The sequence below is a fragment of the Rattus rattus genome, chromosome 18 (assembly GCF_011064425.1).
Source record: "Rattus rattus isolate New Zealand chromosome 18, Rrattus_CSIRO_v1, whole genome shotgun sequence".
Taxonomy (NCBI): domain Eukaryota; kingdom Metazoa; phylum Chordata; class Mammalia; order Rodentia; family Muridae; genus Rattus; species Rattus rattus.
In genome coordinates, this window is record NC_046171.1 from 2,749,442 (window position 1) to 2,860,025 (window position 110,584).

The window sequence follows — 110,584 nt, forward strand, 5'->3', positions numbered from 1 at the left end:
GTCCGTCAGGTTGACAACTGACGCTAGTGATGACAGCCATTGTCCTCCTCCCTCCCCAGCAGCCACCGCTCTGAAGACACTGTGTCTCATTCCCACACATATCTATAAGCAGCAGATGGTAATGCTTGCTGGGTTTTAAAAAAAAACAATGTTGTGTGGTCTTTTCAACTTACTTGCATCTGATTTTTGAAGGTCCCTTATATCAATAAAAGCAGATCTGACGCATTTGTGTGGATGTGGATCTAACGCACCATGGAACTGACAAGTGTGGTGTTGTCAATTTCTTCCTGTTGGAACACAAGCTTTTCCAATGTAGATTGTTGTCAAGGTGCCTGACACAGTACGAGTCCATCTCACTCTCAAAGCAGCTGGGCCAGGGTGTGCCAGCCCTGGTTTTGTGATTCTGAACTGTGCAGCCAGGCTGGGCCTCTTGTGTAATTGTATTTATAGTGTAACCACCCCCCACCAACACACACATTTTGTCTTTTAAAATTCGTACTGTATTCTTCCCCCTTTTAACATGTAGGTTCTTTATGAATTCTTCATCAATGATCTATTTCAGGCATTTTCTGTAAAGAGTCAGAATTTCAGTGGTTACCTGGAAGGGAACCGCTCCTGAAGCCCAGCTCTGTTTACAACATTAGAGAACATTCCGGAAAGTCAGCCCAGTCACCAAGGAACGAGAGACAGAAACAGAATTTGATGGTGTGAACCACCACACCGGAGAGGAGCTTCCGAAAGCACCAGATGCTCTTGACCTCCCTGCCTGAAGCAGAGGCTGAAGTGGATTCAGAGCCACTGGCTGTGGCCACTCCTTCCCGACTACTGTAGAAACCATGAGAGGTGGTTCACCTGGCAGAGACTTGGCTCTCCATCCTGGAAGCCCAAGAGTCCAAGATCAAAGTGCTGGCAGGACACCGCTCCCTGCATGGACCCTGGGCACGAGAGTTTGTTTTGTTGAGATGGAGTCTCATTATATATAGTTCTGGCTGTTCTGGAACTCACTCTGTAGACTAGGCTGGCCTTGAACTCACAGAGCTCTGACTGCCGCTGCCTCTCAAGCGCTGGGATTAAAGGCTTAGGACACCGTACCCAGCTCAAGGGCAAGAGACTGTTTTGTATCTCTTCACTGGTGGTGACTGCGCATGGCACTCCTCGGCTTCTGAACTTGTGCCTCCTGGCTCTGTCCCACTGTTCCGTGGTCATTTTCTCCCATGTCTCTACATTGTCCTCCCTCTGTCCCTTTCCCTCCTCTTAAGGATGCCTACCAGTTGGACATAGGGCCACCCTTACTCCCGTTTGGTGCTATCCCTGTTTGTTGAGTTACATCCACAAGGGCCCTGTTTCTATACAAGGTCAACTGCTTCCGACACGGATCAATATAGAACATCTGGACATCCCCATGACACCATCTCGGCTCATGGAGAGGAAACCTGGTGTTTCCGGAGAAACAGTAGTTCATCCGGATTGCTGGTGGGCAGCCCTGGCCACTAGGGGTTTCTGATTCCATCTGTCTGGGGCTTTGATCCTACCGCTTTGCTTGGCTTTGGTGAACCTCTGAGGAAAGCTATATGCTTCCTTGAAGACTCAAGGTCACTTCGAGGCCGCAGACTGGCTCTTCTGAGGTGGTGGCTGCCACTGTGTTGTAAGAGTCATGAACCTTGCTGGGGAAAGGCGGGGCTGTGTGTGTGGTGCGGTGCCCTGAAGCTCGGCTGTCAGCTGCCGTTTCAGACTTATCTGTTCCCTCAGCAGTTCCTGGGAGATTCCCGCCACAGCACCACCCACCTACAGCTAGGGAGTTGGGACCATGGCGAGTCCTCTGGGGCAGCCAAGTCTTTAGCTCTAACTGCTTTTTAAGCTTGAAATTATTTCCCCAGAGCACCAGGGTCTGTCCTGTATCCCTTGACCGTGGTAGGTGGGTGGCTACTGTCTTAGCACTCAAGCCTGGAGGCTCAGTCCTATGTGGGAATCGCCTTCTGCGCTCAATAATACGACACATTTACGCTTGTCCCCGGAAGACAGGGCCATCATCCCTGAACCAGCCATAGTGTCTGCTTCCTCCAAACATCCACATGCAGGTCCTGATGACACAGAAGGGGCTGGGAGGCAAGAGAAGAATTCACAGGGAGGGAGGACCACGCCTAGCACAGCTGCAGAATGGGTGACAGGTGGCCAGCAGGAATTCCTGGTGACACAGCCTGGCTTTTGCCTTCTTCCTCCACCTAACTGCTGGCTCAGATAACAGAGAGGTAGCCTGAGAAAAGGAAGAGGGGAAAGAAACCACGTCTGGCCTTCACCCACCTCAAGGACTCCGTCCTCTTGAGTCTCACCAAGCACGCAGTACTAATCCCACGCCCTTGTGACCCTCACTTCACTCACCTAGCGAATTCATGGCCGTGCCTCAAGACCCACGTGGAATTCACTTCGTCCTGACAATTCTTACATGTCACGGTTTCTGCCTTATGTCTTGTTACCCCTCTCCACGCTGTGACCTCTGAGGTTAAGGCTAGGTGTCAGGAGACCTCAGTATCCACAGGCTGACTGACTGGTGTATGATTCAGGCTGTGTTTAGTCTGACAATGCCCTCCCGAGGCTGTATCTCTGATGTCAGGACCAGCCTGCAGACTTGGATGTGTTCATCAGACCCTGCACCCTGACCTGGCCTCCACTGGCTAGTCTGCGAAGGGCGGTTCCTGGATATCCCTTGGGGTACCCGCTCTCACACTTGCCCAATGTGGAAGCCAGCTTTGAGCGGTTGTGGGGTGATATGCAAAGTGCGCCCGTGGGTTCTCAGGTGGTCTCTGTGAAAGCCTACCTATGCTACAATGCCGGGCAGTGAGGGCCAGATAAGGAAGAACAGTCATTGCTCCTTACCAGCCATCTTCTGGGAGGTAGGACCCGTTGAACTCATGGCTACTAGCCGCTGCTGCTGGAGCAATGCTAACATGCACCCAGTCAGCCCGCAGTTCCTTCCTTCAGAGGCCAGGTCTGTTCACCCCAGCCTCACCCACACAACCTGCTGGAGGCTGGTTTCCAGTGTAGACCGTTTATTGAGAGTAAGGTAAGGCAGACTCGGTAAAGATGAAGAGTTTGTATCTGCTTGGGTTGACATCTGTGTGGGAGGGGCTGGAGAGGTGGCTCGGTGGTTAAGCGCATTGGCTGCTCTTCCAGAGGACCCTGGTTCAATTCCCAGCACCCACACGGTGGCTCACAACCGTCTGTAAGTCCAGTTCTCGGGGATCGGATGTCTTTTCTGACTCTGCATGCTCCTGCATACCTGTGGTACACAGATGTATATGCAGGTACATGTACACACACACACACACACACATACACACACACATATACACACAATTAAGTAAAATTTAAAAATATCTGCTCAGGTCTAGAAACCAGAGCTACTGAAAATAGATGTCTCTAGATGGGAGCGGGAACTTTATATTCTTTGATTTTAAAAACTAAATATATTAGTATTTTTAATATATGTTAAATAAAAATAAAAGATAAATTATATATTTAATTATACATTTAAATTATATCTTTTAATTATATATTATAAATTATTATAATTATAAATTATATATAATTTATCTGTTATATCTTTTAATCAACATATATTTTATTATATTGTATTAATATAAATCTATATTTATATTAATAAATATATGAGTGTATTTATTAAATGTTTTATTAAAATACATTTCAGCCATTGAAGTGTAGCTAAGGATAAAAAATGGCTTTTCTGGAGAGTTCAGAGCAAGAGAGTTTCCACCTTCACAAGTGACAAACGATGTTGGTGGTGCTGTGGACAAAGTAGCCCAGGGTCTTCTTCACTGTTCTCAATGAGGGGGTTGAGACTAAATGTCCCTGCCTAGCCTGTAGCTCTGTCCAGCCAGTGGCCTTGCCTTGCAGCCTCACACAATCTGCTTCTAAACTGGGTTCATACATTGATTGACAGACCCTGTTTTCAGGTTGACCTGCCATGAATGTCTGTCCCCACCTCTTCCCGCTCCCTGTTTTTCTCCCTAACCCTCTCCCCTCCCCCGCGGCCTCCCCACCCGCCCTGACAGGATTGGGGAGGAGTCTTCTGGAATTTCAGAGTCCAGAGTCCGCAGAACCCAGCAAACACATGGCTATAAAAGGGCTTTCCTTGCCACCCCGCGCATCCTCGGGATACCGAAGCTTGCCTGCTGCCATGGAGACCAGAGCTTTCTGGATAACCCTGCTGCTGGTCCTGGTTGCTGGGTCCTCCTGCAAAGCCCAGGAATTCGTTGGCCTATGTAAGTACCTATCTGGTTCCCGCTGTACTAGGCTGGGACACAGAAGACCCAGGCTAACAGGGCGTTCTGTGAGCTTGAAAGCAGGGGAGACTGCCTACCTCCTACATCGACCTAATAACCAATTACCACGTAACCGGTTCATGGTTTCTTGCCACAGTCCTACAGACCGGTTCTTTCTGACCAGCTTGAGAGACAAGTTAGTGGAAGCTCAGAGAACGTTAACATATTCAGGACAGCTCTCCTCCTCAGAATCTGCAGCGGGGTTGGAACCAAGGCTGGGGTGGGAGGGGCGGTTGGAGCTCATCCCATCTCTTTTCTTTCTTTGCCAGAGGTTTCTGAACACACACTGAGCACCCTGGCAAGTTACCAGAACCAGAAAGAAAAAAGAAAAGAAACATTTGAGAAAGCAATAGCCCCAGACAATTTATAGAAACCTGTTCCCCTTGGGTACTGGGTTACAGTGTTAGGTGAGAAGTACTCAGGGACATGGGGTCACCCCTTACCAGGGTGAAGACAGTAGACCCATTGGAGTGATTTGAAACCCTGCTGCCCCGGGGCATGCCAGCCACATAGGAGCATCTAGGAGCTGGAACAGGATGGAAGTTTTAAAAGGTCCCTTAGGGGGTTGGGGATTTAGCTCAGTGGTAGAGCGCTTGCCTAGCAAGTGCAAGGCCCTGGGTTCAGTCCCCAGCTCCGGAAAAAAAAAAAAAGAAAGAAAAGAAAAGAAAAGGTCCCTTAGCTCCCTGCCTCAACAGACCCCCTCCCCACCGTGTCAAGGAAGACCTGTTGTACCCACTCCAATGGGGGGAGATAGAGATGTTTGCTGGGTTTCCACTTAAGGGAAATCAGTTAGCTGATCACCTACGGATAAGCACGTAATCTTCTTGAATTAGGAATGCTGGGAGGTGGAGAGCGCTCACAGCTAGGACTGGACCAGCTAACTGCCAGGTGGTGGTGAGCTGCAGCGGAGACATTGAAATAGGATACTTGGTATCTCCTGGGACACTTTTCACTGTGGAACCGGGCAGTCCTTACAGATCAAACAAGCAAGGGAACTTTGTTTAAAACTTTACTAGCCCCTGGATTCCCAGGGATCCTGCCAGCTATAGGGTATCTATATCTAGACCTGTTTTTCTTTTAACCTCCTGACCAAGAGAGGGTTGCTAGGGAAACGGTCAAATTCCTTGGGTTAGCGGTCCGCAATGGATGCACGTTGCAGAAATTATTTAATCTCGACCTAGGGTTTCTATCCCGCTTTGACCATTTAGTTCCCGGATAAAAACCACACACAACCTTTAAATTACAATAAGCCTTAAATAGCCCAAGAGCGAGGCAGATACCCACCCTCTATGCTATAAGAATCTACTTTCTATCGATAGTCCTGAATTACTACTTACTATGTCTCATCTGGGCTGCTCTTAACTCTAATTGGCCAGCCCCCAGGGCCACATTCTCATGACTCATTTAACCCATGGCGGCTTCTCTTTCTCCGGAACATTCTTCTTCCTAGTGGTCCCTCTCCAACCTCCAAGCCCAGGAAACCTAAACCCCGCCTCTGTCTCTTCTGCCTAGCTATTGGCTGTTGGCATCTTTATTGGCATCTTTATTTACCAATCAGAAATAACTTGGGGGGGGTGTTGGGGATTTAGCCTAGTGGTAGAGCGCTGCCTAGTAAGTGCAAGGCCCTGTTCAGTCCCCAGCTCCGAAAAAAAAAAAAAAAAAAAAAAAGAAAAGAAATAACTTGGGGCCAAGGTGTCCATGTGGACTCATCTCTAGGAAAATCCGGTCTGGGGAGTGCGGGTGGTGGTTTAGTATTACAATAGACCTCAAAAGACCAAATCTCCAAGGATACAAATCACAGCTATCCTTCCAAATCGATGAGTGAACATCGAGTTCCGGGTCAGCCTGGGCTACATGAGAGACGGTCTCAAAAAAAAAAAAAAAAAAAAAAAAAAAAACAAAACATAATTTATCCTGAGCCAAGTTTGAGTGCCTATGGCCATGAAACTGCCTCTTCCACCGTAGAAGTGGTTGCAAGAAGCTTTTTAGACACAATAAAAGTTGGTCATAAGTTAAGGCATTTCCCAAGTACTCTGACGGGAGTGTCAGCGTAGCAGGCGGGGGCTGTGCTACACAAGTTGGATGTCTCTGGTGGTTAGCTTTGGAGACCGTGGCAGCTCACCACCATCTCCAAAGCTGTTCTGTTAAGGCAGCATGTTCCAAAGGTTTCACCTGATAGCCAAGGGACGTTAGATGCAGTGACAGCTGGTAACAGACTACGATGGGAGCTAAGGACAGCCCAGGGGGATTTGGGTTCTACGTCCCCACCCTCCACTGCCAGGGAGATCTCCAGGAAGCTTCACTTCCCAATAGCCTGCTTTCCTTTAGACGTGTCCCATGAGGTATGAGTGTTCTCTCTGAACTCAGGGGAAATGGTTAAGGGGATACCACAGGAAGCAAGAAAATAAGGCCAAACTAGTAGTCCAGCAACTGACTGTGTTTCATTTGGACAGCTCCAAGCCAATGTATGGTCCCGGCAAATGTCAGGGTGGACTGTGGCTACCCCACTGTCACATCAGAGCAGTGTAACAACCGTGGTTGCTGTTTTGACTCCAGCATCCCAAATGTGCCCTGGTGCTTCAAACCTCTGCAAGAGACAGGTAAGGCCAGCGGGTGGTGCCCAGGGTGGCCCTGTCCTTCCATGTGACTGGGCCTCTCTCAGCAGAACAACCAGTATTCCTTGGTGAGACCTTATATCAGGGATGTTGTACCCAGGGCAGCTGGTGGCAGTGGCTGGCCCCTTCTCTAAAAATACATAAATGGGTTTGGAGGGCCAGGGAGATGATGCAGGGCCAGTGAAATGCTCCCCACATAAGAGGGCATGAGTTTGGTTCACAAAACCAGGTCAAAATGTCAGGTGTGGTGGCCATGCTTGGACCCTCATTGCTGGGGAGGCAGAGACAGGCAGGTCCCTGGGGCTTGCTGACCAGCTAGCCTGGCCTAATTGTTCAGTTCCTGGCCAGTGGGAGATCCCGTCTGAGTCAGCAAGACCCTCACTAGGTAAGCCAGTGAGATGGCTCAGCAGATAAGGTTCCTGCTGGCCATCCTGATGACATGAATTCGATTCCTGAAACCCACGGGGTGGCAAAAGAGAACTGACTCCACCAGCTTGTCCTCTGTTCTCCACAGGTGCACCAGAATGTCCCCTTCACATATGCACATAGAGTAAATGAGCACATGTGTGAATATACACACACATTTGCATATGCACACATGGACTCACACACAGACACACACTCACACACAGCACAGACACACTCACTCACACATACACACAGACACACAACACAGACACACACAGAGAGACACACACAGACACACAGCACAGACACACACAGTCACACATACACACAGACATACACGGACACACACTCACATACTCACACAAAGACATACACAGACACGCACTCACACACACACAGCCATACACAGACACACACATACACACAGACACACACACACAGACACACACACACATACACACAGACACACACAGAGACACATACATTCATACACACACAGGAGGGACAGACAGACAGACAGACAGACAGACACACAGACACACACACACACACACACACACACACACACACACACTGATAAGATGCCACATAGTGGGATCTGGTTTGAAACATACACACACAGAAAGACAGAGACAGAGACACAGAGACAGACAGAGAGAGGAGAAAGACAGAGAGAGACAGAGAGACAGACACAGTGATAGGATGACACATGGTGGGATCTGGTTTGAAATACACACACACACACACACACACACACACATACACACATACACACAGAAACAGAGACAGAGACACAGAGACAGAGACAGACAGAGGAGAGAGAGAGAAAGAGAGAGACTGTGCAGCTCTGTGGCTGATTTTGAGCCTGCCCTCCCACCTCCTACCTCTCTCACCCGTTCCCTGGGTGGAGTGAGTTGCAGGGCAGGTACCCTGAGAATCCCTAGGTGGGGCCGCGTGCAAACAACAGATGGCCAGGCACATGGGTAGCTTCCCGATCCTGTTTTACTCAGGCCCTAAGCTACCACATCTTAGGGTAGCCACCCACTGCGAGCCATCTGTCACGTCCGAATGCTGGCTCACCTTTTAAGAAGGCTGTACCTCTATGAGACATCTTCCTGGGCCAGCGCTCCAAGGAGCCAGATGTGACCTTTGGCCTGGGTAACAGAAGGCTGAGTCCCAGCTGGAGGGAGGCATACATACCACATGCAGGCCCCCCTCCTTCAGCCAAGCCAGGAAAGAGGACTGAGGATAGTCGGGAGCAGCCACGGGCTGCCCCACAATTGGCAGGTCACTTGCTTCTGGCTCCTTTCTGGGTACCATCTCACAGACTCCCTGCCAGGACCACTAGGGGGCGGAGGGATCCAGTTACCTAGCTTGGTAGCACCAGGGAGGATGCGCAGTTTTTCTCCCAGGCTTTTAGGGGGCGGGGCTCACATATCCACTGTGAACAGGGGAGGAAAGCAGACAGGTGCTGGCCTCGGAGCCTGTCTTGACCTGGGGAAGCCGGGCAGCGCTGCACGGGAATGACCCTACTCACCTTGACCCTTTCCTTCCTTCCTCCCCAGAATGTACGTTTTGAAGCTGTCCAGGCTCCACAAAGGGAGCTCCGCACCCCGGACTCTTGCTGATGGTGGTGGCCCAGGCTAGCACTCACCCCTGATCTGCTCCCTGCTGCCGGCCAATATAGGAGCCGGGAGTCCGGAAGAATAAAGACCTCACAGTCAGCACAAGGCTGTTCTGATTGCGGAAACCTCTACTCTTGTGTTTATTTCCGTGCGTCGCTCTCAAGGTGGGAAAGGTGAAGGGTGGTCACACTTCACTGGGGAGAGGATGTCCCTGGCCTGTGGGGACCTGATTCCGAGTTGCTGTGATACACTGAGAACGGCTTCAAGCCAGGACCCCTTGAGGCACATCTATTGTTGTGATGAAACACTCTGACCAAAATCAACTTAGAGGAGGAAGGGTTCATATGGCTTATACTTCCTGGGCACAGTTCCATCGTTGAGAGATGTCATATCAGGAACTCGAGCAGGAGTCTGAAGCAGAAACCGTGGAGGGTGACCCCTTGCTGGCACAGTCTAGGGTTCGTGCTCGGCTGACTGGCTTATAAAGCCTGCTAAGGGATGGTGCCGCCCACAGTGGGCTGAGCCCTTCTATATCAATTAACAAGACAATCCCACCACCACCACCCTACATTCCAACAGGCCAATCTGATTTGGGCAGGCCCTCAATTGAGGATGCTTTCTCAGGTGACTCGAGGATATGTCAAAGTGAGTTAGAGCTAACTAGGGGAGCAGGCAGGTAGAACCATTCACAGCACACTTCTACAGTCATATTTAATATCGGCCATACTTAATAACAGTGGCTTTTTTTTTTTTGATACAGCATAGTGGTCTATATATCACATCCTTACCCGTGTCCACATCCTTTAGGCTGATTGGTCCCCTTCCCATTTCCTGGTGTGTCTTTTCTGTGCACTCATTGTGGGAAGGTTTGAGGGTGGAGGTGCCTTCGCGTGCCGCATGGCTGATCCCTAGCTCCGCTCCCACAGGGGACCATCTCAGGGTCACACCATGCATGCTGCTTTATGGCTCATTTACACAACACAGGGGCCAGAACACATTGCTTCTCACTGTGCTGGGGTTTCCTGGTTTCTTCTCCTGGAAGAGACCTCAGTCCCCTTAACCACTGCACTAGAAATAGTGGTTCGGTGTGATTTTTGGCAAGTCACATTTAAAACATATCACACTGACTGGTTGTCACATTGACCGTGACACCCAGGGTGCACGGGGAGAAAACCATTAGAACCCACATCTTATAGGACCATCAGAGTAAACTCCAGAGACAGATATTTGAGCCTGTCTAGTAGGAGAAGCCCCTGCATTCTTGGCTCCTACTTGCTTTTATAAATAAAGGTTTATTGGAAGCAGGGCCAAGCTGATAATATAGAAGTGAGGTACTGTTATCCAAGTGCAGAATTTTGACATTTTATTCGTTACATATCTATCTATATTACTTTTGATTTTTAAATGCTGTTCTCTGTCTTGACGGCTGAGTTTTCTGTACACTCTCATGCAAGGTGAACACTTCACATGGCCATGGCCCCTGGTCCCCACCCTCCTTTGTGTCGTTGGACTTGGGGCACTTACCTTTGTAGTGACGTTTTTGAGAATTCTGGAATTTTGGTTTCTTTAAAAAACAAACAAACAAACAAACAGACACGGCAACACTGTAAGAACGTGCTTTCATTTTAATCCCAGGTGTGGGGTTGTGGGGCTGCTTCTGATTGTCCACAGCAGACGACCATGATTTGCCTCGTGCTCTAGCAGAGGCGTGGTTTTGCCAGCTGCAGGTAGTTCCTGCGATTGTGTGATGTTTGCAATTCTGGGAACTTTTCAGAGGGCAGAGAAATTCAAGGACTGAGAGCGAGAGCGAGAGCGAGAGCGAGAGCGAGAGCGAGAGCGAGAGCGAGAGCGATGGTCAGTTAGGGGGCTTGGTTATGGTTTGCTAGTAGCTATGGCTGAAGAAGAAACAAATGGAAAGAAACGAGATTCGGGGTCTTTCCCCTTTCCCTCTTTCTCTCTTTCTCTTTCCCCACATCCTTGTTTTTCTCCTATATAGTGTTAGGGAGGGTGAAACCGGGCAGGGGGATAAAGGGATAAAGGAAAAAGAAAAACCCACACAGCAGCAAAGACCAGCCACAACCTTTAAAGCTCTCCGCACATCAGAAATAAGATGTCTCTGCCCCAGGCTCACAGTGGACAGGATACAACAGGATTTTTTTCTATAGGCATTGTATTCCCAAAGCCCCAACTTAGAGGGATGCTACACTGTCACCATGTCCTTGTTTTTCTAAACAAAGGTGTCCTTCAACCTGTCCACCTGCCAATGTCAGGAGGAACACTTGGTTTACTTCTCTCTCTCTCTCTCTCTCTCTCTCTCTCTCTCTCTCTCTCTCTCTCTCTTTACATTTATTATGTATACATCATACAGCTTTTTGCCTGCATATAGGCCTGCAGGCCAGAAGAGGGCACAAGATCTGATTATGGATGGTTGTAAGCCACCATGTGGTTGCTGGGAATTGCTCAGGACCTCTGGAAGAGCAGACAGTGCTCTTAACCTCTAAGCCATCTCTCCAGCCCGGTTTACCCCTCTCTTAACTGAGGTATTGTATCAGTGACAAGAAATCAGATCAAACAGGTCTTAGAGAACATGGTCACAGAGGCTCCCACAAGGGAGGCAGTCATCCCTGGGCCTGCTGTGGAGAATGCATGGGGACTGATGGAGAAGTCCCAGGCCAGGATCAACATCACAGAGCCCTCCGGGCTGGCAAGATGGGTCAGGTTCTGCCGCCTCACCCACAACTGGGAGGTCAGGTTGGGTTGATTTGGGGGTGAAGTACCCCCCAGAGCTCTCTCTGACATGAAAAGTTCATGTCTGTATTATACAAATAAAATGCAAACCCAATTTCAGAAGGGCTGTTGGTAGGATCTGAATGTCTCAGTCAGGGCTCAGCTAACCTTGGCTGTGTTTATCTTGCACTGGTCATTAGCAGTAGCTGCCTCTCTGTCAGAAGCTTATAGAAGAAAATTGGGTTTTTCTGGTCCTAACTCAAGCCATGGGGTCACTGTCTCTCTGGGCCGGTGCAGCAGGCCTGGTCCTCATCTCTTTTTGCTTATAGAACCCATCCACCTAGCCCTGCCTGGCCTTCTTTGACCATGGGAACTCAGGATGCTACCGTTCTTCTTCAGGGGCCTTAGGTAGGGCGGTGTGAGCTTAGCTGAAAGCAATCTGGCAACATTCCAGGAGCTGCGGCGTCCACACTAGAATTTCTGGAAGCATCTTCCAGGCCTAAGTGAAGCAAGCCTGCTGTGAGCCTACCAGGACAGAGTCAGAACCTCGAATAAAACTCACACGGCCTCACACCGCCCTCTGCTGGCAGCCTGGGGCGGCGGCAGCCGCTCCTTACCTCACATTCTAGTCTACTCTCTAGCTTCTTCAGTTTCCCTGCCTCCCAACAGCTTCCAATCCTGGGCTGGCCATTCCTTTACTCGGCCCTGGCCTGTGTGGTGTGTGGCCGACAGTGGTTAATTCTTTCTGACACTGTCACTGGAGTCAGTGATGAGACCTTCGCGGTGGTGACTGGCAAGGCCAGCATCACCCTGCGTCATCCTGTAATCTCGTGGTAGACGTGGGACTCACGTGGGCCAAAGAAAAATATCTCCCATCTAAGCCCATTTTTTGTGCTGTTCTCTGTCTAAGGCTTGGGGTGGACATGGTCTAACTGTATTGCTCTGTGGGTGATCAGAAACTTGGGCACATCTCTCAGTGTCATATAAATATGGGGATAAGGGTGGCTTTGAGTAGATACAAAGTCAGAGGCAGAGGGAGTCTGTGAAGCGCCAAGTGTCACCCATAGACTCCTGTCTCTGCCTGGGACCATCCAGGGTCCTGTCTGCTCCGGGGGTGGGGGCTGTTTCAAATCTGTTGTCATGATTTGAACCCAGGCCCTGTCCTGTGTTGCATCCTGACCTAGGTTATTTCCTGGTTTGTCTCTCTGTGGCTGTGATAAACATCATGTCCAAAACCGAAACCACTCAGGGGCAAGGGATGGCTGACTTGGCTTCTACATTACAGTCCTTCACTGAGGGAACTCAAGGTAGAAACTTAGACACAGGAACAGAGGCCACAGAGAAATGCTGCTTACTGGCTCGCTCCCCATGGCTTCTTAGCCTGCTTTCTTATACAACCCAGGACCAGTCCCCTAGGGGTGGCACAGTGGACTGGGCATCCCCCACATCAATCAATAAAGCACCTTTCTGGTTCGCCCACAGGCCAGTTTGAGGGAGGCACTTTTTCCATCGAGGTCCCCTCTTCCCAGATGATTCGACCTTACATCAACCTGACTCCCTCTCAAAAAAATGGGGGTGGGTGGGCAGGGCCTGTTGCTTTTGTTCTGTAGTTTACACTGTCCTGCGTTTTCCTGGTTTGGAGCTTTGTAGAAAGGTGTCCATTCCAGCGTAGCTATGCTCATACCACATGGCTGCCCACTCAGCCTGCCTGGTGGGGGGGCGCTTCTGTCCTGTTTTTGGTGATTGTGACGGACCCGGGTCCCTCATTACATCCTCTGGGGGTGTGGACATGCCAACATATATTGCATTAGTCTATCCCATCACACTTGATAGGAATGTATATAATATCTTTCAAAAGTTTGTGTGCACACTTGTCTGTAATGTGATGTAGCAAGGAGGGGGTTCTCTCTCTGTGTCTGTCTCTCTCTGTCTCTGTCTCTCTCTGTCTCTCTCTCTCCCTCTGTGTGTGTGTGTGTGTGTGTGTGTGTGTGTGTTAGCTGGGGTTCATGGGGTTCACTAGAACAGAATGCATGTATATTGTAATAGGGGGATGCAATAAATTGTCTTATACCATAGGGGCACTTGGGAAGCAGAGGCAGAAAGATCATTGCAAATTCAAAGCCAGTGGGTTATAGTCTGGGCAGGACTACCTAGTGAGACCCTGCTTCAAGCAAGCAAGCAAACAAAACATGTAACTCATACCACCACCACCACCACCACCACCACCACCACCACCACCACACACACACACACACACACACACACACACACACACACACACACACACCCCACCTCTCTGTTAATTGCCTGCTCAGGCAGAGTCTGAGACTTGGGGTGTGTTCCTGTCCATTGCTTCTGAAGTAGCATGTCCCCTTCCAGGATGACCCCGCCGAACTTCTGACCTTCTTCCTGGCATAGAGATTACTAAATGCCTTTCCATGCAGCTGTCCTTGCCCACACTGGCCTTGCTGCTGCAGCCTTATTTATTTGTGACCCCCACCTCCTTAACCCTACCCCTACCCTTAATCCCCTGTTCTCTTCCAGAGGACAGATCTGTTCCACATAGTGTGTAACTACAGTGACCACTAGAGGGCGCCCTGGGCACCTACAGGCATCTGTCACTCTTTTCAGATGCATTGAGGGGGTTGGTACTTGGGTCTCCTAGGAGAGACTGTGCTGGTGACACCCCAGAGACCAGTGAGCCTGTGTTATCCCTCCTCCTTTCCCCTCTACTTCCATTCAGAAAAGTTTGGTGGGAGCTTACATCACTGCTGTATGTGCCTGGGGGGAGGAGGAAAGTTTAGGCCGTTGTGTCTAAAACAACAGGAGAGCCATGCTGGCTGTTTGAAGCAAGGATTACTCATGAAGGACCAAGTACTGGCCCCAGCAGGTCACCAGCAAGGGCCACCACATAGCTAGGGGCTCCCTGACGAGTCTCAGCACCTCTGCCTCTCACTGTGGAGAGGGACCACACAGATGTACAGGTTTCTGAAGCCCAGACCTCATGACTCACTGAACATAAACTAGACATGACCCCTAACTGGACACAGTTCACTCCACACCAAGGCACAGGCACACAACATCCTGGGTGACTGATGGTGCTGTTGGTTCATCCAGTGCTGACAGGCAGAGACCAGCATTGTTGCATTGAGAGGAACCGCACTGAAGGCACTGTGGCTTAACGTCAAGGTTTGCCGTTGTGTCTATGGAGTGGTGTTATCAGGCTGTACACAAGCCCTTAAGGCATTTTATTAGTGATTGACAGGAGAGGGCCCAGCTCATTGTGGTGGCCTTCAGCCCAGGGTTCTATAAGCAAGCAAGCTGAGCAAGCCATGGGGAGCAAGCCAGTAAGCAGCATCCCTCCATGGCCTCTGCATCAGCTCCTGTCTCCAGCCTCCTGTCCTGTTTGAGTTCCTGTCCTGACTTCTTTCAGTGATGAACAGGGATATGGAAGTGTAAACCAAGTAAAGCCTTTTATCCCCAAGTTGCTTCGGTCCTGGTGTTGCTGCAATGGTAACCCTCAGTCAAGAGTGGACTTGTGCCCTTTGCAAGATCTCGGGGTGGAAAGGCTATTCCCTAATGAGCCCAAATGACATTACCCCTGAGCTATCCCTGGGGACCTGAAAGGCAGAGTTGGAGAGAGCATCCTGACAGCATCTTAGTCACGACTCTGAGTTCTAGAGCTCCAGAGTGTACCTGTGCCTCCCTGTATCTGATTCTTACAGAGCTCTGCATTTGTGGGGGGCTTTTCTGTTTGCAGTGCTTATCTGAGCTAGAGGGGCCAAGGACCACACCCAAAGGATGGGGAAGATGCGTGATTAGACTGTTGCCTCCCTTTGGTGCCAGGGGACAGTCCTGAGGAATACCAAGGCATCAGGGTTTGACACCTAGCCTGTGTCCCTTGGAATCCACCATGCAAACTGCCCACAGAATAGGTTTCCTCACTGGCCTCTAGCACACCACAAAAACTGTAAATACTTGTTAGAGGAAGAGTCCATGTTGGCACAGACACTGGGGTACAGAGCCCAAGATGAACCCTCTTGTTCTCTTCAGGATGGAAACCTCTCAGTGCACCAAATGGTCACCAGGATACTTAAGACTCCAACGGCAGCAGGAGTGTATCATCTCCTCATGGAACCATAGGTACCTTCATCCAACTTGTCCAGTGGCAGTTACCCGCGGTCAACCACCATCAGAAAAATACTGAAGATAACTTTTAAAAAGCTGGGAGAGGGGTTGGGCATTTAGCTCAGTGGTAGAGCGCTTGCCTAGCAAGCACAAGGCCCTGGGTTCGGTCCCCAGCTCCGAGAAAAAAAAAAAAAAAAAAAGAAAAAAAGAAAAGGAAAAAAGCTGGGAGAGAGATCGTGTTTGCCCGACTTTTATTGTAGCATATCGTCAAGACACTCCAAAGATCAGTGGCTAATGCTGGTGGTCTCTCTCTCTGTCTCTAACGTACAAATAACTTTGTCATGGCCATATCAGAATATATCTGCTTACATCTGCAGTGGCACCTAGATTCAGGCATCCCTTGAGGGTCCTGAGTGTACTCCCTCAGCTGAAGGGAGGGAAGGCACTATGGTCCCTCTCCTCTAAGGTTGAACGGCAGTGGAGGCTCAGGGCTATTTCTTCCCTGCATCTGGACCCGAAGGGGTTTGTAAAGAACACGGCCTCACGCGGCCATCGTTAAGACCTCACACTGCAGATGGCTTATTTCAGAAGAACCACCACGGAAGGCTCGACACTACATTGTAGATGACCTCAGAGGGACAGGTCGCCTGGTAAAGCAAGAGGATGCAGGGAGAGAGGACAGAAACACATGGACAGGAGAGCATGCGCACGCCTTGGCCACGCCCACCACATCCTGGGTCACGCCCACCACGTTCTGGGACACGCCCACCGTGTTCACACGCAGCCCTTCTTCCCACATTGTAGGGGCGCCGCAGGCTGACCCTGAATTCAGATAGGTCCCCCAGCCTCTTGGAGGGTGTGTACCTTTTTGATCTGCCTGTCAGGGTCTCTGCTCTGTGTCCTAGAGGACGGAGCAAGGTACAGTTTAAACCTTGGCCCTAGGCCACGACAATGCTTCAGGGGTGAATTCCAGCTGGTCCCTCTGTCTGAAAGCTCACGGAGCCCAGATCAAAACGGGATCAGACACAGACACGTGAGGGCTGCTTGGCTGGCTGGTGGCTGCTTCTCAGAGCCTGAGCCTAAGCCTGAAATCTATCTCCTGCAGCAGAGCCCTGAGCAGGGCGCCCCATGATACAGCTGCTAGGGCACGGAGAGGAGAAATACGCAGAGCTGTCTTGGCTGTGCCTATGGGGATTGTAGTGGTGGCAGTTCTCATGTTCCGGGGCTTGAGCCTCACCTGGTGCTGCTGGGACCAGGGTCACATGATCACCGCAGAGGACTGTGGGTTAGGCATCTAAGGGAACACAACCTAGAGACAGAAAGCGCTGCGGAGAGCAGGCTGACCCCACAGTGGGTCAGACCATGCAACGGATAGGAACTCTACCAAGCAGACACGCCCGTCTTTCTTCAGATGGTGGAAACATGGATTTGACTCAGAAAAAAAAAAAAACCGCCAACGAATCACTTGGAGCATTTGACACACGGATGCGCGTAAAGATTTCATATAAAATATTTTATTTAGCAGTTTTATGTCTTCCAAGTATCTAACTTTATATTGACACAGTCCGCTCCTCGAGCTCCCCTTCTGGGCTCCATTTGTCTATCTGTCCCATTTTCATTCCCGTTTAGCTGGTATTGATCGATAGCCTTGGTGGGTTTTCCGTTAGACTTTCGTCTCCCACACCATAGGCATGGATGAATTTTGTTTTCCCTCCTTGAAGTAAAGGTGATAGGGAAAGACTCAGAAGCTGCTAGGCTACTGACATGAAGGGAATAACACTCTCGGACATGCGTGAGAGCAGCCCTGCCTGCATGTATGCACATAGGAGCATGCACATGAGTGCATGTGCAAATTCACAGATAGATACTCGATCACCAAATACACTGTGTGACCTGAGGTGGCCCATGAGTGCTGTCTTGGGAAGCTCAGCTAAGACAAGAAAGAAGAGGGGCCACCCTTACTGAGACACAAGCAAGGCTGGCCTCTGGGTGGGCTAATGACATTCATCATGGGCACTTGGATGTAAGTCCCTCATGGGACAGAGAGCAGACTGGCCTTTCCCCTCTGCCTTCTCTTTAGTGGTAGAGTGACTGACCGAGTAGGCAGCCACTGCACCTGAGTTGCATTTTGCAGCCCATCAAATCCCTTTCATCCTGTTTGCACCATTTGGACGACAACCTCGAAAAGCCAGAAAGCAGGGACTCTGGCATCTGACATGGGCTCTGTTGGCCCTCAGGACCTTGCCAGCCCCTCTCCACCCCAATCCTACACAGAGAAGGAGAGAGAATAGTTGCCCACTGGGGTAAGCCCTGAAGGAAGGTCCCTTTCCTTGCCTCAGGGACTGGAACAGTAGGGGGAAATCAGATCAATGAAGGTTTGATGGATGAATACAGGATAGAGAAGCCAGAGGGGACTGCACTGTGCCCAGACACTCCCAAGGGCAGGTGTTCACTCCTGTCTGTTTTTCTGTGGTCAGGGGCACAATCCCATGTTTTCTGTTTTACAGATGTTGTCTGCCCCTGGCCTTGGGTTGACAAAAATGACCTTTCTCCAGATTTCTAAGCTTGATGTTCCGTATTCCTGGGGGTGCCTCTCCCCACCTCCAGGTAAGGGAGAGTCTTGCACCTACTGTGTGCAGTGTGCATTGACTCATCCCCCTCCCTAGAAGTAACACCAGAGAGTTTAACTCTCTGGATAAAGGGTAGAAGAGAGGCAGGAGAGGCTGGGGGTAAGGTGGGGGCGGCAGACAAAGAAAGGGGCTAGACAGAGGCTAGCAGCCTCACCCTTGCAGCCAGCCTTTTCTGAGCCTCAACCTGGCAGGGCCCCACAGGCCACTCACTGAAGAGGTCCCTGTAAACTCTGTCTTTGGGGACTTCTGTTTTATTAGCTAACAGGAGGAGGTGGTGTAGCCTTTAACCCAATTCCTTCCTTTCAACCGAAGGAACTCAAGTAGAGACGAAAGGAAGTCCCAGGGAACCCAACTGCAAGGGAGGGAAGTCTGACTTTCATGTCAGTGTCAGCAGAGTACACACTTCCGGTATCTCCTACCATGACTGAGACGAACGGGAAGAGGATGGGTGGTCCCTTACCATAGGAGGAAAAGGGAATGGCCTAGAAATCAAGACAGCATCTCTGGGATCCAGGCTATGTATGGGCATAAGCAGAGCCAAGAACCATGGCCCTGTGGACACTGGATGCAGAGTCCCCTAGTATGGCTGTCAGCCTTCCTCAAGTCTACAGAACAAGTGAGCAACACTGTTCTGCTGGCTGACTTCTGACCCCTCCCCTGTTCTGGTCAACATCCTTTACCAACTGCCCGGGTTACCCTGTCCCCAGGAGCCAGCCAGCTCTTGTATCCTGAGCTCAGACTCTGCCCTGTGGAAGGACCCTATGGCGCCCTCTGTTACTTAGGAGCAGTGACAAGCTGTTCTCAGTGTCGAGGAGAAACCTGGACAGGAAAGAATTCCTCCAGAGTTTGAGGAGTCATTCCGGATTTGAAACATGGACCACCCGGCCTGTGATTGACAGCACAGCAGTTTCTGAGGAGAAATGCAGCCCTGCCATACCAACCCATACATGGAGACCTGGATGGAATGGGTTCCTTGGCACCAACCTCACCAAGTGCCGGACTGAGATCTGCCCACCCAACACCCGTTCCTTTCAGCTGTCAGCAGCTATTTCCTCTCTGGACGCCATGCCTGATAGCTTGAAATTAAATGAAGACCTTTTTTCAAATTTTTTTTTTTTTAATGAAGACTTTTTATAAAGGCGAATCGTGTCCCTGGTTAAAAGCTGAGTCTAGAAGGCAAGGCCATGTTTGTATAGAACAAGCAAACTGAAGATTACATCGTAATACGCATTTTCAATCGTGTTCTCTATAAAAAAAGACCTAGGAGTGTAAAAAATAAAAAGAATCTCTAAATAGTTCCAAAGCACGTTCCATGCGGTAAGGAAAATTCGGACCCTTATCACTCTCTACAGATAAGATACGAAAGCGTCAAGGCCACAGCCGAGGAATCTCAGGACCCGTCGAAACAAGATCCAGTGCAATTACTTACAGGTGGGGAAACTGAGGCTCACAGGGGTTAAACTGACCTGCCCACAAAAATAGAGACTTTTGTAGGAGACTGATCCTAGGGTGGTGGTACTCTGGCAGAGACGAGCGTTTTCTTAATGGGGACATTCATGGCACCTCCCCTTCCACTCAGCCGGCCAGCCCGTCCTTGACAACCCATTGCCCCCCCCAACCCAAGTTTGAGGGATGCACCCCATGTGTCCCCAGGCCGGCTTCCCAGGCTCTGTGGAGGTAGTTAATGTGATTTATGAAGAAAGGGGAAAATGGTCTTTTAAAAATCGACAGGGTGGATAGAGGATTTCTTGGGCAAAATAAAAGTAGCCGGAAAACCAGGAAGAGTTTTTAAACCCATCTAGTTTGCTTAAGATAAGAAGCACATGAGAAAGTAAGTCTGGAAGGAGCCTGCCAACTTCCCCCCAGCACTGTCTGCATTGTGTTGCATTGCATTGAGTCCCTGCTGGCCCAGCGCAGCTGGTGTGGTGTCTCCCTCACCTGGAGCCTGCGTTTGACCTTCTTCTCCGGTTTTGCCTGTGAGCGCCCCCACTCGGTGACGATGTTGGACTCTTCCGTTTCTAAGCAAAACACATCTTTTACCCTGCATAAGTCCTCAAGAAGTGCTAAAAAGATACAATCTCTCGAAGTGAATGAAATTTATCGGCTTTGGCTCGGAAAGTGACTTCATCAGAAATGAGAGGAACTTTAGAAGGCTGAGACCTTAAGAGAAGACAGTCGTCAGGCGGAGTCCCCAAGACATCCACCTCTCTGGGGACCAACTCGGCCAACGCTCCTCATCCAGGGCCAGTGTGTCCTAGACTCCCGGAGGAGTCTACTGAGGAAGCTCCTGTCCCCAGCTGGAGCAGAGGATGACATTCTGTGCCAGTTGTGTTTTGAGTCCCACATGTCAAAAAAACCCCAACCGCCCTACATCTTCCTAGTTAGAAAAGGAAATGAACAGTTCCAACCCGGCGGGCAGAGGCGCTCAACACTGGTCATCATCGACCTGCGTGGTCTCCAGGTTGGGTTGGGAGAGTCTGTGTCACCAGGAGCAGGTGCACTGCTACTTCCCAGCAGTGTCCTTGGTCACAATGTCTGCTTTGCCTCACTGCCAGTGTGGAGGTGTTTTACCTCTCAGCCCGGATTTTGTATCTCAGGACAAAATAGGCGATGAGCCGCAGGGAGATGAAGAAGATGCCCAGGACGATGAAATCCAGGTATAGCTTCGCATTCTCCACATCTAGCTCCCGCAGGATGGCCTCTGACTTCTGGAAGTGGCATGTCTCCGCAATGTCGCAGTGCAGGTCCTCTCGGTCCAAGCCATAGATGGACAGGATGACCCCCTCGAAGCCGTATCTAGGGAGAGGAGCACCAAGTGTGAAGGGAGTCCTGGCTGAAGGTCCTCACTAGGCTGGCTTTCCACTCTCAGTGGGCCCCATCCCCTGATTTTACGGCAGCTTCCTAAGTCAGCCATGGATCAGCATCCTACCTCTGTTCCTACCCTGTTTCTTCCAAGGTCACCAGAGAAAGTGCTCAATGGAATGAACCTTACTAAAGGCACTGGGGCGATAAACAAACAAACAAACAAACATACATATTTGGCTTCCTTCTGAGCCTGTACACCTTTCCACTGTTTGGTCCTGTTATGGGTTAGATCCTGGCAAGAACACTGGAGCATTTAAATAAAGCCTCTTTGGACCAGCCTTGTTTTGCAGAACAAAAGCAAGGATCTTGAGATGAAAGGCGCTGGTGTTCAGTTTCCTATTGGCAAGCACACAGGCAGCTGAAACTCTGTACAACGGCTTTGTGTCTGTCCTGTTCTCCCAAACAATGTAGTGGGGTCTAAGCTGACACTCTAGGAAACAAACACTTGTCCCCAGCGTGGACCTTTGTGACGAGGGGAAAGAGCTGCAGTTGAGGGCAGGGTGGGGGGACATGGGGAGGTGTTGAGGAAACAAGCCGAGTACTAGGGCGGCCATTGACTGCCCAGGGAATGCCCAGTGTGCAGAGTCACTCAGCAGAGGGGTAGAAACCTGGACCCAAGTTGCCAGAAAAATTCTTGTTAGAAGGTATTGGAGTGTTTCAGAGGGGGCAAGCTGTGCCCTGGGTGCTTTGTTCAGGTTTTATAACCGAGATTTCATTGTGGCACTTTTCCCATAAATTACAGACACTCCCCTTGGGAACACCCGGAACACGAGGGCATGCCATGACATCTTCAGGGTATGAGACTATATGTGCTTATGTGCACTGGAGAGGCACAAAACTAAGGGAAACAGGAAGGAAGATCCTTGGAGTCTGGATTCGGATTTATCCTCCGTTACTGCTCAGTTCTCGGACTGCCCCCTCCACCCCACACCCCTGCCGCCATCACCCACGGGTACCTGACGTAGGAGATGTAGGACATCCACTGCAGGTAGGTTGGGATGGTGTCAAAGCTGACAAAGAACCCGGAGAAGAGCAAGACAGGGATGGCTGTCACGGGACCCACAAACGTCGCAACCTGGAGTGAGACGGAACAAGACATGAACAGGGCTCACTGGAGTCGGGGAGGGTTATCCCACCCACTCAAGTGACCCAGAGGGTGTCTCAGTGGCTGGAAAGAAAGTGTGTCAAAGGGCCAGAGTCTTCCTGGGCTGGCAGAGACCAGGAGGGTGGCCAAGAATGTTCCCTGGCAGGACCAAAAGTTAATCTCCTAAAGAGACGTCCTCAGACCCCAGCTGAGGAAGGGAGCTGAACGAAATAAACAGCATTTCCTGAGGATGGAGGTCAATATTTTCTTGGAATGGTCTCTGAGGAGTCTTAGTGAGCAGTTTATAGCTGTCCTTGGAGATGACAATTGGGTAAGGCCACCTCTCTGGGGGGTCCTACCTAGAGATAAAGATGCTGTCATCAATCTGCTGTGACACCAAATGCCAGGGACAGGTTTCAAAGACCTCATGGGTAGCCATTAAGTGGGTCCCTCCTCTAGGATCCTGTTGTCCCCTGAGATCTGAGGGCAACACCCAGCAGGCTGGCGAGCAGCAGCTCCCACTGGCTAGGCTCCGTGGGAGAGACTCTAAGGTGTGGCTGTGCAGTGCGTGGTGTGTGTTGTCTGTGTGTTGTTCATAAATGAGCTAAAGGGCATCCAGCACCCTTTGGGGTCCAAAGCTCTGGGGAGGGGAGGGTCTGACAAGCAGAGATGGTGAGGGGATATAAAGCCATTTACAGAAACACAGTTCTGATATCTTCATGGGACTGGCAGGGGGCATAGGCTAAACTGAGGTGAGAGGTCAACACGGTGGTGACAGGCACTCTTCCACAGGCCTGATTTGAGGCTGGGATGTGGGGTGTTGTCTTTGGCCCTAGCAGCAATGCTATGAGACAGTTACCATGGATGCGTCTTCCTCGGAGTGGGGATCCTGGACCCTGGATGCTAGGAAGACACTGTTGGGGATACCAGAAATGAACTAGGAAGAATGTGGCATCCGGGAGCCCTTGGAAGATGGCATGGGACCGCAAGAGCTTCCGATAGCTTTGGTTTGTAAGGGCAGGGGAGGCAACTGGGGGTTGGAGATGAAGCCAGGCTCGAGGACATAGAGAAGAGCTACGTGAGGCTCTGAGAGAGGTCAAGAGTGGGTGGGTATCCACTACTGGTGTGCCAAAGGGTGGCCAAGTGGGCCCACTGAGGCAAGACTAGAGGTGTGGAGAGCTTGGCCTCTATGCCAGTTGTGTGATACCAATCAGTCAAGGCACCTCTGGTCTTAAGTCTTCCCTACCTTGTAAAATGGGGTCTCGAGGTGGGCATGGCATGACATGAGCTGACATTAAGGACTCATGTCTGGGCAAGTGCAGTGGGTAGGCACAGCCACTCTGCAAGTCCCTACTGTAAGGAGACCATTCTGATCATTGAAGGCAATGCTCATTCATTCCTATGAGAACAGCCTAGTAAAGACCCCTAGAAGTTAACAACAGAATTAAGGGTCCAGAGGATCACTGAGCCCCACAAGACCACGTTAGACCAAGGAGACAGAGAGAAGCCCAGCGCTGATCAGCATTTCCTTGGCTATACCTGCAGGGATGTGGACGCAGCTCCAATGAGTAGGCCTAAGGACTGGGCCACCAACGAAGTCATGGTGCCCAGAGCAGCGAACAGCACAAAACGCACAGCGTCCGACGGCTGTGATGTCATCCAGTACACGATGCTGCAGTAGGCCACGGGGAACATGATCTGCAAGTACACAGTCTGTGTCCCTGGGGGCTCTGCTTGTCACACACCCCTGGGGGCCCTTTCTGTTGCACACCCCACAGATCCCACCGAATCCTGCATCACTTCTCAGCAGAGCACTTGTGGAAACGGGCCCCACCCAGCTCTGCGGGGTGTGGAGAATGTCTGCTCCCCCTTGCCACTCCCTGGTGGCTCGCATACCTGAAAGGGGACATCAGCCATGGTCTTGGCCAGGTAGTAGGCCTTCAGGCTGTACCAGTAGTTCAGGTGCTCTCGGAGGAAGACACTCATCTCGAGGGGAACTATGACAAGAAGGTGACAGAGACTGGTTGGGTGGGCACAGTCAGGGATTCAGATATGCACATGGATGACCTTGGGTTGAGCCCTGGAGGTTCTGACCTATGTCACAGTGTGGGCCCCCAACACTCCAGACTTTAAACAAAAGAGGAAGCCTAGATTCACTGGTCTAAAAACAAAATGAAACAACAAAACAAAACAAAACAAAACAAAAAAACACCAGCTGTTTCTCTAATCTCAAGAGTTACATCTTTAATCCTACTTGGGAGGCAAAGGCAGGCAGATCTTTGATTTCAAGGCCAGCCTGGTCTACAGAGCAAATTCCAGGACAGCTAGGGCTACACAGAGATACCCTGTCCTGGAAAATCTGAAAAGATACACCCCATGATGGTTTGAATAAGAAATGTCCCCTGGCAGGTTCATGTATGTCAACACTTGGTCCCCAGTTGCTTGCGCTGTTTGGGGGAAGTTATGGAGGCAGAGCCTTGCTGGAGGAAGTGCATCCCGTGAAGGGGGCGGGGCTTTGAGGATTGACAGCCTTGACCCGTTTCCTGTTTTCACTCTCTGCTTTACTGTGTGCGGCCTGCTTCCTGCTCCTGCGGTCATGGTGAGCCTTCCCCACCATTACAGATGCTGGTTCTGGGACCGTATGCCCGTTAAACGCTTTCTTCCCTAAGCTGCTGCCGTCTGTGATATTTTATTATAGCAGCAAAAAGGAAACCAATCCAAGCGAAGACTCAGAGTGGACCAAGTCCCTGAGGATACCAAGCGTCTCCTTATGGTGGCTAGTGGGACAATTCTGGCCAGCCCTGTCTCTGATGGGCTTATCAGCTCTCAAATCCCAAGTGGCCAGAGTTGGCCATCTAGGCTACCTGAAGAGCTGAACTCCACTGGACAGGGGGGCACAGGCAAATTGAGCGTCTCTTTAGCAGATTTTGGGGAAATTGCCTTGCCTTTCCTTGAGATTTGATCATCTGTACTAAAGACAGTGTGTGTGTGTGTGTGTGTGTGTGTGTGTGTGTGTGTGTGTATAACACATATATGCAGATACCCATAGACCAGAGGCACTAGATCACCTAGGACTGAAGTTACATGCGGCTGTGAACCATTCAACATGGATGCTAGAAACCAAACCCAGGTCCTCCAAAAGGGCAATATGCTCTTTTAACCACTGGGCCGTCTCCCCAGCCACTACACTATAGTTTCTTATCCAGTAGTAACACAACACAACCTGTTTTGTCAACATATACAGACTGAATCTGAAGCATCCAGACACTGTGTGCCTGTAACATGAGTGGTCAAGGCAAGGCCTCAGCCCCCAGGCGTGGGGAGGGGTCCCGGCTGGAAGGGAGGGGACACTCACAGGTCAGAACGGTGGGCATGAGGGCGGCGAACATGAGGAACAGCATGGAGAAGAACAGGAAGCCGGAGTTGCTCAGGACCTTCTTGGCTTCGTTCCCAATCCCAAGGTACAGGAGGCCAATGAGGAGACCGATCCCGATGTGTGAGGTGATTCGAAGGTGTGTCAGGACCTGAGGGCAGGCACAGCTTTTACCCGGTGCACAGGAGAGAGAGGGCAGGCCCAAGGCCAGCGAAAGCATCGGACTCTGACTCCCATGACAGCAGATCACGTGAGACACCTTCCCTTTCCTCCAGGGAAACAATCAGAGTCCTTATCAGGGACATTCATGCACGCACACGCACACCCATGATGCACATGCGCGCACACGCGTGCACGCTCACGCTCCGAGCTCATGCACTACAGAAACAGAAATTACTGTGCTTCTTTGCTTCTGTTCAAATCTGGCAAACAAGGCCAATCTTCCTGCAGAGGAGACTAAACAATGTTGGGGATGGGTCTACCGGAGAGCCTCCCTAGCTGTGGCTTGCGTTGCTATGAGCGTGATCCCATATGCTAAGTTACAGGTCTTCCAGCTCAGGGAAGCCCGAGGCCATACTAGACTTCAGGCTCCCCCCGCAGGCTACCTGGTGCCCACTGGACCAAGGTGTTATCAACCCTCCACCATCTCCTGCCTCCCTCTCTGCATGATCCCAGTCCGTTTTCCGTAGGCCCGTGCAGGATCGATCCAGTTTGGGGTTTGGAGTGAGAAGAGAGATGGGGCCGAGCCCACCTCGCGACCCACACAGCGCATACATGACACCAGCAAGACACACAGTGGGACTTGTGAACACAGATGTCTTGGGGCCCTTTTGTCGCTGCAGCGCAACAGTGAGAGCTGACTGATGCAGACTGAGAGACGGCAACCTGAAAGTGTGCTTGGAGGAGGGGGAGAGGGATGAGTCCCCTTACCGAGTCCCGCATGATGCTAAGGAAGGTCCTCTTGAAGAGGATGCAGAACTGGGTAAGGCAGCTGGCCGAGAAGCTGTGGCAACCTTCCATGGAGGCCGAGTCCTGAGGAAGCACAGGGAAGGTGGTGAGCTAGCCGCTTGCTTGCCACGCCTTCCGTGCAAGGAAGCACCCTTAGGTAGCAGGGACATGAGGCACATGAGCTCCCCACGGGACCTCCCCAGGCCTCTCCAAACCTTCTTTACCTCTTCAGCAGGCCGGTGCCAGAGGAACGGGTTCACGTCTCCGTCGCCCCCGAGATCTCTCTTATAGTCAGAGTCACACATGCCCTCCCGCACGGCCCTCACCAGGCGGCTGTTCTGATCACCGTACTCCCCTGATGCCACTTCCATGACTGCGGGGAGACACAGAAGGTGAAGTGAGGCAGGGGCTTCTGGGAAGAATCACCAGGGTGCTGATGGGAACTGAAGGTCTCTGTCGCTTTGTAATAGCACAGCCCGAAAGGCAAGGAGAAAGCACTGTAAATGAGTGACGGTGCTGGCTGGCAGCCACGGCAGCCAGTTGCCGACTGATGTCCGCTCACAGCTCCCCAGTAAACCATTCGCGGTGTTGGGAGGCCAGAAATGCAAACCCACAAGTGTGCACGCGTCTATGCCATGAGCACCTATCTGTATATAGCATACATGACCGAATGCCTGCTCTGGACCAGCATGGGCTGGAGTGTGAAATCGGCAGGAGGAAGCAGGGTTCCTTATTTAAGTGCTGAGTATATAAAATGGTCCACAGTGGAGGGCTGCTCACAGCACCCAGGGTCCACTACTCTGAGGCTGGGGACCATGGCCCACACCCCTCACCTCCCAGCAAGCAGCTCTCCTGGCTTTCCTCACTCACTTCCTCTGCCCTTCCTGGACCCTGTCCAAGTTCCCTCCACCTAGACTTCTGTGCCTGCTGACTGTCCCCTGATGCTGATGACACTTTACTGCCATCTAGACACCTCTATATCCTGTTCCTTCCTTTAGCGCCTCCCTGAGTAGCACAGCGCTCATCTGAGTACCATGCTGCTGATGTCCAGAGACCCCCTCCTCCCTGGCACTCCCTGGCAAACTGGTGACCACTTTTCTAAGTGTGCATCAAGAGGAAGTCAGGATGCATCTGGACCAGCATCATGCACAGAGCTGAGAAGCTCCCCAGCCCTGACCAGTTCATCTCTAAACTCCTTGGCCATCCACATCACTCTTAAGTGCCACAGTCCTCTCTTTCCTCCAGAGGACCATCAGGGGAGAGAAACCCTTGGGAAGGGTCATGCTCACCTCAACAGATACCTGCCATCTTCCCATGGGTCCATGTCCCTTCCCCCACCCCTCCCCCAACTCTCTGGGATTCCATCCCCCACCCTGCCCCGCTCCCCTCAGTGGTACCCATCACCATTGCTCTCTCCTCTTGTGAAAGGGAATAAGCCAACTGCCAACAAGACCATTCCCTTGGCTTTTAAATATGCCCAGTTCTTCCCTTTAAGGGGAACTTTCCCTCACCTGCCTCCTCCCCTCCCTACTCTGTGGCAATCTGCTTCTTGTGAGTGAGGAGTGTTTTACCAGGGCCAAGGGCCCCAGGACACACTTTGGAAACCCTAGGAGCTGTGTGGCCAGATGTCTGAGAGAAATACAGCCATGGGAGGGAAGCCATAAATGAGGGATGCCCAGCTGGGACCTCTGGGCTGCGCTGAGTAGCAAGGTGCTTATAGGGAAGCAGTCATGGATGTAGGGTTGGTCCTAAGTTTAGTGACCAGCATCCACCTAGAAGGGTGAGGCCATGCAAAGACGGCAGAACTTGGTCATCAGACAGGTTTCTCCTGGAAGAGAGGGAGTTCTCACAGGAACAGCCACGGGACGGCTCTGCCTCATGGTTAAGACATGGCAGTAACTCTTGACTCACACATCAGGTCAAAGCGGGACACACGAGCCTAGGGGAGATCCCCTTTCCTTCCAGCTGGGCAGGCTCTACTCACCAAAGTCTGCAGGGTTGTGGTAGGTAGGGCAGTTCAGACCCAGATCCCTCAGGTATGGCACGAGATTCGAGACCTTTCCCCGGTAGACACATTGTCCTTGACTTAGGACATAAAGCTGAGAGAAAGCAAGAGAGGAAGGCATCAACACAGACTTCACCTCTGTAGACCAATGGTGGCTCTCATTCAAGCATTTGGCCAGTGAGTCATTCATTCATTCATTCATTTACTCACTCACTCACTCACTCACTCACTCATTCAGCCAGCCAGCCAGCCCATGGATCAGCCAATTTGTCAGTCAGTCAGTCAACCAATCAGTCATTAATCAGTCAACCAGCTAGTTAACCAACCAATCAATCACCCTGAAAACCAGTGAAAACCAGGGTCTTTTTTCAGGCTATCTCTTCCCTGTCAGGGACCTTAGGATACAGTCTGGGGTAAGATTCTGGGGTAGGTCAAGAACCTAGACAGGGGAGGGGGGCCACGTACCTGGTCAAAGAGCTCGAAGAGCTTGGCACTGGGTTGGTGGATGGTGCAGACGATGGAGCGGCCGCCCTGGGCCAGCCCTTTCATCAGGGACACCACTTGGAAGCAAGAGGCACTGTCCAGGCCACTGCAAGTCAAAGACACCACGAGATGCTGAGAGTGTGAGGGGCAAACCCAGTGCCCCAGGTCTTGGGGGGGACTGAGCAGTCACTGCTGAAGGACCTGTAGCTGCCCCCCCGCCCCCCCAAGGCTGGGCTCCTCTCAGCCCCTGTAACTGTTCAAGGGTGACCCTTCCATGGGAGCTGTGTGTGCTGTTATTTACTACAAGAATACAGGAGCCCAGAACATTCCCAAAAGGCCGGGGCTGTGGAATGGGGGAGGGGAATCCCCACCTGCCCTGGTGAGAGACATCAGAACTGTCTGGGAAAATAGCGGCCCTCCAAAGTAAACAGTGAGGCCTGGTAGTCAGAAGTCACAATGCCAGATCCTTCTGCCCACTTGGGCTGTTAGGGAGGGGGAGGGGTGCTCTTGCTGTTTTACTGACTGTATAGATGCCTTGGCTAGTATCTGGCACCCCTGGGTAAGTACTCTCCTCCCTTGCTTGAACACTCCCAAGCCTGTCTTGCTTCTACTATGTAGCTCCCAACAAGGGAAAGGAGTCCCAGTGGGCACTCCAGAGCACCGGCTTCCCCCCCCCCGCCCCCTCCAGGGCAGTGAGCCTGTGAGAGGCAATTTGAAGGGTTCTTGAAGTTGTTTTTTGGGCCCACTATCAGCCAGGCATGTGGACAGGCTGAGGTAGATGTGAGCCTCCCTGGGATGCTAGGGATGGTTCTCAAGTTCAGTGAGCATCCATGAGATGAGAACCCAGCAGGAAGGAAATGGAAAAGTCTAAATGAAGTCAGTCAGGAGCAGCCCTGTGCGGCCATGCTCCTGGGAATGCCTGAATACAACAGGGTTGGCAGAAAGGCGGGCTGTAGTGACCCGCGTGCTCTGGAGTCAGGACTCGAGACCAGCATCTCCCCAAATGTAAGCAGGGGTGTCTGGGACAGAAGTCGGGATTCCCATGGTCACACAAGGCGAACCACTTGAAATGGGAGGGATTGCTAAAAACATAACATTCCAGAGCACCCTTTCTCAGAGCACCCCACGTCACTAGCCTTCGGGATGCTCTCCCACTGGGAACTCGGGAACAAGGGAGAGAAGGACACGATGAAGGGATGCTTTCAAACTCCAACCCTATCTCCACGCTCAGGACCCAAGGTCCCAAACACACAGAAGCCTCTGAACCAGTGGCTTTGTCCTGCCACCCCACAGATGGGGCAGTCACTTGTAGCTCCTCCAAGGCCATACCGAGAGAGCAGGGCCACCTCCAAGTACAGACTCCAGAAATGACTCTTCCCTATCTCTCTCTGGTTAACAGTCCGGACACCAGACACAGGCTCACCTGGTGGGCTCATCAAAGAACATGACAGGAGGGTTGTTGACCAGTTCTAGTGCAATGGCCAGGCGCTTCCGCTGGCCACCCGAGAGGCTCCCTGTGCGTGTGTTGGCACAGGGCAGCAAGCCCAGTGCTGTCAGGATCTCCTTGACCTGTGGGCAAAAAACCAGAGTCTCTATTAGGAAAACAACCTTCCAACTTTACGACCATCGAAAATATACAGAGCCTGGTGGGGTGTCCCGCCCTGCTGGGTACAACCTTGACAGTTCATATACACATGTCTATAGTGCTGGGCTGTCCCCAGCATCCCAAATGAGTGACCCTGTATAGGGAGAGACAGGAAGAAGTACCGAGAGGCAAGAGTAGCATTGGGGGTTCAAGCCAAGGGCTGGTGACCTAATAGCATCCTTCTTGTAAGCTGAACCTAGCGTTTAGCACGAAGAAGCGTTCTATAAATATTTGGTCATTGGATGGATCAATGAGCACATGAGTGATCAGTAATGGATGATCAGGTCTGCGGCCAGCACCGATGGTCACTGACCATCACGCAGCGACGACCTCAAAGTGCCTTGTTGGAACACTAGGCACATAGTAAGTACCCCATCCCCGAGAGCTACCACCCCTGTCTCTCATCTCACATGAAACATAGGAACAGTTCCCTTGCAAGTTCCCTAACACACACCCCAAGCCAGCCATGTCACGAGGTCCCTTAAACCGTAAACGAATTAAGGCAGTGAACAGATCTGTATTGTAACTGACACAGTGGCCACCCCATGCCCAGGACCCTGAGATAAAGGCTAAGACTAGAAACAGATACAGTTGGTGATATGTAGAGTCCTCTGATTGGCCCACAACAGTGACCTAGTATTGGCTGGAGGAAACAAACGGGTCAGCGGGCTCTTGGGAAGCAGAGGCTGATCCAGCTGCCACATCCCTGCCCGGCTCCTCTCCAAAGCGCTCAGTGATTCCTTCCAGAGTTTGCCCAGAGGCAGGACAGCTCTGAGGCAGCCAGGCTCTGGTGGCCATACCAGAAGGATCTTGGCCAGCGGCTTCTCTGGGGAGATGAGGTCATCTAAGAGGAGAAGGCGGCACAAAGGAGAAACTTTCCACTCTGGACTTCTGAATTGTTTATGCGTGGTCGGTACAAAGTGAAACGCTGGTGGGAGAGCCTCTCAGAATCTGATGCTGGTGGGGGCTGGGGACTCGGGTGCGAGTCCCGCCCTTGCCTCTTCTTGCTTCTACCCTCAACCCAGCACCACCGTCTCCTTCTGGGATGCCACGGCTCTGAGAGATGGGTGTCAACCTGGGAACAGCTTTCGTGGGGCTGTCCAGGAAAGGCCAGAAAGTCAGGGCTGCAATGGGTGGCCCTTTCTTTTAAGGCATTTTTGCTTCTTGCTGCTGACTTTCTCAGTACAAGGCTTCTGGGCTCTTCCAGACGGCTAGTTGATCCTGCGGGGTGGCTGGGGTGGTTTCCTCCGAGGAGCACTGCATATACAAAATGCACCCTGACTTCTTCAGGGAAGCGGAAAAATAAGAGTCCACCAGAAGGTGGCTGTCTTTCTGCCTGCATGATGTATTTCTACAACCATCGGGCCTGGCCCGTTCTCTCCAGCCTGGTCTTAGAAGCGACACTATCTATATAGGTTAGTTTGGGTGTAAAAGTAGTCAGAAAGAAAAAAGGAAGAAAAGAAACCAACTCCACAAGTTCATTTCTGTTCCCCCTAAACAAGCAAACAGAACAATACATGGGAAAACAAAAGTCTCCATGGTCACTTGAAATCTAAGTCCTTCTGGAGCCTCACCCTCCAGGGACGGTCTCAGCAGCCCAAGACTGCCCATGGTGATCTCTCTCTTGAGGAAGCAGCTGTACCAGAGAGCTCCTCAGGGTCAAGGCACCTTTTCCGGGAAACAAAAGCAGGCTATGAACAGCATACTCCATGATGTACTAGAACATTCCATTCCATTGTTCTTCCACACCCTATACGCAGCATTCACCCAGGTGCTGCAGGGGCTGATGGGAAATGAGTCGGGGTAGTGTCCTGCTGCAAATCTGTCCTTGAGAGGCCTGCGGTAACCTCCAAACCTACACGGTTGGCTTCCTGTGACACTCGGCATGGGCTGTGATTGGAGGATGGGTTAGGGCTTAGCTCTCCAGGGGAAATTTCTTAGAGCGGAGTGACAGCGGTGGGGCACATGTGAGAATCCTGTCAGACTGAGGCTGAACTATGACTTTTTCCAGAAGGTTCCAGGCTTCTCTAAAAGATGCCATTCCAGTAGCACAGCGGGCTCCCGGAGCCCTGACTAGCGCCCAGAACGGGTGCTGAAGCTAGAAGTTAGACACAGACAGTGCCAAAAGGCATCAGAGGCAGAGATAGCATGGGAGGCCAAATGCCTGCCTCACGGCGGTCACCTGCCCAGAGGCCTTAGTCCAGTGAATTCTGCTTCCCCAGCCACATGGAAAAAGGCTGGCCACAGAGCCATGGCTGTGGAGGAACAGCCTGCCTCCATCTCTCCATGCTACACTCACAGTGATCTTATCAACTTGAAGACCTGAAAGATAATGCCTTCTTCAGGCGATGCTGCCTGAAAGGTGGTGGGGCCCGAGCATGGGTTACGTAGGCTGTGATCTAGAGAGGTTGAGAGGAGCCAGGGATAAAGAGGCTGGCACCCGTGTGGTCAGCTCTACTCTGGAGGACCCTCCCTTCTGGTCTGCTCATCTCCACACTGCGAGAGTCGGTGGCTGGCCCCAGGCCTTGGGTCTCTGGTTTGAGCCTAAGAGACAAAGCTCCTTTCCCAGCCGCTCACCCTCCAGAGAGACCAGCTTCTTCCATATCCAGGAGGGAAGTCAGCACAGCCAATATTACTTTACTTGGTGGCAACTGTCAGATACTGGCGAGGCATCACAGAGGTTGGATGGTGCTTTGGGCCCCTGTAGAACCCGAGAGGCTGGCAGAGGGGAGAGACCAGGGATGGGAGGTGGTCCCAAGGCTATCACAGTCTGGTAAGTCACCAGGAGCCACAAGGATGCTCCAAAGGAGAGAGCGCCCCCTGGACTCGCTTCTGGCTTCGGCCAGGTTCAGCATGGGCGGCTTTCCACTTTGCCAGTGAGGATGGAACTCCGGGCCAGGGAGTGCTGGGGCAGGCATCAGATAAAGGACAAAGGACCCTGTTCTTTGGTATAGGTCATCTCAGGCTCACCTTGGCACACCGTGTTCTGACACTTGGTTTTCTCTTTCCTTCTTTCTTTCTAGAGCTTTCTTTTGTCATCCCAATGGCCGCTTGACTTAAGTCAGCTCAGGTTGCCATGGCAAAGTATCCCAAACTGAAGGTACAGACACTTGAAATGCCACCTTAGAGTCTGAACGCTGGTTGGTTGGACTCAAAGTGTAGGAGGTACTGGTCCTCCCAGCCCTCCTGATCTCTCTCTTCCGGCTTGCAGATAGTGTCTTCTCCATGGACCCTCAACAGAAATCCTTCTGAACAAGCTTATGTCCTGACCCTCCTCTTCTTGTAAGAACAAATCGAGATTGGAACAGGGCCATCCCAGTGACCTCTGCAAACAGCCCGTTAAGTCTGAAGCTTAGAATTGTAGCAATATCATCTTGGGAGGTCAGGCCCCTAAGCCTTGTCTCTTCTTGTCATCATTCGAAGGAGAAACGGAGGTGATGGGAGTCAGTGGAGACTTGGGGGGTAGTGTCTTTCTAAGTCACATGATTCAGAGAAGACGGGGGACCACAGAGGCTCCTGAAGCTCACCCTACAAGATGAGGTCACGAGCCCCATTCTACTGCCACATGTAGTTTCCTTTTCTTCTTTGTGTTGGATACAAATGGTCCAGCATCTCCCCGTCAGTGTCAGGATAAGAGAATTCCATGGGAAACAGTTTCTAGTAGTTCCAGGGAACTGTTTTCACCTCAGAAACGAGTTCTTTGTCTCCATAGTGCATACCTCACTGGCAGGGAACCCCAGAGAAACCATGAGAGAGGAGGAGGAGGACCCTCAGGCTAGCCGGTGCTGCCTTTCCATAGCCAGCTACTGCAGTATACATTGTTTTAGCCATTTTAGGCAGTGAAGGGGTTGGGGCTGAATTTGTGAACAGAAGGGCAACAAATACTGTCCCTGGCAACTGCCGATTGCTGGCCAACAGCGCTACCCCCACTGCCTGGCCTTGGAAGGTGTCAGAAGGCACGGAGAGCATCGTGTAAGGGGGCCTTCTGTGGCGTTTCCCTTCTGCAGAGCATCTCGGCAGCCCTAGAGACAGCAAGGAGGGGGCAAACTGAGCTTCCCCAGGTGACCAGTGAATATGGACTGAGAGACATTTGCCACCACCACCAGCACCACCACCCCTTGCGCCTGCCACCCCCCTTCCCCGGGAACTCTTGAAGCTCCTGCAGGTTCCTGCTCATTTCCTTCTCTGCTCCTTGAGGGCTCAGGGAGCCAGGGAGACTGGCAAAAGGGAGGAGAAGACGTCTCAGATAGGCTGAGATGTTTTTATTCTATTTTATTTTATTTTATTTTTTTATAAATGGCTGGTTAATAAGACACGAGAGCCCAATTTCTCCTTGCAAAGGTATGTGGGTGGAGGGGAGTTATTTTTAAACCAATGACTAACCATCCCCATTGTCAGTGTTTCTTTTTTAAAAAAAGAATAGTTTAATCTAAAATATATTAAATACCCGAGGGGGTGGAGCCCCCCTGGCCAGGCCCTGAGGTTTGCATCTTCTGGCTATTGGGGTGGCGGGAGGGGCCAAGGCTGCAGACCGCTAGTGTCTAGATATCAGTCTAACCCCAGAGCCATGTCTCCTGGACTCCAACAACTGTAGGCGCCTTGCTACACATGTTCTGATGCCCTCTCCCCCACCACACATGCTCAAAGGGAGGCAAAGAAAATCAACAGAAAAATATCTGGAAGGAAGGAACAAGCACCCCCCCTCCCACCCCACCAGTTCACATGTATTTGCATCATGCTCTGGAACACGTGTGGCTTGGAGCAGCAAACTCACCATCTCCCGTCTGCCTTCATCCTTCTCTTGCAGCTTCAGATGCGCGGACACCTATGGGCAAAAGAACAACAGTGAGGCTGTGTCTTAGTCAGGGCTTTACTGCTGTCACCAAGGCAAGTCTCATAAGGACAACATTTAATTGGGGCTGCCTTACAGGTTCAGAGGTTCAGTCTGTTATCATCAAGGCAGGAGCATGGCAGCATCCAGGCAGGCATGGGCAGGAGGAGCTGAGAGTTCTACATCCTCATCTGAAGGCTGCTAGGAGAAGCTGGCTTCTAGGCAGCTAGGATGAGGGTCTTAAAACCCACACCCACAGTGACACACCTACTCCAACAAGACTACACCTATTCCAACAAGGCCACACCTTCTAAAAGTGCCACTCCCTGGGCAAAGCATCTTCAAACCATGGCCAGCAGCTTCAGCAAGTATGAGTTTCACAGGATCCAAACAAGGTCCATGGACAAACCATGGTCAAAGCCACACAATGATCCAAAGTCACACTACAGTCAAAGCCACACTATGATCCAGAGCCACACCATAGTCAAAGCCACACTATAGTCCAGAGTCATACCACAGCCCCATCAACTTCGAGCTCCTTGATGGATTCATGAGACCCTAGAGGTCTCTGCTTCCCTCATCCATGGCCTGATAGAGGTGGGTGTCCAGGGAGAGCCACATGGGTCTGCTATGCTTCAGGTTGTCTCTGGTATCCCCAGGAGATAACCCAGACGTGCACAGCACAGAGACAAGGAAACCCTAGGCAGTAGGGTTTGAAAATGGCCTGGAAGGTGACCTCCACCAATTGGGTGAGAAACCATTACTGACTTGAAGTTGTCAAGCTGGGAGGATCCACAGTTGGGCAGGCATGGGACAGTGGAATGAACTTCCTGGTTTGCTTACCAGGATATAGTGTGGGGTCCCCAGCCTTGCTTGGTTAAACCCTGAGACAGACTCACCTATCCCAGGTTCAGACCTGATTAGATTATACCTGACTCTGTACTTGGGCACGGCTGGGCCTCAGCTTCCTGAACCAGCACGACAATGCATTTAAAACCTACCTCATTAGTTAGCGAACTTGCTGAAGGGGTTAGGTCTGAGACTGAGAGGCGGGGGAGGGGACTGAAGAGGCTCTAGGCCTCAGAGTGGGACAAAAGTAGGCCTGCATTACCTCTACAAGGCCAGCTGCCCATCTCATGACACTGAGTGTTGCGAGAATGAGGCAGGATGGGTGGGAGGCCAAAGACGCACATTAAAATGTCCAACTGTGGGTTGGGGATTTAGTTCAGTGGTAGAGGCCCTGGGTTCGGTCCCCAGCTCCAAAAAAAAAAAAAAAAATGTCCAACTGCCATAGGTTGGTAGCCAGCGGCCAGGAAGCAGGGCCCATGGGAAACAGGACCTCGAAGGGTAAAGGTTAGAGAGGAACATCCCCAAAGGGGCTGTGCAAGCCCTGAACTGATTATGTGATTATGAAAACAGATGTATTTCACAGCAAGACCCTGAGGAGACACCATCGCCACTGAAAAGGACAGGGAAGGAGCTGGAGAGTCAAAGCGACCACATGGTCCACTAGTGCCTCACCAAGCATTACGACCGGGTCACCCAAAACAGAGGGTCACTCAGGGACTCACGGGAGTAGACAAGCACAGGAAGAACGAGCCCTGAGGTGAGGAAAACCTTCTCAGTAGGCTGCCTGGCCCCGTCTGTGTACAAATCCTTTTGTATCCTCTAAGCTCACCAACGCTCCACTAGAGACCAAGTAAGCAAGCAGATCTCCCCGGAAGCCACTGTTCAAGGAGACTGGGAGGTGGACAGGTGTCCTCTTATCTTGTAGTAGGGCAGAAGAATGAGTTGTAACCCTGAGGGCCCTCCCCTACTCCTTCCCCACAAAGCAGGTGGAAGAACGGATCTCAGATATGAAACCCTAACCCACTTTTCTTTATTGATCTGTGACTTCCCTGGAGTCACACAGAGTGCTCTGTAGTGGCCACTGTCTGGGCTTTGCCCAGTTCAAGTTGTGAACACAAGGGCAAGACCTCTCCGTGTAAGACTGCCAATATCCCATCTGTTACCAAAGTGCAGAGCCTCTTGCAAAATTTTCATCAGGACCAGGGGAGACCTATCCTACCGAGATTCTATGCAGTGTCAGGAAAGCAGAGAAACAGCGCCAGCTAGGCACGAATTGAGCCGTGACCTGAGCAGAGGCTACCAACCAGAGCTGTGTTAGTTTTTAATCTCACCCATTAATGAGAGGCACCCTAGAGGCTTCTTCTACCGACAATGAGATCACATGGGTTGTCACTGACGGTGGGGTAGGCCTTTAAAAAATAAATGGCACTAGAGGCCCAGAGTTCCTGCATTGGTGTGGACATGGTCTCTGCAGAGAGGACAGCCTGGCTTTTCTGGAAAACCCATGACATAGGCTCCATCTGGTCACTTGCATGGCCCTGGCGGGAAAAGTATTTTTAAACTCCTCCTGGACTTATGCACTGGAGTCTCATGTGAAGATACAAGGAGAAGACATGGGAAAGTGAATGTAATCAGGGCAGACCTGTAAGGACAGCGCTGATGTGCCCCAAGGTCCAGGTCCTCCCCCACTCTCCCCTGCGATGCTCATCCACTATTCCAGCAACACCAGGAGAGTCTCACAGATGAGGAAGCCACAGCCCAGGGGCTAAGGCAACATCATGGAAGGCCCATAGAGTTTAGACGGGAAACTCAGAGACTCCAGAGCCAAGGCTCCGCCCCAGAGTCCCCGAACTGCTTTGGCAGACCTCTAGCCCTGCCTCATGGCTTCCTCTTAGAGGCTCCCTAGAGCCTGGACAGCCTAGGCCTTGTGGTACCTGGCAATGGCTGACTCTGTCTTTTACCTGGCAGACAGAAATGTCTAATGAAGATGTCAGAGAATGGTCACTCCATTAAAGACAGAATGATCCAAGGACAGAGATAGAGGGGTGTGCCTACTAGGCTAGGTCAACTTGACGCAGATGAGAGCCATTCAGAAAGAGGGAACACCTCAACTGAATAAAAGGTTCAGTCTGATTGACCTGTGGGTAAGCGCCATTCCCCCCTCCCACCCACCCTCCCATCCCCCGCATCCCCTTACCCTCTACCCCTCATGCCCTCACCCCCGCCCTGGGGCTGGTGGTCCTAGGTGCTATAAGAGGCTGAGAAAGCTGTGAGAAGCAAACTAGTAAGAGGAACATTCCAGGGCTGGAGAGGTGGCTCAGTGGTTAGAGCACTGACTACTCTTCCAGAGGTCCTGAGTTCAATTCCCAGCAACCACATGGTGGCTCACAACCATCTGTAAAGAGATCCGATGCCCTCTTCTGATATATCTGAAGACAGCTACAGTGTACTTATATATAATAAATGAATAAATAAAAAAAATCTTAAAAAAAAAAAAAAAGAGGAACATTCCTTTATGGCCCTGCTTTAGTTCCTGCCCCAAATTCCCCGGGTGATGGAGTACAACTGTAAGGAGAAATAAACCCTTTCCTCCCCAGGGTTGCTTTTGGTGCTTAGCCCATAGGGAAAATATGAAAGCGGTTAACATGGAAACAGTCATTCAGCTTAGTGACCAATGACCTCAGGGGCTTGCTTGAGACTTTGCCAAACGAGATCTATTAGAACACTGGGCAGGCAGCAAGACCAGGGTTGAAACTGCTAGAGAGAAGGGACCGGACAGATGTGGCCGTGTGTGGCAGGTCTGGGTAGTGCCGGGGACAGGGTGGCTCACCATCATGGCCTCCTGGACAGTGAGGTGAGGCAGCAACATGTCATCCTGCATGATGTAGCACGAGACCTTCCGGAAGCAGCGCAGGTCGCGGGGCATACCATTGATAAGGACTGCCCCCTTCATGCCCGTCTCCCTGCCAAGGAGAGAAGAAAGTTGGTCATCAGCCAGGTCCTTCAGCACCTCACCTTCAGGTGGTCTGGAGAAGCAAACAAGAGAGGGGGCCTCCCTCCGTCCTAGACTCCTCCCAGTAGAACCATTCACCATGGCAACAGGATGGAGCAGAGGGACCAAGAGATCCAGAGTACCCAACTGGTACTCTGCCGGAAACAAGTGATCAGCAGGGAGATAAGCCACACACCAGGCCTTCTCCCAAATGGCATATTTATCAGACCACTCGGAAATGGCTTTTCTTTGCCTACCAAAGATGCCTGGGGATGTCCCTCAGTACAGCCATGGGGCAAAGGTGTATACCAACGGCTACTCTTACCTGCAACCTAGACTACACCAAGTGCACCAGGACCACAAGTGTACCCACGGCCCACGGCCAAGGCCCAGGGCTTTGTAGTGGGTCCTACTTTGCTCCCAGACAATGGGCAGCTCCCTTGGCTTTCCCTGGGCACCCAGCCTGGCAGGGCTGACTCCACATCTCTGGGATACACAAGTACCCGTGGTCTTCTAGGAACTGCTGTGGTAGTCTGGAAACCAGCCAGCCCCAAGAAACCATCCCAGTGTGCTTCCTCCCTGTCTGGACTCTGGGAGTTGAGAAGTTGGCTTTGATCTTTAAATGGGAATGTCATAAAGAGGAGCTTAGAGTGACGACTTTACAAAAACAATCATAATTTCTGATATTAGGAAACAATTCAGCACTCTAATGGATGGGTGAAATCTCTCTCTCTCTCCCTCCCCCCAGTAATTGAAATCATTACTATCACAGGTGTCCTTCATTAGTCTCAGGAACTATACCATGTTCTAGCTTGCACCCGAAATGTCTCCCACAGGGTGTGCTTGAACACTCCATCCTCAGATTGTGGTTCTGATATGGGAGGCTGTGGGGCCTGGGCAGTAGAGGAGGGTCGCTGAGGTCAGGCCTTTAAAGATTGAACCCTCGCTCTGCTTCTGGCTCTGCTCTATCTGCTTCCTGGGCAGTTCCAGGACGTGAGAAGCCTTCACTTAAGGGACAAACCCAGTTGCTTCATCTGCCACGCCTACCTTCCCAAGACTGTTCCCTCTGAGACTGTAAGCCAAAACAGACCCTTCCTCCCTTAAGTTGCTTCTGCTACACGGATTTGGCCATAGCAACAGGACAGTAACTGACATGTGTCCTAGGCAGATACTGAAACCATGAGGAGTGGGACCATGATTTCCATGTGAGTGCTCATTCTCTCTCTCTCTCTCTCTCTCTCTCTCTCTCTCTCTCTCTCTCTCTCTCTCTCTCTCTCTCTCTCTCTCTCTCTCTCTGTGTGTGTGTGTGTGTGTGCAATTTATAAATTAAGCATGGCAAGATATTAATAACAACCACTAATGGAACAGAACCATTACAATGTGTCGTCAACAGTCTCGTCTTTGTCCTCTGAGGACATTATTAAGGAAAACAAGGGTCCCTTGAAGGCCTCTCCACATCGCTCCAGCCAGTCTGTTAGCCAAGACAGTTAACAGGCACAGAGTGCGGAAACACCGATGCATGGCCAGGGTAACAATGGTGGCATCAGATTTCTCTTTTGAAAGATGTGTGCCAGTCAGGTTCGAATAGTTGAGAATGGGATTTTAACTCTTTCTGATCACGGCGAGCTATGGATTGTTGCTGAGGCTACTCCTTGCTCTAGTTACCAAGGGAAACCTGTGAGAACAGGATTTTAGAGAGCCTGTCTTAAGCACCTCAGAATCAGTCATAGATGAGTGACCTTGGCATGACCTTGGAGGTGGTGATATCCCTAAGACCTGAACAACCATGGAAAGGGCAAGCCTTGGACATAGCAGCGCCTCCTTCTCATCTGTCTGTCCATTGTGCTGTCCTATTGGCTCTCTGTCTTCTGACTATTGCTTCTGACCAGATCTTGACCTTGGTACATTTTGCTGTCCAGGTATTGGGAAGCTGCCTTGTCCACCTGCCTACAGTCTCTTCTCCATACCCTATGCATGTGAGGCCTTCAGCAGATGCAGACTTTCAGTATTGTTTCTCTGGGCTTTTTCCTTCATGGATTCTTAAGCTCTGGATGCAAGCATACAACACACACACAAGCACACACACACACACACACACACACACACACACACACATACACACACACACACACACACAACACACACACACACACACACATACAGACACACACACACACACACACACACACACACACACACACACACACACACACACACACACACACACACACACACACACACACACACACACACACAGACACACAAACACACACACACACAAACACACAACACACACAAAGACACACAAACACACACAAACACACAAACACACACATACAAACACAGATACACATACAGACACACACATACACAGAGAGACAGACACACAATACAACACACAAACACACACAATACACACAGACACATAAACACACAAGCACACACACATACACATAAACACACATACAAACACAGATACACACACAGACACACACATACAAATATACAGACACACACACAAACACAAACACACACAACACACACATAAACACATACAAGCACACACACATACACATAAACACACACATAAACACAGACACACACACAGACACACACACAAACACACACATAACACACACAGACATACATAAACACACACAAACACACACATATGCACATAAGCACACACACAAACACAGATACACACAGACACACACACAAACACACCACACACACACACACACAGGCATGCAAGCACAAATGTACTCATCCACACACGTGGTTTCCCAGGAGCCCATGTGAGCAGAACTTCTGGTAGCCAACGGCTGACAGAACATTCCCAGGGACCGCACTGAAGCAGCCCCGTCCCTCGCCCAGCTTTCTCCGCTGGCATCTGCTCACCTGTATCCCGCCAGAATATTCATGAGTGTGGACTTCCCAGCTCCAGAAGGACCCATGATGGCCACCAGCTCTCCACTGTTGAACTTCCCAGAGATCCCTTTCAAAAGGGTCTTGTATCCTGCAAAACGCAGATTGGGATCATTTTCCGACTGTTGCGTGCTTTACTTGACCCCAACACTGAACTGCTGGGGCACAGTCTCCCACGGTGCGGCGTGAAGGACTCAGCGACATTTTAGGCTAGAAGCAGACTTGGTGCCTGCTTTATGTTGTGCCGGTTTCCCAGACTGACCTCACGCCTTATATCCATGATCACGGCACATGCATCCTGCTTAAGGTTCTCAGAGCGTATGTCCAAATGGCCTCTGCCTTTCCCAACAGGATACACATGTGCCTGTGCCAACGGGCAATCAGCTCAGCATTGTCTAGGCAAGGTTTTTTACTTACCCCTTACGTATTTACATAGACACAAATAATTTGTACACGAGCTATGAACAATTACTTTAGGATTAAACACTATAATCAATGGGATGTTGATTGGTTTACTGGACAATTGAAAGGGCTTATTGTCATACGGTCCCATCAAATGTCTAGGGAAGTCCCTTCTACCTGGATCTTTGGAAGGAGCATGGGGGAACAGGGGGGAGATGCACATCTGAAACAAGCCAGAGTACCACAGCTTCCAAGCATCCTGTGGAAATGTTTTATAAATGATAAATAAGGGCGACCGGTTCAGAGATAACGGTGCCGGCTGAGACGCCATGTTTGGTGTGGTGTCAGATAAGAGCCCACCCTATGGAGACAGGCAAGTGTCATGTTCCAGTCCCTGTGCATAATGTCCAAAGAGACCTCAGAAGCCAGGGACAGGTGGGGGAACTTCCCTGGCTTTCCCCAGGCTCCGGCAAGCACCCAAACCCCCAGGTCTGAGAAGGCTGGAGCCCAAGAGAACGCCCTCTGCACTGTCTTAACTGTTTTTCACAGACGGGACACTTGGACATCCCTACCTGACACAGGTGCCACCTTAATTTGGACGAGGCGTCCCCGGAGCCTTGTTTAAGTGAGGCAGGGAGAAGCGGAAGCTAGAGCCAGGAAGCCTGCCGCTCAGAGACTGAATCATTAAGTAGAGGAGGTTGGCTGTCAGCTGTCACCCCAGAGGGCTGAGAATCATCCCAAAGGGAAAAGGGGGCCCAGGAACACAGGGAGGCACACGGAGGGAAGCTCGAAGCTGTGGAGGAACCAGTCCCCTACAGGACGATGACGACACAGGAGAGCAGAAGGAGGTGACTCAGCGGGAAAGGTCAGTCCGCCTCCGGTGGACAGACAGAAGAGCAGGTGTGGAGCAGAGCTCTTCCTGTACAAAGCCAAGCTCCTACAGCTCATCAGACAGAGTTCTGCCCCTTGGGGACAGAGGTGGACCTCCAGGGGCCCCAAATGACATCACCAAGGGGGTAGTGAATGCCCGGGTGCCTGCTCATTACTACACTTATCTACCTAGGCTGGAGTTGGGGTTACTGTCGAGCAAACGATGTCTTAATGCTGCTTCCACTCCAAGGTGGAACCTCGCCTCCTGCTGAACCCCCAGGAACTGGAAGCTGCTCAAAGCTGCAGACGGGTCCCCGAGATGGCTACCAGTGGAACGAACGCTTAAGGTGGTGCAAATTCCCTCCGTACGGTTCACAGGAGAAAAACACAACAGATGGGGTGTGTATGACCAGGTCTAGAAGGCCCCCTCACACTTCCCCTGACACGACAGGCAGCTGCTTTAGGGTCTTGGCTTTACACAGCCAGGTCGGGGCTGGATAGCTTCTTCTCTTAGAAGTCAAGACTACATACATTCCTTTGCCTACGGACAAATCAGTCCTTCCTCTTTCTCCCCCTTTATCCATTTTCGTGTGCATGCATGTCAGTCTGGAAGGAATCTTGTCCCCAGCATCTGCCCTACCAGAACCCGCCACTACCACGGGGGATGGATACTGTCCTGCGGGCCAGTGTCTGCTGACTGGCACTCCAGGGGGCTCAGCAGACAGAAGTCGCCCAATAAGTGGCAGCTAGAAAACCTACCCACAAGGAAGGAAAGGGAGACGTAAGTCTTGACAGTATGCTATTAGCATCTTTGTTGGTGGAGAACCATTGTAGATTTCGGAGGAACAGGCTGTCCCCAGGTAGAATGGAATCTATGCCTGTGACCTAGGCACCCCTAGGGGGGACAGCAGGGAGTGCTTTGCTGTTTTGGGTGGGGGGGAAGAGAGGCTATGGGGGCCAAGAGAACTTCCAGGGCCTCAGGGAAGAATTGTCCATAAGGCCTCTGGGTGGGCGCAAAAGCCACCGGGCTCCACCCACTCTTCCTGGGACAGGCAGATTGTCAGAAGACAAAAGCTCTCAAGGGCTGGACCATAAACCCCAGCCAGACTCCCAGGGGAGCCAGGCAGTCTGAGGTCATCTGCTAAGAGGCAAGTGTGTGTGGATCCCTGAGCCTCAGGGCCTGGAGCTGGTAGAACCTGAAAATGGTAGGGGAAGCAGGATGACCATACCTTCCCTAGGGAGACAGGTAGCAGAGCCAAGGAAAAGGAATACAAATAAAGTGAAGAGAGGCTGAAGATTTGTTTCTTCTTAAATAAATAACTCAGCCTGGGGGCGGGGGGTGGGGGGAGAAAGGAGCGGACAAAATATAAATGCTAACAGCCTTCCAGCCTATTGGGACTGTCAGCATGGGTTTGGGGACATTCTCGTCTATACGTGAACACACCGAGTGCACTCGTATGTGCCTGCCAGTTGTCATACACGCCATAGGGGCAGCCTATTCCCCCCTCCCCCCACATGTGCCTACAGATTGCCACAGACACCATAGGGACAGCCTATCCCCTTCCCCCACACCCCCAACACGGTGTCCACACTCATCCATCACAGACATGCACACACCTGAACCACACAACCTGTGTACACTTAGGCTAGGTCCTGAGATCACAGCCGGGCTGCCCCCGCCCTAGTAGGTATAAAGCTGGTGGTTACCCGCATTGGCCTTCAGGGAGCAGCTTTCTGTGAGATAGGACTTTTATGCTTCTAAAAACCGAAGGTAGTCTCTTTCCAAGCATGATTTGAACAATTTGGTCCAAACGATGGCACCGTACTGATGAGGTCTCCAGATGGGATCCAAATGCCCCATTAACCTTAACCTGAAGGCAATCCGGCTGCCCCGGCCTCTACACCCAAGGCCCAAACGGCCTCTGCATACACTAGTGTTCCTAGGATGACTCTAACCTTACCTCCCTGCCTCCCCGCCCCCATCCCCACTCTTTAGCTCCTATCTGATCTGACTCCAGAACGCGTTGCCTGCCTTTTCTGAAGTCAAACACCCAAAAGACAGAGGTACGCACTCTTCTCCTCCCTCCTCTTCACCATTTGTATCTCATTATTGTATGAGTGTTTTGCCTGCATGTGTGTCTGTGTGCTGTGGTGACCACGGAGGCAAGAAGAAGGGCTTAGATCCCTTGGAATGTGTAGTTGCGAATCACCGTGTGAGTGCTGGGAATCGAATCCAGGACCTCTGGAAGGGCAGCCAGTGCTCTATATTGCTGAGTTTTCCAGCCCCAGAGGTACTTAATCTGCCCTCTTTGGGGGGGCTTCTCCCCCAATGCCCAAGGACCTTCTGTACTGCCAGTCAGCCACAGCAGGAGACAAACCTAACCCTGTCAATCAAATGGATGCTCCTGGTATTCTGTGCTTCCTAAAGGACAAAGGGGCCTTGGAGCAGTGATGGTGAGCATGGCGTCCGGGACATTGTTTTGGTAACCAACACGTGAACCTGAAGGTACAAAGGAATCTGTCTAAGTCACGGGGAACCAGTACCTGAGGAAGACATTGTGATGCATCCCCAGATGCTCCATTGGCTGTGCCTCTCTTTGGAAGAGGCGTAGGAGATCTCCTACGCCAGTTATGATGGTTTGCATATGCTGGGCCCAGGGAGTGGCACTATTAGAGGGTGTGGCCTCGTTGTGCTGGGTGTGGCCTTGTTAGGGTGGGCGTGGCCTTGTCAGAGTAGGTGTGTCACTGTGGATGTGGGCTTAAGATCCTCATCCTAGCTGCCTAGAAGCCAGTCTTTTCCTAGCAGCTTTCAGATGAAGTTGTAGAACTCTCAGCTCCTCCTGCGCTGTGTCTGCCTAGAAGCTACCATGCTCCCATCTTGATGATAATGGACTGAACCTCTGAACCTGTAAGCCAACCCCAATTAAATGTTGTCCTTTATAAGACTTGCCTTGGTCTTGGTGTCTGTTCACAAGCAGTAAGACCCTAACTAAGACCCAAGTCTATGGAGATCCACCAGGGGCCTTACACCAGCACTGTGCTCTGTCAAGTAATACACAACTGCAGAGCAGGGAGCCCTGTGTCCTTCTGTTTCCAGCTCTACTGTACGGGCTTATCTGGGGTCACTTGGGTCCCCTAATTCACTGTCCTTGCCAATGGTTCCCCTCACATCTCCTGCTGTGGATTCCTGGCCCCTTACGTGTATGCAGAAGCCATTTGCCCTTCCAACCCAGATCCAGAGGTCTAGTTGTACTATGTACAGGGTGACATCAAGAAAAGAAAGGGCATAAATACATCAGGAAGCATGAGGGAAGATGGCCTCTCATCTTCCCCACACCCTCATGAGGTGAGCACACCCTCCTCGCTTCTAGCTTCCCTCTATCCCCAAAGCTAACAGCTGGCCGATCCATATGACTGCTCCCTGTACGCCACCAGGCAGCTTCCATTTTGGGTCTTAGGAACCAGGCAGAGAGGCTCATGGGTACTGGCCGGGCCCTCCAAACACCTCTTTCCCCATGAGGCTCCATACTGGAGGCGCAAGGCCCACCCTATTACCTGCCAGGTGGGTACACTTCAGTGGCATTGCTGACCTCCAAGGTGACTCAAGGGCTCTCTGTGAAGACGGTTCAGAAAGAACGTGAAGTCACAGCTGCCGGACTGCGCCTCATTCTGGATCTTTTCTGTTACCAGCTCTCCTTGGTAGCTAAAGGATATGCTGGCCTGGGTCTGAGCTTCTGGTCTGTCTCCAAACAATCCTTTTCACACTACAAGTCCTCCTGCAGGGAAAGCGCTCCTTTGACTGGGGCCAGGACCCATGCATGCCCTCAGACTAGCCTGTGTCTCACCAGCTATTGGTGCAAGGCCAGCACTGTGAACATGCCTGGCCCTCTGCACGCTGAGACTCTGGTAACATCGGATGTGGCATGCCAAGACATGGGAAGCACCCTGCAGACCTGTGGTGCTGGCTGCTGGCCCACATCTCCCTTCCATGGCAACACTGGTCCTGGCTTCCCTGTCCTATCCTGACACACTTGGCTCGCAATGACTTCAGGGAGGGCGCTCTCCTCAGACAGCCTGCCCAGATCTGACACCAAAGCAGGGTTGAAATCTGAGTGGTGATCAGCGGCTTGGTAGCACATCTGAAATCCCAACCACTCAGGACATTGGGAAAGGAAGACCATAAGTTCAAGGCCCAGCATGGATATCTTAGTGAGATTCTTGACTCCTAACAGAAAATAACCAAATGAAAGGGAATGGGGTTCCGTGGAAGGGTGCTCGTCTAGTATGTATGAAGCACAAGGTTCAACGCCCAGTGCTACCAAAAAACAAAAACAAAAACAAAAACAGTAAAAGAGAACCCAAGTTCAACGCTTCAAAACTCAAAGGCAAGGCTTCAAGAGGAAGGCCAGGCAAGATTAGGATGACTTCCATCAGTCGCCAAGCCAATTAGGTCCTTGCGCTCCCATGCCTCTCTGCCGTGAGTAGAGGTTTGTCAGATCTGAGTGACATCAGAGCTACGCCCCACTGAAGCACAACTATGGTACAGCTTCTAGAAGCAAGTCTTGGCTGGTAACCACCAGGCCTTATGCTCCCTGAGTATTTACATAGTGAGGTTTCCCGGAAGAACAGGGCAGCTCACTGCCCTCTGCTCTCCTCCCTGCAGCCAGCAGCCATGGACATCTGGAGATGTCCAGATAAGCGGTATGTGTGTCGTGCCTGGGAGGCAACTCGGGGATCGGTACAGAAATGGCTGCTTGAAGGGTAGCTTCTACTCCGGTTTTCAACAACATGACCTCAGGGTGGGAGTGGAGCTACATCCTGGACTACCTTCCCCCTTGCTGCTCTGACAGCAGGCACTCCAAGCAGGAGCATCCCTCACCCTACAAGCTCCGGAGAGGCCCATGCAGGAGCCCAGGCTCCATGACGGACTCAGTATCTTCTCTCTCCTGATGGAATCCCATGAACTTTCCCATAGGACCAACTCCACCTGCTTCAGCCTGCGGCTCTCGGTCACATTCCATGACAGAGCTGTTCTGTTCGTCACCCTTTACACTCAATATTCCCTCAGCTGTCCATCTGGTCTCCCAAACATGTATTTGGCCAGGTCAATCCATCCCCGCCCATTCTTAGAACCAGTTTTTACGCCTCCAGGAAGCACACAGATTTGATAAACCATGCCCCCAACCTAGCCCATACATTGTGAGATCTGGAAATAGCCCCATATATATGGGCCATGCCTTCTCCCTGTAACTTGGAGACAAGGACATCTACTTAGCACCTGGTGCTACTGAGGCATGGCGGGAGAAATACGAAGCACTTGACATATGGCTAGGCCCTACAGACCCCTCTGTCAATACCCACAGCAGCTCCTTTTCTCCAGGAGGGGTCACTACATCTATCTGTCCCCTTTGTGTCTTGGCCATTTCACACCCCTTAGGGAGTCCAACCAGTGTGGAGGTTTAAGTAAAAATGGCCCCCCACAGGTCCATAGGGAGTGGCGCTATTAGGAGGTAAAGCCTTGTTGAGTGGGTGTGGCTTTGCTAGAGGAAGTGCGTCACTAAGGGGCGGGCCTTGAGGTCTCAGATGTTCAAGCCACTCCCAGTCTCACATTCACTTCCTGTAGCCTACAATCCAGATGTTCATTGACTGTTCCAGTTCAGTGCCTGGGTCCTTTACTATTAGTGTAAACCTACGTCAGCATCACTGTCTCAGTCAGGGTTTCTATTCCTGCACAAACATCATGACCAAGAAGCAAGTTGGGGAAGAAAGGGTTTATTCAGCTTACACTTCCACATTGCTGTTCATCACCAAAAAAAGTCCGCATCAGAACTCAAGCAGGTCAGGAAGCAGGAGCTGATGCAGGGGCCATGGAGGGATGTTACTTATTGGCTTCCTTCCCCTGGCTTGTTCAGCTTGCTTTCTTATAGAACCCAGGACCACCAGCCCAGGGATGATACCACCCACCGTGGGCTGGGCCTCCCCCTCTTGACCACTAGTTGAGAAAATGCTTTACAGCTGAATCTCATGGAGGCCTTTCCTCAAGGGAGGCTCCTTTCTCTGTGATAACTCTAGCTTGTGTCAAGTTGACACACAAAACCAGCCAGTATAGTCACTAGTATGAACTATCTCTCAGCCACTGTCACCAAGCTTCAGACACTACAGAGTGAAGAAGGGGACAGGGGACAGGACAAGAAGGATTTTTACAACACCTGAGAAACTTACAAGGCTTAAGAGACTAATCCTTGAGATTATAAAAGTAGTGAATCTGCTGGGGGAAGAGGGAATCTCAAGTGAGACTGTCCCTCAGTTGTGCAGGAGCCTCCAGGGAGGCAGTGTCTGTGACTTGTCACACAGGATAGAGTGAACATTTAATGATGCTATTGTCTAAATCACCTATACACCTATGGAAACTCTCACACATGTTCCCATCACTAACCCCAACAAAGTCATTGGCTCACCATGCCAACTTATGTGTAATGGTTGGTGTGTTCAGTTCCCAATCTGAGGCATCCTGGTTGTTACCTTTAACTGTCAACTTGATACAATGTATCTGAAAAGGGAGTCTTCACTGAGGGACTGTCCAAATCAGACTGGTCTGGGAGTACAGCTGTGGGGACTGTCTTGTTAATCCATGTAGGAGAGTCCAGCCCATTGTGGGTGGTTCCATTCCCTAGGCAGGTAGTTCTTTGCTATACAGGGAAACAGGTTAAGGGTGAACCTGGACACAAACAAACAAGCCTTCTTCAATGACTTCTGCTCCAGTTCCTGCCCTGATTTCCCCCCAAGTGACAGACTATGACCTGGAAGTATAAACCAAACAAACACCTTCCTCTCCTAAGTTGCTTTTGTCAGAGTGTTTCTTCTAGCAACAGGAAGCAGACTAAAACTGGAGGTGAACAGTGTTTGATCAAGTCTCTACAGGAAAACTCAAGCGACAACCATCCTGTCTCCAGTCCGAGACACCCACGCAGCCTCCTAGGCCTCAACCCCTCCCGATCGCAGTCTCCAGTTCTGCCCCACACTTCACATCTACTGAATTTTTTATCCTCCTGTTTTTTTTTTTTCTTTCTCTATTTACTGCCTAACTATATTCATCCTTAAAGAGTCTGAATAATTTTTTGCATGCTTCTGGAATTTATATAAACGGTGCAGTACTGTCTGTCCCAGGGGTGTTTTTCTCACTTGGTGTTCTCGAATATTCTATAGTGAGTGTATCTGTGGTTTGCTAACTAACTCCTCTTTCTAGTGATCACACACGGTATTGTCCTTAGACGGGGGTGCTTGAGCAGCTGAAGGGATCTGCAGCATGGACCACTGTCAGGTCACTCCCCAAGACCTCAATCACGAGAGTCACCACAGCAAAGAGCTCCATCTGTCTGTCCCTGGGCTGTATCCCCATTTCTCCTTCTTGGGGACACGTGACCCACTTCAGCTGATGCTGGAGGCCACCTGCCACCAAGTCGGACATGGGCTATGCTGCGCCTCACTCTTTCTGAACCTGCTGAGTAAATCTTTACCTGGTCCTGATGGAGACTTTCCTTACACCTCAATCAGCTGTCTGCCTCTGCGAACAGAGTAACGTCTCTATAGCTGTGTGAAATCCACTGCATACCCCAAGAGTTAACATTAGAAATTAAAACAGGATTAGATAAAGGAAGTTAAAGAAATGGCCCAGTGGTTAGGAACACTTGCTGTTTCTGCAGAGAGCAGAGGTTTGGCTCCCAGCACCCAGGTTAGAAAGCTCAGAACCACCTCTAAGTCCAGCTCCGGGGGACCAGATGTCCTCTGGCCTCTGTAGGTAGCCACACACAGATACATGCATGAAAACAAAAACATGTCATTAAAAACATGGGAATAGGGGGTGGGGATTTAGCCAAGGGGGAGAGCGCTTGCCTAGGAAGCGCAAGGCCCTGGGTTCGGTCCCCAGCTCCAAAAAAAAAAAAACCAAAAAAAAAAAAAAAAAAACAAAAACAAAAAACATGGGAATAAAGAAACCAGAGATTGCCAAAGGTCATAAACGATGAATTCTGCCATTCTTGGTGAATTTAAAGGCCGTGAAGGTAATGTGACTTGGAATTTATTGCCAACCAATAGATTCCGATAGACATTGTAAAAAGTAGATACAATTGTGTCCATCTATGATATTATAGAAAGATACAAATGTGTCTATCTGTGTTCTGGACAGTGGATTCACAGCACTTTATAAACTACAAAACAGGCATGGCTGGGCAAGGGCCTTTTCTAACTTAAAGAAATAGTCATGTTATAAACACAGACAGGCATGCATAGACACACACATTGCACAGACACACATGTCACTGTACCATAAGACGACATTCCTCACTGTCTGCAGGGCAAAACGGCAAAGAAAGTGAAATGCTCATGGAGTTATTTTTCAGTCTCTCACATCAGGGAGTTAAAGCTATGACTGAATCAATCTCTCCCCTCTACCCCTCCCCCTTGCCTTCTCTATCCCCCTCCCTCTCTCCTCCTCTCTCTCCTTCCCCCTTTCTCCCTATATCCCCCTCCCTCCCTCCCCCTTTCTCCCCCTCCTCCCTCTCTCTCCCCCTCCCCCCCTCTCTCCCCTGGAGCAGAGCTGCCCTGGCTATTGTTTATGTTCATGGACTGAGGTTGCTTTATGAAATATTTATTAACAAGTAAATTACCAGAGCAGCGTGGCTGTTCTGCCAGTATCTCTCAGAACTGAACCACCTCGTAATAATTCCTTTCGGAGCTATTCTAGACCTACTGAAGACTCTGAGAAGCTGCTTCCCACGGACACCCTCTGTGGGAGTCCTCCAATTCGGTTCTGTGGAGTGCTCGCTTGCATGACTGATTCACAAATCCAGATGCCCTGGGACAATGACCTTTTTGCCCTCATCTCTACTTTGGGCTGCTCCCTCCTCTGGCTCTGGGAGGGTCCCACATGCTTATCCAAGCCCTGGGCCTCCCCGTGCTTTCTTCTCATGACTGACAGACCAGCTTCAGTCTCATTCCTCTTCTGTTACCTGTCCTGTCCCCCTCCTGTCCCCAGTCAGCCAGGGAAGCTACCATGTGCTCCACTGCAAGCACCAAGAACCACACATACGCACAGAAGGCCTGGTTGGCCTAGGAGGGTTCCCTGGGGCAGCCTCTGGAGCATGAGGGTTAAGAGTCTCCCTTTGCGGGGCTGGGGATTTAGCTCAGCGGTAGAGCGCTTACCTAGGGAAGCGCAAGGCCCTGGGTTAGGTCCCCAGCTCCAAAAAAAACCAAAAAAAAAAAAAAAAAAAAAAAAAAAGAGTCTCCCTTTGCCCAGCTCTCGCATCCTGAATTCAACTGAGAAGACAGCTGTTTTCGAGTTCCTGAAGCATCTGTATAACTACAGCCCTCAACCCATGCACCACCTACGGACTGAATGTAGGGTCTGTTCACAGGCAGGCTCGGTCTTTCCTTTGGTTGCTGACTCTGCTGTCTCTCGGAGGTCCTATGACACGGGCATTTATTTGATGAGCATGTATGTCATCTCGCACACCTCCTGATACAGAGCATAGCCATACAGATTCCTTAGGAAGCCTGGGGTTGCACCAGGGTACCCAGATTGTACCAAAACACCACCTTCCCTCCAGGTACCTGGCACCTTTTGATCCCCACCCCCATCCCCAGGACAGCTTTGGGCCAGTGACTGAGGAGCATTGTTGACAAACATGGGGTGTTCACACCCTGTTTCTTACCCACCCCTCTGAGTCTGACTCTAGCAAGTCACCTCCTGGTACCCATCAATCCTGTGTGTGAAGATACATCCCTATGCAAAGGTCACCCGGAGCCGCAAGTGGCGTTTCCCACACCTTTCTTGATAGGGATAGGAGCTGCTTGTAAACAACCCTAGCCCTCCATCAGCAGGAGTAATAAACAGCCTCCCTTGTCCCCTCCCCCAGGACACTAGAACCAGTGTGGCCACATCTACGCCCTAAGTGCGGTCTTTAAAAATGGCGGGGATTATGATCCTTACACATTAGAACCTGTCGTTATTTAAATAAGGAGACACTGAAGTTCCTTACCCAAGAGCGAGAACTGCGAAGTCAGACAATATGGAAATCAGGCTGCGGGAAGGAGATGCAGGAAGCCAAGCATCGGGGCTTCTGGTGCAACACTGTGCTGGCCAGGCACTGCTCGTGTTCTGACTATCTGCAGGTTTTAGTTTGGGTTTTATTTTTCTTTCGTGCTAGTCACTGAACCTAGGGTCTGTGCCTGTTAGAGAAGGGCTCTACCACTGACCCACACCCCAGCTCTACCTGTTTCTTGATCCTGAGAGCCTGGAACAGAGGTCTGTGGAAATGTCTACTGCGTTCTGTCCTGACACGTTATAATCAAGTTCTGCGCAGCCACCTCAGTGGGGCTGGACACTGAGAGAGGCCAGTGAGACACAGGGTCTGTATGCCTTCTATATGCACTGGCCAACCCCTGCCTGCACCCATGACATGTTCCCATCCTAGGGCCACCTGAGGCTTTGCAAATGGTTATGTTGTTTCCAGTGACAGAGGCTGAGTTTTCTTCCAGCCAAAGATAGAAAGGGTTTGCGGGTGAATACAAAGAGCTCCCTGGTCAGAATGGGTCCTTCTTTGGAATGGGTCTTCTTTCCCTACCCTTCTGACAGGACAGAGCCCTGGGATCCTGGGACAGATGAGTGTCCTCCATTCACAGGGCATCTTCCGTGGCAGACCTCAGGGCTAGCTGGCAGACGGTGATGGAGGTGAGAGCTGCCTCATCTGGGGCTTAGGCAACCTGCTTCCCAAACCGGTAGAGGGAACCTCAGCTCCCGCGTCCCTGCCCACTCTCCACTAAGCTCCACGCCCACTCCACGGCCACCACTAAGGACCGCTACACCGGCTCATTCAGGTCTACACTAGGGGGAGTTGGAATGCATCTCCCGGGTCAGCGAGACAGAAATAAAATCCACACTGGCTTAAAGAACAGTAGTAGGAACTGCTGAACCCAGGAGTTTTGCCCTAGACTCAGCACCAATGTCTGCGGTCCCTGACAAATGATCTGGGGGAAAGGTTCCTCAGCCTAGATCCCCAGGAAGGAAAGGAGCTGAGGAGCTCCTTGGGTTCACAATGGAGACAGCACCGGGCCCTCCCTGCCCTCGGAAGTCACCGTCTGCATTTCTCGCTGATCCTCTAGTGCTTTTTAGGGCAAAGGGGACGTGCAGGGGCTGCCTGGAGCACTGCGAGTGGTCCTCCACCCTGACTCCAGGGGAAAGATGAGCAGAGATACCTCCTGAGCCTGCTTTTCAAAGGATCAAGTGTGGCTCTCAGGTGGCCATGCACTCCTCACTGATCTGAACCAGCGGTTCTCAAGCTGAAGTTCCCCACAGACCGGATCTACACGGCCAGGATGATGGGACTTCTCAGTGCTGTGCGTCCGTCTGTCCATACTTACGTACGTACGTCAGACGCACCAGAGTAGCACAGAGTCAACTGCATTCTGAGCCCTAAAGACCAACACACAAACAGCTTCATGGACGACTACTACCCTGTTGGGGTCCACTCTGAAGGGGGTGGGACTGTGAAGCAAACCGAATGAACTCCTGGAGGCCGTGAGTCCTCCCCAAAGAGAGTTCACAATGTTAATCCATTAGCACCCATGATGCTTGGCTTCACCGGTTCACTCCAGGATCAAGATCTATCCATCTCGACCTCAGTCTGAGGCCTCATGCGACCCAGGATAGCTATACGGACAGCCCAGCACAACGTTGTAAAGCTACCTGGAGCACTGTAAACTGTCAGGGGAAATGTGTAACTTGACTGTGGAACTCTCAAGCACAAACTCTACAGAGGGCGCCATTAAAAGGTTGCACCCGCACCCGTGGCGTGCTTCAGCGCCCTTTCTTGGGGCCCAGATTTGGAAAAAAAACAAAAACAATTTTCTATATGGAAATCTAAAAGTCAAAGTATAGGGTGACAATGGCATGTGTCTCCAGAACTTTCTGCCTCATCAATGGACTCTGAGAGGTGGTAGGTAAGCCTGGTGCTCCATCAGCAGCCTGAGGGGCAGCTGTTCTACTTATGCTCAACGCTTACCACATACCTATGAAATTCACAATGGAAGCTTTCAGAGACCCATATACTTCATGGCAGACCTAGAGAGTGCTGAGGTGAAGGCTGCAGATTTTGATGCCAGCCAAATTCCTTCTGAGCCTGCCCCACAGCCTGATGCCCTCTTAAACTTACTCCCCGTGCCCTCACTCCCATGGGTGGAGCTTAAGGTCACGCTGGCCAAGTGTGAGTAAGCCTGGAATGTTCCAAGCATGGTTGTTTGTTGTGCCAAAGCATGGCTTGCAGGTGTCACCTGGGGAAACCAGCTGGGGGGTGGGGGGCTCCGCCCCTTGAAATATCCCAAGCTCGCCAAACCTGTCTCTAGGCTAACTGCTTCCCCCTTCTCCGAAAGCTACTGTAGGCAGGAAGCACGGAAGTGTTCAAGGTCCCTGGGTGGCTCTGCTCCTCGGTGGTCACTGACTGTTTCATAGGACCTCAAGGGTCAAACTGGAGGAACTCAGGAATCAAGTCATGTTGGGCTTTGCCTTGGGGTCCCTCCTGTCATCGACGGGGTCTCTCTGATCTTCGTGCTGTGGTCTCTCCTTTGACAGGATAAAAATGGTGCTTACAGGGTTGCTGTAAACACACACAGCCTGGCTGACATCCTATCCTGACCCAATCACCATCCTCAACTGCCTTTCTCTCTGGCATAATCCGGCTCCCCTCACAGCCCACGACAAGCACGCATAGCATTCTCAGCACTGTAAAAGGGGGTAACCTAGTACAGAGGTGATAGGGTAATATCATCGCACACCCCTTCTCTGGGTCTGATTTGAGGAACGAGGTGCTAGACGACTGAACGTCCAAACGACTAGAAGAACTTTCTAGAAAAGTTCCTGCAGCTTCCTCGATACTGAAGGAATCGGGCCAAGGCTCTTAATTTGAGTGCCACGAACGTCTGTCTGCCTGTGGGAGCTGCTTGGAGGGCTGGCCAGGATGGCGGGTGTTCTGTTCCCAACCATGGAGGCCACTCTAGAAGTACACATGACGCACAGACATGTTGAGGTAAAGTAGAGTGGAGATGTGTCCAGGACTTAGGAGGTAACATCCCAGGTCACTCTGGGCTCTACCACATACAGACCTGTGACTTTGATCGGTCCTGAACACACATCTTGTTACAAAAGCAGTAGTGACATGCAGGGGCTTGGGACACAGGGCCCAGGAAAGGTTAAGCCAGCATCTACCAACCACCATGTTCTCTGGCTTGGAAAACCTGGTATCACAGCACACTTTCTTTCAGAATGACTACATCCATTTTATTGATTCTAATATTATTGGTTTCTGATGTCACACACAATGCTGTTTATTCAGTCGTGCCTGTGGGGCATAACACTTTGTAGGTGTCAAAGCTGTTTGGCCCACTAAAATATGGTTTATTGCTGTTCTGACGCTCTGTTTTCTAGGGAAGGTAAAGACTCATCCAGCGCCCTGCTGGTGAGTTGAGAAGTGAGTTTTCCACCTCCATTCCCAACCTCCCCACCCCCCCCCCCACCCGTCTCTTCCTTTGGCCTTTTCCTTTACTGGAATGGTCTTACATGGTGCTAAGACTTGGAACCATAAGAGACAGAGAAGCGAAATTCAAACTGACTTCAGAGTGTAGTTTAATTTATCACACACACACCCCTTGGTAAAAATGAGAGATGCGTTTTCTGTAAATTTATAAGATTACGGAATTTACTGTAAATATTCACAAACCGAAGTCTGATGCTCGCACAAGGCCTGGCCTCAAGTGCCACGGCTGCCCCTCTGCCCACATAGCTGCTGCCCCCATTGCGGCTGCCAGTTAGAGCAGTGGGTACTGTTTTCTCGTGTTCGATCATGAAGATCCAGCCACAAGACAGAAATACACAGGGCCCGATAGTCTCACATCCTCCCAAGATGACCTACATTAACCTCTCTCAGGAGGCAGACTCTGAAGTGTAATGTTGCTTACACCCGGCTCTGTTTCAATGGTGGAAATTTCCACCTGGCCACTCACAAATGCCGAGGATGTCTTAATATAGTCTCCAAGAGGCAGACCTCATCACCCCAATGACCTGAGAGTTCTCAGAGGGCCTCTCAGGTGTGGCACAGCTATGACCCGTCCTGTACAGGGCAGGGCCAAGTCCTTAGTAAGATGTGTTTATCAATGGCTCTGAAAGGAAGGTTGATTCCATTCCGATCTTCACCACCAGGGAGACACAAGTGTAAGTCTTAGGAAGGCAGCTGTGAGTCTCTGAGAGACATAACTGGAGTTGTTGGGGACAGAGAGAACCATCCCTGGTGGCCTTTATAAGCTATGCTTCCCCAATATGCTGATTAAAGAGACAAAATAATAGTTTTTAAAAGGGGAGGGGGCTTACTCTATGTAGCCACATCGGGAAAAACAAAGAGAGTTCCAGGGTATTGGAACTGAGGGTGCTGACATGAGGCTTGGGTTCAAACAGAGAGAAGGGTGTCTATATAACTAAGCACTCCCAGTCAAAATGTCTGCCCACCTAGCACCCACCATGGAGCCACCATTGTCTGGGCTCCAGGCTCTCCTGCTAGGACGGCTAACAAGTTGTCAGAACCGTGTGAAATGCAGCCCTGGGGGACAAGTTCCTCTTCGGCCTTTTCCTTCTAGAAGTCTGAGATTCCTGGGGAAATTCCAATGTCTTGAAGACCATTATTAGAGTCAGATGGCCAGAGGGAGGAGACAAATATCTCCAGCAAGCTCTCTCAGTGTGTAGCCCGTCCAAGTGCCAACATCACGGTCCCTCACGAGATGGAGTTTAAGGACACTTCCACATGGGGTTGCTGCTGGTAGCATGTGGTCATGTTAGCACCATGTGTGTCAATGTCTTCAGCGACCGCAGTTATCACAAATGCACACTTCCTTCTTTTAACAAGAGGTTTCTGCCCACTTCCCTCCCCGCCCCCCCAACCCCCTCCCCCAGGAAACAGAAGACAGTTTCATGGTATCACTGTTACTTCCCACCACCCATCTCTAGCTTGCTTCGGTCCTCTCTCTTGCAAAATGTTAACTCTACCATCACAAAATGATGTAGGAGAAGCAAGCAACAAAAAAATAAATAATTAAAAAAAAAAAAAAAAACCCAAACCCAAAAATCAAAAAAAAAAAAAACAAAAAACAAAAAACAAAAACAAACAAAAAACAAAAACAAAAAAAAACAACAAAAAAACTACAAGCCAGAGAAGTCACCAGCCCCAAGGGGTCTCCTTGCCTTGGGCAGGAGCCCCAAAGGTTGAGCAGACCATATGTATGATACTGCTTAGCACTTCATAGGGTACCTAAATTAAGCCCAAAGGAGCCATCAGGCCAGCATCTCAAGAAGGCCCTGGTCCCCAGGGAGGGCATGACGTGACACCTCCTGTTCCGCCTTGTCCTGGGCCTTCCAGTTATCTAAATGAGAGAAATCAAGCTTTTCTTAACACCTGTGAGCTCACAGACACAGACACAGACGCTACAAAATGCCCCCCTGGAGTTCAGCTATTGTTCATTCCCTGAGGTCTCCGGGATGGAAGTGACTCAGCTGGGACAGGGAAGCCCTCTGGATTCCAGCTGGTTTAGTGGATCCACTAAGGGAAATTCCAGGGTTTGGGAACACGCCCTGGTTCTTTTTTAGAGCTGGTCCTAGAGGAAAGGTCTGCCTCTCATGCCTTCCGCTGCTCTGAACACGAAGCAAAAAAGACCATTTCCAAGGAGTCACAGACTAGCAGTGTCTCTTGGAAAAGGGTGTGACCTAGAGCTCTTTGACCTTAAACAGCGGTATAAAAGCACACATCACACAGCCCCCCCCCACACACAAACACACGTCTGATCAAAACCTGAAGGTCATAGCCCGAACACAGAGAAGGCTTCCGCATTCTGGTATCTGCTGCCTTATTCCCACTCAGCCACATCCCCCGATTAAGCTTAAATAGGAAACAACCATGTGCATCAACATATTCATCCTGTAATACGTCCCGCTTCATCTGCTTCAGAGCCTTCCTGTTGGAGAAGCTCTCAGTTCTGGGTTCCTTTTGGACCTGGAGTGGAGAATGTGACCAGGGGCTTTGCTCTTTGTAGGAAGGTGGAGGAGGGAGCATCGGGACCTCTTGAGCCCCCTAGAGCAGCAACATCCTCTTAGCAACAGTGCCCGGTGCGCGCAGCCAATCGTGCGGCTCCCCGCTGCCGCCGGCTGGAGGTTACTAGCGAGCATTGACCGATAGTAACCCCGGCGCGGGCGGCAACGACAGGCAGGCACGCTCTGCGCCTGCGCAGCAGCGCACACCTGCCCCGCCCGCACCTGCATACTGGAGGAGGCAGCGCCTTGCTGCATCTCCTTCCAGTCACTGAGAATTCCTAAGAATTCCTGCAGGCAGCCTCTACGGAGCCTGCAGCTAGGGTTACTTGCGAGCGATGGCATGGGTGTGTCCTGGCCGCCCGTAGGATGCTCACAGAACCACAGGAGGAGGGTAGGGGTGTTCTAAGCAATAAAAACCCGTTTGGGGCTGTCACTTGGCCGGTGACTTCAATACTGGGCCATGTAGATGACAGTTGGCTGGAATGAACTATTCTCTCATTCATATTTATGCTCTCTCTTGCTCGCTCGCTCGCTTGCTGGGTGAAGATATGTAACTCCATTTTGGAGAGTGAGGAGAGGTCTAATGTGCCCAGCAGGCAGTAGCAGTTCTAGACTCAGGCAAACCTGAGGTCAAACCTGCCTCCTGCCCAAGCCTGAAAGATTCTCCACCCTACCCCCAGTCCTCCACTGAGAGTAGGCAAAGAGTCTTTGTGTGGACACCTACAGTGTTTATCTCCTGAGCAAGTATTGAATGCCGGTCATCGTATGTGGGTCTGGGCCTCCTGAAACAATCTGAGGCAGAGAGTTGACGCTCTGGGGTAATGAGGCAATGTGGGAAAGGAAACAGCAAACATTAGCTATTTTTAATTGAAAAGAAGTATGACTCCCTCAACAGTGGGAGAAGAGGCCTAAGACTGAGACCTCCCACAATCCCTGCTGGGATGCCTGGCCCAGGGGCTTCTGGGCAGAGCCACCAGTTGCCACATGACAGACACAGAGCAGGAGACTCATGCTGCTTCTCAACTGGACTCTACCCTTACCAATAACAGAGAACCTTCTGGAAGGCATGCCTGTCTCTGCCCTGTTACCTATAAGTGTCACCATGCTATGCAATCTCAAAGCAAACCTGAACCTTGTCTTTCCAGCAACTACGTATTCCTCATGCCCCCAATCACGGCTGCTCACCCTGACGAACTTGATTACTTGTTTTGTCCCTGGCCAGTGTCTCATTCTGCCCAGTTTGTGGGCCCACTTCAAGGCCAAGATCACTTGTTCCACAGAGTACCAGAAGCAGGAACTGGATCAACTCACGAGCCGTACTCAAACATGGAAATTTAGCTTGGAAGCATTTTCCAAGAATGAACCTCGTGCGAGCATACCCTTGTGCGTGCTGTCCCGGGAGTCTCGGTTCCTGATGACTGCAGTAATCAAACCGACTGACTTGTGGGGAGGGATAGTGCAGATGGCTGGCCCCCCAGACACGTGGGAGGTTCAGACTAGGGCAGGTCCAAGGCTCCTGTTGGCGCCAAGATCTAGAGGCTAAATATGGGTCTCAGCTGGACCTAATCACAGCCTTGATAGGCCTCCTGGCGTATCTGACTTTTCAAACTGAAAACCATTTGCCCTACTACACAGAGTAGCTAACAACATACAGCTCAGTGGATGGTGAAACTATTGGCTTTGGGTCATGGGGGATGGAACCAGCAGCCACATCAGCCATCCTTGGAAAAGCCCTTTGACACGTTTCCTCACAGGAGCACAGCACCCGCATCAGACATATTGGATTCCAAGGCAGCTCTTCCCATGCGCAGTAGGAATTATTTGTCAGCATTTGCCTCAGGAAGAATGTGCCTTGCTGCGACCACCACCTCGATGGTGTGGCGCCGTAGTCTTAACTGTTTAATCTGGTTCTTGCGGTTACCTCTTTTCCTCAAAGAAGCGGATCTGTTGCTGCTAGAACTCAGTGGGAGCAGGTGTACGGTTACTAACCACCGTTTTCCTGCCCGTTTATAAACAAAAGGAACGGTTTTATGTCCAGCAAGCTGTCAGCTGTCGTTATTTCTTGAACCAGGAGAGTGGGCTTCAGTTTAAAAAGGCCTTTCGTCTCAGAAGGTGAAGGTGCTCGGTGCAAGCCCGCTGCTGAGGTGCTCGGTGCAAGCAGGCAGGCACCCAGGACACAGGGCAAGCATGGCAAGAATGTCCTTGGGAAATTAAATAGTGACAACGACACCCGTCGGGCTGGGTGGCCGAGTACAGGCCCGCAAAGCCATCCTGCAGAGGACAGATGGCTCAAGAACCGGGGCAACCTTGGGAAAGTGACAAGGTCACATAGCCAGATAAAGAAACTGCCAGACTGAGTGCTCAGAACAACAAGAATCCAGGGACAATGGCATCAGGGCATCTAATCCATGTCCAGATGTCAGCCTGGCCCACACAATACACTGGAAACTCATGCCTCTGACTCCAGCGCTCAGCTGGACACAGCCAGTTTCTCATGTGGGGGGACGAAGGGAGAAGGTGTGCCAGCCAGGGAGGGTAAAACAGGACAGTCTGGATGCTCAGACTATAAACTAGCAAGTAAATGGCTCTTGGCATTCTCAAGAGTCACCCCGGTTGTCAACAGTTCCTCAAATTCTATCTTTAGACTACCCAAGAAGTTCCTTATCATAGAGGGTGCTGTTCTCGGGACCCTGAACAGATGGCCTACCCGTCTGCCCCCAGGAGTCACCAAACACTGAAAAGCAAGAACTGACCTCTGAGTTTAGCAAGGCAAAACAGATAGCTACTGTGGTACTCTTCAAAACACTTAAGCCACAAGAAGTTTGCAAGTAACCTGGGGCTATATGCTGCCTAAAAGGGTTAGCTAACCCTGAATAAAGCAAACTGCTGTGCTAAAAGCAATCTCCTTTTGGGCCCCAAAAGAAAGCCTAGCACAAGATAGGCCGAGGGGATCAACAATTCTTCTACATTAAAGGGACTGTGAATCCCTCCCCTTAAAACTTGAATGGCCCATCACGGGTTCTGGGGGTTCTCTGAAGCCTTTTTTTTCTGAGCTGGGTTCCCCCGCCTTCCCATCTCCGATCTTGGACACTTGGTTGAAGTCCAAGTCTCCTAATGGAATTCCTGAAAGGGGTTTATTAACGGAACAGTCCACTCACTCTAGCCAGCCTGTGACGACAGGCCCTGTGAAAGGGCGGTGGAAATTAAGCGAAGGCAGACCTTAATTTGAGAAGGGTGTTGGGTGTTCAGTGGCCTTTGATAACTCAGAAGCAAGCCAATACACATAATCTGGCTTGGAGGTGATCAGGCTGCTTAACGCCTTCCGGGTTTTTTTTTTTTTTTTTTTGGAGGTCTACTCGGTCCATGGAATGTGGCATGTGGAAACATGGCCTGGCTAAAAAGCCAGTCAAGAAAATGTCCCGAAGCCCCAGGTTTGATGACATTTCTTCTCAACCTAGGCTTCACCCCTGGCTGATCTCTACAGGTGTATTCAATTCCTAAGAGCTGTGTCATTTGCTTTGGAGAGCATGTTCCCTGTCCTCGGCTTCCTCCACTGACAAGGATGTAGGACACACACGTCTCTCTGGAGGAGGATGGAGTTGCAAAGCCCTTTGGACAGCCTTATCAAAGGTTACATCTAAGCAGGACCATGAGATAGGAAACAGGACAGGCACTAATAACTCCATCTGTACTGTGGTGGCCCAGGATGAAACCTGCTCAGGGGTAAAACACCCCTGGGGGTTCCTGCAGGTAAGCTTGGTTTGAAATACCACAGACAAGGTTTCAGGTTGGCCTTCCCTATGACCATGACCTTGAGATGGGGAGAGGGGTCAGAAATAGCTCCCAAGGCAGCTTTATGAGCCAAGCAAACTGAAGAAGTCCCCTCAGTCAGGCAACTAGGCAGGAAACCACTCAGTTGCTCTTGGGTTGTAGAGGGGACAGTATACAGAATCCCCCAGCCATTCTGTGACCTTAGCATACCACATCCTAATGAAAAAAAAAAACAAAAAACTCCTGGGTGGCATGAGTCCCCCATCATCCTCCCGTTCCCCGTTTTGCCGAGTGTATTCACTTTAGGGGGATTCTTGGCGACACCACCATACAGGAAGCACCTCCTGTGTCTTCCACAGTCATTCTGGCCTGAGGGGAGAGGCTCCTCCCATCGGTCTCCACCACAACGGCCAGTGTGACAGCAGCCACCGAAGGTGAGATGTCCCAAGTCATTTGTCCCATCAGCTCACACTCCATGAGTGGGCTCCTTGAGGGAGAATAATTACCAGATCAGAAGCCGGTGAGACGCTCCTTGGGGTAATCTCTTCCCCCCCGAGACTGGCTCCTCTCACAATTATGTTCCCTACCAGGAATCTATTACACGATCTAGTTTTTCCTCCGAAGACATCATTAATCATAAGATGAAAACTTAGGTACAATTGAAAATACATGTTTGGTTAAGTACCACTGTCAGTGCGAAGGAGTCTGTCCAGCTCTCCTAGGTGTTACGAGAGACAGAATGGCCTCTCCGAAAGCTACAGATACTGTCGCAGCCCGATTCAGGCATCACTCTGCCTGCTTTCCTTTAAGGTGACACTGTATTTATAGTGTTAGGTGCTTTCAGAAGGCCCAGTATGGTAGCACCACATTCTGGGAGAAATGTGGGAAGGAACTGGTTTCCATGGGATGGGGGGAAGGGGATCTACAAAGTGGTCCAGCCTCTAGGTAATGGAAGAGAACAGCTGGGCCCTCCCTCTGGCTTTGACTTTGGGCAAATGCCTCTCTGCTCTTGGACTCCTGTTGCCTCTTCCAATCTATAAGTATGACAGGCTAGATGTTCCCAGAGCACCTCGATCTTACAAGTTGGGAGTCCTCCCTCCAGCAGTCCTCCCCCCAGCCCTCCTCCCCCAGAAGTCCTCTCCCCAGCAGTCTTCTCCCCAGCAGTCCCCCCTCCAACCCTCCTCCCCCAGCAGTCCTCTCCCCAGAAGTCCTCCCCCACCCCTTCTCCCCCAGCAGTCCTCTCCCCAGCAGTCCTCCCCAGCCCTCCTCCCCAGCAGTCCTCTCCCAGCAGTCCTCCCCAGCCCCTCCCCCACAGTCCTCTCCCCAGCAGTCCTCCCCCCAGCCCTCCTCCCCCCAGCAATCCTCCCTCAGCACTCCTCCCTCCAGCAGTGCTATGGCAGCCAACCCCGGAGTTACAGTCAGCTCAGCGCATCAGGGTGAATCTTGAAAAGTCAACAACCAATCATCGTGATATACAGACAGAAAAACTAATCAGGTAGCAGCATACGAGAAGTGGCTTCTACCCTGAAGGTCACCTTGGAGCCACACGGAGAGGACAGCAGATCCCAAGTCATCCTTGTGGAGGAACAGCAAGAGTAGCCAGGATATGACCTCTACAGCTCCAGTTACTGCCGGAGCCCATGATGGTCACTAGCCACGTGAGGGGACAAAAGAGCAAAAAGTCTCATCTAGGGGACAAAAGGAAGCAGGATTTTTTAGACATTCAGGAGCAAGAGGCAAGGAGGAGGGCTATGTCGGGGAAAGACAAGGAATCTAGGGGTGTGCTGAGCATGTCAGCTAGCCTGCTGCCTGGTCCCAGGTACAGTGCACACTTTATTGACTGCCTGCTTACTGTGTGTGGTTCTGAGTTGAGGAAATTGAACCCCTAGGTTCAGAGTCACCAGGCATAGCACTGGTGTTAGGAGGGAGGTGACAAGAACGTCCGCAGCCCATGTCATGTGTAGCTGACAAGACAAATGGCTATCTTTTTCCTAGATGTGGCCTGCAGGCTAATGGACTATTTCCCAGGGCACCCGGTGCCTTCAGAAGAGCCTTGTTTCCCTGCATGAAGATGACCCATAGGGTTCAGAACTGGGCAAGGCCTGCCCTCCATGTTGGACTTCACGGAGTTAGCAATCACCACTGTGGTCTCAGACAGGAATACAGACAAGTCTTCTAACTACCCTTTGCCTTAGTTTCCCTTCTGTTCAGTGAGGAAGAGGAGGAGGAGGGGGAGGGGGGAGGAGGGGGAGGAGGAGGAAGAAGAAGAGGAGGAGGAGGAGGGGGAGGAGGAGAAGGAGGAGGTATTTCTTTTCGATCTTAAATTCAGACTGACTTGGAAGAGCGTCTCGATTCTGATCTAGCAGTCCGGGAAGGACAAGGCACACGGAGGAGAGGGCACCTTAGAGATACTGCTGCACAGGCAAGAGAGCAGAGCCCCGGAAGAGATCAGACAGCAAGCCACGGCCAGCTGGTCGGGAAGCCAACAACAGGACACATCAGAGTGAGCGCATCCGTCATCCCTCTGACTCATGGGCAAGTCCCGTGAGGCTCGTGTACGACTCCTCCCAAGCCTGAACCCACAGAGGTTACTACAGGGCAAACAGCCACCTGGCTGAACATCCTCGAAGGTGCCGAGAATGGACACTTGTCTCGGCCTCTTAGGAATCCAATACTGATTGGCTGACTCTGATGGTGAATGTTTACGCTCAGAGGGCACGAGGCCGGTATAGCACCTGACGGGTTGCCCCTCCTGGGCCCAAATTTACATTCTGGATTTCAACTCAAGATGCTGCTGGGTTGGGAGGGTTCACCTTGGGTGACAGTTTGATGGGATTCAGAACGGCCATGGAGACAAGTATCCGGCTTTTTCTGTGTGGGATAACTACTTAGATTAGATTTAAGCGAGGTGGGAAGGTTCACCCTAAATGCGAGTGGTGCCATCCCACGGGCTGGGGTCCTAGACTCAATAAAAAGGGGAAAGGGGGCTGAGCATGGGCATCGATCGCACTCTGTTTCCTGAATGTGGAAGCCATGGACCAGCAGGGTCTTCTCCTGCTGACATGACTTTTCTGCCATGGTGCACTGTACCCTAGACCGGGGAGCCAAAGCAAACCCTTTCTCCTGTAAGTCCTTCCTGTCTCGTATTTAAGTAAGACAAGTAACGGACAGACAAGGATTCAAACATCTGAACCTCTGCATGGCAAGCCATCTTCATAGCTCTAGCCTGGATTTTCTTTTTTTTTCTTTTTTTTTTGGAACTGGGGACCGAACCCAGGGCCTAGCAAGCGCTCTACCACTGAGCTAAATCCCCAACCCCTAGCCTGGATTTTCAAACCTCACCACAACACCTCCAAGACCACATCCAACCCACTTGCGGAAATTGCCGTGTGCCTCACAGGTCTGTTGTGGTTTAATCTACACTAACCCATGACCCCCATCGGGTCCGCTTTTCTGGAAAAATCTGTATATTCCTACCTTTGGATTCTAATGGGCTCCACAGGAATGGACCCAGAGTAATTTCTTTCTTCACAAAACAAACCAGTGTGTGGAAACAAGGGTGTCCGATAACAGTGCCCTACAATCAGCCCCGAGAGGGGACAGGGCCTGGTTCTTGGTTGTGCAAACCCAGACACAATCGTTTAACAACCACGGAGCTCAAAGGTCCTGGGGATTGGCTTCTCGAGTTTCCAAAATTCTGTTTACCACCAAGACCAGATTGCCCTGCCAATGATCTCACCGGCTTAGCTTTAAGAGGAAGAAAAAAACGAAACAGGGTTGGGGTTAGGGGTCGGGGGTGGGGTGGGGTGGGAGAGAGGAGAAGATGACAAATTTAAAAAGAGGCTAACTTTTTAAAAAGAAAACAGAGAGGCTGTGTCAATATTTAAGTTTCAAAGAAAAAAACAAGTCAACCTTCTAGAGGCACCTGAGTCACATTGGACGTCCCAGGTTTCCTTCCGGTGGGTTTCCAATTTGCATACATTGATTCCATGGACCTCCTGGTCTCTTCCCTGACTACCCTGCTTCTACAAACAGACTAGGCTGAGAAAGAAGACCCAGTCAAAAAGGTGCGTGCGCTCAAACCACAGCAAGTACTGTGTAGGGGAGGTGGGGAACTGGGGAGGGAGGGCCAAGCAAGCAGGTCCCTCACCATACAGTGCCCTAGGGGCTTCCTCTGCTCCATCCTCCCATTATAATGGACAGAGCTCATTTTACAACCACTTGGTTTTTATCTACAGGCCGCCAGCACTATACACTGAAGAGTCCTTCCAAGATCTCAAAAACAAGCGAGTTCCCAGAAAGGCTACACCAGACCCTCGTATGCTCTTAAACAGTGGAGACCTGGAAGGCAATGCGCACTTGAATGATGGAAAACTATTCTACCTTGAAAAATGAACATCAAGGGTCTACTAGGGAGGACCCTCATGCTAGGTGCAAGCAAAGGCTGATGCCGGGTGACTCTGTGAAATTCTTTCTCCAGTCCCCGTTCTTAGGAACCTAAGATACTTAAGAGTCTCATTTTTCTTGAGCACTAACTGGAATTTTTCCACGTGACTGGTGGTGACAATCAGGATACAGATGCATGAGGGGGAAATACATAAAGTTACGTTCGGGTGTGTAATTTATAAGTTGTCCAATTTATAAGTTGGATATCACGGCTACTACACTTGGGTGCTGCCCACCTCATTACCAATGTGTAACTATTGCCCCAAATCCAAAATATATATGCGGTCAGAAGCTCTTTTCAACAGAGGACATCCGATCTGTACCCACACCACCGCAGTTTAGGGCCTCTGTGAACTCTGAGATTGTCTAATCCGACCTGTGTACTTCACGGGGGAGAAGCCAGTTGCGGAGATCACACCTCAACCTTCCAAGCTGCAGACCAAGGCTCTCCCCGAACGACCTGTGGCTTCCCTCACGAGCTCCGGCAACCCAATCCCCCAAGCTGGTGGTTTCACTTCCTACCTTTCTTCCTCCACCAGGGTCCCTCGGGTACGGAGTAAGAAAGGTCCTTGAATTCGATGTTCACGGCTGCCCTCCGCGGCAGGGAAGAAAAGCGCTGGGCCTCCGTGAAGTTGTTGTCCACCTTCTTCAGGTGCCCATTAAGCAGGTCTGTCTCAAGCTCATCCACGTTGCTGGACACGACCTCGTCCACCGACACGCACACGGACTTGGGTTCCGTCATTGCGGCCGAGTAGTTGCTGGCATTCTAGAGGGCAAAGCAGAGGCAATGAGGGAGGGATTATCAAGAGACTTGCTGCTGGGCTCAGGGTCATTGGTCATCCAGAGAGGTACTTTCTAGATCCTTCTAGAATACCCTTGGGCCCAGAGGGAACTGTCCCCCACTAACTGTCCCTTTTGTTTTTAGTCAAAAGGCACCTCAGATGAGACGCCAAACGCATTGACTGTCTTCCTTTAGGATCCCAGAAATCAAATCATAAGACTCCAATAAGTGACTTGCTCTCCTCTTGTAAAGAAAAGGCGGGCCACCATGGAGACTCACCTCTTTCTGGTCTACGCATAAGAACCTCGGGGGAAGATGCACGGGGTTTATTTAGAATAAGCTGTTGTCACGTGTTCCTGTGTCAGTTCCTGACGCGTCTGGGACAGTGCTATTAGAGCACTGGCTTGTGGGGGCTGACATATCTTACTGTCACACTTTCTAGATCCCTTGCAACTCCACTCTCCTAATAATATCGGAGGGTTGGCATAGTTTGTTTATTTTCTCTGCTATGCAGGCAAGGACACTGAGGCCCGGGCGACTTCAGGAACCTGTGCTGGGGTGCCACAATTAGGGAGTAGGAGTGAGAGTGAGATCCAAACTTGAGCCATTAAGACACACACAGCGAGGCAGGCGCTCTCTGAGCTCTCTGCGAGTTACAAAGGCATCCGTAGCTAGCATAGCACTTTTAAGCCTTTCATGAGGAATCAAATGCGCGTAGCGGGTGGGCCAAGACCCAGGAGTATTTATGCAAAGCAAGGGGTTTGCTTTTCTAATGGCTTGGCAACCCTGGCTTGATCAATAAGCTTCAGGAACCCTCCGAACACAGCAAAGCTTTAAGGGGACAAATTGTACTAAAGTGTTTCGAGCTGTCTCCCGAAGCCTCGGGAAAAGGTCCAAAAGCGTGGGCCATATGCAAGCTCGGGGCCAGGCTGCTGCTGAGGTGTGGGAGAGAGCCCACCCCTCACCACTTCTGGTCACCAAGGCCGCTGGTCTGGTAAGGTACACCAATGTCCTAGAAAGGACGCACACGCTGTTCTTCTACGGCTTGTTTAGCGACATTTTGCTATTTATTATTATTTAATAAGATGGAATAGAATAAAACCATAGCAGACTGTCCACAAAAAAGCATCCTAAAGGGTTGGGGAGGTGACTCAGTAGGATGCGGCCCCGGCATGCGCCGATCCTGGGTTTGCTCCTGAGCACTGTGCGAACTCGCTCTGCTAGTGCATACCCATCACTCTAGAGCTTGAGAAGTGGGGGAAGGAAGAATGGAAGTTCAAATCCACCCTTGGCTATGTAGAGAGCTTGAGGCCAGCCTTAGACCCTACCCCACCACCAAGAATCCCTATAAGCCCAGCAAGTCAAGCCCCTTACCCGCCCAGCCACTGAGAGCCTGCAATTGAACCCTGGGAGAGCTGATGTTCTTGGCACGGAGGCATTTGGGGGTTCAGAGCCTAATGGTAAGCATTGGGGTTCTGAATACTTAACACACATAGGGTATGGTAGAAGCAGGCCGGGAAATGAATTCAGAGTCTCTTAATGACGGAAAATGGGGCTTTCCACAAACCACAGATCCACGCCACCCTCGTGAGCATCTCCTATTTTTCATAGACAATGCTGACTGACTAAAAGTAAAGATGCAGAGGCATCCAGTTTGGGGCACCAGGCCTGAAGCATGGACACCCTTTCAGTGCCAACAAAGTGGGTTCATAGTTACCCCAAATGATGTCTATGCCTAAGACTTTGAGACCCACAGAGCCCAGTGGAGAGCACCCACGGGTGGCCTCTGTGTTTACATATCAGGTTCTTTCCCTGATGGGCCTCTTGAAGGGGTGGGTCACTCTGTCATTCCTCTGTAGGAATGCACCTATATAACTTAGAACCCACCCAGAAGGCACAGGGGCTTTCCCTCGGCCCATCCACTGTTCTTTGTGGCCGTAACTGCTGTGGCAGGTTCATAACCACAAGGGCTGTGGAGGAGCCTGGGAAGCACCAGGTGCTGGCTTTAGGGGCAGGGTATCCTGTGGAGAGGCAGTCAGAGAAGGCCAGGTCACTCCCACCTCACCTTGCCTCTCACAAGTTTGGAAGTGCTCCTGGCTTGGCACCAACCCACCGAGAGGTGGGCAGCCCTTCTCTATCTCAGTTCCCAGAACTCCACCCCTCAGGTTCTATCAGCTGAGGGTAATCGCTCTCTCTCCCGCAGGCCCCGGCCATAAGTGTCCAACCCCAGAGAAGCCAAGAAGGGATTATCTCCTTCCCTGTTGAAACCCACAGGAGTAAGAGGCCTCACAAGCCATCACCCCATCCGCTCACTAGTTGTGGCAGATATCAGACAGGCATCAGGCCTGCGTCCTGTCCTTCTCTCCAGACCTATCTATATGCACAACGTTCATTCCCTTAACGGACTAGAACACTAGATAACACCAGTTAGCTAGCCAGACACAGACACGGCCTGTGGCCCCAGCAAGCTCAAGTTCAAAACTGAGCTCAGGGAAGAGAGCAACTGTCACAGCCGGATTAGGCAAAGGCGGGGGTGGGGGGTGGGGAGGGGAGGTATTGGATTCAGATCAGACCCTGGGGTGGGGACCCAGAACAAAGTCTGTTTGCAGAAATAGCCCAGGCTGAGATTAGCGAGGTGAGAGCTGTGCTTTGTGTCTTGTGTACTGTGCTCCCTGCAGAGGTCCTCCGTGAACAGTGGGTCTGAAATATGGACACCTAGACCACAACCAGCCAGAATGCTGGGGTGCAGAGGGGGTAGAGGAAGGCAGGAAACAGGGTACTGGGCATAGATAAGATTAGAGAGGCAAGCTCCAGAAGGAGAGTTTGAAGATTGCTGGGAACCCAGAAAGGGAACCGGAGCCCGGGAGTTCTAGGCTCAGAAGGCTCTCTAATCAGTCACCAGCAGAACCAGAGCTGAGGGAGCTTTAATCGGCAGGTGGTAACCGCGTTGGAGCCCCGCTATGCCAGCCGGTAGACCAAGGTGGGTGATTAGAATTGAGTAGAGAGGGAGGAAGAAGCCGGAGTTAGCTACTTAGGACGTAAAGTGTCCGAGAGCAAGGCCATGTGCATGCCTGTGCTAGGCAAGTGTCTGTAAACAACGGTGACTAAGATTCAGCGCGTTTAGGACTCTCCAGCCTGCAGCCCGCGCTCTTAGCATCTGCGTTGTCCATCTGCCTCTGGACACCTCGGTCAGGAGGTCCAGCAGCTCCCTGGGGCTTCTGAGTCTGAGCTGGTCTCCTCCCACCCAGCCATTTGACTGTTCACCCTACCCAGAGGTGCAGAGTTGTCCTTTAGACTGAAATGGACAGCAAACAGGAACTCATGCGGCGGCCTCCCTCAGCAAAGAGCACAGCCCCACCCTTCCTCCACCGGTGTCCAGTGGCCTCACCCAATTAATAAAATCCTGGGAACCTATGTGATGAGGCGGCAGTGGCCTGTCACTCCAAAATAGACCAGCGCTCTGGAAACACATCCTCCGATGAGAGCTTCTAGCTAACAATGTAGGTTACAGCGAGCTCTGCCTCAGCCTCCTGAGCTCATTAAAAATAAAACAAACACCTATCCGCTCCTGTTCTCCCTCCTCGGCTGCTCTGTTTCCCTACCTTCCTGTCTGGACACTGTGCCCTCTCCTCGTGGAATGTGTGTTTGAGGACTGAACAGATGGCGAAGGCAGGAAGTCTGTTCCTGGGGACTTTGTGCACAGGGGGACCCTGCTGGGGGGCTGCTCAAGAGATTGCTTTCTTGGCACAGTGTCCACTGAGTTCTGCACAAATGCTGGGAATCTAGAGACGCCCGAGTAGTGGGGGGACGTTCACACACAGCCAGGAAGCCTCACCCACGGCTTGGAAGACCCGCTTCACGGAGATACATTCTGACCCAGAACTACTCTGTGCACAACGGGGCAAGCATCATTCCCATTTCCCCTTGCTTTTTCACAACCAACGAGGATGCTTGCCCAGATAGTATCCTAGGACATCCTGGGTTCATCCAAGGGAAACATGCTAACCTATAATCAGAGCAATTTCCCATAGGAAAAAAGTGTCCAAATATCACACCCTGAGCTAGGCTGAAAGGGTAGGTCACACTGGAGTGACCATTCACAATGCCACAACACTCTGGTGCTACCGTCCCTTCAGAAGATATGGCCACCTTGTGTGTCCTTGCCGCCTCAGAGACCCCAGCACTCCTGGATGCTCTGGCCACCCTCTAGGATGCTGCCCCAAGACTTATAGCTCACTCCACCAGCACCAGGAGGATGCTAAGGCAGGAGACACTTAAAAAGTAAATCTTGAAGTCTTGTTATAACTAAGATAGGACCTTTTAAAAAAATTAACCACATCTTTGTTTTGTGCCTGTAGCAACTGGTATGCCTAGTGGCTGTCACCTCCTATTCCCAACAAGGTCCCAACCAGGCTAACCCTGCTTGGCTTCCAAGATCAGACAAGATCCATGGATTTGAGGTGGCATAACCACAGACAGACGTTTAAAACGGAAAGCAAAAGTGCCGGGTTTCCAGGAAGAAAAATTCTTTTCAAATATATCGATCGTTTTCCTAGGAAATAAAAAGATAACCCCAGGCATTATGAGATCAGTAACTTCACAGCAGGCGTCTGGGCTGTATCAAAACCCAATGTTATAAATCAGTATAAAAACCTATATCCTACAGCATTGTGGTTCATTTATCCACGTTTTCAAGCCACGTTTTCAGTGCAGAGAGAACCCATCAAACTTCCCCTATTTCCAAAGATCGTCAATTATCTTAGTTTTCTGTTGCGAGCACAATCCTCACATTGATAGATAAGTGCGCAAGGGCCAATTTTTCAGTGTTAACCAAGCCGCCAACTAGATAAAAGCGAATACTCAGGAAGTGATTCCTGTTTTCATTGGCTCTGACGAGTCGGAAACGGAGCACATCCCAAGGATGGGAAGCAGCTTGGGGGTGGGGTGGGGTGGGGGGTCTTCCTACCTGCCCCACCTCACCCCCTACTAACCACCACCACCACCACCACAGTGCATCTTTGCTCCATTCTATCAGTTTACACGAAATCATTACATAATGAGTCGGCGGGCTGGGCTGGAGACGAGTTCTACAGTAACCTGTTTGGAATCACAGGATGCGGTTGTCAGAGCAGAGCATGCGCACAAAGTCGGGTGCTTTTTTTTTCCCTCTAGCGCTCAAGGCAAGAGGTAACTGTCGGTCAAATCCTGCTGAGCCTTGCTGACTTCAAATACAGGATGCTAAAAATGAAATAAAGGGGAGGGACTGTGCAATGTGGGTTTCCAGCGTATTGGGGAGGAACAGGCAAGCTAGTAACAGAGCTGGGAGGCAGAGAAAGGGACGATTCGGGTGGGAAAACGGAGGGCTTGCTGTTTTGTACTCTACACAGTCTGAAGTCAGCCTAAGAGGTTATTAACCGCAATGTCCGCTTGTTAAGCAGAGCCGGTAAGGCCAAGGGTGAGACCAGACAGATGGTAGGCTGTGTTTTGTTGTATGTTCGCTCTTTATCCTGGAGAACTGAGTGACGGCGCAAGAGAAGACGCTTGCCCACCTCTGGGGACAGTGCTTGTCTAGCAATTCAGTAGCACCCAGGTTTTGTCCTAAGATTGGTATGGGGGGTGGGTTGTAAATGCCCACACCCTGCCCTCGCCCTGGTAGGGATCTGGGCTCGTCCTCCTCTGTCTCCCCTGGGACTCCGCAGTCTTCTCCAAGAGAAGCTCTGTCCCTGGGGAGCGCTGGAGAGTAGGCTCCGTTTTGTGGGGCGCAGTTTCTCTTTCTGTCTCCCCACTATGCCTAGCGCTCCAGAGGGTGGCGCAAGAAGTCCCCCGCCGCCTGCCTGCCCCGCAGAGCTCCCCAGGGAGACCCGACCCTCCCCTCCCTCGGGCTGAGCCTGCAGTCCCTCCCCGGTGCGCTTCCACATCCTGAGCCCCTCACCCAGGAGGCGGACAAGTCAAGGCCATCTACCTGTCCACTTGTGGGGCTGCTCGCTGCCCCACGCCCCACTCCGGGCCCCTCCACCTTCCGGGTGCCCTAAGCCAGTGCAGGAGCATCCCGAAGCTCCAGGTGGCCAGGGTGGAGGCGGACATAGCCAGGCACCTCTCCAGAGCGCCCCAGGTCAGCGCCCGGAGGATGCGCTCAGAGGCGGCTGGTGTGGGAACCAGCCAGCCGGGCTTTGGATTTCCTGTTTCCTTAGAAGATAAAAGCCAGCCCCGAGTGCAAAAGATGTGCGACTCACCATGGCGGTGCCGACCGAGAAAGCGGCCATCAGACAGGCCATGCCCCGGGGGCGGCGGCGGCGGCGGAGACGAGGCTGCGGGCGGCGGGGACGAGGTTGCAGGAACGAGGCTGCGCTTGCTCCTGCTCCACGGGCGCGCTCTGCACGGGTTCCGCCTGCGCCCCGGCCCCGCCCCGGCCCGCGATTGGGCCGCGCGGAGGGGGCGGGGCGCCGACAGGTGCGCGTGCTCTTGTTTTGCTCCTGTTGCAGAGCGGCTAGAGGATGCTCTGGACTGGGAGCCATCTGCTAGGCCTCTCTCTCCCGGCTCAATGCTTAGGCGTGGGAAGCCCAGTACACGGACCCCACAGGGGCTGGGCCAGCTCAATCCTAGATGAACCAGTGGGGGCGCCCAACAAATCACGGGGTCCTTGGTTAGGAAACCTCCGGAGGTAGCCCGAGATCAAAGGGATGGGGAATAAGGCAGGTGGCTCTTTTGTTCTGCCTTTGTTGTGTAGAAGCCTCAGGGGACAAATGTAGAAGACTGTTGTAGGGCTCTTCCCACAGCTCTGGTGTGGGGGTGACCCCTAAATTGAGGCAGCATGGCCTTACGTACAGATAGCACGTTGACCTCCATTAGCACCACTCCATCCCCAAATAAGCCATGGGGGTGTTTCCAATGTCATACACAGCCATGTTCTTGTACCCACCCTGCTGGAGCTTCTGTTATTTGTAAATGGGCTGTTAACTGATAATCACGGTGAAATTCTTTAATCCCAACCTCTGATAAGCTAAGGCTTCTGTCGAAACTATTCTGTCACCCCCAGCATAGTAGCGCCACCCCCTCCAACACTTGGGCCAGGGCACTTTTTGCTCTCCTAGAAGGAGGCAGGCAAATGGGTGTCACGCCCTCAGATCCTTGACCTTGGCCAAGGTTTTCCCTAGAATCACAGAAAGGAAAGCGAATGTGGCTGAGTTTGGAGGGAAGAGGGTGGGCTTCCATGCCGCAGGGGCTGATGTCCCTATCTGACATCAAGAAGGTTGACAAAGCCAGGGCATTCTAGAAAAAAGTTAAGAGTACAAACCACCCAGGGAATAAGAAAGGTTTCTGGGACCTGGGCTGCTGTCTGACCCCGTTGCCCAAGCACTGAGCAGCCTAGATAGACAAGGGGAGACTGAACAATGTGACCAGGACAAAGGCCATAGTATCATCATGCCTGGTTTTGCAGATGTCTGCTCTCTGTCTACTCTCCCTACTTCCAGAATTTTCTTCTGGCATTTCTCTCCTTCTCAAACCCCTTCTGCTTAACCCCGCCCCTTCCCCATTTCTATGCCCCGCCCCCAGTGCATTTGATGATCCTTTAATTCAAACACGGGCCAGTGAGCCTCCATCACCCAGAAGACTCCACGAAGCCTGTCCACGGGAGCTTCCGATGAAAGGCAGGACTTTCTGGGCTCCTGAAAATGCACAGGCCTCAGCGTGGAGCCCAAGGAAGAAGCCAGAGAAGGCAAAAAGAGACAGCCATGTGCTAGGTCCTCATTAGTGTGGCTTGGGCCACTGAAAGGGTTCCCAGTCACACATGCATACGTGGGTTATTGGTCCCCCTGACTACAGTGGACCCCACAAGTGATGGGTGCTTCCTACCTACTATTTCCACTGTTTACTGCTGGCGTCCCTCTCACGCCTAAGCAGGGAATGAGTGAGCAGTGGAGCTGGACAGACTTACGTTGTAAGTGACAGAAAGCCAGCTTTGACTGGCTGAGTACACTGCTTTCTGTAGTGAATAGGTTCTGAACACTGGTTTCAGGCGTGATGGGGCCAAGGACAAGTACATGTGCACGCACACACATATGTATACACACACGTACACACACACACACACACACACACACACACGAACACACTTTTGATTTCTCAGTAGCTCTACCTTCATGTGGTGGTCCCCCTCGGGGAATGTTACCTTCTGTGCTGGCTGGTCTTGTGTCAAAGAGACCAGACACACAAATTAGAGTCATCTAGAAAGAGGGGACCTTAACTGAGAACGCCTCGATCAGATCCAGCTGTAAGGCATTTTCTTAATTAGTGATTGATGGGGGAGGGCCAAACCCGTTGTGAATGTTTCCACCCCTGGACTGGTGGGCCCTGGGTTCTATAAGAAAGCAGGCTGAGCAAGCCAGGGGGAGCAAGCCAGTAAGCAGCATCCCTCCATGGCCTCTGCGTCAGTTCCAGGTCCCTGCTACGTTTGACTTCCTTTGGTGATGAACAGCAATTTGGAAGTGTAAGCTGAATAAACCCTTTCCTTCCCAACTTGCTTCTTGGTCCTGGTGTTTTGTTGCAGCAATAGAAACCCTAAGTAAGACTCTGGCTCTCCCAGTCAGTCTATCAGTCAATAGTGCCTAATCCTGATGGGCCCTCCCAGCCAGAGTCACACGGAAGGAAAAAATTCACATAGCTGAGTCCCAGAGCACTACAGAGGGAGCTACAGCCCGGCTGCTTTCTGTGCCACTTGGAGACCTTCGAACCACAAGTACCAGGCCAGCAAATGTGAACCGGGCACAACTCAGCACTGTCCGGGCCAGACACAACCCCTGTGGGAATTTCTACCAAGACATGACGGACCTAAGTGGCCTTGAGGCCTTCTGGGAGGAAGGTACTTCCTGTTTCAGCAAGAAGGCTTTCCGTTAATATTGTCCTCTTTGGTATCTTTGGGAGACTGGTTTCCAGACCCCTATCCAATGCCAAAACCTCATAGTCCTTACAAGGATGCAGAGTTTGCTTATAACATGCCCATCCCCTCCTGTGTACTCTGAACTGTCTCTGACTCACTTCTACCAGGATACAATCTTATCTAATGAGATACAAGTGTCCGTAACACTTAGAGGAAGGTTTCTTAAGCTGTGGGTCACTCCTCCCACAAGAGCTGCATGCAAGACTGTGTGGGTCATGGAAAAGTTGGCAGAAGTTCATTCGAAATCAAACATGGAATGAACCCAAGGGTTTCCCGTCAACACTTAACCCTGTGATGTCCTTACAGCCTTGACCCTGAACACGCCACAGAAACACACTTTGTACTACAAGAGGCCATCCTACAACATATTAGTCCAGATTTCCTAATAGTCTATGTTGAGTTTTTACTGTGCATGTAAAGGTGTGGGCTGTCACGGAAACGTAAGGGTTTAATTATTGGAAAATAACATCTCTTAGTATTTTCCTGGCCATGGCTCCTCAGCAGGTGTGATGGTTACACTTTTGTCAGCTGGACACAAATCTAGAATCACTTGGGAAGAGCGTCTCTGTGAGGAATTGTCTAGATCAAGCTGGCCTATAGGCCTGTCTGTCGGGGACTGTCTTGATTACACTAGTTGATATGGGAAAAGCTAGCCCACTGTGGGAGGCGCCATTCCCTAGGCTTGGGTCTTGAACTGATAGGGATAGAGAAAGCCAGCCAAGTACTAAAAGCACCCATGCATTATACATTCATTTCTCTCTGCTTCTGACCATGGATGTGCTGGGGCCAGCTGATTTAAGTTCCTGCTGCCTTGGCTTTTCTGTTATGAAAAACTGAAAACTGGAATTGGGAGCTGAAACAGACCCTCTTTTGAGTTGTGTTTTGAGCTTGTGTATGTGGGAATTGAACTGGGTTTCACCCATGTTCGACCAAGAGTTCTACCACGGAGACACGTGAGAGTAATTTGTTTGCCAGAGCATTTTGTCGCAGCCACGGAAGTGAAATTAGGACAGCACGTAGGTATCAGATTCGTACACCTTGGGACTGGATTAAGTTAGAAACACATCCGTCTCACTTGCAAGCAGTTTTGCTTTTCTCTTTGATAGACGGCGGAGATGGCATATGCTAACGAACTGTTTTAAAAATAAAGTTGAGACTTATTATCCATAACTGTCTAATTTGCAGACCTCTTTTATAAAATTATATACCCGGAGTCGTGTAAAAAAAATTGTCTCGGGCAAAAAAAAAAATAATAATAATGAGTGGAAAATTTCCAAGAAGTTTATTTTTAAATAATAGTATCGGGGACTGGAGAGATGGCTCAGTGGTTAAGAGCACTGACTGCTTCTTCCAGAGGTCCTGAGTTCAAATCCCAGCAACCCCATGGTGGCTCACAACCATCTGTAATGAGATCTGATGCCCTCTTCTGGTGTGTCTGAGGGTAGCTATGGTGTACTTATGTATAATAAATAAATCTTTAAAAAAAATAGCAATGTGGTGGGGCTGGGTAGTGTGGGGCAGGGCAGGGGAGCCTGTAGACACAGAGAGCTGACTATAGAGGCCTCCAGTAACAAGGCACCCCTATATCTGCCTCCCTCTCATCCCTATTGCTTTCAGTCACAAGGATATGTAGTCTGTTGGCTCCTGTCTGGCACCACAGGCCCCAGTGAGGCAACCAAGCTATAAGCCATCTGTCCAGGCTGCTGCGCCTTTGTCCAATCTCCATATCCCCAGCTCTCCAACAAAGCTTTGCAAGGCAAGCCTCCTGTCCCTCCTTCTCTGGATGTCTGCCAGTTCCCCAGGATCCTTTGTGAAATGCTGGGTCTACTATGGAATGCTGTTCGGTGTGATCCGACCCAGACGAACAGAGTGGTTAGGACAGTCCACTCTCAAATCTAGATGTTCTATTCTGTTAGCCCAGCCAATCTTGGTTGATGGTGCGGGAAGCTGCAGCAGCCTGGAGGCCTTGAGTGACAGCCAGCCAGCCGGAGCCAGGTCACAGCCCAAATCTGCTGCTCTGATAGTCCTCTGGGACTGACACGTGTCGTGCTGGGTTTTTATAAGCCGGCTTCATATTTATGTCTAATAAACATGTCCCTCTATCTCACACTGACTCCATGCCCAGCTCCATGGCAGCGGTCCCTGTGTGATAACACTCAGGTAGTCACCACAAGCCAATACCTGTTTTCATGGCCGGTCTGTCCTGCAGCCAACCACTGACTTGATACCCAGTCAATGGACCCTCTGCCATTTGACTGCAGTCACCGCCCTTCCCGTATGGACTTCTACTGGTCCTGTGTGTGCCTTCTTCTCAAGGTCTAGCCCTAAGGCGTATACAGTTTCTCCATGATGGACAGGTAGCTGCTGAGTATGCTAAGAGGGGTGGGGGAAGGGGCCCTGAGGATTTAGTCTCTGAAGCAAGAACTCTATAGTTAGGATATGATATAGATGGGTCCATTCAAGACAGGTGCCCAGGATTCTCCACGGGGCTGTGGCTTCCCTGACGAGCATCGGTAGGTATCCGGACAAACATGATGCTGGCTTGGCCTCTTAGAGTGTCCCTTTCCTGGAAAGTTCCAGTAACAGGTCCGGTGTGCCTCCAGAAAAGTCTTCAGGGACAATCATTGGACCAATTCTCCTGTCTCTCCTCAGCCAGCCAAAGAGAGCTCGGATGAGTTATGTCCCATGACTTGAGCCTTCTATGAAGCTGGGTGATGTGGCTTTCGACACTGACCCGGAGTTGGCTTTTTTTCAGGGCAGGGCATGCGGCTCTGGATGGATGAGAAAGAACTCCCATAACCCTCTTTCTTCTAGTTGGCTGTAGAGCTGTGTCAATATCAACAGCATTTCCTGACTAAGATCCTGCCTTGGGCTTAGCAGATCCAGATGAGCTGGGTACCAGAAATGTTCTTGGCACAGAGGATGCAGGTGACCTGAAGAATTCCATCCTTGAGGGATAGGAAGGTTTTGGAAGCCAAATACATAGCTCTGACTCCCTCCAGGAACCCAACACTCTGGGGGTCCATTACAGCTTAGGATGGGGACTGTCCTGTGTGTGCTTCAGCCAGAGAGAGGCAAGCTGGGGATGTGGATCTCTCATGGTTGCCATTGCTACCCTTTCAAGCCTACCCTCTAGGTATCCATCCTGGGGATCCCAGCTCTGGGGCTATCTCCCACAAGCTGCCTCACCCCTGTGTAGCATTTTTGTAGCCTGTGAAAGCATAGCATCCTTTGCGTCAGCTCTACTCCTCAGCCTTCCTGAATATCAGCCTCAAGATTCAGGCATGTTTAACCATAGCCAGGTTCCCGCCATGGGATAGTACCAGCCTGGGCTAGGGTATGCAAATCAAGCTGGGACCCCCAAGTCTCTCTGGTTTGTTCTCTTCAAGTGGCTACTCTCCTGTCAGTGTAAACTCCACTAGTCAGTGTGGGTAATGTGGCTGCCAGTGTAGACATTGCATGCCAGTTGATATAGACATGTGCTTCTCAGGATGGACACACTTCTCAATATGGACACGCTTCTGCCAGTGTAGACACTGTCTATCCATGTGGACACCAACCCCTGGGCATGTGTGTGGACACATGCCAGCACAGACTAGTCCCTGTCTTGCTACTGTATGTTTCATTGTATGCTGGGGACATTTCTTTCTTTGGCCCCTCTTCATATTTTGAAGGAAAACACAAAACTAAAGAATGCTGGTCACCCCGTGCCCCACATATGTTGCTCACTGCCCATGGCAGTATTGGGCATGGTGGATTAGAAAGCTTCCTTTCTTCTCCAAAGCCACAAGCATGGGTAGAGGGCTGGTTATGGGAGAGGTATTTGCATGCGCGATTGCAAAAGCACTGGCCGCCCTTTGCTCCAACTTCCTACCACACCTTACAAATATCCAGTGGAGTCTCTCTGTCCCCCCCCCCCAACCCTGGCACAGCTAGACAGCCAGAAGGTCAGGGATGTGAGCAATGGAGAACGTAAGGAGCAGGCGCTAGGCACATGGGAAGAGCCTAGAAGGCAGAGATGGAAAGGTAAGATTAACTAGCAATGTCTTGAGGGGAATGAGAAAATATACATATATACTTTTCAGAAAGTATCCCCAGAAAGCAAGTGAAGAAGTGTCCCCAGCATACAATGAAACACACGGAGACCAGTCCATGCTGGCCAGCATGTATCCACACCCACTCATGCCCAAAGGTGTGTGTCCACATGGATGGGCGGTGTCCACACAGGCAGAAGCGTGTCTATGTTTGAGGTGTGTCAAGACTGAGAGGCACGGGTCTACATCAACAGGTCTGTGTCTATACGGGCATGCAGTGTCTACACTGACGGCCACATATCCATACTGACTAGCAGTGCTATGCATTCATAGAGTCCAAGAATGCTGCATGTATGTGCGGCTATGAAATGCATGCTGCTAAGAGCTTGTTTCTGTTCTTATTAGCCTGCAACATGGAAGGGCAGGTAAGGAAAATTAAGGCAGACATACCAGAGACAGATGGACCCTGGAAACTTCCCGGAGGCCACATTCCCACTCATACTTAGACCCTCCCATCCCCTATAAAAGGTTCTTGCTCAAAAAGCATTGGTAACCTCTAGACTTCCTTTCTTTAGAAGAATATCCCTACCTAACTCTAGGGACACTCTCCACCCAGAGCCAGTCAGCATCCCACAGCTCTAGCATTTCTGGGGTTCCATACATTTATATGTCAAGAGGTCTTCAGATCTCCAGAGACTAGCCTGGTCCCCAGAAGAAGGCTTCGGGACAAATACAGTGGCCTTCTTTCTTGCCCTAAGGCCAAGGTGGAGCTGAGAGCATGTGAAGGTGACTCGGTGTGCCCATCTCCCCTGGGGATGCTTTGCAAGAGCTCCTGAATGCCTGAAAATGTGGACCCTCTGAGAGCAGCTTCCCCACCCCTGTCTGTCCCTTAGGGTAAAGTTTAATTTATAAATTAGAGAGAAATAAACAACAGCAACTAATAATGAAGTGGAACTGTTAACAATGACATAGTGCCATGGAACACACACACACACACACACACACACACACACACACACACACACACACACTCGGCCACTTTTCCTTGAAAGGGTTAATGTAAGCAGAAAATTTTATAGTCCTCACAGTCTGCCAAATGCAAATGAGCAGAGATAGGGACTGAATCTTTAAGTTGTGCTTTAGTTAGAGAGCAGAGACAAGGACTGAATCTTTATCTGGGAAGGTAGTGTGAGGTGACACCCTAAAAAAAGCTGCTCTGTTCTATTTCTCCAGCCTGGCAGGTTTTAAAAGGAGGGGACAAAGGACATCAGTCCTGGAGCCCCCAATCTGGTCACGTGGTCAGTTGACAACCATCTCTGTCGTGAGTGTTGTCTGTGCCTGTTGTGGTATCATTCCCTGAGTTCTTCTTCCTTTACTTTCTGCACAGCTGAACTCAGGCACTTTGTAGAATGCCAGGTCTAGTCAAGTGTCTGCTGCCATCAACGCTTGGACCTCCAGCTTGGAGAGTTAGCTCCGGGCAAACCAGTCCTTAGCTCTTGTGAGCTGAGCTTGTATCGACATAGAGTGGAATATGAAAGTACTCCTACCATCTCTCTTCTCCCCTCTCCCATCATTAAAGGGAATAATAAAAGTTTGTGGAGCGCGTAATGGCGGGTACCTGAAACATCACCCTAACACTGGGAGGAGGTGTCTGCTTCACTGCTCAACAATGTTTAAACTGTAAAACACATCCCTTGTGTTTTCCTTGGCAATTTCGTACTTGCATACAATGTATCTTCATCCCTCCCGGCTTTTAAGACTCTTAGGTACTCTTGCTAGGAATACTAGCCAGTGTGACAGAGCAAGAAAAAGAAATAAAGGGTGGATAGGTTGGGCCTGTACTTTCTTTTTTTTTTTTTTTTTTTTTTTTTTTTTTTTTTTCGGAGCTGGGGACCCAACCTAGTGCCTTGTGCTTGCTAGGCAAGCGCTCTACCACTGAGCTAAATCCCCAGCCCCGGGCCTGTACTTTCAAATAAAGCTGGGGTCTGCACAGGGAATTCACAAAAAAAACCCTAGAGTGGTGGCTTCAGGAGGTAAAGTCAAAATATAAGAGGATAAAAGGGAGAATATTTATCTTTATATTCTAGAAGTGCACACATGGACATTGGCCATACCAATGCTACAGCATTTATAGTTGCTCAAACAAAACTATAATGCTTACAGGTAAATCTCAGCTTCGTTTAATATTAACTTCAAATTCTGCTTGAAAGTCAAAAGATAAGACTTTTTTTTTTTTAAATAGGAGAAAAACATTTTAGGTTCCAGGGCCAGATAAATACTTCTTCTTCTTTTTTTTTTTTTTTTTGTTTTTTTCGAGCTGGGGACCGAACTCAGGGCCTTGCGCCCTAGGTAAGCGCTCTACCGTGAGCTAAATCCCAGCCCCAGATAAATACTTCTTAAAATGCACAAAGAGAATAAATAAAATTGATAAACTGAGCTCATCAAAATGAAAACTGTATTCTCCGAAAAGATGATTCCTAGACCGGCAGAAAGCACTTGAAAAAAATCTCACAGCCAGGGAAGGGTTGGGGTTGGGATTTTAAAGAAATCCTCAAGGTTTGGCAGTAAATAGTCACTTACATTATAAAATAAGCCAAAAGAACCAACAGACGTTTTATGGAAGGTAGCCAGCTACTGCCGAGGCTACAAAACGCCCAACCTCATTAGGAACCTACAGGAATTCAAATTAAAGCACAGTGAGACAACAGTCCACACCTATCTAAATGCTAGGGGAATAACAAAAAACAAACAAACAAACAAACAAACAAAAATGGAATTCCAAGAGCAACACTCAGAGGTCTGAGGATCTGAAAACCCCATCCTGTACGTATAGCTGGAGACGTGAACGGTGTAACCACTCCGGTAAAGCCTGGCTGTCTCTTTAAAAGTTCATACCAGGGGCTGGAGAGATGGCTCAGTGGTTAAGAGCACTGGCTGTTCTTCCAGAGGTCCTGAGTTCAAATCCCAGCAACCACATGGTGGCTCGCAACCATCTGTAATGAGATCTGATGCCCTCTTCTGGTGTGTCTGAAGACAGTGACAGTGTACTTATATATAATAAAGAAACCGTTAAAAAAAAAGTTCATACGATTACCATCCCAACTCAGTAACTACACCACAGAGGCATGGGAAGTCCTGTGTGCACAGAGCCCTGAATGCCTACACTTACAGCAGGTTTGTTTGTGAGAACCAGAAATGGAAGTGAGCCCAGCAGTTGGGCTTTGGCTCACCTAGGGGCAAAGAATACTATGTAGCAAGAACTCTGGAAACAAGACCTAGGCTGAACCTCCAGAGTATTCACCTACAAAAAGAGAATCCCACGGGAACATACCGTAACATTCTTGAAACCAAGGTGGCGCCACATGTTAGCCACTGGGCTTAAGAAGGAGATAGAGGGGGTTGGGGATTTGGCTCAGTGGAAGAGTGCTTGCCTAGTAAGCGCAAGGCCCTGGGTTTGGTCCCCAGCTCCGAAAAAAAAGAAAAAAAAAAAAAAAAGAAAAGAAAAGAAAAGAAAAGAAAAAAAAGAAGGAGATAGAGGTAGAGGGGGAGAGGATGTGACCACAAAAGGGTAACAGGAGGAATCCCTTCAGGGCGATGTGTTTTGTTTCTGGGCCGTTGTCCAGGGCAATACTGTGGTTGTGACATTAGATCACAACTGTGCGAGAAGTCCCCGTTGTCGAAACTCAGGCAAAGGCTATATGGCTCGGTTTGTACTGCTCTTTCTTAAACCTTCAGTGTGAACCTAAATTGTCTCAAAAAAAAAAAAATAAATTAACATCTGAGAAGTCACAGGATGGTGAGGGAGACTCACACCCAGTCTGGGAAGAGGAGACATCACATGGGGTATGGGGTAGGGATGGGGTGGAGGTGCTATTGGAAGATAGGGAGAGGCAAGGACCAGGCTAGTTAGGACCAGAATAGGTGGACTGTGGGTCAGGATGGAAAGCCACAACAGTCAACAGCTAAAACGGGGACACTCTCATTGGACCCATCCTTAACTGACTATGGGTTGATGAGGCTACTGGGTGTAATGGCCATCCTGACGATTTGTCTCAAAGAGTACTCGACCTGTTTCTAGAACCTTCCAGGGAAGGAACAATCCAGAAGGCCACACCAGCTTCCTATGGATGCCAATACCCCCGTGGCAGGGACCCTTGGGTGTCTAACTCGATGAGATCCATCCATTCCACACTAAGTACAAGATTCCCACCCACAGACCAAGGCCTCAGGGGCCACCTTTATCCTGATTTTCTTCAGTTCATCCTCACTGGGCCACTGACTGGCCACTTCAGTATTTGTCCACTGACTTTCTGAAATCATACAAGTTAAAATTCCCATGATCCTTTGCTGCCTCAAGTGGACTTACACTTTCCTTGACTGTATCTAATTAGTGACAGTCCACACATTTAATTTCTTTTTTTTTTTTTTTTTTTTTTTCCGGAGCTGGGGACCGAACTCCAGGACCTTGCGCTTGCTAGGCAAGCGCTCTACCACTGAGCCAAATCCCCAACCCCATTTAATTTCTTTTAAAGCAAGAGTCACATTGCCCTAGGCATGGATACTTCTCACTCACTGGACTACACTGTTGCAAACCATCTGCTCTCCACTCTAAGACTCTGCAAGTGTCCAAGGGACCACACTGTTGCAATCCATCTGCTCTCCACTCTAGGACTCTGCAAGTGTCCAAGGGAAGGAGACCCTTCCATTTAGGTGGGATAGGATTTCACTTTTCACTGCAGACATGCAAAACAACCCCCACCCCCCAAACCACCCCCACAGGTTCAACTTCCGTTTTCTGCTTCTCCGAGAGCGGAGTTAATTGAGGCCGATGCAGTCATGTGTTGCGATGGTATTGCCTAATGGAGCTGTCTCTGCACAGGCAGGAAGGGCTGAGGTTACTCCAGGGCAGTTCTGAGGAAAGCAAAACCCAGTTCATGTCTCCAGGGCTGCAGGATGAAATCCACCCGTGCCTTGCTGCCACATTGTCACCTAGACTGGACCGTGCATGGCGAACACAGCAGGCGGTTCTTTTTCTTTTTTTTTTTTTTTTTTTTTTTCCTTTTTTTTTTTTTTTGGGGCTGGGGACCGAACCCAGGGCCTTGCCCTTGCTAGGCAAGCCCTCTACCACTGAGCTAAATCCCCAACCCCAGGCGGTTCTTAATACACGCTGTAAACCAGTGGTTCTCAACCTGTGGATCTTGACCTCTTGGGGGGGAGGGGTGTCAAAAGACCCTTTCCCAGGGGTCGCATATCAGATATTTACAATGTGATTCGTAAGAGTAGCAAGATTATAGTTATGAAGTAGAGATGAAATAGCTTTATGGTTTAGGGGTCATCTTAAGGCTTGGGGGTCTTGTGTTCTGCCGTGGAAGTTGGCCGGGAAGGAGATCTGAATGACTTTAGTCCAGATGTACGTTTGCACTTCTAGATGGGCAGCCAGTGGTTTGTTCGGGTTTTTTCTTTCAAACTCTGTTCCCACTGAGACACCCTTTGCACCCATCTTACCCAGCCTTTCCATGTAAACATGTCATCACAGTTCCCAAGTCTTTGGCTATCAGCTCCGCTCTCCCCACACCATACTGTCTTCTGGGAAAGTGGCAGAATCGGCCACCCATAGCCAAGTTGCCTTTTACCCATTTAGTGTTGCTGTTCGCAATGGCTTCCTCTCTCTGGGCATCAGTTCCCCGAGCTGTTCCCAAATACCAGGAACCCAGATAGCAGATGCAATTACCCACTGCACCGAAGTCGTTGGACTGTGACTGAGTCAGGGGATGTCAGGGCTCTCCCATAGCCAGTTTGGGAACCCATGTAGGGCAGTGCTGGGAGTGTGCCAACTACCACTTCCTTCAATTGGCCGATCCACAAGGAAGCTCACCAACACATCCAGTTACGTAATGAGACTAAGATGTTTTTTTATTAAAAAAGCGATCTGAAATAACCTTGGTGTCTCTTGGGGCTTTTTTTGTTTGTTTGTTTTTGTTTTGTCTTGTCTTGTTGATACAGGGTCTTACTATGTAGCCCTGGTTGGCCCAGAACTCTCAGTGTAGATCAGGCTAGCTTCAATCAGTGAGGATTTATAGTGGACAGAGCTCTAGTGGGCTCTCGGGACGGAATCCATTAAGGATTGCGTTACTGCAGATGACCCAATGTGTGAGTGCACGACGCTACGCAAGTGAGACTATGTGAGAAGCCCCTGATCCCAGGGAAGAAGCCAGAGTTCCCTCGGTTCCCATGTGACACAGCCCTTAGTCTGAGGCAATCCAAACTCTTTCTACTTCAGTGCACTTGACCTCAAGCCAAGGAAGGCGAGAGGTGCTGCTTGCGCTGTTAGATAGCTGTGCTCAGGGAAGGAGTATATAGGGCAGCCAGGCCACGATGTAGCTCTGAAGCAGAGTAGTGAGGGCTGTGTTGGGGCAGCCTGAGGTGGGCCTGGCGGTGCCTACTGTCCCGGAAATCTTTCTGGGCTCACGTTACCAAGGCAAACTCACCCCCACCGCTGTGCTATGGTTTGAGTTCATCCCTCAGAGTCCATGGGTTAGGGTATGACAGGTGGGACCTGTAGAAGAGAACATAGCTGTGCCCTGCTAGATGTGGGAGCGGGCGTCTGATGGAAATGTGGGTCTGACCTCTTCCCTCCCTCTCTTACCACTTGAAACCCAGGTGCCTCCTGAACCCTGCACCTTGGTCTTGGCCTCTCGAACAGTAAAATAATACAGCTCTGTATTTAAAGTTTATCCAGCATTGGGTATCCTGTTACAGTGGCGCAAACCAGACCCAGACGCTAAACTGCCCTGGCCTCGCGCCTAGCTGCACACCAGCACCTAAACATGCCCATGCTGCCCCTGTGTGGCTCCAATGTAGCCACACATGCCTTCCTCTACGACCCCCCTGCTCCCACCCTCAGATACCAAGCTGCCAGGCCATTGCTCTCCTGCTATGGAGACCAGACAGACATTCCGCCCCGGTCACACACATACACAAAGACGCAAGTGACAACACAGAGTCTTTATTATTCCTCCCTAAGTTTGATGCGTAGAGAGCCCTTGACCCCCGTATTCCCACGTTCAGGGTGGTGAGGAGCCCAGAGGTGACTTGCGGTCTACAGAGGACGTGTGTGAACTCTGTGCAAACGCTATAACACTTTATATAGTGGATTTGAATACCTGCGTCCTGGGGTACTTGGAAACCGCGCCTACAGAGGCTGAGGGACGACCATGCACAGGAAGAATCCAGTAGCGCGGTGTGGCAGGCTATTCTGTTTCCATAGAGCGGAGCTGCAGGGCTGTTAGCTCCTCTGTCCTCATCAAATGCCACTAAAATTCACCCTTCATCAAGGCACTGGCTTCCAAAGGTTTTTTTGTCTTGGGAAATCATGAAACGGTAAACTTCGAGCTGAACTCTATTATCTTTACAGAATGTGCTAGAATACCGGAGGAAGAGTTCCGAGCGGCTGTCATGAGAGCTCTGTGCCCCCACCCAGTCTCTCAAGACGCTAGAACCCAGCCGTGCTCCGCAGCAGTTCCTCGGCCCATGGGCGATGCTTCGCCTCTGTGCCAGAGCGCCAGCCGCCCCTCCACAGGCTCGCTCGCACTTCCGTGGGTGTTTTGTTTAGAATGCAGCGCACACTTTCCCATCGGGTGGGGGTTAGGTTCCCAGGGCAGCCCATAAAAGCCCTGTTTTGTTCCGTTCGCAGAGTGTGCCACTGTGACTCTCTGTGGCAGTGAAGCGGTGAAAGTCAGAGCTGTGCAGTGCTTCGTCGGTGGGAAAGGTTGCCAAATCCAGGCTCCGTCTCCACCCCAGCACAAGACTCTGGCCACTGGGACCTGATCGTTCTAGAACCTACCTGCTGCAGGTGGTGTTTGGTGTGTGGCCAGCAGGGCAGCTGCATTCATCCAGCCTCCCAGGGATGAGGACAGTTGAGGGCGAAGAGCCAGGTCTAAGACCAGGCACCCATAGCAATTGAACTTTGGTTAGTTCTGCGATTTCTCAAGGTTATAGACACGGGTACCGCGGAGGTTTAAAACCCCTCCACTGCAAAGATAGTGAACTGAGCTCAGACAGAGTTATTGGCCAGCACGAAGGAGCAACCCGGGGGAGGAGGAGGCAGAGACAACTCTTCTTGTCTGCCTCATTGATTAGTTTGATCGATTAGTAGGGCTGTCATTTGACCCAAACCCACACTCAGCCGCACCCAACACCCTGATCAATTAGCGATGTCTGCCGCGGGAGAGGACAGGGCAGTGTGCTGGGTATTTGCCGGCCTTTTTGAGTCTCACTGGAGAAGGCAGGACCTCTGATGGTTTTAGGACAACTCCTCTCTCACCTCTCTCCCCTTTTGGAAAAATGTGTTGTTGTTGTTGTTGTTTTTAAGATTTGATATTTATTTTATTATATATGAGCACACTGTCGCTGTCTTCAGACACACATCCTGTTACGGATGGCTGTGAGTCACCATGTGGTTGCTGGGATTTGAACTCAGGACCTCTGGAAGAGCAGTCAGTGCTCTTAACCACTGAGCCATCTCTCCAGCCCCCCTCCCCCACCCAATGCATTCTTATGCACAAGCAAACACATGTGTCTTTTTCAGAGTTCTTATGTCTGGTGATATCTGTGCAGGATTAGGGGGTCAAACAGTAGTTGCGACTGGAGAGATGGCTCAGTGGTTAAGGCCTCTCTTCCAGAGGATTCAGCTTTAATTCTCACAACCATCTGTAGCTTTGAGTTCTAGGAACCCTAATGCACTTTTCTAGTCCCAGCAGGCACTAGGCACTTAGGAACAAGTAGGCAGAACACCCATGCACACCAGGTAAAATATAAAAGTAACATCAAAAGTTAATTACACTCTGAGAGTGTAACTTTTTGTCCTGCCGCCTGTAGCCATGTGCTACCCTGATAGCTGAAATCACATCTGGGAAATCCGGTTTCTTTGATTCCAGTATCCAGAGAATCTCTCCTGAAGAGTGTGTGTGCAGCCACTGTGAATCCCACGTGATATAAAAAAAAAAAACAAAAAAAAAAAAACAAAAAACAAAAAACAACAACTCTTAATGCCTTCATGTGCTTGTGAGATATTAATATATTTCAGAAACATTGTTGCCAAAATGATTCAGTTCTAAAATTAATTAATTAATTTCAGGGTCTCGTGTATCCCACGAGAGCTTGAGGCCAGCTGTGTAGCAGAAGGTAACTCTGAACTCCCTTCTCTCCCACCCCCACATCCTGAGTGTTGGGATTCAGGCCAGCACACCCGGTTTTATGAGGTACTGAAGATGAAGCTTAGTGATTAGCCCGCCAAGGGGCTTAGTGCCCCAGGGCGAGCACCACCTGAACGGAGGCGCACTCCCAGGCTACATTTCTCACGTCGGTTAAAAGTGTTCCTCATTTGCACATCCCCCTTACAACACGGAGGGTTTTCAAGGAACTTCCCCCTAAGTAGTCTTCGGAGTGTTGGGAGACGCTTCAAATACTCAAAGACAGGATGCCCCGCTATGAGTGGATCCATAGAATCCTCTGCTCAGCACCGACAGGGAACGCAACCTAGAATCGTCCACAAGCCTGTGACCGCCTCTCTGAAGACCCGAATGGGCAGAGTGCAGAACTCAACTAGAAAGATGAGCCCCTCACTTGGCAGATGTCGGCCTGGCACTGAAACCTACTTTCATGCTTTTATTAAAAGAACCTTTCAGGGGTTGGGGATTTAGCTCAGTGGTAGAGCGCTTGCCTAGGAAGCGCAAGGCCCTGGGTTCGGTCCCCAGCTCCGGAAAAAAAAGAACAAAAAAAAAAAAAAAAAAAAAAAAAAAAAACCTTTCAGTCACTTCGCTGAGCTCAACACATGGGAGGAAATGTCGTGCCGTGTGCGGGGCATATCTCTGAAGAGAGGAGGGACAGGGACAGGTGGTACATAGATAGGAGATGGAAGAGGAGAAACGCCGGCCCTAACCTTTCCTGCCGGCCTTATCTGACCTCCCCCTCTAAGTTCTCAATGGCGGCCAGAGCCCCGGCTGTGCAGGGGAAGACTTACTCATTATCGAGAGCCCCTTCTAAACCACCAGCTGCTGGTTAGCACAATGGAGGTCATGTGGTCTCAAGCTGAGAACTATCTCTTTTGGCTTGTCAGTCCGCCTCCTGGCAGCCCTTCTCTTCCCATGGAGGAGAAACGGTCACCCTCAGGGGCTCTTTCTACCCACAAAGTCCAGGGCAGGCCCTGACTGCTTTCACGGTGAGCAGCCACTGAGTGTAAACCAGGTATGGAGAGGGCTCTGTGGGAGAAGGAGGGCGCCTGGCCGCAACCATCTTTTGCCTTCTCTGGCCTTAGGAGACTATGACTACCTCAGGTCTATAGCGAGACTTTGCCAATTCACTCTCCTCCTAAGTGGAGGATGCTTTGTTAACTATTTCCATCTCGGGCAAACCTCCTTACCCTACAATGGCTGGCCCCTTTGTTTGCTGAACGGTGGGCGTTGTTTAGAGTTCACCACCTGCTCTGTTTTGCCAGGACTGGAGTAGCCTCTGGGATGTTACAATTGTAGCAGTAAATCCGTGCAAGGTATCTGCTGTTATTTCACAGATAAGACAGCCAGGGGCCGGTAGCTTGTCAGAGCTTGTGATGGGGCAGCCAGGTCCTGAGCGCCAGCTCTCTTAGCCACTCCACAATGGGCTTCCTCTTTTGCAGGCGCATGGAGGCGTTCTTAGCAGTCTAGACTCAAGCGGCCTCAAGTACATCCTGAACACACAGGTGCACAGTAAGCTATGTCTACAGACCACCTAGGGAGCCCTGTTCCCCTCTGGGGCTAGGACTCCAGGAGTTGTAGCCTCTTCCGGATCCTTCTCTTCCTTGTTCTGCCTTCTACAGTGTAGGACTCCACCAGGAGCCCCACGCTCCCCTGCTCAGGCCCCAGGACCCCCTGAATCTGATTACTGCCACGCCCACTCCAACAAAGCCCACGCCCACTCCAACAAGGCCACACCTCCTAATAGTGCCACTCTCTGGGCACCATACAAACCATCACAGCCTTCCAGACCAAAGAAGTGGAGGACACAAATGCTGTCTTTTATAAGCTACCCAGTCTCTGGCGTTTCATTCGTTTCAGCAGCTCAATCTGACCTAAGGCAATGCTAGCACAGAAGGCCAGCACCTCACTGCATCAGACACCTAGAAACCTGGGTGTAACTCTAGGCTCAATGTCTAGACTATGCAAAGAAGTGCTACAATTCAATAGCAAACCCTTCAGCCTTGTATTTAAAGCCGTACACAGGCTATGAATAGGAAACTCACATAAGGAACCCAGATGTCCAGCGAACACTCAAGAAGATGCTCAGAGTGGCCAGTAGGTGCAAAGCTGGGAATTACAACACTGCCTCTTTCCACTCACTCCTGCCCCACAGTCAGCTTTCTGTTCCTGTAACAGAATACCTGAGGCAATCGTCTTTAAAAATGAAAAAAACAACTTTATTTTGTCTCATGGGTTCAAAGCTTTCAGTCTGTGGCGGTCTGAATAAGAATGGCCTCCTCCACAGACTTATGTGTTTGAATATTTGGTCACTAGGGAGTGGCACTATTAAGAGGCGTGGCCTTGTTGGTATAGGCGTGGCCTTGCTGGTGTGGGCGTGGTCTTGTTGGGGTGGGCGTGGCCGTGTTGGGGGAAGTGTGGCACTGAGCACTGGGAGCAGGGCTTTGAGGTCCCAGATGCTCACCAGGCTAGTAGCTCATGGTCTCTTCCTGCTGTCTGTGTAGAAGTAGAACTCTCAGCTCAGGCGGTTGGGGATTTGGCTCAGTGGTAGAGCGCTTGCCTAGGAAGCGCAAGGCCCTGGGTTTGGTCCCCAGCTCCGGAAAAAAAAAAAAAAAAAAAAAAAAAAAAAAAGAACTCTCAGCTCCTTCTCCAGCACCCTGTCTGCCTGCATGCTGCCCTGCTTCCCGACACGATGACAATAGACCAAAGTTCTAAACTGTAAGCCAGCCCCAACTAAATGTTTTCCTTTATAAGAGTTGCTATGGTCATGGTGTCTCTTCACAGTAATTGACCCCTAGACATTGTCGCTTGGTCAGTAGAGAAGCAGCAAAGCGTGGCAGCTGCACAGGAGGAAGCCTTTACCTCTTTGGGACCCTGAAGAGAAATATAGAAAGAGCTATATCCCTTGAAGGCCACATCCCAGTGACCTAAGATTGCTCACCGGGGTCAAGCGTCTTGAAATATGGTCACACCAAGCTACGACCAAGCCTCTAATGCATTGGCTTTTGGGGAACACATAAGATCTCAGTCCCAGCTCACACGTAACTACCCCAAGCATGGACCCCAAGCACACAGATGAGTTTCACTTCTGCCAAGCTCAGTGGTACTTAAAAGAAGGGAATGTTCCATGTAGGGCACCTTCCACAACAGGTGGTTGTGACTCCTCTGTCAGCCGGCCCTATTAAAGATCAAGGCTAGGTGTGGCTGTAAAATCATAAAAAATAAAATGGGGTCTTTTACCCTGCACTAGGTTCTGCACTGCAGTGCCCCAAGATATCTGGTAGATATCTTCATCTCAGTCAGCAAAGCCTCTCACCCACTCTGCTCCATCCCATATCACACTGCCGATGGCTTCTCTCTGAGCAATCTCTCTACCCATCTAGTTCCCAAGGCAGGTTGCCATCATACCAGAAATAAACATCCCAATTCTGTGGCAGCCTAGTGTCACCAGTCACCACATACTCTCTTGAACTTAAGTCACCACATGAAAGAATACACAACACAATAACCTCTGACCCAACTGATAAGATATAATTGTCCACACAAAACCCTGTACACATCCATACCTTAAGAATATTCGGGCTGGAGAGATGGCTCAGCGGTTAAGAGCACCCGACTACTCTTCCAGAGGTCCTGAGTTCAATTCCCAGCAACCACATGGTGGCTCACAACCATCTGTAATGGGATCTGATGTCCTCTTCTGGTGTGTCTGAGGACAGCTACAGTGTACTTATATATAATAAATGAATAAATCTTTAAAAAAAAAAAAAAGAATATTCATAGCATCTTGTAAATACACAGAGTGAAATCTTAACATCCGCCTCCATGTTCTCTCCGCTGCTTCTCTCTCCCTCGCTCCAGTCTCCTCCTCTCTCTAAAACTTTTCTCCCGCCCATCCTTCCTTCTCATCCAATGACAGGCCTCGTTCTATCTTGTACCTGCCTTCACCTGTATGACATCATCCTATAGGTAGGTGGCCCAGAAATCAAATGGCCTGCACGTAGGACACAAGGTGATTCATGGCCGTGTGTAACTGCATCCTGTGCTCTAGGAAGTGACCCTGCTCTCCAAATCAGGTGCTAATTGCGTGACAAGATCCATCTCTAACAGCATTTGGATATTTCAACAGCTCCTAATTTGTCCACTCTAATGATTTCTCATGACTTAAAAAAAGAAAGAGAGAAAAAAAGAAAGAAAGAAATTTGCAATGTATTTCATTAAAACAGAAAACCTAGCCATCCGATGTCAGATGTTTGGGTGCTTCATGACAAAGAATGTCACCATTGCAAGTACAGAAAAACCTGGTGGGTTTACTTTTAGCTGGATGTTAGCATGAAGTGTTCATCTCAGGGATGAAAGCCGGCTTCCGAGAACACTTTTCACCACTTACAAATGGCCTATTTTCTAAAAAGAATTCAGGACTTCGGCTGGAGAAAAACCCACGTTTCTAAGAAGACAATAAGATCTTTCCATCTGTCAGGCGCTGCTCTGGGAATTCCTCTCTGGTCCTGTAAACATGAATTGTGCTCCTGAGAAGCCTTTGGGTTCCAAGTAGCATGGACGGTGGGTGTCATTTGGCTTCATCCAGCCAGATAAAGAAAGGTGCCTGGCCTGTCTGACTTCCCTGCCAGTTCCTGGTTAGACCTGGATGATGGTGTTTCTCTAGACATGTGTGACCTTCCTCAGCCTTCGAGGGGTACATCATCATCCCTACTGGGAAGGGCTCAGCAATTCCAAATCCTATCAGAAGATGAAAAGATACAGTAACATTGAGTATTATGGGTAGCAAGTATTAACCACTTAGAGAGTCTGGGAAAACGCAAGGAGTAACATTGTGTCCTGTTGCCGCCTCATCCCGGCCCCAAAGGTGGAGGAGTTAGGGTCCCTAAGGACACCTGACAGTAGGAGCTAGAGGGAGCACCAGGAGGCAAACAAGGGAGGACTTTTCACCTTTGTGAATGTTGAACCTGGTGTTGACGCTGTGCACCTGGATAACATGCAATGAGGCGAGCATTGTGAGGAATTCAAAGCTGTTGAAACTCAGTCCTCAGTCTGGGGCAGCCACTGACCCTATTATTCTAGAGATTCTCTGGCTCTCGGTGCCAAACTCTGCCAAATACCTCAGAACCACCTGGTTAGTCTCAATCACACAAAGGCCTCTGCCCCTTGGTTTAATTTTCTGTATTCTCTTGCTTACTGCCATCACAAAATGCCCGACAAAAGCCAGTTAAGGAAGACAGGGGTTTACTTGAGAGCATGGTTTGAGGGTATAGTCCACGCTGGTGTGAAAGCATGGAGGAAGGGGTGGGAGGCAACTGCTCGCCTCGCATCTGCAGTCAGGCAGCAGAGAGCAACGATTGCTACCGCTCAACTTGCTGTTTACCTCCCGCCTTCTCTAGAACCATGGGATGGTGCCACCCGGAGAAACTGTTCTCTGCTCAGTTCACACTCCCCAAAGTGTGTTTCCATGGTGATTCTGAATCCCATCCTTTTGTCAATGAAGGCCTGTTGTCATAACAACTTTCAAAATACAAGTCAAACCAGCGACTCAAACAGCAGCTCTAAAAACCCACACATTTTAAGCCAGGCAACCCAGTTTTCATGGTTTGATTCTTACGTACCGCAGAATGGCTGTGGAGAAAACAAGACCGCTTTCCTTAATTAAACCGTGGTGTTTCTGAAGGCGCAGAAAACTTTGTGTGTGCACTAAAAACGCCTCCATCCACAGCATACGCTTGCCTGAAAATCTGAGCCAAGGTGTTTCAGGCAGTGTTTGTTGGCACTTGATGGGTGGGAATGTGAACACATTCTGTACGACCAGGACCACGGCTGAAGTGAAGCCACGTGCAGCAACACGGGCGAGCACAGCCAGAAACACCTCGGATTCGTCATTCACTCGATAGAATTGACTTTTGGCCATTGAGCACCCAGCAGCGTTTTCCCGCTGCCAATTTTTCTTTTAAATCCACAACTCCCCAATTCAGTTATGTGACCCACAGCTAAGAAGCTGTCTCAGAGGCAAAGAGAGATGACTTTGCTGAGTCTCTCAGAATCCTTGAATTGGAAGTGGAGTGCCAGGACAAACGGGCTCAGTATGAGGGCAGAGTCAGACTGAACGTCGCCAACAGCAGGCAGGCAGCAAGGATTCGAAATACAACACAGATGCAGCTAGCTGTAGATTCCACGCTGGGAACTTGCCAGGCCCTAGAAAGGATCCAGTGGTAGAACATGATCTATTCGTGGACTCATCCGCACCTGGCAGCTTAAAAGATAAACTAAAAAAACCAAAAAACAAAACAAAACAAAAACTAAAAAAATGTCTGTCACCGGGTGCCTTCCCGCCTAGCACACTGACCTGCCTTCCTGAAAGGAACCAACCAATTGGCCGGGCTTCCTAATCCACTGATCTAGACCTGACCAATAAGAGCGTCCCCGCTACCAGCCTCCTAAGTGGGCTGGTTACACTCACCACGTGACCTCGGTTGAGCCAGTCAGGGTCCTTCAAGCTTCTGGGAAGCAATGGGAGAAGCTGTTTGCTTCTAGAGACATTGTTAATCCAGATATGGGTTTTGGGACTCTGCCAGCCTCCTCTCCAGCCTTGGAGGGACAGGAGGACATCATAGGGCCCCCTACCAAGGAACCTCTGGGTTCCCTTTGTATGAGACAAGACCCACTTGTCCTGAGAAGCCTATCTGAGGAAAACGGCAGTCCAGAGCCCATCTAAAAGGAGTGCTATTAAGGTGGGGTTTAGAAACTATTTTAAGCGCACTATAGTCTAGTCTTCTCAATAGCTAATATCTCCCCTGATAGACAGAGGACTAGCTAATCCAGGTCACTCAGAAAGGCCAATGATTCACGTTTTACAGATACAGATAGACGATTATGTTATAGATAATTTTTTCAAGCATGCATGCACTCTTGGACTTCTTCCCTTTCCCCTCTTCCCTCTCTCCATACCCCCCACCCCGTGTGTGTGCACGCACGCGCTCTCTCATATATCCAGGGTGTTCTTTATGAGCTGAAATCAGTTTCTCCAGGTGCTGGGACGTCCCCAGAGTAGTAATTTCCTCAATGATACCCCATCATTCTGGAAGAGTTAATAAAACTTCTCAGACAATACCGGCCTCACTTTTCTCAGAGTCATTTTCAAATCGGTTATGTCGAGCTGAACACTTCTAGAAAGCTCTCAGCTTCCTTATGTCAAAAGGATTTCACACAGCTTCCTCTGGTGGAGGGCTTTGAGGAGTCTGAAGTGGTAATTTAGAATGTTCTGGAGCCATAGAATGCTTCACAAGGAACACGTCTAGCTAATTCCCCTTGAATGTCTTCTAGACTCCCTGGGATATCCACAGCCTCCAGATCAGAGGTCCCCTCTCCCTGCCACCATACCACAGCTCTCCACAGTGGTGTGGCCAGTCCTAGGTCTGACCCTTTCATCAGATCCCAGACCCTTTTAGGCTCAGAAAGGTTCTCTATTGGATGACAGACACCAGGAATTTCCAGTCTCCAACCCAGCCAGCCACTTTCACTACATCTACCCAGGCCCTTGTTGGAGTCCAGGGGGTTTAGCCACTTCCCAAGGCAGTCCTCTCTCCTCCCCACTCAAATCGAGGGCCACAAGGAGTCTCAGACGGGTGTAACTCAGAGAGGTGGTATCTATGAGAGATGAACCTGTGCGGGGCCAGGACAGGTTGCTGCATCTCTCTCCACAGAAGCTTGCCTGGGTTTCAACGAAGACTCCAGGATACAGAGTGTGGGAAACTGCAACTGAACTACACATGCCTGGAGAAGAAGAAAGTTCCAGAACAGATGGGTAGCTATGCTGTGTACATTGTCTTCTTGTTTGGGGCATGGAGCGTCATGGGTCTTCTTCCACCATAGCAGTAGGAGATGGACCCAACCGAATCCCAACTCACACGCTTAGTTAATAGACGGGTGTGTGTGTGTGTGTGTGTGTGTGTGTGTGTGTGTGTGTGTGTGTATGTGTGTGTGTGTGTATTAATTTAATTAAGAATATCCCCTTTGAACAAGACCATGTGCATGCCTAAAGACCCCTCTTTGAAACGAGTCCTCTTCTATACTAGTTTAGAACCACCCAAAAGGGGGAAAAATATTATTTCTGGTTTTTAATTTATTTATGTAGAAACATTCAATAAAGCACATTGTGAACTTTTTTTTCCCTAGCCATCTCAACATTTCAAGGCTTCGAGAACGACCTGAAGGTCAGCCAAGCATGGTTAAAAAAAAAAAAAAAAAGGCCATAATGCTGGAATTGTTCCGGATTTAAAATGCTAGAAGAGAAATATTTCCCCATCCTTGTGTTCCAGCGGAGCCGAGAACACTGCCGCCCATTGTCAGCAGCCTTGGCCTCGTCCAGCCCAGAGCCCTCACCCAGCCACTTCACACCGCCACCGGCACAGATCAACCGAGAGCTCAGGCCCATCCTAAGCATGGATTCTAACCATATCATTAAGCAGGCGGTATAGTAGTTGAGTTCCAGAAGTTTCTTTGTGTTGGATAAAGATGCTAAGCTTCCTCAGTATCCCCAGTGAGATCAGGAGCGAGCGTGAGGCCCTGGGTCACTTTCCAAAGGCAGCTAGAAGGAGGGCCACATGTGATCTGGTCTACCTACAGTCACACGCATTCTAATGCAAACACACCCCAGGGCTCTGGAATTGATACACACGCAAGTGTCTAGAGGGAGGCCAAAGCAAGGACTGCAGAAGGCTTCACTGCAGTTGGGGGACTTTTATAGTCAGGTCACTGGGGCCTACCATGATGGCCCCCGCTGGCCTTCTTCTTGCTGCATCTTGCGTGAAAGGTTAATGGTGATGGTGGAGACAAGGGAAGACACACCCAAGAGCCATTATTTGGTCTGTTGGCTGGGACGTGCCCAAGCCCGTGTTCGGTGTTTGTGTTTCTGTGGCCTCATCCCTCTGTCACTCTTCGAGCCAGTTGGCAGGCAGAAAACGAGTGATGGCCCAATGTTTGCTGAACTCCTGCCCAATACTGGGCATTGTTTTGAGTTCCAGGATGAACAGATACGGCTTTGTCCCTCAAGGACCTTATTGTCCATGGCAGAAGAAAGACAAACAAATAAAAACAACATTAAATTAACAATGTCACAATCAAAGCACAAACGGTGTGCACCAGAAGTCAGAGAGAAGAAGCCATTTATTCCCTACGGCGTCTTGGTGTGTGGCGACCGTGACAAGCGACTTGTAAATAGTTGTCAGTTCTGTGGTGATGTTTTAGAAGACCTGCTTGAAACCAATCTGGGTGCTGTGCGACTCCTAATGCGTAAAAGTGAAATACACACCAACAGCCATACGTAAGGAGGGTGAAGGCCATGGAGCAACAGGTGAGGTTCTGAGGTCCTCTGAGGCCCAGGCGAGGAGAGTCACCCTCGGGTGCCCGCTCACAAGTAACCCATGCTGTAGGCGCAACATTGAAAATCTTCACAACACTGAAGAAGGAAACAAGACAACTGGAGATCCCACAGCCGAGAGCAAGACTTTGTCTAAATCTCTTACCTCAATGGAAGAAGTACTCACTCTGCAATTGACCCAAATAAAGAGGGAAATAAGATAAAGGAAACATCCCTACCCAACCCCCACCCTCCACTCCCAACAGTGGGCAAAGGGGCACCTTATCCTCGGTGGTGTTCTTATACCAGTCAGGGGCAGAGCAGATGACAATGCTTTGTTCAACCTAGTTTGATGCCTGGCTTGGTGGCCAGGCTGTCTTATGCCTAGGACTCATAAAAGTCAAATCAAATCAAATCAAATCTCTGATTCCTGACTGTGAATACAACACGGCCGGGTGCCTCAAGCCTCTGCCATCATGACTTCTCCTGCCATGATGGACTATGCCTTCAAACTCAGAGCTCCAAACTAATCCTTCCTTCTTGATTTCCATCCAACTTCCGGCCCCCACAGCAGCAAGACCTTGTAATTAATGCAGAAGATGTGGCTGTCACAGATACTATGTCTACTAAAAGGAAACACTTTTTGACACTTTGTATCTGGACACTAAGAAAGATGTTTTGAGAAATGACCAGACCCCACTCCTGGTACTAAAGTTTTATCACTGTTACAACCAGACAACTGACAGAAGCAAATTAATGAGGGACGATTTTTATTTTGGTTCAGAGGCTTCAGCCTACAGTCCTTGCTTCTGTTGTTCTGGTGAGGCAGAATGTCACAGTGGACTGAATGTGGAGGGTGTGGGGCGCTTCTCGAACATGTTGTGTAGGGAGCAGAAAGAGTAAAGACCAGTGACTAATTTTGGTCCCATCTTCTAAGGTTGACAGATTGTTCTAAAATAGCACCACCCCCCGGAAGTCAAAACAGCCAACGCCTAAGACTGTGAGGGACATTCATAGCCAAATGTGCTGGTGCAATTTTAAAAGTTTAAAAGCAACTAGCATTGGAAAATTAAATATTCCTGCCTCAATGGTTGATAGATTAGGCAGAGAGAAAGTACTACGAATTCTTTTTGTACTTGAGAGCAAAGTATTAGCCACTGTGGACCACACAGCCTGCTCTTGACTCCTTGACTCTGCCTTTTTAACTTTGGGGTCCTATCCTAGAGAGCTGTGGACAATTGTCAAATCATGGTTGAATTAGAAATGCAAGAGCTTGACACCTACACCAGCCCAAAAAAAAAATCAGTACAACGATTCTGTGTAGTTTAATTGGTAACACAAATTTACAATATTAAATGTCTATTATTTATAAATCACACGCATTCTGTTTAGCAGGAAGTAGAGTGGGGAGAGGGGCTGGAGAGATGGCTCAGAGGTCAAAAGCACTTGCTGCTGTTCCAGAGGACCTTAGCTTGGATCCCAGCATGCATGATGGGTAGCTAACAATTGCCTGTAACTCCTGCTCCAGGGGGACGAATGACCCTTCTAGCCTGTACAGATGCAGTATTCGTGTAGGAATCAGACACATACACATGAGATATAAAAAGATGAATCCTTGTGAGAGGAGGAACAGAACAGTATATGTGCACACACACACACACACACACAGAGAGAGAGAGAGAGAGAGAGAGAGAGAGAGAGAGAGAGAGAGAGAGAGAGAGAGAGAGACATAGACACACGCACACACGCAAACATGCATGCACACACAGACAGGGTATTCCTATGGGGAGCTAGTTGCTGACGTTTTCACATCTGGACTATGGCCTTCCCAGCCATTTGCTGCCCAACCTCACCTTCTGAGTTATTCAGTTGTCCCAGCACCCCACGCTTGTCCATATGTACAACAGTTCCAAGGAGCAGCAGCGGTTGGAACTGGAGTGGGCATGTTGCAGAGTCAAAGTTGTGGAGAAATACCAGGAGACAGGTCCTCAACCTCCAGGGAGTACAGCGCTCTGTCCCCTTGACCATGGCCCAGCAAACCCCATAGACTGCTCATCTTGGGAAGCTGAGGACCCTTGTGTGTTATTTCCAACCCCTCTCCTGAACTTGTAGCCCTCGTCTGCAGCATCCTGGCTCCTTCCACAGTCCATGTGATTCAGGGCTCTCTCCTCCTGTGATATATGACAGGCCTCTGGGTTAACCTGAGGGCCTGGGCCAGCCCTGCAACACTGACCTATTGAGGGTCTGGGAATAGGGACAGCAGAGCGACTTCAACAGATGGTTGTGGAGAGTAAATGGGAACGAAAGGGGAAGGACTGTTACAGTATTGATGACCAGGCACAGAAGGCACGGGGCACGAGGAGCTGAGTCCTTGAAGCCAGAGTCTGGGAGGCCAAGGGCCACTCTCCAATGTAGCATCAGCAGATGAGTGTCCCCAGAACCTGCCACTGTGTATTGTTCACAGAGGCAGCAGGCTGCTCGATGCCCTCTCTAGCCCGTGGCTCTGAGCCAGCGAGGCTGGTGGTTCTGCATGCGCCTTTGTCCTTTAGCAATGAGCTGAAAGCCATCCTAGGGTGTGGCCGCTTCATAGAATGTTCCCATGGACCCCCGTCCTCAGCCGTGATCGCGGTTGAGCGCCACACTCAGTGCCTCTTGTGCCTGCCTTCCGTCCCACCAGCATCTGCACCTGAGAGTGGGTGTGGTTGGCACAGAAGCTACAACTGCCACCAGCGCCTAGAGGCTGGACACAGGTTGGGGCAGTTTATCTTTCACAACACAGCTGTGAGAGCGGAGAGGCTAAAACCCAGCACGGACCGCCCACACGCCCACACACTCACATGCCCCAACTGGACAGACTTCTCCTTCCCTTTTTAGCTCCTGCCAAGGCAGTGATCCCCAGTCCTCTCTGGGTCAAAGGTATGAACCTCACTGTCCTGAAAATTCCCCAGATTAAGCCTGTGACTGGCAGGACAGACTAGGGGAAAAGTTAGGGGTGTGTGTGTGGGGGCGGGGGAGGGTGGGGGGCATTGCCACAGGTGGTCTTAGATTTTCCTTGTGTCCTGCTTCCAGGTTGATGGGGTAGGTGGGAAGCCTGAGTGTGGGGGTGAAGGGCTGGGGGCTGCCTCAGGGTGTTAGGAAGCTTCCCCAGCAGGAGGTTGGGGCCCCTGGAAAGACGGAAAGTTTGCCCGGAGTCTGTGTTGGTGTAGGTAGAGGAAAGTCTGACCAGTAGAGTGACTATTGGCAGGACCTAGCCAGACCCCCAGAAATGCCCATCCCTGCTAGCAAACCCTGGATAAGCTTTGAGACTGGAATGTAGAGCGCCCCCCCCGACTTTTCTGCCTCCCACAACCCAATTCTTGACGTACGCTGGCAGATCTGGGCCCCTGGGATGGTTTTGCGTGCCTAGTACTTCCTATTCTGTATCATAGTCTTTGGGGACAAGGATTGTTCTTTATTTCCCCCACGATGGCTCCCTTTGGAGTCTGGGAAAACGTAGGAAGTACACAGACCATGTTTTTGGGAAGGTGGAGGCTTTCCACAGGAACTCAGGTCCCCCAGAGAATTATGGGTACTGTCAAGCTTCAACTGGCCTTTGCCGGCAAACGTCTTTATACAAGGCTGTGGTGGCTTATGGTCTTAGCCTTTTTCTGTACTAGTTACTGCCATGTAACTAGTGATCTTGTAGAAAAATCCTCTGTGGACTCTTTGCGGGGGCCGACACAAAGGAATCCATCTTGATTCTTACACCTTGACCTTCTTGGTTTAATGGCCCTCTCAGCTCTAAGGCTCTTCCCACAGCGCCCTCTAGAGGTGAGTCCCTAGGACCGCAGCCTCCAGCTCTTGTCCTTTGCAACCCTCGCAATCGGTTCCCTGCAGCAGCAAGTATCCATTTGGGGTTTGGAAAAAAAAAACGCCAAAGACGGGGTTGGGGATTTAGCTCAGTGGTAGAGCGCTTGCCAGGTGGGCCCTGGGTTCGGTCCCCAACTCCGGAAAAAGAAAAGAAAAGAAAAACGCCAAATCCAAAGACGATTCAAGTCTTGGTCAGAGCAATGGGAGAGAGGTAACTGTCCCAGTACTTTAAGGACATGGGTACATGCTCAGGCTAACTGTGGTTTGTCAAACCAGAAACTCCTCCCTATCCCACCTATGTGGAAGCTGTGAAGGATTGGGGTCAAGCTAGAGGTGCCATGTACCCGAGTCTTACTCAAAACAGCCCTGCATCATGACATCTTTCTCAAGCCTGGTGACCAGAGTCCAGTGTAGCATCGGACCCCTGAAGACTGGGAGGGGCTCCTCCTGTGGACTGGCGCAGGAAAAGCTGTGATTTAGTCTATGGTCCTTTACTGATACGGTCCAGAAATGGAGAAGAACCATCCCCCCACTGGGACTTTCCTGGGTGGTTTTTCTCGTGCCCAGCCTCCACTCTGCCCTCCCCCAATGTTCACCAGAAGGCCATAACTTCAGGAGCATCTCACTGCCGGGGACACCAGCTCCACTCAGCTTGGCTCCTGTGGACACTGGTCTGCCCATGCCCAGCCATCAAACTTTCTGGGACCAATTGATTGAAATTTTACAAGCCCCGTGAGAAGAAGATTGTGGGTGCTTGCATTTCCTAAAACACCATTTCTAGCGTAGCAGGTTCAGGGTCTCTTATCCACCGGGCTTGCAAACAAAAGTGCTCTTGGGAATGATTGCATATTTCTAATTCGGCATCTTCTGGTCAAGACCCGAGTTTAAAGGTAAAGTTGTGTATGCGTCGTGAACTCACCCACACACCCCAAGAGGAGGTTAAATACTGTTTTTTGATGTACTTAAACTTCACGGCAGCCCATCTACTGAATGAGGTGAGGTGTGGAACTTTCCATATGGAGTGTCTCTTACACACACACACACACACACACACACACACACACACACACACACACAGGGAAGTAGCATGAATTTCACATATTTGGGTAGTGAACGCTTGGGCTTTACCAACTCCAGCCCATGAAGGCACAGCTGTTGGCCATGTTCTGGACTTTTCTCTCCCAGAAAGCTCAGGGTCTCTCACTCACTACTGCCATCTCTGGGAATATCTGTGTACTGCGGCTTCTCTGCCTTGTTTCTTTCTCTTGCCAGGAATCTCCCTATCACTCAGCCTCTTTTCTGGATAAAGATGTGGCTTGCAAGCTGGCCTGCTTTTCTGAACATCGCTTCATACTTGTTCTGCTGAAGCCGATGTGGACCAGGATTCAGGCACAGCTGATTAGTACCTGTGCAGATGCTCATTCTGAACATGTGCGTGCGTGCGTGCGTGTGTGTGTGCGTGTGTGTGTGTGTGCCAGGCTGATTTCCACCGAATGTACTGAATAGGAATTTATCTCCTTTCCTCTTGACTGTACTGCTGTCTGTGTGTTGTTTGTGCCTGTTTCTATCTCTCATATTGCAAGATCCAGAGAGAAAGACCTGCTTTCATTGGACTCCGAAATCACTGGCATCAATCTTGACACAAACCTGAAAACCCAGCTTCCTAAGCAGAGTCTGGGCAGACTTAGAGAAAGAAGCCTGGATGACTCCACTCTCAGACTCCTACCTGGTCCATGCTTGCTAACAGCCCCACTCGGAGCCCAGCCTGGGCACCCATGGCCACAATCTACTGTCATCGATAGAGATTCAGAGCTTGTGAAATGGGAGCCGATGCCTCCCTAGAGGAGGACCAGGGATTCCAGCCCTGAAGACTAAAGGTTTCGGTCTGATCCGTTCACCACAGTTCCATCTCCCAGGTAGCATGTGGACCTCCCTCCTGCCCACCTGAGGCCTCAGCCCGGTGTGGGGTTACCATGGTTACCAACATGCTTGCTTTAGCTGGTGCGACGGCCATCTCTGCTACTCTATAAAAGGGTATTTAGAAATGCTTTTAGAGACCCGTGAAGTTTCAGGCTGAATATGATCTGAGGAGGCCTTCCGCCACATACTCTGTCCCCTCCCATAGCCACCTACAGTCTGTACAAACTGAGAAACCCTGAGCTAGGATTGCCTGGTCCTTTGTTCGGCTCTGCCTCGTCTGGGTTGGAAGGAGGTTCTCACCTTGAAGGGAAACCAGAGCTGGAGACAGGAAAAGGCTGGATCCTACAGCAAGGCCCTGTCTCCCTGGGAACCAAGTGTGCAGAGCCGTAACCCTGAGCACTGGGACAGAGAGACTTTGCTCCCTGCAGGTCCTGACCCCATGTTCTTGATGCAGTAAAGATGGCGGAGGAGTTGGGGCTGGAGAGATGGCTCAGCGGTTAGAGCACCGACTGCTCTTCCAGAGGACCTGAGTTCAATTCCCAGCAACCACATGGTGGCTCACAACCATCTGTAAAGAGATCCGATGCCCTCTTCTGGTGTGTCTGAAGACAGCTACAGTGTACTTATATATAATAAATGAATAATAATAATAAAAAAAAGATGGTGGAGGAGCAAGAAACACTCAGACCCTATGTGGTTCAGACCGGTTCTCAGGGAGTGGGGAAGTCTTGGGGTGTGAGGTGTAAGCTCTTAGAATCTCCCACTCTAGCTGCTCTGGCCAAAGAGGAGCTATGTTAGGGAGAGGCATATCGTCAAACTGTTTGAAATACTTGATCTCAAGAACTAAAATTTCCCCTGAGAGCCTCATCCCCCACCCCAGGAAGAGATTTCCCACAGTTCCCACAGTTTGCAGGAGAGATTAGAACTCAGACAATATGTGTGTGTGTGTGTGTGTGTGTGTGTGTGTGTGTGTGTGTGTCCATGGTGGGTGGGGGTACACTTTGAACAAGATTGTGTCGTGAGAATTTTGGTTTCTTTAAGGGGTTGGGGATTTAGCTCAGTGGTAGAGCGCTTGCCTAGCAAGTACAAGGCCCTGGGTTCGGTACACAAACACACACACACACACACACACACACACACACACACACAGAGGAATGTGCTTTCGTTTTATACAAGTACACTGTAGCTGTCCTCAGACACACCAAAAGAGGGCATCAGATCTCATTACAGACGGTTGTGAGCCACCATGTGGTTGCTGGGGTTTGAACTCAGGACCTCTGGAAGAGCAGTCAGTGCTCCTAACCATTGAGCCATCTCTCCAGCCCGTGCTTTCGTTTTAATTCCAGGTGTGGGATATGGGGCTGCTTCAGACGGTCCGCAGCAGCTGACTATGATTTGCCTCGTGCTCTGACAGAGGGGTGATTTTGGCCAGCTGCAGAGAGTTTCCTCGGCGTGTGATGAAGGAATTCTGGGGATTTTTCAGAGGGTGTATTCATGCTAGCAGCATAGTGGATTGTTGGTGGCAGTTTACTAAATAGTTGTACACAATGAAGAAACAAGAAGAAAACAGATATCCTGACCGCAAAGATCAAACTTGCCCCCAACTAGCTCGAAGCCCCTACCCAGCAGGAAGTAGTCTAAGGATAATGTCGCCCCTCTTCCAACCCCTGATATTTTTTTCAGGAAGCTCCTCCCTCCCCCGCTCTATCCTTTTTTCTCTCTTATCTAGTGTTAGGGGGGTTGAGAGGGGGAAAGAAGAGCCCACAAAGTAGCAAAAGTCTAAGCTACAAGACTGCTTAGCTTTGCCCTTCATTTAAGCCTGATCCTCGTGTGAGTGCCCCCACAGAAAGACTTGAGGGGATCACTGGATCCCTTTGTTCTTCCGAATGTGGACAAGATGAATCACCCTTAACTCTCAGTTTCGCACTGTTGTCTTTTTAATTGGTGATCTTGAGGACAAACAGCCAAACCTAATTTACTGGGGCTGTCTGGGCCCAGGCTTTGACCCGAATCATACCAGCACGTGATGACTGTTTGCCCACTTGGGCCTGGGTGATGCCACTGCTGTAGGAGTATAAGTTCACGTGGTCCTCTGTGTCTGAGGCTCTGGGTCATGCTGTGTGTGTGTGTGTGCACGTGCACACATCTTTGGGGCCTGGCCTTTGAGAAGCCAAGGAGGGACATTCAAGTATCATTAACCAGGTGACTGATCCCCAGTAATAACCTCGGATGCAAGGCTTGAGTGGGCTTCACTGGGGGGAATCCATGTCGGTCCCTCTCCCAGTATGATCACATACAGAGGCCAGATCTACTGCTACTCAAGGACAGCCAAGCCAGTGTCTTCTTCTCTGCCTAGCATCACAGTCAGTCAGGGTTCCTTCAGAGCAAAGGGGAGTTTAAATGTATATCACGTGTCCTGTGGCACTGCCTGGCACATGGTAAAGGATCAATAAGTGTCACCATGAAAAATCTAGCCTCTAGGGCCGAGAAATGGCCCAGTCAGTAAAGAGCTTGCCATGCAACCTTGAGGACCTGAGTCTGGTCCCCAGGACCTACATAAAAAGCTGGTCCTGGAAGGCCAGGGAGTGGGTGGAAACCACTGGATTTGGAGTTGGTATCAGGGACTTAGCTCTGAGCTCTGACAATTAGGCAAAGCACACAGAGATTCTCCCTATGAGAGCCATGGCCCTCTTGAGGGAGGAGTTTGGAGAGAATTCAGAGAGGAACTGAGTAGGAAGAGAAGTAGGCTATGTCTAGGAGATGCCAGGCTAATGAGAAGGAAAGGTGGGCTGGAGCCTGAACAGGGCCTAGGCCTCTGTGGGATGCGCAGCCCTGGGACAGGACAGCTCGCTGTAGGCTTGCTGGGAGCACAGCTGAGTGCCCTGAAAGATCAACCGTCATTTGGAAGGGAAACAAACCAGCCCTGGCTCAGGCTGTGGTCGTAGAGGTAGAGGTGTTTTCTGATCTTGAGAAACATCTGCCAGGGAGCTCAGGGACCCCAAGCCACCCATTGGACTCTCTGTCTAAAGTGGTTGTGATGGCTGTGGTAGCCAGGTATAGCAGGGTTCCCCACTCACAGTGCCCGTGGCTCCTGCCTACCTGTTGGTTCTGGTTTATACTGGTCTCTCTTCCTCGTGGCTTAGTCGTGTTGAGTCAAAAGGAAGCAGGAAGTCAAAAGTCAAAAGCAGGAAGAGCAAATTAAACACATCGACAGGATTGGGGTGCGTACCAGGGCCCAGGAGCCACCTGTGTATCGAGCAACCACGGTCTCAGGCACTTGTCCATTACTCAGAGGGCCCTCAAGTTCCATCCCTGAACTCCACATTCACGGTAACAAAACCAACACAAGTCAACAGACTCATTAGCTTTCCACAATCCTTCTGTACCTGAGTAGGGGAGTCCGGATGCTTCACGAAACAAATGGAATAAATTAAACTTCTAAACTTGGTTTTTAAAATGTCTGAGGGGGATTTAATTAGCTGGATGGTTGATGAGGTTTTCATGGCCAGAGTTTGGCCAAACATGCAAACGAGGGCCCCTTGGAACGTGATTTGAAAATTCCCAGATGTACTAGCTAAATAAGTAAAATTCCGGGCTGGAGAGATGGCTCAGTGGTTAAGAGCACTGACTGCTCTTCCAGAGGTCCTGAGTTCTAATCCCAGAAACCACGTGGTGGCTCACAACCATCTGTAATGGGATCCTATGCCCTCTTCTGGTGTGTCTGAAGACAGCGACAGTGTACTTCCAGACAGGAACTGAAATCTGAGACAGCCTGAGTACCCTGATCCGCTGCTCTGAGGAGGACCCGGGTGGGCTAACTTAATGGACACCCATCTGGTAAGCGGTCATCTGTGACAGTGGGAAGAGATGGAACAGGTCCAATATACCTGTACAGGGGAGAGGGGCCAGAGCGAGCCATACTGCTCTTGTGAAACTAAATTAGTAATGGTGCCTGCTCTGGAGAAAGAGAACCAGGAGCCATTCCCTGGATCAGACATCTATGATAGCAGCTCAGCTCCTTGGGGAACCTGGATGCCATTAGAAATAGGATTCATCACCAAGAAATGCCACGGGCTTCTAGGGGCTGAGATCATCGACAGCAAGCTGATCTCAATAGTTCAATAGACAGGAAGGGGAAAGGTGCAAAAAAGAGGGCTCCTAGGGGGAAGCTAGAGACTCCTGTAAGGTTAACTTGTTTATAGGTGTGGCTCGAAAGTCAAATGGCTACTTCCTTCTCTGAAGCAGCTCCAGGCCTCAGCATGGGGACATGGTGAGCCAGAGGCCATTCCAGCTACCCTGGTGACATCCTCAGCCAGGGTTCCTGTAACTTTAATTTTTTTTCTTTAAGCCCACTTTTGATGATGGTCCTTAAATGCT

The 110,584-nt window shown here is 50.5% G+C and overlaps 2 protein-coding genes across 2 annotated transcripts; one reads left to right on the forward strand and one right to left on the reverse strand.

Annotated features, from left to right (window-relative positions):
• Positions 1 to 4,120: 4,120 nt before the first annotated feature.
• Tff3 (trefoil factor 3) lies at positions 4,121 to 9,113 on the forward strand. Its single transcript, XM_032889143.1, has 3 exons — positions 4,121 to 4,280; positions 6,794 to 6,940; positions 8,929 to 9,113. Exons 1-3 carry the CDS (start codon positions 4,130 to 4,132, stop codon positions 8,940 to 8,942), a joined length of 312 nt encoding a protein of 103 aa, XP_032745034.1. The 5' UTR covers positions 4,121 to 4,129; the 3' UTR covers positions 8,943 to 9,113.
• Positions 9,114 to 19,580: 10,467 nt separating this feature from the next.
• Abcg1 (ATP binding cassette subfamily G member 1) lies at positions 19,581 to 75,206 on the reverse strand. The gene is made up of 15 exons (XM_032888507.1): positions 75,103 to 75,206; positions 68,611 to 68,854; positions 42,450 to 42,567; positions 39,387 to 39,519; positions 35,651 to 35,701; positions 30,655 to 30,800; positions 29,214 to 29,337; positions 28,728 to 28,842; positions 26,968 to 27,116; positions 26,726 to 26,827; positions 25,778 to 25,946; positions 24,319 to 24,419; positions 23,962 to 24,120; positions 22,295 to 22,413; positions 19,581 to 21,269 (listed from the first exon to the last, which is right to left on the reverse strand). Exons 1-15 carry the CDS (start codon positions 75,142 to 75,144, stop codon positions 21,041 to 21,043), a joined length of 2,001 nt encoding a protein of 666 aa, XP_032744398.1. The 5' UTR covers positions 75,145 to 75,206; the 3' UTR covers positions 19,581 to 21,040.
• Positions 75,207 to 110,584: the final 35,378 nt, after the last annotated feature.

Excerpts from the sequence above, each read along its gene's own strand:
- Tff3 (XM_032889143.1), top strand. The coding sequence starts at position 4,130 with ATGGCTATAAAAGGGCTTTCCTTGCCACCCCGCGCATCCTCGGGATAC. Across the intron at positions 4,281-6,793 it reads CCAGGAATTCGTTGGCCTAT|CTCCAAGCCAATGTATGGTC; the intron begins GTAAGTACCTAT and ends TCATTTGGACAG.
- Abcg1 (XM_032888507.1), bottom strand. The coding sequence starts at position 75,144 with ATGGCCTGTCTGATGGCCGCTTTCTCGGTCGGCACCGCCATG. Across the intron at positions 28,843-29,213 it reads TCTTCGAGCTCTTTGACCAG|CTTTATGTCCTAAGTCAAGG; the intron begins GTACGTGGCCCC and ends GCTTTCTCTCAG. Across the intron at positions 26,828-26,967 it reads GGCACCGGCCTGCTGAAGAG|GACTCGGCCTCCATGGAAGG; the intron begins GTAAAGAAGGTT and ends GTGCTTCCTCAG.